The sequence below is a fragment of the Jaculus jaculus genome, chromosome 12 (genome assembly GCF_020740685.1).
Source record: "Jaculus jaculus isolate mJacJac1 chromosome 12, mJacJac1.mat.Y.cur, whole genome shotgun sequence".
Classification (NCBI taxonomy): domain Eukaryota; kingdom Metazoa; phylum Chordata; class Mammalia; order Rodentia; family Dipodidae; genus Jaculus; species Jaculus jaculus.
In genome coordinates, this window is record NC_059113.1 from 93838691 (window position 1) to 93982869 (window position 144179).

A 144179-nucleotide genomic window follows, 5' to 3' on the forward strand; every position below is an offset into this window, starting at 1 on the left:
AGTAGAAATGAGTGTAATGATACGTCCAGATAACTGCAGGTGGGAACTGGAAACACTGCATGTGATGGGAAATAAACAAGATTCACAGGTGTGGCTGATACCTGTGTGATTTGTTGTCCGGTTCACAGTGGGAACAAAGGCCATATTATTTTTTTTGGAAGATAGAAAGCTTGTTCTTCCCATTCAAGTTTGTTTATTTATTTTATTTTTCAAAATATAGTTTTTCATTTATTTGTGCTTATGTGTGAGAGAGAGAGAGAGAAGGAAAGAGAAAGAGAAAGAATATATGAGCACATCAGGACCTCCTGCCACTGCAAGCGAACTCCAGATGCATGCACCACTTTGTTCATTTGGCTTTCCATGGCTACCAAGGAACTGAACAACTGAACCCCAGGCTGGTAAGTTTTATGAGCAACTGTTTTTAACCACTGAGCCATCTCCCCAGCCCAAGTTTATTTATTGGTGCTAGGGGTGAAGCCCAGGGTTGTACACATACACATGCTAAGCAAGTACTAAACTTCTTTTTAGCAGAATTGTTTTTGGTGTGTGTGTGTGTGTGTGTGTGTGTGTGTGTGTGTGTGTGTGTGTGTACGTGCGCAAGCCTGCACTCCATTAAGGTAAGAGGACAATTTAGGTGTGAGCGTTCACCTTCTACCTTGCTTTAGGCAGTATCTCTTGTCCGTTGCTGCATTTGCCAGGACATCTGACCTGTGTGCCTCAGGGGCGCTTCTGTTCCCATCTCCCTCTGCGCTGGGATTACAGATGCGCCCACTACAGTACCCAGTTTTAATGGGTTGGTTGTGGGAATCCAAACTCTGGTACTCATGCTTGAGAGACAAACATATTATGCACTGTGGTGGTTTGACTCAGGTGTCCCCCATAAACTTAGGTGTTCTGAAGGCTAGATTCCCAGCTGATGGAGATTTGTGAATTAATGCCTTCTGGAGGCAGTGTACTGTTGGGGGCAGGCTTATGAGTGTTATAGCCAGTGTCCCCTTGCCAGTGTTTGGCACACTCTCCTATTGCTGTTGTCCACCTGATGTTGGCTGGGGGTGATGTCCACCCTCCGCTCATTCCTTCATTTTCTCTGCCATCATACAGCTTCCCCTTGAGCCTGTAAGCCAGAATAAACCTCTTTTTCCCCCCACAAGCCAGTCTTGGTTGGGTGATTTCTACCAGCAATGTGAACCTGACTGCAACATCCACCGACAATCTCTCCAGAACCCCCAGGGAATTTCCAAATGTCATTTTCCTCAGAGTGAACCAAGTAATAAAACGTGTAGTTCCTTTAAAAGAGTTATATAAGTTGGCTGGTATATAAATTAAACAAGTCACCTCGCTATTGTAGGAATGAAGAGGCTAGGAACCCACGGTTTTAAAAGCTCAGACACAGCTCAGTAATTTTATTATACACTTTGCATTTTGACCTGTGGTACAATTTCAGAGAAATGGAAAAGTGCTTCTAAAGCATTGTGGGAGGGAAATTGAAGGACCACAGTATAGCTAATAATCGGCTATGAAATGTGGCCTGATACAAGAAGTATATTATTCACCCTGTTTTAAAGGAGAACCCTTTAATATTTTTAATATTTTATTTAATTTAGGGTAAATGGAGTATAACCATCAATTCCTGAAGCTATAATGGTTTGAATGTAAAATGTCTCTCACAAGCTTATGTGTTTGGACACTTGGTTCCCAGAGAGTGGCACTGTTTGGGAAGGTTGTGGAACCTTCGGGAAGTGGGGCTTAACTGGAGGAAGTGGGATCTTAAGGTTTATAGCCTGGCCTCATGGGGCCTAACGCCTTCTTAAGAGAGTGTTTCAAGGTGCCCCTGCTACTGTGCTAAAATGAAGTTCCTACATATTAGGCCACTTTCACCTGAATTATTTCTAAGTTAAAAATATTAAGAAGGGGCCTGGGGAAATGGCTTAGTGATTAAGGCGTTGGCCCGTGAAGCCTGAGGACCCTGGTTCGATTCCCCAGGATGCATATAAGCCAGATGCACAAGGGGGCACATACATCTGGAGTTTGTTTGCAGTGGCTGGAGACCCTGGCGCTCTCTTTCTCTCTGCCTCTTCCTCTCTCACTCTCTCAAATAAATAAGTAAAATATTTTTTAAAAAATATGAAGAAGGGGCTGCAGAGGTGGCTTGGCAGCTAAGGCACTTGTCTGTAAAGCCTAAGGATCCAGGTTCAATTCCCTACTACCCACGTAAAGCCAGATGGCCAAAGTAGCACATGCACCTGGAGCTTATTGGCAGTAGCTGGAGGCTCTCCTATGCCCATTCTCTCTGTCTCTCTGCAAATAAATTAATTAATTAAAATAGGAGGAACATAAAGAAGGTAAAGTCACATAATTCCCCCAGGAAACATAGAGTTGGCATTCTGACCCCTCACTTATAAAATAGCTAATAAACAGGTTCCTCTGCTGTTTTTCTGGTGTAGACCTAACAGTGAATGTTATGACAACCTTACTTGATGCATTGGGATATAATCTGTTTTCTCATTGCTCAAATGATTATGATTAGTCTAATTCTTTTTTTTTTTTTTTGGCTTATAAATCCACCTGAAATGGTATTGTGAATCAACCAGTCATTTTTGTTAAATGGAGTGATTTTAAAAAAAAAAAAAAAAGAGGAAGCGTTTAATGAAGAACTCTGCATTTCCACATGTTGATGTGGCATGACTCCACTAGAAGGTACTAACATTGCCTATTTAGGGGAATGTGTGTGTGTGTGTGTGTGTGCGCGCGCGCGCAATAGATAGGACCAGTGACTGCTCTAAAGGGGAAGTGATATTCTGAAATGAAGAGCATTTCAGATAAAATTGGAACAAAACCAAGTATCTACTTTGCTATATCAATAGAGGAGCTGAATTCCTGGAAAATCCCATGAACGTGCTCTTCTTGTGATATGAAATATTGAGCAGGGAGGGCCCCGCCTCAGAGAGCAATCAAGCCGTGGAATGCAGTACCCAACCACAAGTGTGGACCATCTAAGCTTTCTCTACCCTGTCTGAGAAAAGCCAGTGGCAGCCACCACCCCACAGCCCCGTCAGATGATAAAACCAATGCGCCCATAAAATTTCAAGTCCTTTCTAGGACTGAGAACCACAGCGTCAGGCTTTATGAGCCATAGGAAGGAGTCTGGATTTCGTCCTAAGTGCTGCGGAAAGTTGGGAGGTTTGATTCTGGAAAGCACCACAAAGTGTTTTGCACTTTTTTTTTGTGTGTGTGTGTGTTCATATATACGTGTGATGGGGAGGCCATAGGTAGACATCAGGCGTCTTCCTCAGTTACTGTCTACCTTATTCTTGAGACAGTAACTCTTGCTGAACCTAGAACATACTGGTTTGGTTACACTAGCCAGCCAGTGAGCCGCAGGAAGTCCCTGTCTCTGCTTCCCCAGCTTGGCAATGATAGGTGAACATTACTACCCCAGCATTCCTGTGTGGGTGCTGGGACCCCAAACCAGGTCCCCCTGCATGGCAAACATCCACTGAGCCACATCCCCAGCTCTAATTTGCATAAAATTTATTTATATTCAAGCAGAAAGACACAGAAAGAGAAAGAGAGAGAGAGAGAGAATGGTGTGCCAGGGCCTCCAGCCTCTACAAGCAAACTCCAGATGCATATGTCACTTTGTGTATCTGGTTTTATATGGGCACTGGGGAATCGAACCCAGATTGTTAGGCTTTGCAGGCAAGTGCCTTAACCACGGAGCCATCTCTCCAACCCTTAATTTGCATTTGAACATTCCTTGGGGTGTTACTCAGAGAGGTGAATATAGCAGAGACAAGCTGTGCAGGGAGAAAGCCAGGAAATTTTGGTGGTAGTCTAGGCCAGGCTTCTTAAATTTTTCCACTCACAACTCCTTTGCGCTCAAGAAATTTTTTGTGACTCCCCCTCCCAGTATAGGTCCATAAATTAGGTATATAATTCAAATATTTGCTATTAAAAAATCATAAATTTATTTAAAACAATTCTTTTTTAAAGATTTTATTTTTATTTATTAATTAGAGACAGAGAGAGGATGAGAGAGAGAGAGTGCGTGAGAATGGACACGTCAGGCCTCTAGGCACTGCAAACGAACTCCAGTGCATGCGCCATCATGTGCATCTGGCTTACATGGGACCTGGAGAATCAAACCGGGGTCCTAGGACTTCACAGGCATGTGCCTTAACCACTAAGCCACCGCTCCAGCCCAATTCTTTATTATACATATAATTTTATTCTTTTATTTTAATTATTTATTTATTTATTTGAGAGCGACAGACACAGAGAGAAAGACAGATAGAGGGAGAGAGAGAGAGAATGGGCGCACCAGGGCTTCCAGCCTCTGCAAACGAACTCCAGATGCGTGCACCCCCTTGTGCATCTGGCTAACGTGGGATCTGGGGAACCGAGCCTCGAACCGGGGTCCTTAGGTTTCACAGGCAAGCGCTTAACCGCTAAGTCATCTCTCCAGCCCTAATTTTACTCTTTATAAAAGACAAAAGCAAATTTGCACACTGAGATGATATGTTTATTTACTTACTTTATTTTGTTTTTGGTTTTTCAAGGTAGGGTTTCACTCTGGCCCTGGCTGACCTGGAATTAACTATGTAGTCTCAGGGTAACCTCAAACTCATGGTGATCCTCCCAGCTCTGCCTGGGATTAAAGGCATGCACCACCACGCCTGGCATGTTTGTTTATTTTTATGTAAAGAATTAAATCTTGGGGCTGGGAAAGTGACTCAGTAGTTAAAGGTTCTTGCTGGCAAAGTCTGCTGGCCCCGATTCAATTCCTCAGTACCCATGTAAACTGGACTCAAAAAGTGGTGAAAGGGCTGGAGAGATGGCTTAGCAGTTAAGCGCTTGCCTGTGAAGCCTAAGGACTCCGGTTCGAGGCTTGATTCCTCAGGACCCACGTAAGCCAGATGCACAAGGTGGCACATGCATCTGGAGTTTGTTTGCAGTGGCTGGAGGCCCTGGCGCGCCCATTCTCTATCTATCTGCCTCTTTTTCTCTGTGTCTGTCTGTCACTCTCAATTAATACATATTAAGAAAACTAAACAAAAAAACTAAACAAAAAAGTGGTACAAATGTCTGGCATTAGTTTACAGAGGCCCCGGTGTGCCCCCCCCCGATATGTAAATCAATAAGTTTAAAAATAGAATTAAATCTTGTCTGAATATTGGATTCAGCAGAATGTATAGCATCTCCAGTGTTCGTCAGAGTTGACTGGTATTTTGATAGATAATGCTAGAACTCTATCTAAATATGTAGTTCTAAATGGTAGAAGTATATTTAAACCCATTTCAGAAATTGCTCAAAAGTCTGTCCTAATCCCAAGTGAAAATTCATTGAGCAACGTTTTATAGAACTTAAACCAACAACTCAAACAGCAATTTTGCTTTTGTGTGGTGTGTGTGCGTGTGTGTGTGTTCATATGCGTGTGGCTGCATGTGAGTGTGTGGGTGAAATAGCATATGTGTGTGTGGCCAGAGTTTGACATCGGGTGTCTTCCTCAATCACTCTTCAACCTTAGCTTTTGGGGACAGAGTCTTTCATTATACTTGAGACCCACTGATTCAGCTGGACCAGCTAGCCAGCAAGGCCTGGAGACGTCTTGTTTCTGCCTGTCCAATACTGGAAGTGCCCAGCTTTTACGTAGGTGTTGGGGATCCAAATTCAAGTCCTTGTGCGTGAGGGCCAAGCACTTTACCACTAAGCCATGTCCCTATCTTTCAGACAGTAACTTTTAAGATCAAACATTCTAACATGATACAATCCATGGTGAGAAAACATCGTCATTAAATAACTATGTTTTCATAAGAGCAGGAGGCAGAAAGAATGTAAGAGCCAAAGGAAGCGTAGGACTGCGTACGTTGCATGCTTCCAGACACAAATTGGCCTCATTATCCATGACTTCGCAGTGCCTGGCACTACCTACACTAAACCAGTATTATAGGAGGAAAAGATGATGACGGGGCTGGAGAGATGGCTTAGCGGTTAAGCTCTTGCCTGTGAAGCCTAAGGACTCCGGTTTAAGGCTCGGTTTCCCCAGGTCCCACGTTAGCCAGATGCACAAGGGGGCACACGCGTCTGGAGTTCGTTTGCAGAGGCTGGAAGCCCTGGCTCGCCCATTCTCTCTCTCTCCCTCTACCTGTCTTTCTCTCTGTGTCTGTCGCTCTCAAATAAATAAATAAATAATTTTTTAAAAAGATGATGACGTCAGAGTAAAAGAGAGACTGATTGAGAGGGGGCGGAGTATGATGGAGGGTGGATTTGTGAAGGGCGAAGGAATTATCATGGTTTATTGTCTATAATTATGGAAGTTGTCAATAAAAGAAAAGGGGGTGCTAAAAATTAAGAGTGGGGGGATGAGGAGGTTGAGGGCTGCATAACACTGTCTCTGGGTATGACGTGACTGTTAGGCTTGTAAAGGTATAGCAGCTGTGGTTTCCTGCATACGATCGAGCCTGTCAATACTTCACAATTGATGGGGGAAGGATCCATGAGACCTCAGGTATCCCAGAGTTGCTAATGGCAACTAATGGTTGCCAGGAAAGGGGGATCAGGCTCATCAGCTCTGTGACTATTGGTAAAAACAACACCCCCACACACATGAAAGTAAGATGGGGAAAGAGAGGAAAATTGGGGTGGGGTAAGATGAAAATGCATTATATATGCATAAAGGTGTAAAATACAGAAAAATGAAGAAAGCATTTTTTTTTCTTTTTGGTTTTTCAAGGTAGGGTCTCACTCTATCCCAGGCTGACCTGGAATTCACTATGTAGGCTCAGGGTGGCCTCGAACTCACAGCTGGGGTTAAAGGCATGCACCACCATGCCCGGCCCTGAAGAAAGCATTTGTTTGTTTATTTATTTATTTGGCTTTTTGAGGTAGGGTCTCACTCTAGCCCAGGCTGACCTGGAATTCACTATGGAGTCTCAGGGTGGCCTCGAACTCACGTCAATCCTCCTACCTCTGCCTCCCAAGTGCTGGGATTAAAGGCGTGCGCCACCACGCCCGGCTAAAGAAAGCATTTTTAAAAGTGCAAAAACATACTGCAACTCACATCATAAAAGAGGCTTGAGTCGGAGCAGAGATGTGGCAGGCAAGGGCTGGAGGTTGCATCGCATGCCGACACACGCAATGTAAAGTTGTAGGCTGTGTGTCCAGACCAGGCTGCGGTGAGGTCACACGGTACAACAGGAGGATATGGCCAGAGACACCTTATACTCGTTATGCATTTGAGTTTGAATTAATTTTTGGTTATTGCACATGTAGAAATTTTACTGTTGCCAGTTTTATTTATTTATTTATTTATTTATTTATTTATTTATTTATTTATTTTGGTTTTCAAGGTAGGGTCTCGCTGTAGCCCAGGCTGACCTGGAATTCACTATGGAGTCTCAGGGTGGCCTCGAACTCATGGCGATCCTCCTCCCTCTGCCTCCCGAGTGCTGGGATTAAAGGCATAGGCATCCAAAGCTGTGGGATTGATGTGAGACTGGAGGTCACATTGAGAGAGCCGGGGGTGGAAGAGGGAAGAGCCTTGGAACACCTAACACTAGTAAATGAAGTGCTTGGCTCGATGAGTTATTCTATTGAAAGGAACACTGCAGTTTTTTATATTAATTTTTTTTCTGATTTTTATTTATTTATTTATTTATTAGAGATGGGGACGGGGGAGAGAGAATGGGTGCACCAGGACCTCTAGCCTCTGCAAATGAACTCCAGATGCATGCGCCACCATGTGCATCTGGCTTATGTGGGACCTGGAGAATCAAACCTGGGTCCTTAGGCTTTGCAGGCAAGGGCCTTAACTGCTAGGCCATCTCTCCAGCCCTTTTATATTAATGGGAATGTTTAATAACTGATGATACTAATTTGGGCTTATGAATAAAAATTTGGAGACTAATTATACTCACTTGTCAATACTTCATTATATATTTCTAGTTACTTCTCAAATTATATATGCATAATATATATATATATATATAATATCATAATAATCTTATGTCACAAAAGTAGTAATTGGGGAGATGACTTGGTGGTTAAGGCATTTGCCTGCAATGCCTAACAACCCAGGTTCAATTCCCCAGTTCTCACATAGTGCTGGATGCACCACATGGTGCATGCATGGGAAGTTCGTTTGAGGTGGATAGAGGCCCTGGGTGCACCCATTCTCGCTCTCTCCTTGCAAATAAAATGTTTTTTAAAAAGCAGCAATTAATACTTGGATTAAAGGCAAATTATATAAAGGAGGTCTTGGGCTCATATTCTCATGAAAAATGACAGATGAAGTCCAGCCATCAACATTGATTACTCGCTTACTATGTTAACACTGACGTTCTTCAGTTTAAGTCAATTTTAGGGGTTGGGGCGATGGTTCTGTGGATAAAGTGCTTGCCATATGGGCCTGAGTGCCTGAGTTCAGAACCTCAGCTGTCACATCAAAACCCAAGCTGGGCTGGAGAGATGGCTTAGCGGTTAAGGCACTTGCCTGTGAAGCCTAAGGACGCATGTTTGACTCCCCAGGTTCCATGTAAAGCACAGTGATACCAGTGAGCCTCGCACACGTGCACAAGGGGGCGCACGCGTCTGGAGTTCGATTGCAATGGCTGGAGGCCCTGGTGTGCCAGTTCTCTCCCTCCCTCCCTCTCTCTTTTTGTCTCTCTCTCACTCTCATAAAAAAAAGGCCAGTCTGGGCTGGAGAGATGGCTTAGTGGTTAAACGCTTGCCTGTGAAGCCTAAGGACCCCGGTTTGAGGCTCGGTTCCCCAGGTCCCACGTTAGCCAGATGCACAAGGGGGCGCACGCGTCTGGAGTTCGTTTGCAGAGGCTGGAAGCCCTGGTGCGCCCATTCTCTCTCTCTCCCTCTGTCTTTCTCTCTGTGTCTGTCACTCTCAAATAAATAAATAAAAAATTTAAAAAAAAAAAAGGCCAGTCTGTTGAGTTTGCCAAAAAAAAAAAAAAAGCTGGATGCTGCAGCAGACATTTATGACCATCATTACCTCTGGCTAGGAAAAGTGACAGAGACAGTCAAGTCCACCTGAAGCTCGGGTTGGGGGTGCTGGTTAGCCTAGAGAAATCGGGGTGAGCAGCTTGAGACCCTGGCTCAAAGGAGCTGGAAGGTGAGGAGTGACATGGAGACTTTTCCTCCGATCTCCTCACGTGCGCCATGGTATGCACACGCTTGTACTGACATGTGGGTGCACACACACCAACAGAAGTTTTTCATATTTTTTTAAAATATATTTTATTTATCTATTTATTTATCTGAGAGAGGAAGAGAGGGGGCAGATAGAGAGAGAGAGAATGGGCTCACCAGGGCCTCCAGCCACTGCAAACGAACTCCAGACGCATGTGCCACCTTGTGCATCTGGCTAACGTGGGTCCTGGGAAATTGAACCTGGTTTCTTTGGCTTTGCAGGCAAGCCCTTAACCACTAAGCCATCTCTCTGGCTATATTTTCTAAGGTAATTTGACAGTTTATTTGCTAAATTTAAAAGTCACAAGATTAATTATAAAGTGTGTCTGTGGTTTTAAAAAAATTATAGCCGGGCATGGTGGCGCATGCCTTTAATCCCAGCACTCTGGAGGCAGAGGTAGGATCACTGTGAGTTTGAGGCCACCTTGAGAATGCAGAGTGAATTCCAGGTCAGCCTGAGCTAGAGTGAGACCCTACCTTGAAAAACCAACCCCCCCCCAAAAAAAAAATTACTCGTGTATGAGAGAGAGAGAGAGAGAAAGCGGAGAAAATTGGCACACCAGGGCCTCTTGCCATTGCAAACAAACTCCACATGTGCACCTGGCTTTACGTGGGCACTGAGGAACTGAACCAGACTGCCAGGCTTTGCAACCAAGGGCCTATTTAATCAATGAGCCATCTCTTCAGCCCTCTATATGTGTTTGAACTTGAAGAAGGTTACAGTAGATTTTCAAACAGCGAGCTCAATTATCTCCAATCTTCACCACCTCCCTAGGAGATTTTCTTAAAGGATCTGGAGAACTTTCCAGAAACTACCCAGGGAGGAAGTACAGGAGCCAAGATTTGGATGTAGGTCTTTCTACTGGAGGTCTCTTCTCTCCCTCACTCCACTCTCTTCTCAGTTTCCCAAGTAATAGAAACTGGAGTCTGGAATAAATATAGCTGCCCTGCTCCGCTTTAAAGATAGGTCAATGTCACAACTCATTGCTATCAGAGCCTTTCTGGTTGGAACTTGAAAGCATTTTACTGTCATGTAGGGATGAGCTTCAAAGAAATGTCTCCGTGGTGCTACATTTACTGCTTTAAGCTTAAGTAGAATTACATAGTCTATGAATGTTAAATTAACTTATCTTGTCTCCTTCCTCTGAGAAGGACCCGGCCTCACTTGTGTTTCTAAATATATTTAGACAAGTGCCAAGTGCACGGTGGGGAAGGAAAATTGGTAGGGACAAACTAATGCATCTTACTAGACACCAGTGAGTTATTAATATGCAGTGACTGGTGACAGTAGACTGTGCTGTGTGTTTAGGCAGACGCCCAGGGCAAAGTGACTGCCAGGTCACCCGGTTCCAACAAGGTGAATAGAAGACTTCCCTGTCTTGACCAGAGGAGATAAGATTTCACTGACAAAATAAATCCTTGCCTACAAAGGGGGATGTAAGAGTTTGGGATGAGGAACTACACAGACAGTGAGTGGTAACACACACACACACACACACACACACATACACACACACTCACTCACAAATTGAAAATACCAGTGGGGTAGAAAAATGGCTCAGAACTGAGAAGCTTGACTCCTGAGGCTCAGATATATGCTGAGGCCAGTAGAAGTTGTGGATCTGGAACCTGGAGAAGCCCCCTTTTCAAGGTGGAAAACCCCTAAATCAAACCATGAATGTTAGAAATTATGTTAGGAGGGCTGGGAAAATGGCTTAGCGGTTACAGCATTTGCCTGCGAAGCCTAAGGACCGCAGTTCAATTCCCCAGGACCCACGTTAGCCAGATGCACAAGGGGGCACACGCGTCTGGCGTTCATTTGCAGTGACTGGAGGCCCTGGCACGCCCATTCTCTCTTTCTCTCTGCCTCTTCCTCCTCTCTCTCTCAAATAAATAAATAAAATATTTTAAAATACACATTTTTTGAAAAGAAAGAAATTATGTTAGGATTCTTTCTGTCTCTCACTCAATGGGGAGGGAACTCCAGGCCTCACATAAGCTAGGCAAGTCACCTACCATTGGGCTAGAACCATTGGCCAGTAATTTATTTTAATATCTGAAATTACAAAGGTGAGCGTTATCTTGACAAGCAATTACTTTATAAACTGGAAGTGACATAGCAAGGAATATAAATGAAAATTAGTATTTGTAAGCACCCTGAAAACATAATTGTGTGTGTGTATGTGCGTGTGCATGTGTGTGTGTGTGTGTGTGTGTGTATGTGAAGGAACACTTCAGGTGTCATTCCTCAGGCACTATCCACATTTTTCTGAGACAAGGTCTCTGATGGGACTAGAGCTCATCCACTACGTAGACCAGAGTGGCCTCAAACTTATGGTGATCCACCTGCCTCAGCCTTCCAAGTGTTGGGATCATAGATGGAAACCATTATGCTCAGCTTTCACCAATTAGGCTAGACTGGCCAGCCAGCGAGCCCGAGGGGTCCACGTGTCTGTGTATCCCCAGTTCTGGGATTACAAACATAAGGTGGCACTGTGCTTGACTTTATTTTTTAAACTTAAAAAATTTTATTTATTTTGGGGCTGGAGACATGGCTTAGCGGTTAAGGCGGTTGCCTGCAAAGCCAAAGGACCCTGGTTCGATTCCCCAGGACCCACGTTAGCCAGATGCACAAGGGGGTGCACGCGTCTGGAGTTCATTTGCAGTGGCTGGAGGCCCTGGCGCGCCCATTCTCTCTCTTTCTCCCCCTCTTTCTCTGACAAATAAGTAAATAAATAAAAATAAAATATTTTAAAAGAAAATAAAATTTATTTTAAAGACGTATAGGGGGAGAGCATATTGGCCTGTCAGGGCCTCAGCCACTGCAATTGAACTTAAGACAAGGCAAGCACATTACTTCCGGAGCTATCTCCCCGTCCCTGAGAGCATAGTTATTCAGCAAAGCAGTGGGAGGTGACCTTCCTTTCCCTCCTGTCCTCTTCTCCCCTCCCCCTACTGTATTGTCATATCTATCACTGATTTGGTCGGGGCGGGGGGTGCTTTGACAATTCCTTACCGTGAGATTTCCAAGTCATCTACCATATCCCAAGATTACCAGCAACCCTACCACGTGCCCTATCAAGGGCTCCCTGGGCTGTGTTTACGAACCCTTTAGGTCACTGTCACCAATAGTCAAGCCCCATTAAGTCCTTAAGGAGTGTCTCGGAGTGAAGCAGTTACTGCAGAACACACAGGTGCAACCTCACGACAACCTCCAGGAGCATCTCTATTGTCCTTCCATTACAGGCAATGAAACCGAGGCTCAGGAGGATTACGGTGGAACTAGCATTATAAAACCAGTCTTGGGCTGCAGAGATGGCTTAGCGGTGAAGGCGCTTGCCTGCGAAGCCTAAGAACGCGTATTCGACTCTCCAGATCCCACGTAAGCCAGACGAAAAGGTGAGGCGAGCAAGGCCACGCATGCCCACTAGGTGACGCAAGAGCCTGGAGTTCAATTTCAGCGGCTTGAGGCCCTGGCACACCAATTCTCCCTCTCTCTTTTCTGTCTGTTGTGCACGTTCTCTCTAAACTAAAAAGTCCAAAAAACACAAGTCTTGAGCTGGGGAGATGGTGAGGTGGTTAAGGCACTTGCCTGCAAAGCCTAACGACCTGGGTTCAGTTCCACAGTACCTACGTAATGGGTACTGTGGAACAGAAGCAGATTACATGCATTTGGAGTTTGTTTGCAGTGGCTGGAAGTTGTGGTGCACCATACTCATTCTCTTGGTCTCTCTCTCTCTCTGTCTGTATATCTCTGCTTGCAAATAAATAAATATTTTGTAAAAAGAATTATAAATCCATACCTGGTACACAACGTCAGACTCAGTAAAAAGTACTTTTTTCAATACTCTACCTTCCTAATCCATAGAAATCCCAAACTACCTTCATAATCCATAGAAATCCCAATTCTCCTAGAAGAGGAAGAAATATATATGTAAGTGAACTCGGTTAATCTTGTGGCCAACATCCCCTCTTCTGTGTTGGATAAAGCCTTGTAGCAATGCAATGTGACTCCAGGATAGCTATTTATAAGGCATTTAGATCACCCCCACCCTTTTTTCTAAAAGACAGAATTGGCACGTATGGCCTCAGCCACTGAAATCGAACTCCAGACACTTGCGCCACCTAGTGCACATGTGCGACCTTGCACTTGAGTCACCTTTGTACATCTGGCTTATGTGGGATCTGGAGAGAGAATGAACATGGGCCCTTACTCAGGCTCTGCGGGCAAGCGCCTTAACCGCTAAGCCATTTCTCCAGCCCAGACTATCTTTATTTATTTATTTTATTTATTTGAGAGAGCAGGAAGAAAGGTAGATAGAGAGAACAGGCGCACCAGGACCTGTATCCACTGCAAACTACATGGGTAATGGTGAATTGAATCTGAAGGGGGGGGGCTTTATATAAGGAAGCTCTGGGAGAAAAGAGTCTCTTCCTCCTGCCTGGCTGCTGGTGCTGCTTGCTGGTGAGTCCTTCACTTGCACACACACATCTGTCCTGTTCAGCTATCCTTGCTAGGCACTGACACCGACTTTCCTCGGCCTTCCAGGGTAGACTGAAGACCAGTGGCTTCTCGGGAAGCCTCCAGGCTTGCAGTGCCGGATGGGGACTGCTGAGCCATCTGGCCACGGGGCCTGAGCAGCTACCAGGTTCCTTGATTCTCGGGCCTGCAGACTGCTGCTGCTGGACTGCTGTAAGCTAATCTAATAGATTCCCTTACACATATATTTCTGTTGTTGTTTACTTATTTGCGAGAGAGAAAGAGACAGACACGGGAGTTGGGGGAGAGTGAATGTGGGTGTGCCAAGGCCTCCTGCCGCTGCAAACACCACTTTGTGAAACTTCCTTTATGTGGGTACTGGGGAACCCAGCCCAGGCCATCAGGCTTTGCAAGCAAACACCTTTAACAGCTGACCCACGTCTTGAGCCCCCAAATTTCCTTTTTAATATAATTCCTATATAATTTATACTATTGGTTCTGTTCCTCTAGAAAACCCTAATATAAGAGATTTGCTGTTCTCCGTCTGCTGCTAAAACCCAGGGCTCTGGGAAGAGGGTTCTGTCTCATACCTGGGGCTCCTGAGATGAACAGATCTCGTATCCCAGTCCCATATTCTCTCTCTCTCTCTCTCTCTTTTTGTCTTTTTTTGGTGGTTTTTCAAGGTAGGGTCTCGCTCTAGCCCAGGCTGACCTGGAATTCACTATGGAGTCTCAGGGTGGCCTCGAACTCACGGTGATCCTCCTATCTCTGCCTCCCGAGTGCTGGGATTAAAGGCTTGCGCCACCACGCCTGGCTCCGTATTCCTCTCTTGCTATCCTATTTGTGACCTCACTGCTTCCCTTCTTGCTGGGTGTGCATTTATACTAGGTATCATTGATGGCATAGTAATGTCCGAGCAAGCACCTGTTAATAACCTGAAATAAACGAATCAAGAAAGAAATGCCCAAGAGCCTGGGGAATTCTGACTTTAGAAAAATTGTTTATTTTTATTTATTTATTTGAGAGTGACAGAGAAAGAGACAAGGAGAGAGAGAGAGAGGGAGAGAGAATGGGCACGCCAGGGCCTTCAGCCACTGCAAACGAACTCCAGATGCATGTGCTACCTTGTGCATCTGGCTTACGTGGGTCCTGGGGAATGGAGCCTCGAACCGGGGTCCTTAGGCTTCACGGACAAGTGCTTAACTGCTGAGCCATCTTTCCAGCCTGAATTCTGATTTTTTTTTTTTTTTTGAGGTAGGATCTCGCTATAGACCAGGCTGACCTGGAATTCAGTCAGTAGTCTCAGGGTGGCCTCAAACTCATGGTGATCCTCCTACCTCTGCCTCCCGAGTGCTGGGATTAAAGGTGTGCACCACCACACCAGGCCCGAGCCCGGGAACTTCTGAATCCGTTTCACCAACCGCATTTTCTCCTTTCCACGCCTGGTTCTTCTTTCTTGATATTCTACTTTTAAAATTTCTTTTCTTTTTAAAATATTTTACTTGAATCATAAGGCTTTGCAGTGCCTTAACCACTGAGCCATCTCTTCAGCCCCTTAAATTTTATTTTTATAAAGTGTCACAACTTTTGTGAATAGAGCTAGAAGTGTCCAGGAATCCTCCAAAGCTTTGGGAACAGCGACCCTTAAAACAGACCATAGAAGCTTCACGTCTGTGAAAAACACCAAGGGAATGCCCTTAGAATTGCCTCTTTGACCCAGAATGCTCTGACGATATGTTATTGGTTCTGTGTGGCTCTATGGCTTTCTTACCCATTTGTTTTCCTTTTCAGTGTATGTTCTGGTCTTTTCTTTCCTTCTCTTCCTCTCTTTCTTTTTGCATGAGCGTCGTGACCAGGGTGTCTACTTCAGGTGCTCTCCACTTTAATTTTTTTTAATTTTATTTATTTATTTATCTGAGAGCGACAGACACAGAGAGAAAGACAGATAGAGGGAGAGAGAGAGAATGGGCGCGCCAGGGCTTCCAGCCTCTGCAAACGAACTCCAGACACGTGCGCCCCCTTGTGCATCTGGCTAACGTGGGACCTGGGGAACCGAGCCTCGAACCGGGGTCCTTAGGCTTCACAGGCAAGCGCTTAACCGCTACGCCATCTCTCCAGCCCTTTAATTTTTTTTTTTTTTCTAATGTGAGAGGCAGAGAGAGAGACAGAGAGAGAGAGTGAGAATTGGCACACCAGGGCTTCCAGCCACTGCAGTGGAACTCCAGATGTGTGTGCCAGCTGTGTGCACGTGTGACCTTGTGTGCTTGTGTCACCTTGTGCGGCTGGCTTATGGGGGACCTGGACTGTTGAACATGAGGCCTTAGGCTTTGCAGGCAAGCACTTTAACCGCTGAAGCATCTCTCCAGCTCCACCTTATTTTTTTTCAATTTTCTTTTGTATTTTATTTTTAGTTACTTAACAGAGATAAGAGAGGTAGATATATATATATGGAGAGAGAGAGAGAATGGGCATGCCAGGGCCTCCAGCCACTGCAAAGGAACTCCAGACACACATGCTACTTTGTGCATCTGGCTTACGTGGGTCCTGTGGAATAGAACCTGGGTCCTTTGGCTTTGTAGGCAAGTGCCTTAACCACTAAGTCATCTCTCCAGCCCCTACCTTCATTAAAAAAATATTTTTATTTATTTGCAGAAAGAAAGAGAGAGAGAGAGAGAGAGCCAGGGCCTCCAGCCATTACAAATGAACTCCAGATGCATGGGTCACTTTGTGTATCTGGCTTTACATGCATACTGGAGAAGTGCACCCAGGTAGTTAGGCTTTGCAGGCAAGCTCTTAACTGCTGAGCCATCTCTTCAGCCCCTGCACCGTAATTTTTTGAGATAAGGTCTCTCACTGAACTCACTGAGTTGGAGACACTAGCCAGCCAGCATGCCCCAGGGAAGCTACTGCCCCTGCTTCCCCAGTGCTGGGATTTCAGGGGCATGCTGGCACTGCCAGACCTTTTAACATAGGTACAGGGGATGGATATGAACTTCTCTTGCCTGCACAGCAAGCATTTTCTGCACTCCGCCACCTCCTTAGCCCCGTCTTCTGGATTCTTGATGGTTTAATTTTTGTTTCTTCAGTACTGTGGCTGTCCTTCCCTTTTCCTAATTCCACTGTGATCCTTCCAGTATCTTCTGCATTAAGCTGGATGACTTCCGTGTCTGTGAGGCTGCCCTTTCTCGTTCATTTGTTCGTTCATTCATTCATCTGTTTATCCTTCACCGAGTGCTTACTGTGGGACTGAGTGCCTTGAGGCAATGCCGTCCTGAAGAAAACCACCTAACTCATTTTGACTTCTGTCTTGGTTCCTTGACTTTTCTAGCTCCCCATGATTTTCACATCGGCCGCCTCATGAAGATTGTCTTGAACCATCTCTGACCACATTGGGATGCTTGTCTTTTTTTAAAAAAAAATTTTGTTTTATTTTTATTTATTTATTTAAGAGTGACAGACAGAGAAAGAGGCAGAGAGAGAGAGGCTGAGAGAGAGAGAGAGAATAGGCATGCCAGAGCCTCCAGCTATTGCAAACGAACTCCAGACACGTGCGCCCCCTTGTGCATCTGGCTAATGTGGGTCCTGGGGAATCGAGCCTTGAACTGGGGTCCTTAGGCTTCACAGGCAAGCGCTTAACTGCTAAGCCATCTCTCCAGCCCAATGCTTGTCTTCTTAAAGTTCTCTGAGAGGGAGCGATTGCAGCCCACAGTCCCATGTGCTCAATGTGCGTAACAAGGCACGCTTGTACTGATGCTTTGCTTTCTTCCTGGGCCTAGACTGTAAGCTCCTTGAGGACAGCATTTTCTACTGTGTTCACACCTTTAAAGGTAAGCAGGGCTTCATAAAATGCTTGCTGAATCAAAGTCCTTTCCATTGCCTTCCCAACAAGACTGAATCAGCGGGTTCTAAGTGCCCTACATGTGTGGAATTTAATCCTCATGATGATCCTGGAAGGTTGGCTTGATTGCCTCCCTTTTGCAAATGAGGAAATGGGTGCAGAAAAATCAGAAGGCTTGATGGAGGTAAAATTCTATTTTATGAAGGAGTGAGGTGGTAGCTAGCTCCAGGATAGCATTTCTAATCATTCTAGTTATTGCTCCTTTGTGACAGAAAATAAATCTGGACTCTGAAGTAGTACACATTGCTTTTTAGATTTAAAAATATTATTTATCAGAGAGAAAGAGAGAGAGGCAGATAGAGACAGATTGGGCATTCCAGGCCCTTCAGCTGCTGCAAACGAATTCCAGACGCATACACCACTCTGCGCATCTGCTTTACATGGGTCCTGGGGAATTGAACCTAGGTCCTTTGGCTATGCAGGCAAACGCCATAACCACTAAGCCATCTCTCTAGCCCTGCTTTGTTTTAAAATGAATAAGTTTAATTTATTTATTTGCAAGTCGAGAGACAAAAGGTGTATGTGGGGGAGCAGGAGAATGGGCATGCCAGGGCCTTCGGCCAATGCACACGAACTCAGATGCATGGGCCATTTTATGCATCTGCCTTTATTGGGTCCTGGGGAATGAACAGGGTGTGCCTTTGCTGCTGAGCCATCTCTCCAGCCCTGCTTTGTTCTGTTTTAACTAGTTTCACTGGCATTTCTTTGCAAGCATGGCGGGGGTGGTGGTGGGGGTGGTGGAAATGAGTGTGCCAGGGACTGCTGCCACTCACAAACACACTCCAGATGCATCTAGCTTTATCTGGGTATTGGGGATTTGAACCTGAACCACCAGGCTTTGCAAGCAAAGCCTTTAACCACTGAGCCATCTCTCCTGCCCACTTTATTGGTCCTAATAATAATCTAGACAAATAATTGTGTTGATCTTTTACTTAGCCCTAAACTAACAATTTCCCAAACAGACTTACATATTAGCTTCCTAAGCCTATGACAGTGGTCTTCATGAATATTTTACCAAAATAACACATAATTGCCCTCAGAAATGGCCTTTTGAAAAATTAATAATTGGGCTGGAGAGATGACTTAGTGGTTAAGGTGCTTGCCTGAGAAGCCTAAGGACCCGGGTTCAAGTTGTTAGGTCCCATGTAAGCCAGATGCACATGGTAGTGCGTGCGTCTGCAGTGGCTAGAGGCCTTGGTGCACCCTCCCTCCTTCTGTCTCAAATAAATAAATAAATAAAAATGAATCTTTTTGGTTTGTTTGCTTGTTTATTGAGGTAGGGTTTCACTCTAGTCCAGACTGACCTGGAATTCACGATGTAGTCTCAAGATGGCCTCGAACTCATGGTGATCCACCACGCCTGGCATAAATAAAAATAAATCTTAAAAAAATATTTCTTTATTTGAAAGAGAGAGATAAAACAAGAGGCAGATAGAGAGAAAAGGTGTATCAGGGCCTCCAGCCACTGTGAATGAACTCCAGATGCGTGCACTACCTTGTGCGTCTGGCTTACATGGATCCTGGGGAATCAACCTGGGTCCTCTGGCTTTGCAGGCAAGCGCCTTAACCACTAAGCAATCTCTCCAGACCATAAAAGGTCTTTCTGTGCACCATGCTGCAAACCTCAGGGGTCTCCAACAGGTAGGTTTCAATGTGCTGGACGACCTTAAGTGCTTATCTGGTAGGTCATCCCACTGGCTACCAGCAGCAATGTGTTCGACCTTCTTGCCTCCCTGCCCCAACACAGGAGCACAAAGGAAGCAAAACCTACTGGTTTCCACTAAGACAACTTTTGACAAAAAATTTCCAATTTATGGTGGCGCACGCCATTAATCCCAGCACTCGAGAGGTAGAAGTAGGAGGATTGCTGTGAGTTCGAGACCACCCTGAGACTACATAGTGAATTCCAGGTCAGGGTGAGCTAGATAGAGTGAAACCCTACCTTGAAAAACCAAAAAATAAAAAAATAAAAATTTATTTTTTTGAGAGAGAGTGAGAAAGAAGCAGATAGAGAATGCACACATCAGGGCCTTTAGCTGCTGTAAATGAACTCCAGATGCATGTGCCAACTGGTGCATCTGGCTTATGTAGGAGCTGGGGAGTTGAACCTGGGTCTTTAGACTTTGTAGGAAAACACCTTAACTGCTAAGCCATCTCTCCAGCCCCCGTTTTATTAATTTTTTAAAAAATATTTTCATTTCTGCCAGGCGTGGTGGCGCATGCCTTTAACCCCAGCACTCAGGAGGCAGAGGTAGGAGGATCACCGTGAGTTCGAGGCCACCCTAGACTACACAGTGAATTCCAGGTCAGCCTGGGCCAGAGTGAAATCCTACCTTGAAAAAAGAAAACTCATTTCTTTGAGAGAGAGAGAGAGAGACAGACAGTAAAAGGCAGAGAGAGTGAGCATGGGTGCATCAGGGCCTCCTGCCTCTGCAAATTAACTCCAGATGCATGTGCCACTTTGTGCATCTGGCTCTACCTGGGGACTGGGGAATTACTTGGGGTCTATCAGGCTTGGCCAGCAAGCATCCTTGACCGCTGAGCCATCTCTCCAGCCCTGTGTTATTGTGTTGCCATTATACCTTAGCAATCACTATCCTGTCTTCAGTCCAAGTCACCTGCACCAGAAGACTTGAGTACTGACAAAAAAGGATTCTGAGAGAAGGTTTAAAAAAAACTCCTGTTACCCAAGAGTTACATTTCTAAACACATAGTTTATATAAACTGCCGAGGGGGGGGGAGGGAGGGAGAAAGGACAGTGAGAGAAGAGCCAGAGGGAAAGGGAATGGGCACATCAGGGCCTCCTGCCGCTGCCAACAAACCCCAGGTGCATGTGTACTTTGTGCATCTGGCTTTATGTCAGCACTAGGGATTTGAACACAGGCCACCAGGCTTTAACGGCTGAGCCCTCTCTCCAGCCCTTAACACATAGGTTTTTAAAAAATATATATATATTATATATATATGTTTATATATATATAATATATATATATATAATATATATATATATATATATTATTTATTTGAGAGAAAGAGGAAGAGAGAGAAGGGGGGCGTACCAGAGCCTCCAGCCACTGCAAACAAACTCCAGATGCATGCGCCCCGCCTTATGATGCCTCTGGCTTATGTGGGTCCTAGAGAATCAAACGGAGATCCTTTGGCTTTGCAGGCAAACGCCTTAACCTCTAAGCCATCTCTCCAGCCCTAAACACACAAGTTTGATCTAGATGATGCCCATCTTACCTCCGTGAAAGGGACACATTACCAAGTGAACACACAGAGGTGTGCCAAGTGATCCAGCAAAGACGGGCATGACACTGTGTTATAATGCACTTCCAGCATTCTCCGCTCGTACTGTGTTTTGGGAGGAACAATTAGCAGTAGAAATGTCAAACTAGCATTTTTTGGCGGGGAATAAATTTGTTGTTTTCAGGGGGGAAGAAAAGGTAAAACATGGTTTTTGTTTAAACCCGGTTTCAAATTAGGACTGTATATACAGTCCATGGAAGAATGGGAAGGAGAAAGAGTAGCATTATTTTATTTTATTTCTTGTATAGGAAGGAATGTAAGAGCTCTCAATAGTGTGTCCCTCATGGGTGAATTCCTTTTTGTTTTTTAAGTGGGCGCTGGGGAGATCCTTCAGTCATTAAAACATGTATCTTGCAAGTACAAGGACTTCAGTTTGATACCCAGGACCCATGTAAAAATGCCATGCATGGTGGCATGCTCCGGGCATCTCAGCTCTGAGGTGGCTTAGACAGGATTCCTGGAGCTCGCTGGCCAGCTGGTCTAGCCTAATTGGAGAGCTCAAGGCCAAAGGAGGTAGACTGCATCCCTGAGGATGACAGTCAAGACCGTTGTCTGGTCTCCCCTGTACACGTGTGCCACACACATGAACACGCGTGCACAACTCACATGTCAAAAATTTAAAAAACAATTCCTCTGGTGGGAGTTGGGATTTTCTTAACCAAGAAAAGTACAGACTTCATCATTTTCTCTCATACACTCTCAGTTCCCAGCCTGGCCCCCATCTTTGCTACATGTTCCTGCAGTCACCCCACACCTGTAGATCTCCCTCAAGCCCTGGCTGACCTGGAATTCACTATGTACTCTCAGGGTGGTCTCAAACTCCCTGATCCTCCCACCTTCCTCTGCCCCTGAGTGCTGGGATTAAAAAGGTGTGTATACCATGCCCGGCTTAGAAACTGATTCTTTTGGTTGTCTATTACCCACTAATAACTGTTGTTACTGTATTCCCTCACATTAAAAAATTTATTAATTCTTAAACTGGGCGTGGTGGTACACGCCTTTAATCCCAGCACTTGGGAGGCAGAGGTAGGAGGATCGCCGTGAGTTCAAGGCCACCCTGAGACTACAGAGTTAATTCCAGGTCAGCCTGGACCAGAGTGAGACCCTACCTCAAATAGGTAAAGAAAGGACATGACAAATTTTTAATCAAAGTAAGCAATAATGACAGATTTATTTAAAATTTCCAGTAGAGAAAACCCACTAGTTTTGGAATAAAAGCACTCAATGTATGAGAGCATAGGTGAATATAAAAGATTAACAGAAGAAAAATAAAACCAAACATAGTACAAAAAAATTAAAAAAGTTCGAAATGGATTTAAGTAAGGACCTTCTTTAAATCCTGCAAATATTTAACAGAGTTACTGGGTTTGGCAAACAATTCATTTGAAAATTAAAGCCTAGTTCTGTGAACTCCACAAAAGCTGCTCATTAAATTCAAGCATTCCATAGACTGGAATTGAAACACACAGCAGTCGATCTGAGGTGAGCAGGAAGTATTCATTTGCTCTCAGTGATAGGAATTAACTGGCTGCATTACTGCTTTGTGGAGAGGACGGGATAGAAGAAGAAAAAAAAAAGTAGGATTAAAAATCTCTGAAAAACTGAAACACAGCAAAATCCAGACACCAGTTTGTTGAAGGCAACAAACGGAATTTTACAGTCGACTCTACATTTGCAGGTGACTTTTCCCTTCCCGCCCCTCAAATACTTCCAGATTCACTGGTCATCAGAGTATTCATAACTTCCAAATATTCTGTACAGACATATTTAGCAAAGAGCATATGACTAACATTATTCTGACAGCGGTATGGTCAGCATACAATTTTTAGAAAGATTACTATGTATATCATAAAGATTAACCTTTACTTTAAAAACAAACAAAAACCATTCATTACTAACCGTTTTAAAATATTATGAAAACCCACGGGAAGAGGACCCGCCAAATGATGGCCCTTAAAGTGCCAAACACAAAAGAATCTCTTAGGACTGTTTATCTAATAGATGATGTGTCCCTGGCCTGGCCATCTCTTCTGTAACTAGACACAAAGTCCTCTTCAAAGTCTGCATTTTAGTTGATTTTACAATAGAATGTCACGATGTAAACTAAACAGGTTCTTGATATCAACAGTCTGTTACCAAGGTGTTTCAATGTCTCAATCCAACAGTTGGTCACAGAGGTCAAGTATTGTCAAGGCTCCTTTCTCAGCTCGTCTTTCCGTCCGTCCGATGCATCAGCCATCCTTCAAGTACATGCAAGGCTCAGGAGTTTTGGAGAGGCAGGAGCCCGGGGCCGTTTAGGACACAGAGGAAATGGGGTTGTGAGGCGAACCCATCTGGGTGAGAACTTTATCCAGCCACTGGAGAGGGCCGTGCAGGTGTATCTCGATCCAGCAGGGGGTGCTAGTAACATCCTGGCGGTGGTACTCGGCTCCCCAGCCCTAGAAGAAATACAACGTGGGGCGTCATTTAACTTATTTCACTCAGTGGCTCAACCTGTTAACAAAGCCGTTCACATCATCCGAGGTTCTGATGAAAGCTGAGGTCCTCTTCTCACAAGAAAACGGCACAATTGCAAACACACATGAAACCTGCTGGTCATTATTTGGGTGTTTGAGCCTCAAAACCCATCCATTACTGACTCTAGATTAAGAATTGCCAGAAGCAGGGTGTGGTGGCGCACGCCTTTAATCCCAGCACTCGGGAGGCAGAGGTGGGAGGATCACCATGAGTTCGAGGCCACCCTGAGACTACAGAGTGAATTCCAGGTCAGCCTGAGGTAGACCGAGACCCTACCTCAAAAAAACTAAAAACAAACAAAAAAGGAATTGCCAGTCTTTGGGATTCAAAGTTTTAAAATATGTTAAAAAGTTGTCTTAATAAAAACACTATTAACCAGTTGCATTATTACTTTTTGGAGAGGGAAGGATAGAAGAAGAAAAAGTAGAATAAAACTTTGATATTCACTTCCCATTACATTATTGTAATGGCCTCTCACATGCCAGGCAAATGCTACATCCCCAGTCCTGTGGAAGCTACTGTTCACATTCTCCCTCTGTCACCAATAAATAAGGGAAACTAGGCAGGCAGTGACATTCCACCATCAACACAGACCTCTTGATCCTCTCATCACTGGTGAAACCGCCAGTGCACGTAGGTACCCTGAAAGTGCCCACTGACGCTTAGTCATGGCCGTGAAGCAACAGACACCGTCACTCAGACGAGAAGGTACAGTGAGATGCAGCAAAACTACTGCAGTAAGACCATAAAGTTCAACAGAAGTCACCAGAAAAGCTGAGCATGATGGTGTGTACCTGTAATCCCACCACCCTGGGGAGGTGGAGGCAGGAGGATTGTGAATTCAAGGCCAGCCTGGGCTATAGAGTGAGTTCCAGCCCAGCATGGGTCTCACAGTGAGTCCTCGTTTTAAGTTTTAAAAAATGAAAAAAAAGAAATGGGGTTGGTGCAAGTGGGCACTGGAACACTTGTTCTGATTAATCCTGTTTCATGAGGATGGTCTGAGGCTGGGTCCTGCTTATTCCTGCTACCTGCCCATTCCAAGAGTCTCACTAAACACATTTGACTATAGCAGTGTTCCGGAGAACACTGCGATCTGTGCAGTACATCCGTGTACGTGTATATATGTCAGCTCTACATCAGGGCACAGGTCTGTGTCATTAGACAGTGTGTTCTCTGTTGGCAGAGGCGGGGCCTGCTACCTGACCTCTGCTAAGGGCCCAAAGTGGAGGATCTACAGGTATCTGCTTGGCTGAACAGATTGGGGGTTTTTCAGATGTGGGAGAGTTTAAGGAACAGTTTATAAGATATATATTTTCTACTAATAAGCCCCAAATTATCTTAAAAACAGCAAGAGAAAAAGGACAAAGTGTGTATTCCTTATGACATTAAGGAACATCTTCTGCAAAGTGTACAAGGTTTCTGTTGCTAATATATAATCTGTTGTCACACCATCAAGTTTTTTTTGTTTTGTTTTGTTTTTGTTTGTTGAGGTAGGGTCTCACTCTGGCCCAGGCTGACCTGGAATTCACTATGTAGTCTCAAGGTGGCCTTGAACTCACGGTGATCCTCCTACCTCTGCCTCCCGAGTGCTGGGATTAAAGGCGTGCACCACCACACCCAGCTTTCAAGTTTTTAATAAGATTTCATTATCCTAAACTCCACATCCAAATCCATCATATCTTTCACAAGTCCCCATGGGAGCGCACGCTATATTATTTTGTGCTATGTTACAAGTACACAGGTGGCCATAGGCAGTTGGAAGCTGCAGGTTTGGGTATGACTTTTTATCTTTATATTGCTTCTCTAGAACAATGCTAAAATGTTTGTTCAGAGAATGAAATTCATAAATTTTGAACACATAGCTTTACATTTGATGCCTTATTAGTGTGAAAGCTGGTTTTAGTTGTGTAAAATTAGGTTATTGAGGGGCTATGATATGATGGAGTCCCACACCGACAGAAAATGCTGGGCATAGGCTGGAGAGATGACTCAAGCAATTAAGGTGCTCGCCTGCAAAGTCTAAGGACTGGAGTTCAATCCCCCAGTACCCATGTACAGGCAGATGCACAAAGTAGTGCATGCATCTGGAGACCGCTTGTCGTGGCTGGAAGCTCTGGGGTGCCCATTCACTCTCTCTTCTATCTCTCTTTGCTTGCAAATAAATTAATTAAAAAAAAAGCTGGGCATGGTAGCACACGCCTTTAATCCCAGCACACAGGAGGCAGAGGTAGGAGGATCGCTGTGAGTTGGAGATCATCCTGAGATTCCATAGTGAATTCCAGGTCATCCTAGGCTAGAATGAGACCCGACCTTGGAAAAGCAACCAACCAACCAACCAAACAACTCTGGGCGTAGCAGTGGTCCCTGTGACCCCAGTACTGGGGAGGTGGAGACAGACAACCCCTGGCTAGCTAGCCTAGTTGAATTGGCATCCACATACATGTGTACCTGCACATGCGTGTGCCCACACAGAGACACATGTATACGCACCACATGCAAAAAGCAAATTATTAAAATTATGTAGAAGTAACAGTTCAAACTGATTAGGTAATCAGTAGGAAATGAATGCTACAGAAAGCTAAGTGGAGAACAGGAACCATAAACTCTTCAGGAGTGGTACTTCAATAATAATAATAACAGTGAAATAATAACAACAGTAAGAGACCTCAGGAGTAATTCCCACAATCCCAATTCCTTCCAACCCCATGTCACATGGAGGAACGTGAGGCCCAGAGGTCTCCCGTGGGACGTGGTGGGATGAGAGCCTGCACCTCCTGCCTCTAAAGGGCTGTTCTTTTCCCCAAAGCAATAAAAACAAACAAAATCCATGCTGGCAAGCCACTGGGCCTATTTTAAGAATCACCTGAAGGTCTGGCATGGTGGTATGTGCCTTTAATCCCAGCACTGGGGAGGCAGAGGTAGGAGGATCACCGTTGAGTTCGAGGCCACCCTGAGACTCCATACTGAATTCCAGGTCAGCCTGGGCTAGCATGAGACCCTACCTTGAAAAGCAAAAACAAAACAAAAAAAGCATCACCTGAGCCCCAGTGCTGGCAGGTGAACAGAGAATGAGACAAGTCTCTGTAATCTCACATGTGCATGGCCCAGACGTCAGCCTCTCTCTCTACAGGGTAAACATTTCTCCTTAATATTAAAGCACTACCAGGCCCAATTGCTGTTAAATTATATTTTTTAAAAAGCAGTAAGAGATGATTCAAAGTGGGAGAAAATGTTATACAGAAAACGATATCTTTGATCTCAAAGATGATTAACAAAGTAAGGTTCCAAAATTATCCTCAGTAATAAACATTACTGAACGGGTCTGACAAGAAGTTGGGTGAGCTTTTGAAGAGTGCACATGAAAGGTGGTTGCCTCACCCAACTAGATAATTACTTCTCTTTCCCAAAGTAACACAGGGGAAATTTATCTTCGAGACTTCAGAGATGAGCCAGTTGCTGAAGTAAGTCATACTCACGTATTTAATTTTTTTTTTTTTACGTTTTAATGGCATCTTTAAAACTTTTATTACTTAGAGGCAGAATAGGAAAGACAGCATTTATTATGAGCAATGCCTTCAAACTTACAAAACACTTTTGGAGCTAAAGGGCCTGGCGCTTTTGAATTATATGAAAAGCATATGATTTTCTAGAACCACTTAAAAATTTTGATGAAAGATGATTTTCTGGTGTTTTCAATCCTATTTTTGGATGTGTACTCGTGTGTATGGTATGCAGGTGCCTGCACAAGCTTGTGGAGGCCAGAGGTCGATGTCTGGTGTCTTCCTCAATCCATTTTCCACAGTATTACAGTAGCCAAGATAGGTGACTTAGTGGGAAAAAGGCCAGAAAAGGCTCTTCCACCCACATTTAACACAGCCCTGCTAGGATACAGTGCTAATCTCTTTAACGGATACTCGTTAAAACTTTAAAAATCCCTAAGTCATAATTCTGCTGACATGGACGTATACGAAGCTACTGATTCGTAAGTTACGGGAAATCAGCAAGCGTGTCCCACGTGACCCGGCTGTGCAGAGCCTCTTACCTTCACAAAGCTCATGCGTATGGTGCACATCTTGGTGAGCTCGTAGACGGTCTCGAAGCCATGGTTCACAGACTGGGCCAGTAGCTGAGCGAATTCCTGGTTGTTGAAGATTTTCAGGCTGCACCCGCTCGGGATCTTGCAGACGGTGGTGGGGTGGAAGCCGTGGTGATAGTTGCAGTTCCGACTCTGCACAAAGATGCTGCTGTCGCTGAGGCACTCGGCGTACACCTCTCCTCCCACGTAGTACAGATGCACTCCTGCGGGAAGGCGAACCGTGTCAGTCAGTCTGTCTGTCTGCAGGGAGCCCAGCTGGCGCGGGGACAGGAATGTGCGCTTATCGGGACTTGAACTTCGGCTGGTGACACAGGCCCAGCGTCCTGCGCAGCCGATCCCATTTTCCTTGGCTGTGGTAGTTAACCCAAGACCCATGGGTTACAAAGGAGTCGAGGAAAAATCAGAAGTCTCTCAACAATCCTAACAACGCATCACAGCGGCACCGGTGAGCACTTTGCATTCTACTTGGCCGTAGGCGAGCGCGCACCCCACTTTACAAAGCGCACCGCGGAGCTGGAAAGGGCTCCGTAGCCAGTGCTGGCCACAGAGCCACGCAGGCCTGAGTGTGGAACCTCAGCACCCACATAAAAGCTGGGGTGTGGTGGTGCAGCCTGCAGTCCCAGGGCCCGGAAAGTGGAGGCTCACTGGCTCGCTAGTCTAGCTGAGCTGGTAAGCTCTATGTTCAGTGAGAGACCTTGTCTTAAAAAATAAGGTGGGGACCGGGTGTGGTAGTGCACGCCTTTAATCCCAGCACTGGGAAGGCAGAGGTAGGAGGATCGCTGTGAGTTCGAGGCCACCTTGAGACTCCATAGTGAATTCCAGGTCAGCCTGGGCCAGAGTGAGACCCTACCTCAAAAAATAATATAAAGAATAATAAGGTGGGGAGTGATTACAAAGACCCAATGTCCTCCTCTGGCCTCCACACGCACACATAGATACATGCACCCACATGTATACAGATGCACATACATGCACACACACCACACAAACACTAGAGTCCAATCAGACCTGGATTTTAACATATCACCATCATCTAAGGTCTCTTGCATTGGCTGCATTTACTCCGGTAGCTGGATTATTAAAAAAAAAAACCTCAAAGGAGAAAGGAAGTAGTGAAACTAGAAAGCCAGAATTGGAAGAGGCACCACTGAGACCCGTTAAGATACAAGGTTTAGTTAAAAAGAAAAAAAGAAATTTTTTAAATGTGGGGGTTCCCACAGTGTGACGTGAGAGTTCACCACATACCACCTGCTGCCAACATCTCACCTGAGAAATAGAATGCCAGGCAACAGATCTCACCAGGCCTTTTAAAGAAAGAAGGGAAGCCCCCATGACAACACCTGGCATCGAGGGCCACCTAGTGACCAGCCACAGGCCAGGTGGCTTCGCAAGACCTGCCTGTCAAGTAACCCTGGCAAGACTGAGTCCACGCTGCACTGGCTGTTTGGGGGCACACCACATGGTGTTTCTGCATAACCACCAACCAGTCGCCGAGGCAACGATTTATTTCTTTGGCAGATAATTTCCCCAAAGAAAAATGTTTTTCTGATTACAACACATGATGACTTTTCACTTTAGAAAATGTAAAGCAGAAAATCAAAATATAAAGACAAAAAAAAAATATTATCACTTAGCTGGGCGTGGTGGTGCACGCCTTTAATCCCGGCGCTTGGAAGGCAGAGGTAGGAGGATCGCCTAAGTTTGAGGCCACCCTGAGACTCCATAGTGAATTCCAGATCAGTCTGGACTAGAGTGAGACCCTACCTTGAAAAACCAAAAAAAAAAAAAATAAAATATATATATATATATATACACACACACACACACACACACACACACACACACACACACACACACACATAACCACTTAAACATGAAACAATAAAAATATTACCACTCCTTTCCTGGCACAGAAAAAATAATTGCTGATAGTGTGAAATACTGTATTCAGTGTAATGTATCATTAAAATTCCTTTGCAAACATTTCAATTTCTGTATGACTGCACAGAACGAATAATTTATGTAACCATCTCCCATTAGTGGACCACTGCTGTGGATACTAATTGCTATAAGAATGCCATGACAAATGGCTCTAGACAATTTCTAAGAAGATTCTTAGGAGGGATTCTTGGAAGTTAAATCACTGGATCGAAGGCTTTTGATTCACTTTTCCAAATGACTTTCCAGAATGAGTGTGTCAGTTTACACCCTTGGAGACAGTGTGGGTGGGTGCCTTTCCTCATTTGACCTGACCCGTAGGTAACAGCATCGACTCTGAGCTTAAACAACAGTGACATATCTATCACTCACAGCTTTAAACAAACAAAAAATCCTTGCTTTAGTTTGCATGAGAGGCTGGGTATGTCCACAGAGGCATTAGCAATCTGGATTTCTTTTGTGAACTCACTGTATGCACCTCTTAATCTATTTAGCTCACTGCAGGAGGGAGTCTAGTGTTTTTTTTTATTATTTTTATGAGCTGTGCATTTAGTATCTAAATAACTTATTTCTTACTTTTCTCTGTTACTCCTTTGTCTTTTAATTTAATTCATCCTAAATTTTTTAAAAAAGATTTTGTTCATTTTTATTTATTTATTTGAGAGCGACAGACAAAGAGAGAAAGAGGCAGATAGTGAGAGAGAGAATGGGTGCGTGCCAGGGTTTCCAGCCACTGCAAAGGAACTCCAGACACGTGCACCCCCTTGTGCATCTGGCTAACGTGGGTCCTGGGGAATCGAGCCTCGAACCGAGTCTTTAGGCTTCACAGACAAGCGCTTAACCACTAAGCTATCTCTCCAGCCCACATGCTAAATTTTTAACCTAGAGAAATTCAGTCAAATCTCTTAAGAGCTTGTTTGTTGCTTTTTATGATTAGAAAGCTTTTACCTCTCAGATCAAATATTCTAGCTTTTTAATTGTTTAATTTTTAAAAACTATTCATATGTGATATGAGGTAAGGCTTTCTCCCCCAGCCCTCCCCAAAGCTCACTTTGTTATTATAGAACCATTACAATAACTTACTGACTTGTCAAGATCACTTGACATTAAATTTTTATACACAGGTCTGAGTTTAATTTATTCCACTGTTTTGCCTACAAACTGACTTACATGTGATTTTATATTTTATTAGCTCTAATGCCATTAAATGTTTTACTTTACTCTTCCACTAAATATTTTCAGCTATTCTCATTTATTTATCCTTAAAGGGAATATTAAGAATGCGTTATCCAGCTGGGCGTGGTGACACACGCCTTTAATCCCAGCACTCGGGAGGCAGAGGTAGGAGGATCACTGTGAGTTCGAGGCCAGCCTGAGACTACATAGCGAATTCCAGATCAGCCTGGGCTATAGCAAGACCCTACCCTTGAAAAACAAAACAAAACATTATCCAACCTTCACAAAACGTCATACTGGAGTTTAATTTGCTTTAAAATTACAAAATAACTGAGTAAGAATTAATATTCATCTGAAACGTGTTCACAATATTAAGTCATAATTTTAAGAAACCCAGATTACCAATTTATTCATTTTTCTCTTTTAGTAAAACTTGATTCTCATAATATAATCCTTATATATCTCAAGTTTAGATTATTGCAAGAGATTTATGGTTTTCATTGCCACTGGGAGTAAACTTCCCTGTTCCATTTTATTTTCTCACTAGTCATGAGGCTGACAAAACTTGGGGTGTGCAAGCTTCTGGGTAGACAGCACAATGTGGGCACATAAGGTGCTCATGACAAACAGGCAAGGTGAGGGGAATGCTCTCCTATGTGTCTAGTAGGAGTGGAAGTTAGTAAAAGCTTTCTGGAAAGCCAACTGGCAAAATCCATCACCAGCTTCTGGCCGACTAGCTTCATGCCAAGAATCTGGCCCGAGAATATCATCCATCAATCATATCATCTGCAAGTAACGATGACCCTTCTCCTTTTCAGCACCTAAACCTCCACAGTGTGCACACTAACTTGGGCATCTGGAACAATTTTAAGCAATGGCATTCCCAGAATGCTTATTTCTCTCATTTTTTTCAGAGGAAACTACAATAGCTTTTTACTATTTTGGGGAAACAGTCACCTTTAGAACTTAATGCAAACTATGTCCTACCATCCCAAGTGCAGAACTGTGTTTACGTAAACGTCAGGAGTTTACGCACCTCGAAGGGATCTGTGTGAACCATGAACCTGGGTTCTAGCATCTCATTACTAGATTGTCCTTTATGTTTTCTTTTCCTCTAACAAGATTAAGGAGATATGCCAACTCCTACTTTTAAGAGTAGTTGGCTTTTTAAAAATGATTTGTTTTTTAAATATTTTATTTATTAGTTTGAGACAAAGGGAGAGAAAGAAGGAGAGAGAGAGAGGGAATGAGTATGTCAGGGCTTCCAGAAACTGCAAAAGAACTTCAGATGCAGGCACTCCCTTGTCTGGTATATACATATTTGGCTTACATGAGTACTGAGAAATTGAACCTAAGTCCTTAGGCTAAGCAGGCAGCCCTTAGCCAGTAAGCCATCTCTCTAGCCCAACCTTTCTTTCTTTCTTTTTGAAAAAAGATCATTCCTATCTTTCTTTCCTTCCTTCCTTTCCTTCCTTTTTCAGCATGCCAGGGCCTCTAGCCACTGCAAACGAATTCCAGATGCATGTGCCACCTTGTGCATCTGGCTTATGTGGATCCTAGGGAATTGAGCTGGGTCCTTTGCCCTTACAGGCAAACACCTTAACCACTAAGCCATCTCTCCAGCCCTTAAAACTTTATCTTGAATGCCTCTTAAACACCTATTGAAATAACCTGTTCATCTGGTCCATTGCTATACATTTCACAGTTGGCGATTAAAAAAAAAAGTTTACTCTGGAAAAAATTTCAAACTGACAAAAAAAAAAAAAAAAAAGCCTGAAAGGGAACAAAACAAAGGAACATCTATCATCCAGATCATCTCCTGTGAAACAGTCTACTCGCCTGCTCATTCATTCTTTCTGACACACACACACACACACACACCCCTCTGCTGTATGTCAGAACTTCTGACGGAATTATTTTAGACAAGGCAAATGGCAGACATCTTTAGATATAAATAATTTCTTCCTGAAAAATTCCATCACAGCCCTTCTTCCTCGATCCTTGCGTGTTTTTTTTTTAAATTATTTATTTATTTGAGAGTGACAGACACAGAGAGAAAGACAGATAGAGGGAGAGAGAGGGAGAATGGGCATGCCAGGGCTTCCAGCCTCTGCAAACGAACTCCAGACGCGTGCGCCCCCTTGTGCATCTGGCTAACGTGGGACCTGGGGAACCGAGCCTCGAACCGGGGTCCCTAGGCTTCACAGGCAAGCGCTTAACCGCTAAGCCATCTCTCCAGCCCCATCCTTGCGTGTTTAAGTGTGCACATGCAACACAGCTTCATACATAGCCACCACATAGCTAGCCATGCTAGGAACTGTAACAATGTTATACTACTTGAATCTACTTTGCATGTTCTCGTTTTGACTGCTGTTCTCAGTAATGTCCTTTCGGGGGGCTGGTAAGATATCCCGTGCAAGCATGAAGACCTGAGAGCCCCCAAGTTCCATTCCTCAGCAGCCACATAACTAACTTAGCATAGCCCCACACGCCTGCAACCCCCGTGCCTCGGGAAGCAGGTATCACAGAAGGGCAGGTAAACGGGAGCAACAGCAGCTCTGGGTCGTGACAGACTGGCTCAAGGAAACGGGCTTGTAAGTGAAAAGGGAAGGGCATCCAGCATCCTCCTCTGGCCTCCACACATGAGCACAGGGCATGTGCATCTGCACACACAGACAAGCCCACACTACATGCATATAATATGCCAAAAAAAAAAAGTCCTTTACAGCACGCGAACATGTCCCAGGGTCAAATGTTACAGCCCACCACCACATCCTTATCTTTGACTCTGGAATAGTTACTCCTCACTCTTTGTGCTGAACAGGAGGGTCCTCATTTGGCACCTGTCTGATGCCTCCTTGAGACTGGTTCAGACCTGCATTCCCAGCCTCATTGGGGCACCACATCTGGAAGCATGCTAGCCATCAGGCTCTCACTGGTGATGACAATTCTGATTCTCCAGTCAAGAGAAGAAGTGACCATACAGTGTACTAATGATGCAACTTCTCCACTGTGTAATTTTGCTGCCTTTTATTTTCCCTTGCAACTAATAGTTTGTGGAGAAACATTTTAAGACCATGCAAATACTCCGAATCTCATAAAAAAAATGTCTCCTTACATTCGGCATTTACTGATGTTTCTTGCCTGGTCCTTACTAACAGTGATGCCAAATGATGATTTCCCAATTCCAGCAGTCTACATGTATCGATCGGACCTTCCCATTCCTTCATTTCTCTACTCACTACTGGCATGCATGTACGAATGAGTAAATGGGGAGAAGAGTATACAGAACTCACTATGTAGCCCGACCTTGCTTTGTACTCCTGAACCTCCCCTCAGCCTCCTGAGGGCTGGGATTACAGGTATGAGCCACCACAGCTGGCAGTATTGTTTCTCTATAGTTTAAAATACATTGCTATACTTAATTACAGTTGCCCTTCATTTGCTGTGAATTCCGAATTGTGATTCAAGTAGTCACAGGTAAAAAAAAAAAAAAAAAAAAAAAACCAAAAAAACTTTAAACACTAAGTCATCTCTCCAGGACTACTCCAACTTTTTTTTTTAATTCATGATCCTGTGCAGGCTGTCACCTTGTTGTGATTCTGTAAACAACACAACACGAGAACTATTGATGTGGCTTTACATCGTTAGGTCTGACTCATCTAGAAAGGACTTGAGGCATAAGGAAAAATGCACGTGGTGGGATGTTATCCTGTGTCCTTTTATATATGGAAATTGAGCACCCTGGATTTGAGTCCTCTCGTGAGTCCTTGAGCAATTTCCCAAGGATACCAAAGGACAACAGAATTTTCATAGTAAACTGTCTCAGAGCTATGCAATGGATACTCCTACAAGTTGGCTCCTAAGAAAGAGGTGCCAATATTTTATAAGCATTTCTTTACTTTCTGCTACAATGAAGCTTATCCTGTCCCAGCTCTGGAGTCAGCCAATGAAGCCCTGGTTCTTGGAAGGGCATTAATAGTACTGGCCTGGACACTAGATGTGCTTACTGCTACTGGGTAGCTTTGCTCTGTGGCCCTTTCACCAGACACAGCAGAAACTGAATGCATGTTCAGATTGTGAACAGAAAGGCTTACCTACAGACATATGCATGTACGCACACACGTCAGAGCTGCAGAGATGGCTTAGTGGTTAAGGCTCTTGTCTGCGACACCTAAGGACCCAGGTTTGATTCCCCAGAACCAACATAAGCCAGATGCATATGGTGTCACATGCGTCTGGAGGTTGTTTGGAGGGGCTAGAGGCCCTGACACACCCATTTTCATTCTCTCTTTCAAATAAGCAAATAAAAATTGAAAAAAACACACACATTAAACAGTGATTTCCCACTGATACCTACAGGGTCTTTCTTCATGCTTGGAACAACACCCACATTTAGTCATTCACTCCATCACAAAATAAATACATCTTGAACTTACAAAACTGTTGTACTCTATCACTAACAAATGTCTTTTTAAAAAGATATTTTTTACTTTATAGCAAAACATAAGATAGAAGAATGCCCCAACATAGAAAGTCATAGTTTTAGTGAATTCCTATCAGTCTTAGGAGAGCTGGAAGATTATCAAAATCACTGATTACAAAAACTCCAGAGAATACAGATTTGAAAAATATATTCACACTGCGGCAACTGAACGTCAGCTGGTGTTTGTTAAGACGGAAGACTGACCACCTTGCTGGAGGTGGAGGTGGAGTCTGGGACACAACAAATTAACCTCTGAAACACGGCCAAGTGAAGACTTACCTTTTCCAATATGTCGCCTAGTGTTTTCAATGGTGGAATTCCGGTTAACATTGGAGAGGAGCCCAAGACAGAAACGGTTCTTATTGTTGGAAGGATCAGTGAAACCGTCCACCAACACACTTGTGGAGGAGGCATGGAACGCTTCCCCCACGCGGTTGTTGAGCTCATAGTAGACAATAGAGCACCAGTGTTTTGGTTCCTCATAAGCAACCGCCTGGACATCTGCAAGAAATAAGAGGTTCTATACATCACCATCCGTGCTCCGAGCTCTCAAAAGCTGAACCCACACTGTGGCTTCACATCACAGAATGACTCCATTTCACAGGAGGAAGATAAGGCTAGGCAACTGCGATTATGATGTCTACAATTTCTCTACGAGGTCTAAAGAACTTACTAAGTGTGGCATTCTCCTTAATTGGGGAATGATTTTCTCCAACGACTATCAGAAAACCAAAACACCAGCTAGACAAGCCTCGCATGGCACTTGCTGAATACAAACAGCGTATTACTTGCTCCTTAATATGCAGAGGTGGAGAGCACTCTTCACACAGCTTTTGGCACACCATCTAAAACAAAATCCCAGCAACAAGTGAAAAGGCAAATGGGACAAGAACAGAGGTCCAGAGATGTGCCAAGGGGGCTGGCGCAGAAAAGAATGACTTTTGGCCAAGACTGTGGTGTACCTATGTTTTCTCCAAGCAACGAAAATTAGCCTTTAATTATTGATAAGAAGTTACTTGACTTCACATTAGGTTGCCAATGATGATCACAGCTCCAGTTCTCAAACTCAGGAAGAAATCCTGCCAGCTGGCCATTCTCACAGGATGAATCATATCTCTCTCATCCACATGTCATGCGAACTTCCTTATATTTGCTTTAAGTCATGCACAGCAGGTGTGTTTTGTCTCTCCGCTTCCAGAATGGGCCAACAATGGAAATTACCCAACGTTCCTGACAGGATGCAGCTTGTTCAGTGCAATCTCCTCAGACTAACCCATCTCCACACAGCACAGGCTCCTAATGGCTTTAACCGAGAGGTTTAAGTTCCTTCTGGGGTAAAACCTCCTGGAACACCACTTTAGAGATTCCAGGGATACAACCCCTAGTATTTCCAGCATACCAATACACACAGAGCTGAGGTTTATGAAGTTAGGTATAAATGATTTAAAAAAATAAAAAAGAAGGGAAATTTACATTGGAGGTACTGATAAGGAAAAAATATTCCTGTGCTACCAAAGTCAACATCCACAAATACTAAAATTCACGTTACTTTAGAATTTGATAAAGAAAACGATCATTAAAAAACCACCAATTTTGGGCTGGAGAGATGGCTTAGCGGTTAAGCGCTTGCCTGTGAAGCCTAAGGACCTCGGTTCGAGGCTCAATTCCCCAGGTCCTACATTAGCCACATGCACAAGGGGGTGCACACATCTGGAGTTCGTTTGCAGTAGCTGGAGGCCCTGGCGCGCCCATTCTCTCTCTCTCTGTATCTGCCTCTTTCTCTCTCTGTTGCTCTCAAATAAATAAATAAAAATAAACAAAATTTTTTTAAAATAACACCAATTTATAAACATAAGTGGATCAGCGGAAAATGCCCCCCTTTCCTTGCTTACTTTGCTACACTCCTCCTCCACGTCACTTTGCTGTATATCAAGGTAACCTACAAGAGCCAAGTCTCATGAAGGCTACAGGTCAGGAATGGCAGGCTTACCAGCTATCAGGATTCTTAAAATACCCATCTCATTTAGGTTGAGAATGGACACATTTTTTTTTCCCTAGAGTAGATGAGAAAGATTTTGTGAGCCACACGGCATTTATCACAGCGATTTCCCACTCTAGCCTTGTAGCACAGTCATATGTCATGACGGACACAGCTGTGTTCCAATAAAGCTTTATTTACAAAAATAGGCAGCAGCAGAATTGAATTTTCTGTGGGCCACATAGTTTGCTCTAGGAAAACCGCCACAGGCAACAGCAAGAAAAAGGCCAACATTTCTTCCTTTGAAACTGCGAACTGATGTAAACTTACTCTAATGAGGAAAAATCTTGGAAGGTCTATTTTCCAAAGTGGACATCATAAGCTTAACATCAGAGTGACAGGGTTCCCACGCTCACAATAGGGGATAGCAGCATGCTCACAGTTTCCTGCTAACCTGTTCCCCAAACACGAATTCCAAGCATGGCTGACACCAAGGCCCAGCGTGGTGGCGCATGCCTTTAATCCCAGCACTCAGGAGGCAGAGGTAGGAGGATCGCCGTGAGTTCAAGGCCAGCCTGAGACTCCATAGTGAATTCCAGGTTATTTTGGGCTAGATAGAGTGAGACCCTACTTCATAAAATAAATAAATAAATAAAGAAAAAAGAAATGTAGGCTCAGGATACTGAGCATCTTTGATGTTTACACATAATTGATATTTTGATTTTATAATTGTCAAAGCTGAGAACGCTCCTTTGTATCATACACGGTACAAAATGGCAGACATATGTTTAAGGCCCTTTGAATTATTGTTAGAAATTCTGCCTTCATCTCAAGTCACACTCCACTGAATAACGTTTTTAAGATGAAATTCAAGACAGCAACTAACATAGCAGTTTCCTCCCCCCGCCCCTGCCCAAGGTAGGGTCTTGCTGTCGCCCAGGCTGACCTGGAATTCACTATAGAGTCCCAGGCTGGCCTCAAATTCATAGCGACCCTCCTACCTCTGCCTCCCGAGTGCTGGGATTAAAGGCGTGCGCCACCACACTGGGCTACAAATAGCAGTTTTTAAAGTCACACATTATTTCAACACAATACAATGCAAAAATACACAAACTTGCCGGGCGTGGTGGTGCACGCCTTTAATCCCAGCACTCGGGAGGCAGAGGTTGGAGGGTCGCTGTGAGTTCAAGGCCACCCTGAGATGACAGAGTGAATTCCAGGTCAGGCTGGACTAGTGTGAGACCCTACCTTGAACAACCAAAAAAAAAAAAAAGAAACCAAACCAAAAAAAACACAGAGTTGATATATGTGGAGAAATGAGAGTAGGAAAAATTTTCTGTAATTACCATCATGCTCCTGTAAGAATAGCAGACTCGGTTATGTCAGTGAAAGCACTATAAGTTCTAACATGTGGTAGTCTCTCTTCTGAGCTGAAGGCAGGCACAGTGATGTCCCACAAGGTAAGAGCCAGAAACACCATGAATTCGTTACATGCCTGACTATTAATGAATTTTTGGTCATTACGCCTTTAAAACCTGACTTTCTGGGGGACGTTAAGTGGCTGCAGATAGGGTCACGACCCTCATTTAAGAAGCTAAGATCTAAAGAATTCTTCCCAGTGTGCTTTTCTGATCGCACTCTATGTTTCCCAAATAGCTATCTCTTCAAGGACTGATAACAATTTGTGAGAGAATGTGACATCTGGATATACTGACATATCAGACTCTTAAAAGGGGCATAAGAAGCGACTGGTTTTACCTCCTCTGTTGATTTCTGAGGGCAGCGAAGGTGCCATCATGTTTGTGTCCATTGGCTGAGAGCCATCCTGGGTCATGGGGTCTTCTGGAGGCAGGTAAGCAGGCGGTGGTGTATCAGCTACAAGAAAAAAAAAAAAGACATGCTTTAAACATAAATTGTCTTCTGTGTTGAGTTTTTTTCTTTCTTTTTTAAAAAAAAATTTATTTATTTGAGAAAGAGAGAATGGGCACTCTCCAGGGCCTGTAGCCACTGTACAGGAACTCCAGACACATGTGCCACCTTGTGCATCTGGCTTACATGGGTACTGGGGAATTGAACCTGGGTCCTTAGGCTACGCAGGCAAGCCATCTCTCCAGCCCCCATGTTGAGATTCATAAGAGACTGAGTTGGAATCAGGCTCCATATCAAAAGACTGGTTGGAATCCCAGCACCTGAATGAAGGCGGAAGCAGGAGTTCAAGGCCAGCCTGAGCTACCTGAGACCCTGTGACATAAAACAAACAACAACAAACCCACTGGATACTAAAGGCACTGGACTTGATGATAAACCTTACGTTTTCACTGACAACTCAGTGGGAAGAAAAGCAATGTATGTCAGTTCTAAGAACCTATCTGGGATCAGTTCATTTTCAAACCAGTAAGACTTTGAGTTTGGTGAAAGTTCTATTTCACTGAAATGGAAGCCAAGATTTCAAGACCTTTGCTCTAAACCTATAGGCTTAAAAAAAAAAAAAAAAAAAAAAAGCTGAAATTCATTACATCCCGTTAATTTGAACTGTTACTCTTCCATGACTTTTAGCAATCTGTTAAGACTACTTTCTCCCTACACCCTCTTAAGTAATTTAAATTTAAATCCTAATAACAGAATAATAGCAAATAAATCAATTCATCACAGCTGTGTACTGTTTCAGAATTTATATAACATAATTTATATAACATAATTATAAACATAATTCTTCTCTGAAGACACACAGCCAGCTGGCGAACAAGGACAAACAACATGAGTTCTGAGGAAACAACGCGAATACAGGCCTGGTGTTTTCTTACTAGAAGATAAAGGGTGTGGTTTTCTCACAATCTTTTGCTTGCTGTCCCCACTCAAGTTCCTCAATGGCCCTGTCAGCCCACCCGGCATGTATGACAGCCTTGGGGACAGACTTTTACCTCTGGGACTCATGAATTTAGTAAGGACTTGGGGCAACTGAGGCCAGACAGCAAACCATTCAGGGAGGACCATCAGTATATGGAGTCCAGGCCTCCTTTCAGCCAGGGCGAGGGCACAGCTCATCCCACAGGCTGGTGAAAATCCCACTGGCACCCTTCGGCCCCAGCATAGCCTGGCCTGCAGAGGCGGATAATTTCCCACCCCTCCTTCCTCTTCTGCCCATTTCCTCCCTTCCGCCTGGGCTTTAATCCCTGGTGGCCAAGAGAAATTCAAGCAGTAGTTTTCACTGCGGCTCACCTGGGGTGACCACAGCTCAGAAGTCCTTTGAAACTGACCCCTGGCCACCAACTTGTCCATCAGACCCAGTGGACTTGCCCAGGAGTAGGCAGACAGGAAGTCACCAAATGGGATTAGATTGTTTTTTTAATTAAAATCTACTTGTTTTACTATTTTTATTTATTAGGAACTTTACTATATGGACAAATCGTGTGTTGGTCGCCTTTCCCTTGTGTTATCCTCTCATAGACATCCCCTCTCCCCAGCCCACATTTCACTGAGGGGCCCTCCTCAGTGGGGTTACTGGTCTTTACCATGGAGTTATAAATTATAAAGATTTTTTTTTTAAACATAGATTTTATTTATTTATTTGAGAGAGATTGGGTGTACAAGAACCTCTAGCTGCTGCAAACAGACTCCAAATGCATGTACCACCTTGTGCATCTGGTCCTGGGGAATCAAATCTGGGTCCTTCGACTTCACTGGTAAGTGCCTTAACTGCTAAGCCATCTCTCCAGCCCATAAATATTTTGTTTGTTTGTTTTTTGAGGTAGGGTCTCGCTCTAGTCCAGGCTGACCTGAAATTCACTATGTAGTCTCAGGGTGGCCTTGAGCTTATGGTGATCCTCCTACCTCTGCCTCCAGAGGGCTGGGATTAAAGGTGTGTGCCATCATGCTCGGCAAGATTCATTTTTAAAGTCATCTTGTTCCTACCTTTATTCCCAATACTTTTAGACTGAATCACAGACACAGTGTAAAACAAATATGTTTAAAGTAAGAGGTTTGGGGCTAGAGAGATGGCTTAGCGGTTAAGGCACTTGCCTGCAAAGCCAAAGGACCTCAGTTCGATTCCCTAGGACCCACGTAAGCCAGATGCACAAGGTGGCACATGCCTATGGAGTTTGTCTGCAGTGGCTGGAAGCCCTGCGTGCCCATTCTCTCTCTCTCTCATTCTGCCTTTGAGGTGTGGTATTACTTTTTTTTTTTTTTTTTGGTTTTTCGAGGTAGGGCCTCACTCTAGCCCAGGCTGACCTGGAGGTCACTATGTAGTCTCAGGGTGGCCTTGAATTCATGGCGATCCTCCTACCTCTGCCTCCCAAGTGCTGAGACTAAAGGCGTGTGCCACCACACCAGCTTGTGTACCTTTTTAATCCCAGCACACAGGAGGCTGAGGTAGGAGGATTGCTATGAGTTTGAGGCCAGCCTGGAGCTACAGAGTGAGTTCCAAGTCAGCCTGGACGACAGTGAGAACCTGCCTTGAAAAATTTAAAAAAATTTTTTGAAGGTGCTGAAAAGAATATTTTTTTAAAAAAAGCAAAAATGTGGACCACTTTTCAATTTTTGAAAGCCCAGTGCTGATTCTGAGTTCAAATTTAATTAAAAACACTTCAAGTGGTCCAAGTCACATGTTTGCCCGAGGCATTTTCCCTTACTAAAATATTAGTACATTTCAAGACTATCTCTGTATATAGTGCCCTTCTTGATGTCTATTGGCAAAAAAGGGTGCTACTTTTTTCCTGAGATTCTTGTTTATTACTCTGTAATTTGGAAAATATAATATCCTAATTAATCATTTATTTTGATAACTATTACATCACCAGTCAAGCCTGAAAGAGAAAAATAACTGTTTTTTGTCTTTGCTATGTCAAACAAGCAGATGGTCCCCACCACTTCTGTGGCAACGCCTTTGTTATTAAAGTATATGTTTCTAGGGATTACATCATCATTTAAATGATTTAATTAAACGAGGGATGTGATCCCCCAGGAAACGAGTTGTCCTGACAGCGAGGCTTTTTAAATGTCTGAAATGATGTTAATCCAGGCTGTGTTTCTCATAACAGCAATGTGTGTAACATACTATTTTTCTCTTTTATCAAGAGCACAGACTGACAATTATGCCACTCCCAGAAGGGCGCAGCTGTTTCAAAACTTTTTAAAAACAAGGGGAAAAAATAGCTGATTAAAGCATCTGTGCCGGACAAATAAAATAGGCCATTTGCTTCTGTGGCTGCCAGACTCCCCCTTCCACAAATGGCGGCCTGGAGCACAGGGTGCAGGGGCAGTCATGGTATAGAGATGCTCCTTCCATGCCCGCTGACTCCTCCCATGACATCCTCCATGCCCTGACCCCCCCCCATGATCTCCTCCATGCCCACTGACCCCCCATGATCTCCCTCCACGCCTGCTAACCCCCCATGATCTCCCTCCATGCCCACTGACCCCCCCATGATCTCCTTCCAATGCCCGCTGACCCCTCCCATCATCTCCTTCCATGCCTGCTGACCCCCATCACCTCCTCCATGCTCGTTGAACCCCCCATGATCTCCCTCCATGGCCAATGACCCCCCACGACCTCCTCCATGCCTGCTAACCCCCCATGATCTCCCTCCATGCCCACTGACCTCCCCAATGCTCCCTTCACATCAGGCTGGCCCTTCCACCCCCACGCTGGGCACCCCCGCCTACCAGGCATCTGGAAAGGGCTGCCCGGGTCTGAGCTGGTGGGGGAGTGAGGGTAGGTGCTGCTGCTGCTCCCTGGAGAGTTGGGGTAGCTGCTGTTGGGAGAGTGGGGAAACGGATGGCTGTTGGGCTGCTGGAAGGAGTCGGGAAACGTGGCGTTCAGCGGCATGTGCGGCTCGTTCTGCCCCAGGTTCCGGAACTGGGCAAGGAGGCTGTGCTGCGGGTTGTACTCGCTGTGCCTGGGCACCAGCACTGGAGGGAGAACTGGAGAGGAAAGAAAGGGAGAAGGATGAACGTCTGCCCAGGACGACAAGGGACCCGAGCCCCGCCCCGCTGCCCACTCTAAAGGGCAGGCCACATGAAAAGCCGCTCGACAAAGCCGGGAAGAAGTCTCTGCACCACCGAGGACACGCGCCTGCGATCCGCGGCCCGACCGCCTGCCCAAGGAAGGCCTTGCAGAGCACTGCCGAGGCATCACGTTTCCAGCCCCCTTTCCTGTTTGCTGGAAACCGAAGCAAAATCCAGAATCCACACCTCAGGGCTGGGGAGAGGTGGTTCAGAGCATGAGGACCAGGGCCCGCTGGAGTTTGATTTCCCAGCACCCACGTGAACAGCGGGGTGTGGCCACAGACACTTGTCACCTCAGTCTTGTTGGGAGCAGAGATGGGCATATAGTTTGGGCTCACAAAAAATGGCACACTCCCGAATGAGCAAGATTCCCTCGAGGAAGCACGTGGATGAGGGACAGAGGAGGGACACCCTAACCTCCTCTGGCCTCCGCTTGCACTCACATGCATCCTCACACACACCACCACACACACCACATCACACACACAAAACAAAACAAAGAAAAATAAAACAAGAGTGTACATCACCAGAGCTGGTAACGGGCTTGCTTCACAAGAATGAGGCGCTGAGCTTGTAACCTGGGCACTGAGGAGCTAGAGACAGGGAGACCCCTGAGGCTTACTGGGCAGACAGCCTAGTCCAAGGTTATTTTCTGGTCTCTACGTGCATGCGCACACATACATATACATATACATATACATATACATGTACATGTACATGTACATGTACATATACATATACATGTACATATATATATAACACCAAGCTAGACATTGTGGCCCCCGCATGCAATCACAGCATTAAGGAAGGAGACTGAGCCAGGACTGTGGGTTTGAGGCTAGCCTGAGCTACACACTGAGATCCTGTCTATAAAGAATACTTATTACTACTGACACTGCCACTTCACAATGCTGCTAAGATTTGAGCTAATATTTATTGAATGATATGAGTTATTTACAACTTTTGGACCACAAATGTTGAAACTGGCACCTTACCTTGAAGTAAAAAGAAGCAGGGCTAGAGAGGTGGCTCAGTGGTGAAGGTGCTTGTCTGCAAAGCTTAACTGCCTGGGTTTGATTCCCCAGTACCCACATAAAGCCAGATGCACAAAGTAGCACAGGAATCTGGAGTCTGTTTGCAGTGGCAGGAAGACCTGGCGTGTCCATACTTTCCCCCGTTTGCAAATAAATACATATTTAAAAAAAAAATAAAAAGAAGCAGGGCCAATGGTGTTAAAGAAACAAACACAGCAAGCAATCTGAAATACAAAGGCTGGGGAAGATGGTTCATTACGTGACACGTATGGAGTTCTGTGGAGCAGGATTCTGAAAGCCTCTAGTCCTTTGCAGCCACACTTTACAAACACCCAAGAGCTTAATGAATAATTGGCCCACTTCTCCATGGTCCTTAACAGGCCAAAGAGCACAGAGAGGTGACAACCTCATGCTGCTGGTGGATGACCCGAGGTATGAGGGTCCAAGGCGTGGGCATCCAAGAAGCTACTGTGGCCTGAGTTGCCACTTCTCAACTTGCCATCCCCCTCTCCAACTTTTTCTCCGAGACAGGGTCTCAGATAGCCGACTGGCCTGTGTTATGCAGGTGACCACAAACTCCTGATCGTCCTGCCTCCACCTTCCACGCGCCACGCTGCTGGGATTACAGGTGTGTGCATCATGCCCAGTTTTCCCAATGTGTCTGTCGTGGTCATCAGCTATAGTCCAATTACCCACTGCCCACGAATGCAGCACAGGGCCGTATGATGCCACCTACTGGGCCAGTCATTTTAGCGGCTCTTACTGGCTAACAGCACTTTAGAACTGAGGACTTACTGTTCCCGCTGCCTGAAGGCGGGGCAGCCTAATTGAATTTAACCCGATTAAGTGTTACTATACCAAAGCAAAGGGCACGGGGCACGGGCTGATGCAGGGGTGTGCTCCCACACGTACTGTGAGCTGGCACTAGCGCACATCACAGGTGCCAACAGTCGGCTTTTATAGATGACCTTGGACGTGAGCTATCAAGCATAGCAGAGAGGCAGCACAGAGGTGAACTTGACAAGTAGCCTTTTTCTCATTTCTGATTGTTTTCGCCTTTTTTTTTTTTTTTTTTTTGCAGTGCTGGAGACCAAACCCAGGGTCAGACACATGCTATGCACTTACTGTACCCCTGAGCTTGGCCCTCCCTCCCCTGGGATTGTTAAGACCATTTTACCACTGCTGATACGGGTCCACGTGCCTCTTAAACGAAGGTGTTCCATTCTATAGTCAAGATGCAACAATCTTCCAGTAAAGGAAATGGTACCGATTCTTGGACCTGGCTTCTCGGGCTCAACATGTGAATTCAAACCAGGTTTACATATTGCATCTTACTTTATCTGCAACTTATTTTCTGATACAATTTGATCTTCTGGTGAACTGACGTGCTTCTAGTTTGAGATAATAACCATAAGCTTTTGTGAATGTCCTTTTAGGCAACTTCTTGTTTTGAAAAAAAAAATTAAACAGAAAAACTACAATGGTAAAGAACTCTTCCATGTCCTGTACCCAAAATTCACCAATTTTTAACCTAATCATTCTCTCTCTCCTTTTTCTCCCATTCCCAATATTCCCCTTCCCTATCCTTGTATAACATATTGTATGCTCTTTAATCCAGTAACATGTTAGAGCATTACCTGCAGAACATTAACTTCATATTGTTGACGTTTTCATGTTAAGAATTACTTTATTTTTATTTTTTTCTCAATTTTTATTAACATTTTCCATGATTATAAAAATATAAGAATGACTTTACGGACTGCTCAACTTGGGGTTCTCTGATATTGCCTCAGAATTTAAACTCAGAGACTTGGCTGAGCTACCACGTAAGTGACATCACTCTCTCCTCTAGACACACAGAGGCTTGCAGTATTTACCTGTTAGGGACGCTATTAATTTCAATCAGTTGGTTAGGGTGTTGCCCAATTTATCCATGGTCTACAGTTACTTTTCTTTTTGTAATTAATAGTGGATAGATAACCTGCATCTATTATTGCCAGAACTGTTACAAAAAAAGATTTTCCTTTAATTCTATGATCTTTTATTAGCATTCTTGCTTTTCCTTGATATGTGAAATGTGTTCAGTATGTGTTGAGGGGTGTGTGTGTGTGTGTGTGTGTGTGTGTGTGCGCGCGCTGGCAGTAAAACTCAGGTCCTCATACTTGTGTGGCAAGCTCTCTTATCTACTGGACCATTTTTCCATCCCCTGTTATCCAGAACTCTAATATCTCTATCTGCCTATTTACAAGCATCACTCATCACTATGTATCATGAATTCTTAGTAAATGAGCTATGACTGTCCTCACCTATTCTGATGGTTTATACTGCTTTAGATCGGCCACTGGGGGGGGGGCGTCCATGCAGGTTGGTTCCCACATCTTCACATGCTATGATTTTTGAAACAACTCTTTCTTTTCTGAAACATGATATGCTGGGCTTTTCTTACCTGTCCCTCTCCATCCCTGGAATCTCTGGTTCCTTTTGCTGAGGACTGGGATTTAGAAACCCAAATCCGGGCTTTGATTGTTTGCTATAAATCCACTGGGATCACCTGGGACCCAGGACAGCCACAAGTGTGGACCAGCACATTTGTAGATGTCGAGATCAGGCTGAAATGTCATCAAGGTTGCGCAGTCCTGTGAGGCTGTGCGCGGAGTGGGAGGGGAGAAGGAGGGGGTAGAAATCCTTGGCTTACAACGCTTTCTCGAGTACACTTACTTACTGACTCGTTGTTGTGATCATTTATTTATATTTTTGAGTTTTCCGAGATAGGCTGTCCTGTAGCCTAGGCTGGCCTCAAATCTGCTGGAGATGTGTAACTTTACCACCAGTTACCATTTTGATTTTTTTTGGGGGGGGTGGGGGGAAAGGTGGACAATTTGATAGAGTGAGAAAGAGTACTTTGGTACAATTTTAATTTACATTTCTCTTATGGTAAAAGTTGATCATTTTTAATGTATTTCAGAGTTATTTTTAAACTTTTTTGTCAATTATCCCCTTATGTCTTTACATTCACTTTTTAAAAATTAAATATTTTATTTATTTAACTGAGAGAGAGAGGAGGGAGGGAGACAGGGAGAGGAAGAGATTGGACACACCAGGGCCTCTAGCCGCTGCAAATGAACTTCAGACGTATGTGCAAACTTGTCCATCTGGCTTTATGTGTATACTGGGGAATCAAACAAACCCAGGTCCTTAGGCTTTGCAGACAAGTCCCTTAACCACTGCACCATCTCTCCAATCTTGTGTTCACTTTTTTCATCTTTAATTTATACATATTGTTTTGAGCCGGAGTCTCCTTTTATTCACACACATATATATGTATGCATGTAATATGTCACAAATATCTTACCAGAACCTATCAACTGTCTTTAGTTATATGATAAAATTACTTTTAGCAGTTAAAATTATAGATATTTTATTGTAAATATACTTTATAAAGTCTTGTGTGTCCATACTGAAAGAAAGAGTTCATGTACTCTCTTGGTATAAAAAACTTTCACAATTTATTTACATTTCTGATCCATTTGGAGTTTACTTTTATTTTTGTCATGAGGAATGGATCTAATTTTATCTTTTTCTAAATAGCTAGTCACCTCAAATACTATTATTAAATGGTTCAAATTGTCCCATTGATTGGAGATACCCCCTTTTTCATCTTGTTCTGTGTTTATTAGCGTCTCTCTACCTTAGTCTATGTATACACAGCCTCTATGTTAGTGACAGAGGTTTTCGTAGCTGGCGGCCTCTCCCTCTCAGCTTCTTTTCAATGTGCATCTGCATGCTTATTTCTTCATAGGACATTAGCTGTCATCCATCTATCTCCTGATGGTGACGTAGGCCTGTGATCCAAGCCACTCAGAGGCTGAGGCAAGAAGAAGGCTGGGAGTCCAAGGACAGAGCGTGTCACACGGTGAGTGTGAGGCCAGCCTGGGCTACTTTAGACTTTGTCTCAAAACAGAAAGTAAACAGAAGGCTGGCGGCTGTAGCCTGGCAACACAGCACTTGTTAGCATGTAGGAGGCCCTGGTTTCCAACAGAAGCACTGAAAACCAAACCAAACCACTGGGAAAGCCTGTTAAGGTCTACTCCTATGTTTTTAAAAATTACTCTTGCTTTATGACTTATGTACGTGACTTTGTGGCAATCCAGAAATTTGTCTGCAGCAGGGTGACTAGCCTGTGGAGGCAGGAGTTAACTGATCTGTCTCTCTTCACCCTGGGCTTGTTTTGAACCAGAGTCTTCTTTTACTAATTTTGGAGCTTGAGGGGTTCTCAAGATTCTTGGGTCTCTGCTCCTCTGCAGGACTGGAATACACCCAGATGTTTTGGGAACAATCTGGAGATTTGAATTCGGTCAGTCTCAGACACCCTCAGTCCCAAGCACACCTAACTTCTTCTTTTTTTTTTTAATAATTTTTTGGTTTATTTTTATTTATTTATTTGCGAGCGACAGACAGAGAAAGAGGGGGGGGGGGGGGAGGGAGGGAGGGAAGGAGGGAGGGAGGGAAAAAGAGAGAGAAAGAATGGGCACGCCAGGGCTTCCAGTCACTGCAAACGAATTCCAGATGTGTGTGCCCCCTTGTGCATTTGGCTAACGTGGGTCCTGGGGAATCCAGCCTCGAACCGGGGTCCTTAGGCTTCACAGGCAAGCGTTTAACAGCTAAGCCATCTCTCCAGCCCCCCCCCAAACACCTAACTTCTAAGCCATCTCTTTTACCCTGCAGTGGGGTTTTGTTTTGTTTTTTTTAATTTTATTTATTTGCAAGCAGCGAGAGATAAGAGAGAAGAAAGACAGAGAGAGATTGGGCATGCCAGGAGCCCCAGCCACTGCAAACAAACTCCAGACACATGTCCCCCTTGTGCATGTGGCTTACATGGGTCCTGGGGCATCGAACCTGGGTCCTTTGGCTTTGCAGGCAAACACCTTAACTGCTAAGCCAGCTCTCAGCCCCTGTAGTGGGTTTTTAATGTGTACATATATGCTCGTGTGTGTGTGTGTGTGTGTGTGTGCGCACGCGTGTGCGCACATGAGCACAAGTCTAGGCATGTGGGTGTGTAAGCCAGAGGACAACCTTGGACATCATGTTTAGGAACACTGACCACCTCCTCTGGAAAGGGCCTCTTACTGGCTTGGAGCTCACTAGGCTAGACTAGCTAGTCAACCCCAGGGGCCCTCCAATCTCCCACTTCTCCCATGCTGGGATTACAGAACCTCACCACCATGCTCAGCAATTTACAGCAGTACTAAGGACCCAACTCAGGACCTCATGTTTGCAAGGCAAGCACTTTACCAATTGGGCTAATTCCATTTCCCAAGCCCTACTGATTTTTTGTTTTGTAATCTGTAGGAATTACTTTGCTAGGTCTGCTATAACAAAACACCAGACCGGTACCTTGAGCAACAGAAATTTCTCACACTTCTCGAGGCCAAAAGTCCAAGGCGATGGTATTGGCAGGCTGGTTTCATCTGAGGCCTCTCCCTGGCTTGCTGCCAATGGCCCTTTGTCCTGGTCTAGCTTCGCATGACTAAGCGCCTCTTCTTATAAGGACATCAGATGTATATACTGCCTTAGGGCTCCCCCAACAATGCATTCATATTCAGTCACACAGGGGGTACTTAGCGTTATAGCTTCAACATGAATTTAGGGGATACATAGAACTTAGTTTATAAAACCATACACAGGATTAGATCTTTCCTAAATTTATTAACCATTTTAGATCTTCTATTGGCATTTTACTTAGAGTGTCTAACTGGTGATTAAATATGCAAAGATTGGCATTTTCAAATTGCTTTTGTAGCCTAATATCAATCTAATCTATGTAGCTGTCTTATTTAATTTCATCATTAATTCTTTAGTAAATTTTTTTTGTAAAATATTTTATTTATATTTATTTATTTATTTGACAGAGAAAGAGGGAGAGAGAGAATGGGCATGCCAGGGCCTATAGCCACTGCAAACTAACTCCAGACACATGTGCCCCCTTGCACATCTGGCTAACGTGAATGTGAGACCTGGGGAATAGAACCAGGGTCCTTTGGCTTTGCAGGCAAATGCCTTAACCGCTAAGCCATCCCTCCAGCCCTTATAATTTATTCTTTTTTGAGGGGGCATTGAGGTAGGGTCTCATTCTAGTCCAGGCTGATCTGGAATTCACTATGTAGTCTCAGGGTGGCCTTGAACTCATGGCGATCCTCCTACCTCTGCCTCCCGAGTGCTGGGATTAAAGGTGTGTGCTATCACGCCCGGCTCTCATTATTTTTTTTTCATCATTTATTCTTCATGGACATTTCCAGACATATGATCATGTCACTGACAAAAGTGTGTATTTCCCCTTTGTGTTGCTTTTTTTTGAAGTTTTTAAAAAAAATTTTATTTATTTATTTGAGAGTGACAGGCAGAGAGAGAAAGAGGCAGATAGAGAGAGGGAGAGAGAATGGGCGCGCCAGGGCCTCCAGCCACTGCAAATGAACTCCAGACACTTATGCCCCCTTGTGTATCTGGCTAATGTGGGTCCTGGGGAATTGAGCCTCAAACCAGGGTCCTTAGGCTTCACAGGCAAGTGCTTAACCACTAAGCCATCTCTCCAGCCCTGTGTTGCTTTTTACTGTCCAACTGCATTGGCTAAAAGTGACCACAGAATGTTAAAAATAGTGGAGGAAGCAAACTTCTTTGTGACCCCATTAAGACAGTGATTATGGGATGAAGGTATTTATATACATATTAGGAAAGCACCATCCATTCCTATTAAGTGTTTTTTTTGTTATTGACTTAATTTTTTTAATTTATTTGAGATATGAGAGAGAGAATAAGATAGAGAGAAGGGTGCACTAGGACCTCTTGCCACCACAAATGAACTCCAAATGTATGTGCCACTTTGTGCATCTGGCTCTACGTGGATACTAAAGACTCAAACTTGGACCTGCAGACTTTGCAAGCAAGTGCCTGTAACCACTGAGCTCTCTCTCTAGCTTGCTGTTTTTACTATGGTTGCGTGTTCAATTTTTGTCAAAGGCCTTTTCAGCACTTATGGCAGTACTAAAATAATTTTTCTTCTTAGAATTATTCCTGCATTCCTAGCATAAGACCTTCCTTGTCACTAAGAATTACTTCCCTAATGGGGTGTCACACTCTGATCTCTAATACTGTGTTCAGGACTTCCACATTTTTTCCTTACTCTTTATCCATCAATCTCACTCATCTTTCCTCTTCATCCTTTTCATTTATAAAGCTGCATTCTTTTACTCTGTGAGAATATCTAACTTCTACACTCTTTCACCCACGTCACGACTCTTATCTCTACAATTAAATAAATACCACCAGATCTTTTGCCAAAGTTTCCCCAGTTGTGTCTTCGCTGAACAAAGTTGCTCAGACTGAGTTCTATGACCTTGAGACCCGAAGGACAGGCTACTTGGCTGGGACTGCTTTTGCTGCCCTTCCCTTTCTGGAAAGTGCTTATTTCAGTAAGATGTTTTGAGGACCCACATTCCAGACTTACCCTCTTCATGTTACGATGAATAACAAACCTGCTCTTTTTGCCTGGAAGCCCTAAGACTTTCTTTGTCTTTAAAGTTGGATGGTTTTCCTAGGTTGTCCTTATACCAATCAAGCACGTGATGGATCTTTTTAATACATAGAGGGAGGCTGTCTCTCACCAAGTGAGGTTTTCTTGGATGATAGTTTTAACCATCAGCCCTGCTCCACTGGCTCTGGAACCTGGGAAACCCATTACTATATTGTGGATTTATTTGCTGCCCCCTTCCAATTATTTTTTTCCCCCCTTGGGCCCTTTTTACTTCCTTTAAAGCCTAGCCCTTTCTTCTGTGCTTTTACTCAGTATGCTTTATTATTTCAATACTCATCTGCTCTCTCTTTTTGGCATGTTGTCTCATTTATTCATTTATTTATCTATATGTGGGCACTTGAGGGTCTCTTGCCACTACAAATGAATACCTGTCCAGCATTCTGGGGAATAAAACCCAGGAAAGTCATCTTTGCAAGCAAGCTCCTTTAACCACTAAGCCATCTCCCCAGGTTCTGTACTTTGAAAAAATGTAACATTTTGTCCTTTAAATTTGTTTCTGAGTACAATCAATTCTCTTCATGCTTTTAAAATCTCTGTCCACATCTCCCACTGACTTTCTCAACTTCTAACCCCCATGCTTATTTAAAGTTATCTATTATTTTTTTTTCGAGGTAGGGTCTCACTGTAGCTCAGGCTGACCTGGAATTCACTGTGAAGTCTCAGGGTGGCCTCGAACTCATGGCGATCCTCCTACCTCTGCCTCCCGAGTGCTGGTATTAAAGGCGTGCACCACCACGCCTGGCTTAAAGTTACCTATTTTGAAGTAGTGTCTTATGTTTAACCAATCCAAGCCACAGACCTGAAAGAAATCAATCACTTATCAAAGAACTTGGGTCCTGAATATGTAAAACTGCTCAGAACTCATTCATAATACAAGCAAAACTCCAGTTAAAACTTGGGCACTAGATATGAATTAACCCTGCCCTAGGGGGACCTTAATAACATTGTGCTTAGTGAAACGAGCCAGACAGAACAAGTATCTTATGATCACTCATACAAAGTACATGAACAGGCAGATTCATAGCAACAGCAAGTAAAATAGAGGTCATCAGACACCAGCAGAGAAGGGCAAGGGTACGGCTGCATGGGTACATTGTTCAGTGGCAATGATAAAAATGCCTTGAGTCCAGACAGTAAGGATGGTTATACAATATTGTGAATGTGTTTAATGCCACTGAATTACGTGTCTACAAATGACTCTAATTATAAGTCTATGATGTAGTATATTACCATAATAAAATATCTCAAATAAATTAAAAATGTAGATGGCTTAGCAGTTAAGGCGCTTGCCTGCAAAGCCAAAGGACTAGGTTCAATTCCCCAATACCCATGTAAGCCGGATGCACAAGGTGACACATGCATCTGGAGTTCATTTGCAGGAGCTGGAGGCCAAGGGTGCACCCATTCTCTATCTGCCTCTTTCTCTCTCTCTCAAATACATAAATAAAAATATTTAAGAAATATTATTAAATGAAAAGGACTGGCCATATCAGGTGCTGACCAGAATGCAGATCAGGAATTCTCATACAATGCTGGCTAGATTACAGGATGGAACAACCAAATCAGGCAACACTTTGGCCGTTCCTCTCAAGTTAGACATGCTACCTTCAGAGACCCGGTCACTCCACTCCTACATGTTCATCCAAGAGAAACGAAACCCTATAGATGCAATGATGAAATGTCACCTACAGGGTCACGTACAGGATATCTGGTCCCCTGCTAGTGGCAATACTCTGGGAGGTTACACTTGAGCCAAGTGGGTGAGCCATGGACTGAACCCTCTGGACAGCGTCCGCCCCTTAGCTATGTCCAGGATTTTGGTCAGTGATGAAACACTCCTGACAAATACTCCACACAAAGATTTGTTCATTGTATTTGGAATAATCGAAATGTGCCCACTAGTGGATCAACGAATATGGGACAATATACCCACAGAGCTGACTGCTACTCAGTGATCAAAGGGGTGCGTTTTTTAGGGTGTTCCCAGAGAAGTGTGCCTGAGGATGGAGGACCTATTCCTGAATGTAGTGGTACCGTCCCAGGGCTGGAGTTCTGGACTGAAAGCAGAGAAACAGGAGGAAGCCAGAGAGATGGCGGCCTCCACGTCTCTCTGCTTTTTGGCTGCGGACATGGTGTGACCCCTGCTGATGGACCGTGTCCTTGCAAGCCACGATCCAGAACAGACCCTTCCTCCCTCCCTTAAGTTGCTTTATGTCAGGTCACAGCCATGAGAGGGGTAACTATCCTAACACGCTCACTCACTCACTCACTCACTCACACTCCTCGTTCAACCCTTTGAGCTTACCAAATGGGGCCTGCAGAAACGTGCACACCTGCTGTGCAAACATGGGGGCCCGAGACAAATACTACAAACACGCGAAGAAGAAAAGGAATTTACCAAATGCAGTAATAACCTGTAGTCAGGTAACCTGGAACTGCAGGAAGCGTTCAAGTCACATGTGACTCTCTCTGTGGCACACAGGGCCAGGACATTTTAGCTTCTGCCCATTCTGCTCAAAGTTACAGTTTCTCAGGAAAGGAAGCAGACAGCAAGGAAACAGTTACAAAGTGGTGGTGACTATTCCACGCGATTTACGTGCACACCACACGCAGTAACCAAAACTCCTATTTTGTTCTATAGGATCTGTTTAAGGAAGGTCTGAGTTTTTCTATACAAATAAAAGTTATGGTCACTAAATTTACAGGAGAAAGCCCCAGTTTTGTTTTCTAAGCTCGATTATAAGAAGTACCTGTCTCCTTGGAGATGCAAGATAAAGCAATCACTTTAAAAATTGGATTGTATTGTTTGAAGAAAAATTAGGAATTTAATTGGGATAGTCCCAACGTGTACCTCCTGTCTAGTATAATTACTGGTGACCTTCTGTCCGTCTCCTAAGTGTCCTGGCTTGGCCAATAAATAATACGGCCAGCCTAATTATAAGCAATCATTAATTAAATTCAGGGAAGGAAGCAGAGGGGTCTGTTCTAGCTACCAGCTTGCTAATGAAGCATTAGTAGCAAAGAGAAAAGGCATGTGGAAGCCTGCTGGGCTGGTTAGGCAGGGCCCGGGACCCCTAAAAAGAGAGGGGAGTCCTCTCTGGTTGTCCCCCCCCCGCTGTTCCTTTCATTTCAGCACATTCCAGGTGATGGGCAATTAAGACGTCAGCAGTGTATTTGGGGGAAAGAAACGCCCCTATCAGTCACCCCTTAAGGACTCTTCCTGTGCACGAGCAAGTCTTCTTTCCTGGGTGCTAGAGAGGCAGCCTAAAGAACTAGGGGGTACAAACTCTAGGCCTGACTCAGGTCAGAAACAGAGTCAGAAATATTTTCCTCTTATAACTTCTTTCTGAGCTTCGGCTATTTCTATTTTATGGGAAACAGACACGCAGAGGCGTTGACTTTTCTGGGGACCACTTTCTTTGCATCTTGAAGCACTATTATGTCTGTTCACCAAAGGTTGTTCCTACCTGGCAATGTCTGAGAACAGGACTTCCTTTCAGGGAAGTTGCTCCTGCTGACAAATTTATTATAAAAACCCCCTTTACAAAAATGAACGCAGTGTTAAAACCTTTCTGGGCATGCGCATTTCATATGATTTGAGGATTTAGTTTGAACTTACGATTGTGTGCACCACTCCTGTTTTGTAGGGCCTCTTCCACCCAGTAACACCCTAGCTTCGCTGTGCCGGCCCCCCAAATATTCTGAAAAGTGCGTGATAATGGGCAGATCCTCCAGGCCATGCAAACCACTGACTGAAGTCTTTAAAAGGACATTCTCTTCCCTTCTTTCCTGACCTCTCAGGAGAAAAGAGGCTTATTTCTGCCTTTTCTTGCTGGTGTCACTCTGCTTTTCAGACAGTGGATCTCTTTCGATTAAAAAGTCAAATTTCTTCCCAGCCAACAGGAAACCCAAACTAACCAGAAAGCTTCAGGAAGCTGAGGTCTGAGGAGACATTTGTGATTCTGCTATTGGCCTGTGCCTTTTGGTGTTGCCAAGACACAAGGGAAAGGAATGGACCAGAACAGCTAAATTTATAAAGCAGAGCCAAACTCACAAGGCCATTCCTGTATACTCCAGATTGGAGCTTTTTCAAAATTCTGAAAAATGGCTTCAAATTCTAATGCCAAGGGGTCAGTGGTAAAGGAGTCTAGTCTAAATTGGACAAATCCTCACCTGGATTGTGACCCTCCCAATGTTCTTGAAAAAATAGCTGTTTCTTCTTTTTAAACACAAGCATGCATGCGTGCACACACACACACACACACACACACACACACACACACACACATGCTGATGAGGTCACCAGCCCCTTCCTTGCCTGTTTTTGTCCACAAACAGAAACAGCCATCAAGCTTCCTGGCCATACATAAATGCTTCCTGGCTCTGCATGGAAGGAGAAGGCACTTAGCTGAGTCCTGGCCAGGACAACTACCTTCCGGACTTGGAGCAAATCACGGAGCTTCTTGGGGTTTCGAATTCTCCCCACATAAGAGCAGGAGACTGGCTGTCTAGAGCAGGTAGGCTCTGCTTGTCTTCTGATGCGGCTGGGAGCTCTGCACAGTTCAAAGCTTGCTCCGGATGATGCATAAGTGCTTTTCATGGAGTTAACCACGAGGAGCAGAAAGGTGGCCAGCAGCCCCCAGTACCCTATCTGCTGGAGACAGGCGCTCCTAGACAGAATTTCAGTGACCTCGATCACAGAAACGCTCCAAACAGAAAACAGTGGAGAGGCAGATGACTTAAAATGATATGCTCATTTACAAAATGAAATTCTTTATTTCAAGGTATGTCAGAGAAACTAAAGATGTGATTTTTCAAAATCTTAAGGTTAAATTTTAATGGAAATTTATTATGGCTAAAGTCCCTACATCACAGCTCCTTTTTCTTTTTGTTGAATCCTTGGTGCTAAGATGAGGGTCATAGGCAGGGTTTGAGACATTAGCTGCACTTATAAAGGCCATCGGGAAGTGACTGCCCCACCCATGGGGAGTTTGCACTGATGACTCTTCCCAACAAGCATCTCCCTTTCTACTGAGGAATCGGGCTCAGCCTGGCATCCAAGATCCCGCAGATGCTGAATGAGGGGCTGAGATTTGAGTCATGCCTTGCTCATCACCACTAGATCACACATGGTGCTACAAAACAGAGAGATTGTGAAAGTCACTTAAAAAATCCTCATTTTAGGGCTGAGAGGGGCTCAGTGGATAAGGGGCTTGTTATGAAACATAGAGTACCTGAGTGCTGATCCCCAGAGCCCACATAAAGCCAGGTACTACAGCAGGTGTAATCCCAGCCCACCTGTGGAGAGACAGGAGGTGGAGACAGGAGAATCTGCCAGAGGCTCAGGCAGAGCAGTAGTGGACAGGGAGAGACCGCCACAAACAAGCAAACACCCAAGAGTCATGACCTCCATACGCGCACGTGTGGCATGCACACATTCAGAATCGCACACATGAACACACACACAGACAGACAAACCAAAAGAATTCCAACTTTATCAATCCTTCGTGCTTCTGGTTACTTTTGCTAAGAAAATGTTTTGAACAATTTTGTCCAAAGGGGACAACGCTGTAGTAGTATTGACTTTCTAAAACAATGCTAATTTTTCTGAAGAAGTATATTCATAGAAGGCAAATATGCAAATGCAGTTTGAACATAAACAGAGAAGTGAATGGTATTCAGTGCCATTAGCAAACTTAAAAATATTCAGTTTACATAAAAATAGAACAAATATAACTCAACTATTGTTGAGCATGCACTGTGTGTAGTATATGTGCATTTTGCGTGTGTGTGTGTGCGTGCGCGCGCACACAAGTGTGGAGGACAGATGTTGACGTCAAGTGTCTCCTTTGATCTCTCTCCAGCTTTACTTTGAACCCAGGGACCAGCAACCTGGCTAGTCTAGCTGGCCAGCTTGATTCCTTAAGACTACCGCACCTAACCAGCATTAACTGAGTGCTGGGGATCCGAACTCGGGTTCTCACGCTGGCATGATAACTGCTTTATCCACTAAGCCATCTCCCCTAACTCAATTTGTGAGGAGAGAACTCAGCTTCCTACACAGTGCCAGGCCCGTGATCCTCCTGTACACCACTGCTGACCTCCTCGAACCATGCGAGTCGGGGAGACAGGCACCCGCAGCCTGCCAGCTTTAGCTGGGGCCGCAGCTGACGTTCCAGCCATCTCTGCCTAAGATCACACCGCCCACGTCCCTATCCCTAAGCGTTTGCAGTCCCCACCTGCCAGTTTCCTACTTCTCTGCTCATCTCCGAGCCTCGCCTCCGCCTCACGTCCTCATGGTCTCTTGACACCCCCAGGATAAACACAGTCCTCTTTGTGTCTGCTGTAGGTTCCGCAATATTTTATTACTAATTTGACTTAACTCGCTGGCGTAACGCCTTTGAGAGCAGAACTGGTATTTTGTTTTCTTTGGTCGCATCCAGTGTCTGACATATAAAAAGGTCCTTAATGTGCTTTCAATTAATGTTTGTGAATTAATTACCATTCCTGACCTGTTCAATATAAGGTGATTACTACAGAGCCCTCTTTCTCACACTCCCGTCTACGAACCCTGGTCTGCCTGGTTTCGTTAAGGACGATCCCGAACATCATCTGGGACACATTAAAGCAGAACTCCTGTAAGCTTAAGCAAGCCCAGCCTAAGGGAAGGAAGTGGGGGGAGGGGCTGCCATCCGCATAGGTACCAGGACACCCGAGTTCTTGCCCTCTCCAGGGCTCTGGCTGGGGAAAGGGAACTTCAATTTTACCACTTCAGGTTAAGTGTCTAGATGAGCCCCTCCAAGTCTCTAGACGGGGCGGTTCTGATTCCTATGTAGTATACAGATTTAAATTCCAGGGACATGGAAAGGGCCAGCGTGGCCTTATATGGTGCTGACAGGGAAAAGCAGTGTCTAGTTGCTTGGGTCAAGAGCTATGGTGCCACAGAAGAAGCGCTGGTTCTGGGTCAAGCTAGCCCAGGACTTGCCTCATGAATTCTGGCAGCACAGTCCTTGTCTGAATTAGGGCCGGGGCTCCCACAGGCCCCTGTGTGGATCAAGGCAACCCCACAACCAGCCCCTTCTCCTCTCCTCTTCTCTTCTCTTCTTTTTCCTTTGTCAAACATTCCTTTGCTTAATGTCCATGGAGCAATGGCGCTGTGTTGTTAAGAGACTTGCAGAAGTTGGAGGTAGAAAAAAACTTTACAGGATAAGCTAAAAACATCAGGAAAAAAAAAAAAAACCCATCGTCTGGAATAAATGAGAGATTCCAACAGAGGTAGGCTTCAATGTTAGATTTCCAATTTCTGCTCAGTTGTTTACTAGCCAATTAACAGGGACAATTTACCAGTAAGCCTTGCTTGCATCAGTCAATGGGAACAACGGTTCTCTCACATACAAAATGCTTAGTTAGGTCAACTGCTATACCAAACATTAACTCACTTATCCTTCCTAGCCACCCTGTCATTGCCTCCGCCTTATAAAAGAGGAAACTGAGGCACAAAAAGATTAAATAACTTGTTTAGGAATCTTTAACTAGGGTTGGAAAGGTGGCTCTGTGGTTAAAGGCACTTATTGCAAAGGCCTGATGGCCAAGGTTTGATTTCCCAGGACCCACATAAAGCCAGATGTATAAAGTGGCACATGCACCTGGAGTTTGTCTGCAGTGGCAAGAGCCCCTGGTGCACCCATTCCCTCCCTCTCTCTACTTGCAAATAAATGATACATAAAGTATGTTTTAAAGAGAGTATATACTTTCTCCCTCCGTCAAATAAATAAAAATAAAGAGGCTTTAAAAAAAAATAAATGAAGGGGTGGAGAGACAGCTTAGTGGCTTAAGGCACTTTCCTGCAAAGTAAAAGGACCCAGGTTTGAAGCCTCAGGTCCCACATAAGCCAGATGCACAAGGTTGTGCATGCATCTGGAGTTTGTTTTTAGCATCTGGGAGCCCTGGTGTGCCCACTCTCTATCTGCCTCTCTCTCTCTCAAATAAAAAATTAAAGATGAAATACCCTGAGACACGGTCCCCCTTGCCACCCCATAGGGACTGGGCCTTTATGGCCCACAGTGGACGCCATGACACCACACGGGAGGCCCCCAGGGTGGCGAGGCTGGGGTGCAAGGATGGTGGCTGGAATGAGGGGATGGGTGAGTGTAACCTGCTGTATGTTACATAAAATAAAAATTTTAAAAAGGGTCACATCGAGGTGGAGTGGGGTTCAAGCCCTGGCAGCCTGGCTCCATGATGTGAACTTGGTCACTGCACCCTCTTCTTGGTTTTAATGAATTCCTGAGCACCCAGTGAGGGACAGCACTCCATGCACAGCAATCGGTGGAGCTGCCTAATGACCCGTTGAGATGGACACCATTCCTTCCAGGCGCCACATCAGGCAGCTTTGTCTAATTTATAATTGCAGCCGAATTAATTATCCTCAGCACATTCCGAGTGCAGATTTGATTGTCAAGTATGTTCCACGAAGCAGAGAACACCACTTATCTAATAATGATTACTGACTAAGGGGAAATAAATATAGCTTCATAAACAACCAATACCCAGGCGTGGAAACTCTCAACTCCACATGCTAGCTGGCTCAACCCGGTGTTTCCGATCACAGGCTCTCCCACTGAAGACGCTGGCTGCCCGGCTCCTCTGCTAAAGCAACAAAACCCACTGCTTCTTGGAGGAAGTGATCCTACGCAGGGTTGAGCGTCTCCTGTTTTGGAGCTGGACTTTGATTTGAATCCTGCTCTCCAATTCCAAGTTGTATGGTGATGTCACTCAGACTCTATGTTTCAGCAGCCTTGTGGGTACCTGCTTAAACAGCTGCAGCAAGGATTAAATGAGGCGGCAAACATGGTGCCCACCTCCCAGTGCAAAAAAAAGGGAGCTTTTCTGATTTACAATTACTATTTTTTAATTTTAAATATTTCACTTATTTATTCGATAGAGAGTGAAAGAAAGAGGCAGAAAGAGAGAATGGGTGCACCAGGGTCTTCTGTCACTGCAAATGAACTCCATACACACATGCTACTTTGTGCATCTGGCTTTACGTAGGCACTGGGGGATCAAACTTGGGTCATCAGGATTTGCAAACAAGTGCCTTTAACCACAGGAGCCACCTCTCCGGCCCTTGTTACATATTCTTCAACAAGTTACTAATCGGTCTGTGCCTCGGTTTCCACTTTTATAAGGCAGAGATAGGAAACAGTCAGAGTTGTAAGTACCTTACCTGCTAAGGCATCTCTCCAGCCCTACCATTACTATTTTTACTGTAGTGACCGTCACTAGTTTTCTGAATGTTTGCTTCATTGCAAATATTTGCTTGCATTACAAATTTCATTTGTATTCTGAAGACCATGCTCAGAAGTGATTTTCCTTATCCAATTTCAATCACATCATGATTCAAGAATGCATTAGTGCATAGGGCCTTTTCATACACAGTATCTAACATAATTCTCACCACACCCCTGGAGAGAAGGATAATCTCAGCCCCCAAACACTTCCCCATGGGTTAACAATCACAACTCGAATAGGACCAGTGTATGGCCCAAGTGCAAAGAACCCAAACTTAGTGGAGGCTTCAAGCCCCTGATAACCCACTTTCCTGTTTTAGTTTTTTTAATTTAATTTATTTACTTGAGAGAGAAAGAAGAGGCAGAGGGGGGGGGAGAATATGGGCATGCCGGGGCCTCCAGCCAATGCAAATGAACTCCAGACACATGTGCCACCTTGTGCATCTGGCTTATGTGGTTCCTGGGGAATCAAACCTGGGTCCTTAGGCTTCACAGGCAAGTGCTTAACCACTAAGCCATCTCTCCAGCCCGCACTATCTATGTTTTATTATGTTTTAATACTACTACTAAAGAGAAATTAATATCTCCTTTGCATGGATGTCTCTGTCCTGAATTTCCTCAAGAATTTCTCTCTACCTGGCCAGCCAGCAGTTTGTCCCCTAGCATCTGTAGCTTCTTCTCACCACCATTTATTACCTGTGACATTCTAGGGATCCTGGGCCACCCTGCTACCAGTGGTTTATAATCCATTCTGTTCTTAAACCCCTTATTAACCAAAGGGCCCTCAAGTGAGCCTGAGATCGTGTAACATGCTCCCATTGGTTGTCCCTCAAGTACCCTTTAAAATTAGCTCTTCTTATACAAGAACTATAGGCTTTACAATGCAAATGTATTTACCCATAACTGGTTCCTAACTTGACCATCTTTTGATTTTTAATATTTTATTTATTGGAGAGGGGGTCAGACAGCATTTGCTTCATTAACAATATTTGCTTTCAGGGTCTCTAGCCAGTGCAAAAAATGAACTCGACACAAGTGCCGACTTGTGCATCTGGCTTTCTGTGAGTACTGGGGAAGTGAACCAAGATCCTTAGGCTTTACAGGCAAGCCTCTTAACTGCTGAGCCATTTCTCCAGCCCACCAACTTTCTTAAATACCTGTTGAATAGTAATACCACCAGATGCTGGCTAAATTCTTCACGTGCTCACAGAAAAAATACTGTCAGAGATATACTGCTAATTGTTACAAAGCTAGCTCACTATAATTAAATGTATAAAGCAACTTCAGAGATTGGGAAGATGGCTCAGTGGTTAAGAGGGCTTCCTCGCAAAGCTGGTCAGCCAGGGTTCAATTCCCAAGCCACCAACGTAAGCTGGATGCTGCACAAACACCAGTGCCCCCCCACGCCCCGCCCAACAAGTATAAATAAATAAAAATTTTAAAAAACAAAGCAACTTCATTGTTCTCATGAATGCTTACTTTCAGGTCACATGAAGCTGCCCAAACTCTCCTTATAAACTCATCCTTTTTTGTCTCATTCTGACTACAGATTCCAGGCAGGCAGGCAGTGGGGTGAAGGCCTGCCAGGTCCTGTCTGAGCGGGCGACGGAGAACAACGCGGCTTGCACGAGCACTGCTCACAGACACAGCAGCGTGCAAATCCGAGTTTCCGTCCTCGGAACCACTGACCTTCCAAACCGCGAGGTACTCGTCAAGAACTGGGAAGTAATGCTATCAAACTACACACATGTGTGGAACTGATGAAAAATTAATGAATTAAAAAAAAGAATTGAGGGGGAAATTGCCAGGCGTTCCTTTGCCCATCTAAGCGGTTTTAAACAATAGATCGGGCGTTTGGACTCTAGATGGGAGGAAGTTCCGCTGGCTTCCAGCTCCCCAGCTCCGCGTTACGGAGACCAGACCTGCCATTAGCGCTGCGGCCAGGCTTCGGGGCTGAAGGTTACCCGAGGAGGGAGCGCCGCGGAGGACAATGGCCACGTGGGGAAGAGCTGCTGACGTAAGGAAATCGGGAAAGCATGTCTGCAGCCTCAGACTGGTGGGACCCTAAGCAGTTTCTAACAACTGGGCTGGCCCTTAGTGAACTCTGACAAAAAGTGGGGGTTCCTCAAATCCCCTAAGATTTTTAAGAATATTTTTAATTTTTATTTATTTGAGACAGACAGACAGACAGACAGAGAAAGAGGGACAGAGAGAGAGAGAGAGAGAGAATGGGCGCACCAGGGCCTCCATATACTGCAAATAACTCCAGATGCATGCGTCCCCTTGTGCATCTGGCTAACGTGGGTCCTGGGGGATCAAGCTTCGAACCAGGTCCTTAGGCTTCACAGGCAGGCGCTCAACTGCCAAGCCATCTCTCCAGCCTCCCCTAAGATTTTTTTTAAAAATATTTATTTACTTGAAAGAGACAGATAGAGTAGAGAGAGAATGGGCACACCAGGGCCTCCAGCCACTGCAAACGAACTCCAGATGCATTCACCACCTTGTGCATCTGGCTTATATGGTTACTGAGGAATCGAACCCGGATCCTTAGGTTTCACAGGCAAGCACCATAACTACTGAGCCATTTCTCCAGCCCACCCCTTAGATTTTTTTTAAACACATGCCCTGGTATCTCTCCTACAAGTGTCCCATGTGTCTTCACACATGTGTGGGGACACATTTGTGCTTACGGAGGACAAAGATTAACGCCAGGTGTCTCTCTTTATCACACGCCACCATATTTATTGTGACAAGGACTCTTGGTTGAACCCAGAACTCACTGAGCAAGCTAGCTGTCTTGCTCCAGGGATCCTCTGTCTCCCGAGCACTGGGGTTACAGGTGAGATGGCATGCAGCCTTTACATGGGTGCTGGGGGTCCAAACTCAGGGCCCCACATGTGTACAGCAAACACTTTAACAACTAAGTCTCTACGGCCTTTCCCTACAGCTCTGCTTTTTTTAAAAAAAAAAAAATATATATATGCATGCATGTATGTATGTATATACATATGTATGTATTTGCAGGCACAGAGAGAGAGAATGAGAAATGGTATGTCGGGGCCTCCTGCTGCTGCAAACAAGCTGGAGGCACATGCGCTGCCTTGTGTATCTGGCTTTAAATGAGTACCGAGGAATCAAGCCCAGGACTTCAGGTTTTGCCACGCACCATCTCCCCAGCCCACCTCTGCTTTTAAAAATGTGTATCCCCTTTCTAGTTCCCTGCCTCTTTCTTCCTTGGCAAATCTCATTTTTCTAACCATCAGGGCAGAGGTTTGATGATCTGGCTAATCCATGCTTCAGTCCATTATAAGTTTTCCAAGAAAACATTCACATTGTGAAGTAAAAATGACAGAGGGTGGGGCATGCACTGGGGAATGAAGTCTCCAGGCTTTTCTCTGGGCCGTTTGGTACCTGGACCCCAGGAGGCTGAAAAGAGGAAAACTGAGACGAAGAGCCCACAGCTCCTGTCTAGATCCCTCCCACACCTGGGCCTGTGTGGGGAATTCAGCATCCAAGCTATGGCACAAGTCCAGTAGAGATGCAATTATTTATTCAAATATTTTCCATCTGCAGTTTCTACAGATGGTCAATCATAGTAGTATATTTGTATCACAGTAACTCTTATAGAACACACATTTGCTGATTTTCTTTGGTATTTTGTTCTATGTGCAAACCTGTGAACGTTAGAGGATGTTCCTTTCCTTTCAGGGGTGGTTCACCTGTTTTTGAGACAAGGTTTCTCACTGGACTGCAGCTTATCAAGAGCTAGAATGGGGCTGGGGGGATGGCATAGTGGTTAAGACACTTGCCTGCAAAGCCCAAGGACCCAGGTTTGATTTCCCCAGGACCCACATAAACCAGATGCATAAGGTAGTGTGTGCATCTGGAGTTTGTTTACAGCAGCTGGAGGATCTGGTGTGCCCATTCTCTCTCCCTCCCTCTCTCTCTCTCTCTCAAATAAATAAATATAAATAAAAATTTTGAAATGCTTTGAAACAAGCTAGAATGCCTGGCCAGGGATCCGCCTGTCTCTACCTCCCCAGTGCTAGGATGACAAACACGCAGGTACCAGCACATCTGGCTTTTTGTTGGTGGTGGGTTTTTCGAGGCAGGGTCTCACACTAGCTCAGGCTGACCTGGAATTCACTATGGAGTCTCAGGGTGGCCTTGAACTCACGGTGATCCTCCTACCTCTGCCTCCTGAGTGCTGGGTTTAAAGGCATGCGCCATCACGCCCGGCTACATCTGGCATTTTTTATGCGGGTTCCAGGGATCAAGCTCAGGTCCTCGCGTTTGCAAGACAAGCAGTTCACTGACTGAGCTATTTCCCCAGTCCCTTCCTTTAAACGTGTTCTCCTTGGTTTCCTTTGCCAGTAACACTAGCCTACTTTGTTCTCTCTCTACCTGCGAACGGAACGAGACCTCTGCATCACCGCAAGAGCTGTAGCGATGCTCAGGTGTTATAACTGAGCCAGTCGGGTTGGTACTGCCCCCAGGTTTATGAGATGGGCTCACCCCTTGTTCACACCTGTTATTCAATGTACCACACACTGCTTTAATTATATGCCGGTCTTTCTTAGGCAGGCACAGTTCCCGCGGAGTCCTGCACACGCTAGAAATGCCTGACGGAAGAGAAGCACAGGCGTGCATGCACACAGGGCACACTGTCTAATAGCTACTATTGGTGCTAATTAATCCCAACTCTTCAAAACCTCTGTAATGAGCATCCCTTGGTACCTTGTTACAATCTCAAGGACCTGACTTCTGGGTTATCGCCACAGAGAACTTCAAGCAACTCCCCTTACCCTGAACATGTATACACAAATGCCCCTGTACTTAGAATGGGGTCATGCCCTGAAAACCCAAGGTCATACTACTCTTTAAAAAAATTTTTAAGGGGCTGGAGAGATGGCTTAGCAGTGAAGCACTTGCCTGTGAACCCTAAGGACCCCGGTTCGAGGCTCGGTTCCCCAGGTCCCATGTTGGCCAGATGCACAAGGGGGCGCACGCGTCTGGAGTTCGTCTGCAGTGGCTGGAAGCCCTGGCGCACCCATTCTCTCTCTCTCCCTCTCTCTGTCTTTCTCTCTGTGTCTGTCGCTCTCAAATAAATAAATAAATAATTTAAAAATTTTTTAAGGAACCCCTATAATTTATTTACTTATTTGACAGAAAAAGAGGCAGATAGAGAGAGAATGGGTGTGCCAGGGTCTCTAGCCACTGCAAACAAACTCCAGTGTGCATGGACCACTTTGTACATTTGGTTTTATGTGAGTACTGGGGAATCAAACCTGGGTCCTTTGGCTTTGCTGGCAAGTACCTTAAATGCAAAGTCATCTCTCCAGCTCCCCAATTTTTTTTTTTGTTGTTGTTGTTTTTTTGAGGTAGGGTCTCACTCTAGTCTAGGCTGACCTGGAATTAACTCTGGAGTCTCAGGGTGGCCTCAAACTCACAGCGATCCTCCTACCTCTGCCTCCCAAGTGCTGGGATTAAAGGTATGCGCCACCACACCCGGCACAAAATATTTTTATTTATTTATTTGCAACCGGAGAGCAATAGAGACAAATTACTCTTTAACCGAAAATGCACTCACATCTAACCTAACACCAAAGCTCAGATGCACACACCCTGCAGGGGGGACGTACCCCCTGCCCAGCCACATACACATCCTGCCTCACAGCAGAGTACCACGATCTGGGGCCCAACTTTCTCTGAGCGCACAGCATTTCTGCAGCAGCATGAAGGCACACTGGCTGTCCTGAGCATGAGGGCCAAGGAAATAAGCTGGAGGGTTTTCTCTGGAACACTGTTTCTTTTAAACTGAGATAATTACAGACTCACATGCATTTGTAGAACAAGAGAGATCAGCTAACCTTCCTACCACAATCGGAATACTGATGTTGAAACTTTCAAATACTAATAATCGGGATGGAAGGATGGCTCAACAGTTCAGATGCTTGCCTGCAAAGCCTAAGGACCTGGATTTGATTCCCTAGTACCCAAGTAAAGGCAGATGCACAAGGTGGCACATGTATCTAGAATTTGTCAGCAGTTGCTGGAGGCCCTGGCATACCCATTCTCTCTCCCTTTCTCTCTCCCTCTCTCTCTCTCTCATAGTCTCTGAAGCAAATAATCAATCAATAAATAAAAAGTATCTTTAAAAAGCCAAATATCTAAAAAAAATACTGATAATCTCTCCAGCATTGCTTGGACCTCCCAGCTATACCCATTCCCCCAAGCCCCACCTCTCCTTCACTGAGACAGTGATACATCTGTTCTCTACAGAAAGATGTTCTCTTCAAGGTAAAATCAGTCAAGATGTAATGGAGTGACAGAGGCAGCCAGAGTCAGGGCCCAGTCAATATGTGAAGAAGAGTTTAGGCACCTTTTAATGCCAAGCAACTGGAAGCCATTATGCTCTGAAAATGCCTAGAAAGGTATTACTTTTTTTAAATAAAATTTTTTGAAAATATATATTTTGTTTATTTATTTGAGAGAGGAAGTAAGTAAGTAAGTAAGTAAGGGGCAGAAAGAGAAAGACAGAATGGGTACACCAGGGCCTCTAACCACTGCAAATGAACTCCAGACACATGCACCACCTTGTGCATCTGGCTTTACGTGAGTACCGGGGAATCAAGCCTGGGTCCTAAGGCCTTGCAGGCAAGCAGCGCCTTAACCGCTGAGCCATTTCTCCAGCCTGAAAAGTTTCTTTAAAGATAAAAGTGGAAATTTCAGTCTTTTTGTTTTATTAGACAGGCTCATGCCATATATATGTATGTAATCCGGGATGGCCTTAAACACTTGCTCCTTCTACCTCAGCCTCCTAAGCACTGGGGTCATAAGGTGTGCAACAACACCTGGCAAAACCTCTGAATTTTAAAATCAGGTTCAATATGGCTTGTCAAGGTGATTAAGTTCAAAGTGCACAAAAGAATTTTTAAGAACTATATGAAAAAAAAAAAAACACCACATTTAAAAAGGCCAACAACTGGCAGGAAATCTCCATGAAGGTATTTTAATAGCAGCAGATAGCAACTGAATAAATGGCCTCCCTGATACCACAATTAGATGACTGACTAACCACGGTCAGCATTTACTTTGGTAGAAGAAGCAAGGCTACACTTAATCCAACCACTAATAAGTAGCCCTGACTGAAGGCTAGAGAAGTCCAAGCAAACAGCGTGCTACTTCAGCAATGGAATCGGCCTCAGAAACTCTGAGAACTTGTTTCCTGGAAGGGTCCACACATGAGCAGGCAGAGCAATTCCATGCCTGTTCTGAAGGATGCATTTTCTTCTGTAGCATTCAAAGTAGCATCTTTGCGCAACAGAGAGATTCCCTTCCCTCTCTGCACCCTCCACTCCACACTATAGTGGCTACAAGGCGCGTAAGTGTTTGGGGCTTTCCCCACAAGTATTTTGATACTATTTTATAAAATAAATGCAACAGGTTAAGAGAAAACTACAAGGATGTAAATGACTAAAATTATTTTTTGGTCAAAGAACTAGTCAAAGACCCTCAAGCACACAGTAAGAACATGTTCATTGCATCACATGAGAACAGAAAGTCATTCTCTTGTCCTTCCAAAGATACCTCATCACACGTGAATGCTTTGTGATCACCAGCAGATGGAAAAATCAGCAAGTCAATCTTATTATTTGTGTCAGAATACGCAAAATTCAAAAGCATCTTTTCCATGAGAGACGGCAGGGCTCACTGGCCTACTGGCTCATTAACATTAGTATTATTAGCATCATCAGCAATGCATGGCTCTGCCATGCGACCTCACATGTGGAATAGAAAAAGGTGAAATTCTTAGAGGAAGAGACAACTGCAGTTACCAGAAGCAGGCTGGGCAAAGGGGGAGAGGTGGTTCTAGTGGTCACTCGTACAGCATGCCAACCTTAGTTACAACTTACTGCTCATTTCAAAACTGCTAAGAATGGGTCTTAACTGCTTTCATTACCCCCGCCCCCAATGTGATCAACATGGGAGGTGATGTTTATGTTAATTAGCTTGATTTGATTCCACAATGAATACAGTTTTGGAAACATTGCACTGTATCCCATAAACACCATCATTATTTGTCCACGAAACACAAGTTCTAAGGTGGTACTGATGCTTGTAGTCTTTGGACCACAATTTGAAAACCATCACTATAAAGCTGGGCGTGGTGGCTCACGCTTTAATGCCAGCACTCAGAGGTGGAGGTTAGAGGGTCACTGTGATGCGAGGCGACCCTAAGATAAGATGTGAGTTCCAGGTCAGCCTCAAAAAACTAACAAAAGGAGGCTGAACATGACATTCGGAGCCTCAAGATACATATCCTGTTCTCTGTCTCCTCTTCATCAAGTTTTTCCTGTTAGAGCATGTCAGTTAGTAAGAGTAACAAAATCATGCCAGGAATGGCTTTACATTCTATCCTACATCAGCAGGGAAATGTCCAAAAAGAACATGATGGTTTCAGGGCACAGACGTACTAAAAGCTCACCTGCAGAAAGATACATGAATGACCAGTCAGGCTAAAAGAAGTGGTGTTTTCAGTTACAGCAAACATTTATTTGACTGTGCAAGCTGCTGAGAAAATACATCTCATGATACCTGCCCTATGGGGTTTTCTTTACTCACTATCTTGCAGAGAAAACAGAATAACTCTGGTGGAAAAAGAAACTTAGGGAGAAATTCAGGTGGCCACGGGGAAGGCAAAAATTCCCAGGGGGTACAAAGGCACAAGAAAGGCTGGGCTGGAGAGATGCCTTAGCAGTTAAGGCGTTTGCCTGCCATGGACCCAGGTTTGATTCCCCAGGACCCATGTAAGGCAGATGTACAAGATGCCTCTGGGTTTTGTTTGGAGCAGCTGAAGGCCCTGGCATGCCCATTCTCTCTCTCTCTCTCCCTGGCATGCCCATTCTCTTTCTTTCTCTTCACAAAAATATAAATGTAAAGTCAAACATGTTTGTTTAGATCGTGTTTGATCTAGTTCAGAAGTTTTCAGACACTGGTGTTATAGCTCTATTGACAGTGCCTGGTTGTTCCAGGACCAAAACCAGGGAATGGAGTCACGTGACTCCATGCCATCCATATATGGGAACCCTTAATCACCACTGGCTATTAAGCCAATCCGTCAACTAAAGTTATCCCAACTGACAAAATGACATACTTAAATGATTCAAATCTGCATCACATGTTCACTTCGGCAGCACATATAGTAAAATTGGGAAAACCCAGGGAAGATTAGCGTGGCCCCTGTGCAAGGATGACGCACAAATTCGTGAAGCTTTACATTTAAAAAAAAACCCATTCAATCACTTCCCAACTGATCCAACTGTCTACATGTGGATTCTAACTTGAAGACAAAAACAAACAAACAAAAAAAACCCACACACAAACTGAAAGTACAGTTGTCTTTATCCCTCTGCTAGGGTCCCCTAATCTATGGAAGCTCCAGTCTCTTAGAAAACAGCACAATATTTACACCAAACCTGGGCACGCCTGCCTTACACTTTAAGTCATTTCTGAATTACTTACAAGGCCTGGCATGATATGCACTGCAACAGACACGGTTGTTATCGTCTACTGTTTGGAGACCGGGGAGAAAAAAGCCCATTTATGTTCCATAAAGACTCAATTTCTTTTCTGAATATTTTTGATCTCCAGGTGATTCTATCTGTGGATACACAGATGTAAGAGGCCGGTTCTACATCCTTCACTGTGCCCCCTACAAATGCTGTCCATGTCAAAACAAGGAGCATCTTATCAGGGAACAGTACCAAATGATTTCCCAGCAGAACTTAATCCCTTCATATTCCCCACACAGACCATGCCATAGCAAACTTCCACCAAAGATGATAAAAAGCACATCTTTAATCCCAGCACTTGGGAGGCAGAGGTAGGAGGATCACCGTGAGTTTGAGGCCAGCCTGGGACTACACAGTGAATTCCTGGTCAGCCTGGGCTAGAGCCAGTCCCTACCTCAAAAAACCACACACACACACACACACAAATTAGTAGTATTAGTGCTATAATGAAATTTCCATATCCTACTCATTGGAAATAGCGATACTTGGTCAGTTGTGAAATTCTCCAGGGCTGCTATGTTTTGGATTAGAATGTACCACCAAGTGCCCGTATGTCACCGTGTCACTACTGGAAGGTGGTAAAAACTTCAAGGGGCAGAGCTTAGTGGCTTTCCCAACCACCGGGGCATGCCTTCTCAGAACAACAGGACTCTAGCGACTTCCTCTTTTGAGGTGAGTTTTGGTCCACAGTGCATCCTACACTATGATGTTCTGCCTTGGCTGTGCCCAAAAGCAATGGCACCAAAGGACCCTGGACAGACATAAGCCAGACCAGGCATGGTGGCACACACCTTTAATCCCAGCACTCAGGAAGCAAAGGTAGGAGGATCACTGAGTTCAAGGCCAACCTGGGACTACAGAATGAGTTCAGGTTAGCCTGAGCTACAGTGAGACCATACCTCAGAAAAAAACAAACGCACGCCAGCCAAAGTAAACCTTTTCCTCTTTATAAGGCAGTTATCTTGAATATTTGCCACAGGGACAGAATGCCGACTGACATAGCAGCTAGGCGCTTTCTTTCTCTCTCTCTTGTTCACACATGCACACGCAAAATTTCCCAATATATTGGAATTGCAACTAAAATCAAGAGCTTTGGTTGCGGTTTGAACAAGAACCACCAGCACATAAAAACCACAGGGAGCCGGGCGTGGTGGCGCGCACCTTTCATCCCAGCACTCGGGAGGCAGAGATAGGAGGATCACCGGGAGTTCGAGGCCACCCTGAGACTCCATAGTGAATTCCAGGTCAGCCTGGGCTACAGTGAAAACCTACTTTGAAGCCACACACACAAAAAAAGAAATAAATAGGTAAAACCCAAGCAGGCCTGACTTACCGGGGCTTTCTACTCGCTTATAATGGTAGGGGTTGATGCAAACCTCCTTCTGCTTGGAGCCAAAAGGAAACTCGCAGCATTCCAGTGGTTTGAGTTCGTGGTGGCTCTGCAGGTCGGGCCAGCGCCACACGCGGCAGTAGATGACGTGGGGCAGTCCCTTCCGGTGGGAGACCTGCAGCCTGCCATCCAGGGAGCGGGGAATGGTGACGCAGTTGCTCGGCTGCCCCGGGCAGCTCAGGGCCTTTTCCAGTTCCTCCATGGCCCCTTTCTTTTTCTTCAGTTTTTTCACCAAGGCATCGACAGCTTTCTCGGCCCATTTCTCTTCTTCGTCGCCCTGCTTCCACCCCAGAAGTCTCTTCACGGCCGGGCTTGTGAAGGAGAACAAGCTGGTCACGTTCATAGTGGCGGATCTGGCTCCGGGGTGACGCAGCTCCCCGGCTCGGGCAAAGTGGGGGACGTCTCTGCAAGGGACGGGGCAGCGGCAAAGACGACGGCTTATTTACGCAGAGTTTCCTCTGCGGTCATCGAAAGGAGACAAGATCATTCCTCGTGATCTGAAGGGAAGCCCAAATTCAGTGCCTACAAAAGAAAACGGGGAGGAAAAAATTGTGAAAACTCACCCCCCAATACACACGATTGCTTAATTAATTATGACGCATCAGGTGACTATTTTAAATTCTTTCATGTCCAGATGGTCCCTAATTTAAGATGGTTCAATTTGACAATTTTGTGCCTGCACAAAGGGTTTAACTGGGGTGTAACTGCGTGCTAGGTTGAAGGGCAGGTGCCCTAACCATGCCACGAGCCCTACCATTCATACAGTGACACCCAGGCCCCAGGGTGACTGGTTTGGACATAGAGTCTCTTAGGAGGTAACCAGGGTTCAATTAGATGAAAAGGGTGGGGCCCTAACCCAACAAGGTTAGTGGTCTCACAAGAGGAAGAGAGATCCCCACATGGGCATCCATGGAGAAGGGTCATGGGAGAGGACAGCAGAGCAAGCAGAGCTATCCATTCACACAAAAGACAACTTTGAGATGAAGAGTTAAACACAATTTCAAACGTATCCACAGGGGGCAGTCTCAATGCACACAAAGCAAAAACTGAAAGAACCGAAACACGTAGTCAAACCCACAATCGTAGTGGGAGAATAAGATACTGATAAATTAAGTCCACAGATATAGAAAAGCAACATGTAAGAACTTAAGTTCACATACATAGATCACTGAGCTCAGTAACTATAGAATATATATCTTCAAACACACATTGACTACTTATCCAAACTGACCATATATAAAGCAAATTTCAACATGTAATGAAGGTGTAAAATCATAAGGAACATAGAAGCCTTTGCTCTTAGTATAACTAAGAAAACAACAATAATATTGTTATTGGAAACAACCACTTTTTAGTGCATGTATCAAAGGAAAAAATCAGAGTGAAGACAAAGTATTTTTAACTGAATGATTGTATAAATATTACATCAAAATAGTAAGACGTGGCTTAAGCCATAATGAAAGAAAAATTTATAGCTGAGATGAATTTATAAGAAAAGGGCTAAGAACTAGCTAATGTTTTCTCAGTCTACCCAAAGAGGGGAAAGGAACTGTAAGTTAAACTCAAAGAAAATACAAGAAAATGAGACTCTTTCTCACAAAGTATACTAGAGAAAAACCTATAAAGTCAAAATTGGTTGTTTGCAAATGTTAATAAAGTTGCATAAACCTTTAGCAAGACTGATCAATAAAAAAATAAAGAGAAGGTACAAATTTCCAGTATTAAGTAAAATGGAGGGAAACTCCCTGACATTCAAATTAAGAAGACAACCACTCCTGACAGTTGAATGAGGGCCACACTGGGAAAACTGACATTCCCATCTCCCTCCCTGGAGAACACTCCATTGTTTTTTGCCCCTATCTTTGCAGCCTCGCACAGTACCTGGTAGAGGGCAGATTCTCAGTAAATGTTTGATGAAGGACCTGGCTCAGGGAGCCAGTCAGATCAAAGGGTCGTTTATTCCACAAGTTCTAAGTTCCTCCATGTGTGAAGGCTCAACTTTGAAGATTGGTTGTTTGCTGACAAGCTTCATCCACCCAAGTTTACTAGTTATTTCGAAGGTTTCATTGAACAGAAACGGAAAGAGAAAACAAAACTACCCCCTTATCAAGGCACACTTGGTCAGCGTGTACCTACGGATATGGTAATTTGCTTTTTGGTAAAGGTCAGATTTTCGGAACAGGAAAGACAACTTCTTTTTTTATTTTTTTTTTTTAATTTTTATTTATTTATTTATTTATTTGAGAGCGACAGACACAGAGAGAAAGACAGATAGAGGGAGAGAGAGAGAATGGGCGCGCCAGGGCTTCCAGCCTCTGCAAACGAACTCCAGACGCGTGCGCCCCCTTGTGCATCTGGCTAACATGGGACCTGGGGAACCGAGCCTCGAACCGGGGTCCTTAGGCTTCACAGGCAAGCACTTAACCGCTAAGCCATCTCTCCAGCCCGAAAGACAACTTCTTGCTAACCCTCCAGTCACCACTCTTCCTGCCCTGCATGTCTCTCTCTCATACTTCCAAAACAACTCTGTTATTACTCTAACTTGTGGTCGTCAAATAGAACCAATACGCTGATCTCACAATCAATGTTTCAAACCTTGATGTGAGCCTGCAATCAAGGGGCAGTGTGTTGGGGCCATGGTGGCTCTTATTTCCCATACGGAAGCAAGCTGTACTAAGCCTGACCCTGGGCTGGACAGGGAGGCCTTGGTAAAGACAACCAGGATTTGGAATGAACAGCTAACTCCCACAGAGCAAATGGCTAACCCGATGCCAGCCCTAAAGGCCCGAGCTACAATGTCTTCTGTGAGCCCACCTCCAGGACCTCAGCCAGAAAGAATGCTGGCAAAGTACCAAGGTCCAGGGTGGGCACAGCATTATCTACTATAATGCAATGAGATAAATGCTACCTAACAGCTGGCAACGACTGAATGGGATGGGTGTGTGTGCCCACGCCCCAAACGCATGGTGGGCTCCCAAGTCTTGTGGTGGCACCTCTGGGTGTCACGAGGACACGGCCCTCACGGACAGACCCCTCCGAGTTTGTCCTCTTCTGGTGAGGCTGCAGTGAGAAGCAGCAGCTAGGAGGAAGTGAGGCTTCATCTCATGACCTTGGCCTCCACAGCCTCAAGAACCACGAAAAACAACTTTCTATTGCTTATAAACCACGAGGCTACAGCACCATGCTCCGGCGGTCCAAATGGGCAAAGTCAAGTATAAACGCTGCATGTAAAAGAGAGGAAAGGAGCGAATGATTAATTCCAGGGCTTTCGGGACATTTTTCCAAAGAGGAAATATCAAGACAGGCCTTAAGGGATATGTAGACTTTTACAAAAGCAACAGAGCTAACTCCCTTGAGTCTTGGCTACATGACAGCCACTTTAACAAGCTGTCTGAAGGAAAATTCATGCTCCTCCTCCTAGTGCTGAAGAAGTGAGTACTGAAAAGTTAAATGTCCTCTTCTGAGCTGAGCTACCTAGTGGTGAGGCCAAGGTTTGAACCCATTTTGTGTAAGTCTAGAGCTTGGAATTTTAAACCTCTGTTCTGAACTGCTAATGACACAGGCTCAGCCTGTATGAAGATGATCCAGGGCTGCCAAGGAGCTCGGGGCAAGGCTGTGAGGGAAGGGCCATGACACATGGGCCCTGTGCAGAAATGGAAGGCTTTCATCAAAGCCTGATGGGACGGTACCTATGATTCAGAAACATGGCTGAGGCACTATATTCAGTGAAAGAAGACCTCTCCACACAGGGGGACAGAAAGAGAGAGAGAGACCGACCACCTCCAAACACTGCAAGGGCTATTTGAGTACTACACATTTTGAAGACACTCACAAAACGTTAAAGTAGAAAGATCACAAGCCTTGACATGTAAGCATGACAGACGAAACAAAACATAGGGGCTGGAGAGATGGCTCAGTGGTTGAGGCACTTGCCTGCAAAGCCTAATGACCCAGGTTCAATTCCCCAGTGCCCATGTAAAGCCAGATGCAAAGTGGCGCATGTATCTGGAGTTCATTTGCTATGGCTAGAGGCCTTAGCACTCTCTGTCTCTTTATCTCTGTGCTTGCAAATAAATAAAAATAAAAATATTATGGGACTAGAGGGATGGCTTAGCAGTTAAAGTGTTTGCCTGCAAAGCCAAAGGATCCCGGTTCGATTCCCCAGGACCCACATAAGCCAGATGAACAAGGGGGCACACGCATCTGGAGTTCATTGGCAGTGGCTGGAGGCCCTGGTGCACGTGTGTGTGCGCATGCACACACACACACACTCTCTCTCTCTCTCTCTCTCTCTCTCTCTCTCAAATAAATAAATAAAATATTTTAAAAATATTTTTAAGCAAAACACAGGATTGAGAACTAATTTTTGTCTATGTGGGTTAAGCCTCTTTTATTCTTTTTTTTTAAATTTTTTTGTTCATTTATTTATTTATTTATTTGAGAGTGACAGAGAGAGAAAGAGGCAGATAGAGAGAGACAGACAGAGGGAGAGAGAGAGAGAATGAGCACGCCAGGGCCTCCAGCCACTGCAAACGAACTCCAGACGCATGCGCCCCCTTGTGCATCTGGCTAACATGGGTCCTGGAGAATCAAGCCTCGAACCGGGGTCCTTAGGCTTCACAGGCAAGCGTTTAACCACTAAGCCATCTCTCCAGCCCTTAAGCCTCTTTTCTATACAAGTATATAACCCATCTCATGTAAGGCACACAAATGAGTTCACAATAGCAAGACAACTAGTTGTTGCTTTTTTTTTTCTTTTCTGCCCCTTTTTGTACTTCCTGCCTTAGTTTATGTCAAAAGCTAAGTGGCCTTATCAGTTTAAAGTGCAAAATAAAAACACGAGTCAGCAAACAGAGATTTCCTTCCCTCTTGTCCAAATACAAACATTTTACAGTGCCCCAATAAAAGTAAAAAAAAAAAAAAAAAAAAAAAAACCCTTAGCCAGCCTTAAAAATTATGAGGAGCATTGTTTTAGCTACTTCACTTTTAGAAATTTACCCTAAAGGAACATTCTAAACTGGAAAAGGAAAGGGAAGAATGTTTCACACAAAGATTTTTATCAGAGAACTACATAACAAGAAAGAGAAGCAGCTAATAGTTGGAAAATGGTTAACCATGCACATCCACCGACAGGAACAGAACGCCTAACCTGCGCTCACAAAACCTGCTGAAAACCTGGACAAAACAAAGCCAAAGAAGAAAGAGCATACGGGATGAATAACTATGTAAATATACCAAAATGTCCATAGAAACTCTGAGCAAGGAGTCTCTCTCCTACTTTCTAAACCTTCTTTAAATTATAAAAACACAACCAGGTATGGTGGTACATGCCTTTCATCCCAGCAGAGGCTGAGGGAGGAGAACTACCTTGAGTCTGAGGCCAGCCTGGGCTATAGCAGTAGGACCCTGTCTCAAAAATAAGCAAATAAACAAAAAATAAATAACTTGTAAAAATTTAATTATTGGGGCTCGGGAGGGGAGTCAGAGGCTGGAGGTGTATACAGAGCCTTTCAGCCTGGGTTCAACCCCAACCACCCACATAAAGCCGGATGGGCATTTGTTTGCAAAAGCAAGAGACCCTGGCATGCATGCATACACACACACACACACACACACACACACCTTTTTAATTAAAAAATATAATTAAGCAAAATATAAAGCAAAAAAGTTTTCAAAGCCTTCCTGATCCAACAACAAACAAACATAACAACAAGAAAAATACTTCAAAAATGAATTCATGCTTTCAAGCCCCAACAAGCACAGTTGACTTAAAAGTCAGGTGGGAGGGCTGGAGAGATGGCTTAAGGCGCTTGCCTGCAAAACCAAAGGACCCCGGTTCAATTCTCTAGGACCCACGTAAGCCAGATGTATAAGAGGGCACATGCACCTGGAGTTCGTTTGCAGTGGCTGGAGGCCTTGGCATGCCCAGTCTCTTTCTCCTACCTCTCTCATAAATAAATAAATAAGTAAAATATATTTTTTTAAAAGTTGTAGGTTGGAGTTACAGTGCAACCAGGCTCTGGAAGTGATCAAAGTGTAGCTTTAAAGCAGAGTTCTCAGGACTGGAGAGATGGCTCAGCAGTTGAGGCGCTTGCCCGCGAAGCCTAATAACCAGGGTTAGAATTCCCAGCACCCGCATAAAGCCAGATATACAAAGTGGCGCATGCATCTGGAGTTTGTCTGCAGTGGTCGAAGGTCCCTCCCTCCCCCACCCCATCTGCTTGCTTATAAATATTTTTTTTAATTATTTATTTATTTATTTGAGAGCGACAGACACAGAGAGAAAGACAGATAGAGGGAGAGAGAGGGAATGGGCGCGCCAGGGCTTCCAGCCTCTGCAAACGAACTCCAGACGCGTGCGCCCCCTTGTGCATCTGGCTAACGTGGGACCTGGGGAACCGAGCCTCGAACCGGGGTCCTTAGGCTTCACAGGCAAGCACTTAACCGCTAAGCCATCTCTCCAGCCCTAAATAATTTTTTTTTTAAAAAAGAAGGTTCTCAATTCAGAAGTTTTTCTTCTCAGCCTCACCCCTGGGAAGTATTTTGATTAATACTACCAGAAGCCAAGTGTGACATTATAATATTCATCTTTAAATGGCTAGTTAATTTTGAAACTTATGTGGTGTTTCTTACTGTTAAAAACACATTTAAAAACCTTTTAAATCTTCTTAATTGCTGTGTAACTTGCTTTATATTTAAAGGAAACTGAATTAGTCACTTACACAACAATAGACATTTTCTTCATCCTGGCCTCCTCTAGTAAATAAACATGTAACAATCCAGTGGTGTGAATATAAACTCTCTGTCCCTCAATACCTTATGGACCTCAGATTCCCACAGGAAGTTTTAAAACAAGATCATGCTAACTTGGGTTGAGAGATACAGTTGGCCCCTCCTCATATCCATGGGATGCAATCAACAGCTGATAAAAGCCACCTTTAAGAAAATGCCTCTGAGGCTGGGGAGATTGGCCAGGAAAGTGCCTGTCTTGGAAGCTTGATGGTCTGAGTTTGAGCCCCAGACCCATGCTTTAAAAAAACACAAAGCCAGGCATGGTGGCATGTCTGCAGTGTCAGCACTAGGAAGGCAGACAAGGGGGGACCCCTGGGGCTTGCTAGCTAGCCTATTTGGTGAGCTCCAAACCAGTGCCATCTACTATCTCATGCGATCTCAAAACAAGGACAGGACCTGAGGCTCTGTCCTCTGGTGTCCACACACAGTAGGCTCACATAGTACAGACACGAGACCACGAATATGTGCACACACATACCCACAAAAATGTGCGTGTACACAGCATGTACACTTTCCCTGATGATACAACATGGCTGCATGCAGAGCATTTATACCCAACTAGGTCCCTGAAGTCATCACAGATGACGGAAAGTCAGAGAAAAAGATGGCTGTGGCCCCATGCCATTTTATAGGATGGATGTGAGCACCTGCAGGTTCTGGTACTCTTAATGATGCTGGAGCCAATGCCCCAAATGGATGTAAAGGGATAATTCGGCCTTTAAGCAGACGACAGACAAAACCTGCCGCTGTTCCAGCCCTGAAGCAGAGGCTGCTTGACCGCTCTCAACACTGGTGTGAAAACCAGTGGGCTAGACAAAACGATTCCATTCAGTACTGAGGGGACAATGAATCAGTATGACAAGCAGAGTATGGACCCCAGAAAGTGACCAAGGGGTGAGGTGAATCATAGTACCTCAAAAAAGGCAATGAACAGAAGATAAATTTGTCTGCTGCCCATGGAGCAAGATGCACACGTGCACACTTGCACATACATGCACACTCGCACACACATGCCCACAGGTACACACATGTACGTACTTCCATTCCTTGGCTCATTACTCCGTCTTAACTAATGGCAAAATATCATGGCATAAAGATCAAAAGGATGGTGTGCAACAAACAGACAGGGTATTGATTAACTTTACTTTGAAACTGGTTAACAGCAGGCAAGCAAGGCAAGAAAAAAAAAAGGGACAACTTAATAAATTTTTGTTTGATCCATTTCTTTTTTTAATGAAGAAACAGGTACTAAGCATTTTCAAGTAATTCAGTGAGCCAAAGATAAGGCACATTTCCAGACTTACACAAGTGACCTTCCTAACAGCTGGACTGATTTTATGAATACAGAAAATCAGGACATGAGCTTCCACAGTTCAGCAGTGAGCCCTGGATGAATTTTGTGGCTGACAATTTTGAATATATTTTGCCATATAGTTTATTAGATGCTGTGGAGATGCAAAACACCTGAGAGATAGGTTGTATAAATTATCAGTGGCAGTATTAATTAGCACTGTAGAAAGGTATGTGATATCTATCCTAGCATCCAATTTTAGGGTGAGCTCAAGGCCTGATGAGGCTAATTCTGCCTCTTCTGAGATGTTTTGATTAAAACATCAAAAACAGCCAAAGGAGAACATGCCAGAGGACCTGGATAATTTTCATTATTCCAAAATAGGCTTAAAAAAAAAAAAACACACACCTGCTTGATTTCAACAGAAGTCAAGAGAATTGTCAAAACAGATCATGATTTCCAAAAGCATTTTTATCCAAAGAAACACTAAAAATTCCTGACATTTACAATAACCTGAAACTACAGAAGACTAGAAAGTATGGAGTTTGTTTTAAAAGTTTCAAAAGACAAAGACTGCGTTAAAACTTTTGCAGAGACATAATGCCAGCAATATATTTTAAAACATAACAATCCACAATTAAAGCAAGAATTGCAGTGAGTTTTGTTGGTAATAGATGGAGAATTCACAAAATAAGGGAGAGTCATAATAATTATAACCAACACTCCTACACAAAGCAGACTACTCAGGCCTGGAGAGATGGCTCAGCGGGTAAGGCAATGCTTGCAAAACCTAACGACCCAGGTTCGATTCTCCAGTACCCAGTAAAGCCAGATGCACAAAGTGGCACATGTATCTGAAGTTCATTTGCAGTGGCCCTGGCATGCCCATTCTCTTCTCTCTCTGTTCTGCTTGCAAATAAAGATATTTTTAAAAAGTGGGCTACTTAATTACCCAAAACTTCCGAAGAAGTAAGAGATTAGAAATGTCAATAAAGCTCAAGATCCCCTTCCCTCCCCCCCCCCCCGGGGTAGGGTCTTACTCTAGCCTAGGCTGACCTGGAACTCACTATGTAGTCTCAGGGTGGCCTCAAACTCACAGCGATCCTCCTACCTCTGCCTCCTGAGTGCTGGGATTAAAGGCATGCGCCACCATATCTGGTTCTCCATCCTACTTTTTAAGAAATAGGATCTTGAAGAACAAACAAAAAATAAAGTGGAGCGGCTAGCGTGATGACTCAGCGATTAAAGGTGCTTGCTTACAAAACCTGACAGCACAGGTTCGATTCCCTAGTACGCAAGTAAAGCCAGAGGCACGAAGCAGAGCATGCATCTGGAGTTCACCTGCAGTGGCAGAAAGCCCTAGAGCGCCCATACCCTCCTTCCCTCTCCTCCTCCCCCACTCTCAACTAAATAAATATTACTTTTTTAAAGAAGTGGGCCAGCAGACTCCCCATTAGACCAGCTATGGTGGTTCGTCTTGACTAGATTGAGAAGCACCTATATCCTGGATGGAGTCAAATGGGAAAAAAAAGGGCCTTCACCACTAGCCCCCTCGGCTCCCCACTGCTCCCCAGCAGCCACTAGGAGTACTGCTAAGTTCCACCACAAACCCCATCATGATGGATGAAAAACTGAGCTGAAACAAATTTTTCCCCATTTACGTTTTTCAGGACAGCAAAGACAAACTGAGTCATATACTCCAGGCGAGGGGCAGTTTCTGAAACAGTGAAGCCAGGAAAGAGTACTCCGGCAGCGGTGTGTGGTACCAGTCTCCCGCCAGACGCACTGGCAAAGGGTGTTGTGCAGCACCTTAAGGAAAATCGTAATTCTTTCCTCTTAAGGCGGGGGGGGGGGATAGTTAAAATTTTATGTAAGTGGTTAGATAGATGGCTTGGTGGTTAAGGCGTTTGCTGGCAAAGGCAAAAGACCCAGGTTCGGTTCTCCAGGACCCACGTAAGCAAGATGCACAAGGTGGCACATGTGTCTGGTGCTCGTTTGCAGTGGCTGGAGGCCCTGGCACTCATTCTTTCTTTCCATCTATCTATCTATCTATCTATCTATCTATCTATCTATCTATCTATCTATCTATGCCTCTGTCTTACTCTCTCAAATACATACATAAATACATAATATTTTTTAAAAATTGCATACAAGTCCAATGGCATTACATGAACATAATGACAGGAATGGACTAGCTATGTCAGTCTCAGAAAATACCCTGAAGGAGAGAAATGCTCTGTGACTTGGTTTCAAGAAATGCTCTAAAGTGCTTCTTTCCTGGAACTCACTTGCTTTGGGGTGTTTGGACTGCAGGAGGAACAGAGGAAGTACCTGTGCAATCCTTTCTATTGGGGCGTGTGTGTGTGCGTGCGTGTGTGTGTGTGTGTGTGTGTACAAGTTCATGTGGAAGCATGCGGAGGTCAGAGGTTGATTTCACTAATTCTGTTAGACTAGCTAAGCAGTAAGCTCCAGGGAGCCTCCTGTCTATGGCCCGCCATAAACGTGCGCATGGCCACGCAAGGCCTTTTACATGGGTGCTGGTAACCGGAATTCAGGTCCTCATGTGGGAATAATAACCACTAGATTACTACTAACTAGCCAGCTCCCTTTTTCTGTTTTAAAGCTGCAATCATGGGCTGGAGAGATGGCTTAGCACTTAAGGCGCTTGCCAGCATAGCCAACTGACCTAAGCTTCATTTCCCAGTATACACATAAAGCTCGCTCTTGTGCGCGCGCGCTCTCTCCCTCCCCCCCCCCCGCCTTTACCTCTATCCCTCTCTCTCAAATATACAAATAAAATATTTTAAAACCACAATCATGTTTCAACATTTCCCTGAATCCAGGTTTAACACAGATAAGACTCATCCTCACAGCTCACCAAATAAAAAAAAAAAAAAAAAATCCTAGAATGAAATGAACAGAGGATGGCTAAAATCACTTACCGTTCCCTCTATATATTCCAATGCACATTAAAAAAAAATCTATTTATTTATGAGAGAGAATGGGCCTGCCAGGGCCTCTAGCCACTGCAAACAAACTCCAGATGTATATGCCACCTTGTGCATCTGGCTTACATGGGTTCTGGGGAATCGAACCTAGGTCTTTAGGTTTCACAGGAAAGTGCCTAAACTGCAAAGCCATCTCTCCAGCCCTTCAATGCACTTTTATTTATTTATTTTTTTCCGAGGTAGGGTCTCACTCTAGCCCAGGCTGACCTGGAATTCACTTTATATTCTCAGGGTAGCCAGATGTTACATTTTTAAGAACTTATTTCACTGCAGGCAGGCAGGCAGGCAGGAAGGAAGGAAGGAAGGAAAGAAGGAATCTAAGTTAAAATGAACTCATTAATTATAATTCCTCAGGGAAAAAAATGTATTCAAACTATTCCATACAAGAAGATCATGTGAAGCCGGGCGTGGTGGCGCACACCTTTAATCCCAGTACTTGGGAGGCAGAGGTAGGAGGATCGCCATGAGTTTGAGGCCACCCTGAGACTACACAGTGAATTCCAGGTCAGCCTGGACCAGAGTGAGACCCTACCTCAAAAAACAAGAAGACAAACAAACAATAACAACAAAAGAAGAGGATCATGTGAAAGTCCTCAGAGACACAGAAGGACTCCGCTGGTCCTAGGCATGGCACTTAGTCACAAATGCCCCCAGTCAAGTATTACCTTGCTGGGCCGCTCGCTGTGGAGCTGGCTTGGTTACTTCCAAATTCTCCCATCTTGTAAGTTACATAAGACTGATGATGGGTACGGAGTTCACCTTGTTTTGTATTTATTAAAATACAGGTTTCTAAAGGTTGATTCTCTGCTACAGGGGAGGGTGGTGGATGGTTACGCTCTTGAAAGTCTGTTGAGGGCTTAAGGCAGGCACTTGGGTCATCAAGGTGCAAGTGCCAACAGCCTGCCTCCGTCCTTGGTGGCGTGGCTGACTTAGCCACGTGCTGCCACACTGCGATCTGGTCACTTAGCTGTGCTGGAAGGAGGGAGTCTTAAGAACCAAACAGAAAAAGTGGAACTCTGAAGACCAGCTTATCACTCACAAACTCATTGCAAGCTGTCACCTTTCAGCCAAACTATTTCAAAAGTAGTGTCCTCCTGATGAAAAGTACAAAGAATTGAGGAATGTCACAATAACATGAATTTCTCACGATATAACTTTAAGTTATATGTTTAGATGTTCTGGGTATGCATCTCAATGTATCTTCATGATATTAGAAAATTCTTATTTTATTTTTTTAAAAGTTGCATTTATTTATTTGAAACTCAGAGAGAGAATGGGCACGCCAGGGCCTCTTGCCACTGCACATGCACCACATCCAGACACGTGAGCCACCCTGTGCATCTGGCTTTACATGGGTACTGGGGAATCGAACCCAAGCATCAGGGTTTGTAAGTAAGTGCCTTTAGCCACTGAGCAATCTCTCCAACTCAGAAAATTCTTTCTACTTTTATTTACTTCTTTGAGAGAGAGAAAGAGAGAAAGCCTCCCTGTAACTACAAACGCACCGTGTGCCACTCTGTGCATCTGGCATTATGAGAGGACTGGGGAACTGAACCAGGTCAGCTTTTGCAAGCAAGCGCCTTTAACTGCTGAGCTATCTCAGAGGTTAAGAAATTGTCAAGGCCATATTCTAGTAAGAGTCTACACTTTAAATCAGCACTGACAATATTAAAGCCCATTGGCCTGGTTAAAAAAAAAAAAAAAAAAAAGTCATTCAAATGCCAAATCCCCAGATGAAAAGGGAATTGACTATAGCAGGAAAAGCTGCCCCCTTTTTCCCCTATAACTCCTGCTGTATTTCATCTTTTGGAACACACTTCTCTGCTGATCTCGCAGGTGCTGTTTACGACAACAAAGGCTCTCACATCTGTAGGGTGAGCTGGCCCATGCAGTGCTGGACACCCTGAACCCACTCCCTATATTTAGATCCTTCAGCTCGGCTCTTAATTGCTTAATTTAATCAGGACCCTCTCAAAGGGAAACACAGCCAGATTCATCCCAGGCATCAAAGGAAACATCTTTACAAGTTATATCCTTTTGCAAACCAACATATGGTCTCACGCCACCCTCCCAATTGTGAAACTCCTCCTTTGGGAAGAGCATGGAATTTTATTTCTTTTTATCACTTGAAAAAATCATTTCCCTCCTAATTCAGTAAAACTGGGTGGAGGCCACTTCCTCCACAGGTGAGAGAAATAAAACTTGTTGATCTGTCCTTGTCAGGAATTTTAACATTAACCATTTGTTTTATGTGTTTTCAAAGTAGAAACAAAAGACGAAAACCAAAATTAGAAACCAACGGGCTGACTTTCCAGGCTTTCAAATAAACTTGTGGATTTTTTTTTTTTTTTTTTGTCATTTAAGATGTTTTCTAAATTAGAAAAAGAGTCCTTAACTTGAAAAGGCTTGAACTGGAGTTGTCAGCTCCTGAACAAAACATCTCTGAGCTTCAATTTGCTTTCCTACAAAATTCTGAAGCCATCTCCTACCCCACTGGGTTGTTAAGAGAATCAAATATGAATATAAGACAAAAGTGCTGAAATTAAAAGTGTTTTGTTAACAAAGCAATGCACTAAATGAAGTTAACTTAAATACTTTGTATATATAAAATGAAATTTTCATTTAATTGTTTTGTTTAATCTTATTCAGTAGAAACTATTCCAACTTTATTTATTTATTTATTTTATTAACAACTTCCATGATCATAAAAAATACCCCATGGTAATACCCTCCCTCCCCCCCTCCAGTTACCCCTTTGAAATTCCATTCTCCATCATACCCTCTCCCCATCTCAATCAGTCTTTTACTTTTGCCAACTTTATTTTTAAATAAAAAGAAAATGATTTAAAAAAAAAAAAAACACTACACTACAGCTACTTGATTTCATTCAACAAACACCAGCCATGTACTAGGAACGAATCTAAGCACTGGAATCCAGCCCTGAAAGACGAAAACCAGCTTTTTCAAGACCATGGGGGCCCCGTTCGGGTGTCAGGGAGCCCCACTGAGCACGCATCCTGAAAAGGGAGACCCTGAAAGTGCACAGTACGCGGAGAGGAGCCACTGAGGAAGGGCACTTGTCACAAATGGAGTCTAATGTGATCCGGATGGAATGAGGGGGGCAATGGGAGAGGGGAGCAAAGAGGGAACGTGGGGGATGGGGCTGAGGAGGGCGCCAAAGGGAGATGTGAACACTGAGGAGCCACAGTCTGATTCCTGGTTTAAAGGGATTACCACAGCCTGCTGGGTTTGACACACCCCAAAAGGACAGGGGTGGAAGCAGTGAGCAGGAGGGAGCAGTGAGGACAGGGTGCTAAGTGTTGGGACAAAATTGTTAGGACAAAAGATGTTAAAGGTTCGGGCCAGCGGGGTAGGGTAAGAAGGGCCAGATTTTCTAGATGCATCCTGAGTCCATCCACCAATGACTGACATGGTTTATACAATACGGAATAAAAATGCAGACTTGGGGAAATCTATTTAATTTTTAGAAGCCTTTCCTCAGCTCATTAGCCCACCTCCATTCTCCAACATGCCTTTCGCTTTCTTAATAATCTGTCTGTATTTCCACTTTTTTAAAAAAGAAGTATGAGACCCAATGCTATGGCAACTAGGAGGTTAAATCCTATAGGAGCAGTTCATAAATTAGACCAGGAGTTCTAATGGATAGAATTCTAGAACAGGAGTTAGTTCTAGAATGGAGGGCATGACCAGGAATCAAAATCCACAGAAATTGGGGTGATCGGTGGGTGATGACTGACATGTGGAACAAACCCACGAGATTCTCAAAGCTGGGTGTCCTTATGGAAGACCGGAGAGGAAAGGTCTAGAGGAAGAGAACAGGACGTGGGATATGAGAGACAGCAGCGAGACCTGAGAGAACGCAAAGGGAGGCAGAAACAGCCTCCGCGGACTCAGGCTCTAAGCGACCCAGAGGTCTACCAGTGACAGAATGACAAGCTAAGCGAAGCGATGGCCCTTGCCATCGTGATAGATTTGCTTAACATGAGAAAAAGAGACCCATTCATGTAACGTGTAGACAAAAGTCATAATTTTTCAGTTTCTATGCTACGAATCCTTTTTAAAATCACAAGTAGAAACAAAATCTCTGTGTATCTGTGTGTTCACTTTTCCAAAGCTAAAATAAATCAAACAAAACCAAAGGCAGTGGTAAGTTACCTTCAGGAATGAGCTGGGGGCAGGGATTACAAAAGCCAACCGCTTGTTCTTTTAACTAATCAGGTTTTCAAGTTTAAAACCCCAGTAACAGGGCTGGAGAGATGATTTAGCGGTTAAAGCGCTTGCCTGCAAAGCCAAAGAATCCAGGTTCAATTCCCCAGGACCAGCGTAAGCCAGATGCACAAGGGGCTCGTGCATCTGGAGTTCATTTGCAGTGGTTGGAGGCCCTTGCGCACCCATTCATTCTCTCTTTCTCAAATATAAATTTAATTAATTAAAGCACACGTCTTTAATCCCAGCACTCAGGAGGCAGAGATAAGATCACCATGAGTTTGAGTCTACCCTGAGACAGTGAATTCCAGGTCGGCCTGAGCTAGAATGAAACCTTACCTGAGAAACAACAACAGCAAAAAAAAAAAAAAAAAAAAAAATTAAAAAACCAGTAACAAAAAATAAATAAAAATAAACATTCAAAATAGGTAAAAGTTTTATCCTGCAGAGCTCCAAATGACAACATAAGGATCAAGAAATGGTAGGATTTATCCTTTTTAATAAAGAAAACAGTAACTGAGTACCTGACAGATTGGAATGCCTCTGGGCTGAGATTTTCAGAGAAATGTATTCCCATATGCAGGCTAAAATATATGACCTCATTCCGGGTCAAGAGAATATGGACATGAATGTGTTATTAACCAGTTCAAAAAATTCAATTTTGGGCTGGAGAGATGGCTTAGCGGTTAAGCGCTTGCCTGTGAAGCCTAAGGACCCTGGTTCGAGGCTCGATTCCCCAGGATCCACGTTTACAGTGACTGGAAGCCCTGGTGTGCCCATTCTCTTTCTCTCTCTTTGTCACTCTCAAATAAATAAATAAAAATTTAAAAAATTTTTAAAAAAAAACAAAAAATTCAATTTTATCAAATGGCATGCAAAAAAGTAAGATTCCTCTGCATTAGATCCCCTTCCTATTAACAATTAAAATATCCAGCCAGATTTCCAAAGTGTAATTTATAAACATGTAAACAAGGAAAAAAAGTTCTCAATTACTCGAATATCTTCAAAAGAAATTGGTCCTGTCTTTTTTTCTAGAATAAGTCTTTTATTTGGAAGACTAACGTCTAGAAAGGAAAGCGTGGGGAACACCAAAGCCACCAACACAGAGCTGTCACGTCATCCTCTCCCACATGACAACGTCGGCCACTTTCAAGCGTCCAAAACTCAGGTGGACTGACCAGCATGCCCTTGACCACTTCACGGGAGAGACTGGACCAAGAGTTAGCCACGCTCTGCCCAAACAGGAAGGCCTCCCGCCCTCCTCCTAAGAGCCACCAGGAGCCAAGTTTGTCGCTGGTTTAGACAGAAATAAGCACAGCTGTGGAGGTCAGGTGTAACTTGTACCAAGCCTCTGGTAAGTGCTCGGTCCCGTTTGGTCCAGTACCTTTCCTACTGGGTCAAATCAGAACTGAGAAACCCAATGCAACTTGCTTGGACGGCTTGAGCTCATCTTCCTCCTGCACATGCTTCAACTACCAAGACAGTTTCAGTCTCAACTAATGCATTCCCGGACAAACTCGTTAAGTGCTTACCACCAGCGTAACGACACATCAGAAGGAAAATGACTATGCAATGAGTTCCCACTACCATCGAGCTTACAGGAATTAAGTGGGGTGGAAGGATGGGTGAATCATAAATAAGCTAACTCAAAGGACATTGTCGGTGCTATATATCCAGGACAACACAGGCAGGCAGAGTGGCCAACAATCTCTCACACATTTTTAAAAATTTTTACTTATTTATTTATTTATCCATTCTGAGAGACAGAGAGAGGCAGGCAGAAGCAGATGTAGAGAGAACAGGCACGCTAGGGCCTCCAGCCACTGCAAACTAACTTCAGACACATGTGCCACGTTGTAACATCTGGCTTATGTGGGTACTGGGAATCGAACCTGGATCCTTAGGCTCCACAGGCAAGTACCTTAAGTGCTAAGTCATCTCTCTAGACCGTTTTGTTTTCTTTTTTGGTATCTCCCCCCTTTCTAGAACACCAGAGAAACCAATCACAGAAGTAAATCCATTTGAATCTAAGAGCTTTGGGCAAATTTAAAAAGTTCCAAGTCATACTGAGGGGACTCAAAACTCCTCAAAGTGCTGAGAATAAGTGACAGTTAAGTGCTCAGTGTTAAATGAGACATCTGTATGACACCATCCAAGATGCAGTGCAGAAGAGGAGGTAGAAGTAAGGGCCAGATGATGGAGGAGTGCTTTGGAACACTTCTCCAGACACGAAGTGGCTGCTGCGTTTATGACCTCATAGTGCCTGTCATTACCTGAACAAGACCAGCACAATATTGCGCCACTAGCTTTCCATAATGGATGGGGGAAGAGGTGTGAAAACAATTCGAAATAGAAAAGGAACTAGCTGAAAGGAAGGAGGAGCTCAGTGGAACGGGGATGGAGGAAGGGAAATGAGGGAAAGTAAGAGGAGGGATTATGAACAAGATATAGAGGCATAAAAAGTGTCAATAAAAATAAATATAGAAAGTATTTTTCAAACAGAAGTTCTAAGCTATAAAGCAGTAATATTTATCCAACTGAGCCAATGTAGAAGTGGAGGAAACTTCACTATGGAGTCTCAGGCTGCCCTCGAACACCTGGCGATCCTCCTCCCTCAGCCTCGGAGTGCTGGGATGACAGGCGTGCACCGCCACTCCTGGCTAAAGCATTCCATGGTCCAAGGCCAAAGGCTGCCATCGTTCATTGCGATGCCTACCACACCAATGCTACACAAGGGCTTAGGTTGAGTGGTGAGGGGCAGAGGGAAGGATGATGCAAACAGGCCCTGGTAAGGTAGAGATGAAGTCAGTGCTACACCACTTCTGTTATTCTCCTGCCTCCTGAACCCCCTTTTCCATGCTCTAGTTCCCGGGTTTTTCTGAGCACTTACCCTGGGTCCCCCTCTCTGACAAGGGCTACTGAGCCTCGAAGACATGCACAGCTCACACCCACAATGCACTTAAGAGCATGATAGGGCATTTCCTAACATGTTTTTAAAAACATCAAAATAGGGGCTAGGCCGGGCGTGGTGGCGCACTCGGGAGGCAGAGGTAGGAGGATCGCCGTGAGTTCAAGGCCACCCTGAGACTACAGAGTTAATTCCAGGTCAGCCTGGACCAGAGTGAGACCCTACCTCAAAAAAAAAAAAAAAAATAGGGGCTAGCAAGATGGCCCAATGGGCAAAGTGCTTACCATGCAAGCGTTCTATCCCTAGAACCCATGTTTTGTTTTGTTTTTTAAGCCAGGTGTGGTGGCACACGCAGTACTGGGGAGACAGAAACCAGCAGATCCCTGGGCCTTGCTGGCCAGCTGGTCTAGAGCCTGTCTCCAAAAAGTTGGATGGTACCTGAGAGGAAAGACACGGGAAGTTATTCTCTGGCATCTAGGGGCATACTGTGCGCACGTGTGTGCACACACAAGTTAAAATGGAAAACTGCTTCTCAGCCAGAGTCCCCTGGGCGCCATGCAAACAGTTCTACCCTAAGCCTAGTGGGGTCTCCTATGGAGCGGCCGTTCAAGAGACTGATGCAAAGGCAAGGTGGGAACCACTGTGCATGGCACCGTGTGGACACGAAGGTCATAAGACACCGTGCATATGCTCAAGGAGCGCAGTCCAAAGAGTTAACACGATACCTGAAATAAAAGGTATTACAGGAGAGGCCAGACCAGACTAGCAGGTTTGTACTGGTTCTCAAAGTTACAAGATCCTCGGCCCAAGTCCTATATTTATGATCCTTTATCAAACTGTGTAAGATACACACTGAGTAAGAATATAAATGTAAATTTTAGATATTCAGAAACTGGCTGAAAGGACTAAGGTTTTTAGAAAAGAAGGCCAGCCAGGGGTGGCGGCGCACACCTTTAATCCCAGCAACCAGAGGCAGAGATAGGAGGATCGCCATGAGTTCGAGGTCACCCTGAGACTACATAGTGAAGTCCAGGTAAGCCTGGACTAGAGTGAGACCCTACCTTGAAAAACCAAACAAGGGCTGGAGAGATGGCTTAGTGGTTAAGCACTTGCCTGTGAAGCCTAAGGACCCCGGTTCAACACTCGATTCCCCAGGACCCACATTAGCCAGATGCACAAGGGGGTACACACGTCTGGAGTTCGTTTGCAGTGGCTGGAGGCCCTGGCGCGCCCATTCTCTCACTCTCTCTCTATCTGCCTCTTTCTCTCTGTCTGTTGCTCTCAAATAAGTAAATAAAAATAAATGAAAAAAAATTTTAAAAAAAGAAAAACCCAACAAAAGAAGGCCAGAAGAAGACACTCCACCAACTGCATTAAACTCCTTTCCCAAACCCTTAATTCTGAGAGACTACTCCAGCTATAGGTGCCTGCTTTTTGTTGTGGGTTTTTTTTTTTTTTCCAGTTTTTGTTGTTATTTGGTTTTGCCTGTTGCAGTCAACTTCACATTGCTGGCAGAAAGAACCCAGGTGATGGGAAGAAAGGGTTTGTTCTGGCTTAGAGACTTGAGGGGAAGCTCCATGATGGCAGGGGAAAACATGACATGAGCAGAGGGTGGACATCACCTGCTAGCTAACATCAGGTGGCCAACAGCAGCAGGAGAGTGTGCCAACACTGGCAAGGGGAAGCTGGGTATAACACCCATAAGCCCACCCCCAACAACACACCTCTTCTGGAGACTCCAATTTCCAAATGCCATCAGCTAGGGGCCTAGCATCCGGACACATGAGTTTATGGGAGGCACCTAAGTCAAACTACCACAATGCCTTTAAAATAAGTCAATGTAACATGAGCATCTTCCTACCAATCAGACCACTTCTAAAGGCAAAAACAAAACTTTTCTGTGTTGCATACACACAGTAGAAAAGCACCTAAATGTTTGCTAAGTTGGTTAATACTGGTTCAAAAAGCAAAACCCCACAATGAAGATGTGCCCTTTGTGAAGGAATGCCTCCCAGCCCACACAGATGGGTAACACTCTACTGTTTAAAAACAAACAGATGCCAAGCAGTTTTATGCCAATCATTTAAATGCTATCAAATTGACTTTTTTTTTCCCCACAGTTAACACAAAATATCTGAAACCTATCAAATACTCCCTCCAGCATGAACCAACTCCACAGTAGTCTTGAGCGCACACACATGAAAATAAAGAGGCCCTTATTAATTATGTCAGGCTGCAAAGCTAGCAAGAGCCAAAGGCAAAACCAGAAGCTGTAAGAGATGGAGATGGTGAGCTATAGGACCACCATCAGTCCTAAAAGGCTAAATGCAGAAATTCTATGACGACATTCACTGTACGAATGGCTACTATCTAAGAAAATTAAGATCCTCCCAACTTGGCTAATAGTACCTGAGCGACAGGTCAGACCAGTACAAACCAGTTCAGGACTCCTGCTCCCAGTGGCTCACCACTCAGGAACACACAAGGATGAGGAAGAACAGGGAGAGGCAGGCTAAGTGAGGAGGCGGCAGGTGAGATGCACACATTTTGGCCTCTGGCTCCGAAATATTTCCAGGTCATGTAGAAAACAGGAGAAGTTGTCCGGCTGGCAGCTGGGTGACAGCCCACCTAACACCCAAACCAGACGGAACGGGATTCGTCTGGGTCAGGATCTCCTTCTGGGTGGCCTATGACAGCTTTTTAAACCCTTGACCACTAACTAGTATCCCTAGCAGAAAAATCTGGAAAGTATATTAACTTTATAAGAGGTTTTACTACACGAGGAGAACTTTTCTCGCTCTGATACCTCATAAACCAGTCTGTGTCAATAACCGAAACCATATTCCAAGACACCACTGTATCTCACATGAGCAAGTGAATAGCACTGGGAAATCTAACACTACTAGGAGAAAAGGGGCCCATCTCAAAATGCTCTATGGAAGACTGGTACCTTTAAGGCTCCTCCATCATTCCAGCTGCCTTGAGAATCCTCAAAGGCCCAGAACACCTCACAGTCCAACTTGGAGGCTCCTGGCTCCAAGTCATGCTATCCAAGAGGCAGACAGGCTCCTCTTGAGGACATGGATGGGGACTCAACCTTGCATTTGTATGTCAGGCACCTCCTTTTAACTCCTGACGCGGTCGGGTGCTCAGACATGCTGCTTCCTTGCCCTCCCTGAGAAAAGCCCAGTACTGCTAGGCAGATGTTTTCTGATCCACAGAGAAACCCAGCAAGCTCCAAGAAAAGACATCACCATCCTCATTCCAGTGGTGAGCTGACCCAGAACACTTTGTTTATCAGTTCGCAGTTCATCTGCTTGTGGAGTGCTTTTTCACATTCTTTCCCATTTGTTTTCTACTGCAGTGGTGGCTTCCTATTAAATCTCTTACAAAGTCATGGAACGCTGAAATCTGAGGCCCTTCTCTCTGGGTTGGTATATCTGATGCAGAGCAGCGGACAGGGAAGTTAACATATCGATAAAACTTTTCCTTTATAGATTCTACCCCACTTAGAATGCTCTGCAACTAGCTATTAATAATGTCCCCAGGGCTGGAGAGCCAGCTTAGGAGTTAAGATGTTTGTCTGCAAAGCCAAAGGACCCAGGTCAGTTTCCCCAGTACCCATGTAAGCCAGATACACAGGGTGGTGCACGTGTCTGGAGATCATTTGCAGTGGCTAAAGGCCCTGGTGCACCCATTCTCTCTCTCCCATTCTCTAAAACTGAATTTTTTAAAATCCCCCAAAAGTCAGCCTTTCCTTCCCTATCTAACAGTATAAGAATCTATGCTGGAATCTTTCTGCATTATGTAAGTATTGCTAGAGTGAAAAACAAAAAACCACTAATGAATGCTGGGGGGGGGGTGGATATTTAATACCCAAGAAAGAAAAGGAAGTGAAAATATAGATAAATTCAGAACACTTATATTTAAATATCCTAGGTCAATTAAATGATTTCTCTAAATCAGTAAAGGGATTTGTCCCTTAGTTTATTCACTATTCTTTTCTTAAAAACATGATCTGTAACTGTGAGAGAAAGGCTCTATCTACCAATTCACAAATATAATGTTTTACCATTTCATTACTAGGAATCCTATCACTTAACTCCAGATTTACACAGTCCGTGGAGCTCTTTATACAGGTACCTGTTTTCTGAGGTCTGGTCTTGCTCTAGCCCAAGTTAGCCTGGAAGTCATCAAGTAGTCTTAGGCTGGCCTCGAACTAACAGCCATCCACCTTTGCCAACTGAGTGCTGGGATTAAGGTACACCACCACACCCACTACCTCCTGATCTTGAATGGGCTCAATATTGCCCTTAGTAACATTCTAGACTGTTAAAAAAAAAAAAAAGGGCACTGATTTGTATAAATAGTTGACCTATCTGAATGCTTACTATGCGGCTGACCTCGTCCTCAGAATTCTATTAGTTCCACACTTCAGACTGTACGATGCACCTCTTACATTTTAATACCTCTAAAGCCAGGTTGGCTTATGATTCATAGACTGTCGTGTTTAACTGGATAGGTTTCTTCCTCAGAAGAACATGAAATAATGCCTTACACTTAAACAGTATGCAAATATAACCAGTCTTTTTCACAGCAATTCTTAGAGTGTATGACTATCTGTATTTTGAAATTTTTTTTTCCTCCTCGAAAAACCAAAAAAAAATTTTTTTCTTTCTTTTTTAAGTATTTTGTCATTCATTTGAGAGAGAGAGAGAGGAAGAAGCAGGCAGAGAATGGGCATACCAGGGCCTCTGGACACATGCACCACCATGTACATTTGTCATTATGTGGATACTGGGGAATCGAACTCAGGTCCTTAGGTTTTGCAGGTGAGCACATTAACTGCTGAGCTATCTCTCCAGCCTGACTATCTGTATGTTTTTCAAATGAGGAAAAATCAAAAGGTAATGATAGTTCATGGTTCCACAAGTTATAGCCAATGTGTCTTTAACCCAGGCAACCTACCTCCTACAAGCCTGGGAAGGCCAGCACAAACTCTGCTGTGTCTTCCTCTCTAACCTGGTTTGCTCGGCCAACAATCCCTCCTTACAAACGGGTGTCAAGATTTCTCAACTTTTTTCTGGATCTCGAACTCCATCTTTAATTGCTGAGCCTTAACGTCTTTCCCTAAAACTCCAAATAGGAAGAGGTCTCAACTTTTTTGGAAATCGAGCCACTTGAGAGAGTATAAGAATCTTATTTCTTTGTCTTGCTTTGTGCCTGTCATGAACACAACTCTGTGTCATTCATGTGCGCAGCGTGCACGTGGGTACAAGCGCATTTATATGGGTGGGGTGGGCATACGTGTGCATATGGAAGCCAGGGCTCACTGTCACATGTCTGCTTCAGTCTCTCTCCACCTTATTTTAAGAATTTTATTTATTTGCATGTGTGTGTGAGTGTGCACATGCGCGTGTACGTGTACACCGGGGTCTCTTGTCCTGCAAACAAACACCAAATGCTTGTGCCATTTTTTATATCTGGCTTATGTGGGTGGCTTGGGAATTGAACCCAGGCCATCAGGCTTTGCAATCAAGTGCCTTTAACCACTGACACATCTTCCCAGCCCCACCACCTTATTTTTGGACACAGGTCTCTCACTGAACCCAGAGCTCACCGATTCAGATAGGCTAACTGGCCAGTAAGGATCCTCCTGTCCCCATGAGCCCAGCACTGGGATTGGAGGAGGGCCCATGTAATGCTACACGGGGCCTTTATGTACTGAGAATGCAAACTCAGATCCTAAGGCTTGCACAGCAAGCGCCTTACTGACTACATCATCTCCCTGGGCTCCTTACTTCTCATTTCTTAATATACTCATTCCTTTCTTCACAGTGATATTCACTTAATTATGACCTTTTTACCCTGAATCACACGCAACCCCCTTCCAGCCTATTTCTCCTCCCCGGACTTCCTGGTTCTCCACTCCTCCAGCCTGCAACCTTTCTTCTGGTTATTTCTCAGTCTACTTCAACTACGCCTCTTCCACATACTATTCCTAATGGTGGGCCTCTGTGGCAAACTGAACATGCTGCTGTCTCCCTCTCTAGGTTTCTCTCAAAATGCACCAGAGGGCCGCAGAGCTCACCACACACCGGACTCTGAACGCTGCCATCAGCGTTACTTATACATCTTCAACTTACCAACAAAACCCTTCCACTTAGATGCCCTTGAAATCTAACCCATGAAGTCTAATCCACCACGTGCACCGTCCTTACTCCGCCCTGTGAAGGCTTCATCAGCCGTCCAGCCACCGAGTTTCCTCCGACATCTGCTGTAACCCCACAGCCACACAATGAATGAGTCCTTCTGATTTTTCCATTCTGCATTTCTCCTATATCAGAGAGTTCTCGTCACATAAAACTGTTTTCATAATCTCGCCTCTGCCCTCCACCCACTCCAGATGCACTTATACTCAAATCCTTCCAGTGACTTCCCAATGCTTCCCTACACCCCACCTTCTGCACAGCTCCCCCCCCCCCAGCCCTGTGGCTGGTCAGGAAGACCCACTGAGGTCAGAACGGTAGGCTCACTAGTCATTAGGTCTTGTTGCTCAACACGGTGGCCAAACGTGGCTAATGAAGCTGAAACGTAGTTAATTAAGACCACAAGAATGCAGTTCCTCAGCTACACTGAGTCCACTTGGTGCTGGGCAGCGGACACGGGACATCTCCCTGACTGCAGATCCGCCCTGGACAGAGCTACTCAAGAGACACCTGGCCCCCGCTCAGCCGCTCTGCAAACCCACGCCGGAGCAGTCCACACAGGACCTCCTCCATCCTGCCTTCCAGCAAGTCAGAAAATGTTGTATTTTCCATTTTTTATGTCTTCTCGTTAATCACTCTACCTCTTAAAGCTAATAAATATGCATGGCTATATGAAGTGTGTACATATAATACTCTCCAAAATTACCACATGAGCCTTATTGAAAATCTTTCCCTCCTCCATTAATAAAGAGGTCGTCTTTCCATCTAAACAAATAAAAGAGCTGTGTTTAGCTAAATCAATGACTTAATTTAATGCCTAATTACAGTATTTGAAGATAATTAGTTCTCTTTTTTTTCCCTATGGTGTTTGAAACTGAAAGGGGAAAAAAACAGCTATACAGGTCTGAAATACTTCCACTTTGCATAAGCACATGGCAAAGAAACCCCAAAAGACAGAGAAGTGAAGGAAAATGAATGGATAGTTTGTACAACAAATTATTAACCCTAACAATCTGAGCTTGTAGAAAAAAAAATGTGTATGGTACAGCAGCCCTACAATCAAGAGAAACTACAAATCAAGCATTTAAAAAGTATGTGTAAATAATTCCGAGGGTTGGAGAGATAGCTCAGCAGTTAAAAGTGCTTGCTTATAAAGCCTGCCAGCCAAGGTTCAATTCCCCAGTACCCACATAAAGCCAGAAGCACAAAGTGGTGCACATGTCTGAAGTTCACTTGCAGTGGCAGGCGGCCCTGGCACACCCATACATTCTCTCTCTCTCAAATAAATGCAAAATTTTTAATAATAAGTTTGAATCAAACGGTATGCCCTTTTATACCTCCCATTCCCTTACATGACAAGTAATTTGCTTTCACATTCTGAGCTCAAAAGCATACAGATGGATAATTAATATATATATATTCTTTAAATTCAGGCTTGTCTGAAAAAAATTGATAAAGCAATCAGCCACACCACAGATCTACATTATTAAAAGGGAAACATAAGACTCCTTTTCAGACCTCAGAATGAAACAGAGGAGAGACAGGAGAGAGTCAGGTAAGGACTGCTCAAACCTTAGAGGGTATGGCCCTTTCCTCTTGGGAGGTCATTTCCAGAATTCTTTTTTGAGGTTATGAAAACTGCAAGGATGCTACAATTAAAATACTGCACTTTGGGCTGTTGAAACAGCTTAGTGGTTAAGGCGCTTGCCTACAAAGCCAAAGGACCCAGGTTTGATTCCCCAGGACCCACGTAAGCCAGCACACATCTGGAGTTCATTTGCAGTACTTGGGAAGCCCTGGTATACCCATTCTCTCTCTCTCACACACACTCTAATAAATAAAGAAAAAAAATGTTTAAAAATTAAAATAATATAAAAATATTTTAAAAAATAAATAAAATATTGCACTTCACAGTACCTTCTTAAAATTCCCACCTAGTAACTGAAGTTGAATGGTCCAAGATGGTTTATAATCCCTAGCTGAAAGACAGGGCCTGTTATGCAAATGAGTATTCTAGAGAGCCTGCTCATTTCTGCGAGTCAGCGGGGGAGAGAACATTCCTGGGCAGACCAAGTGTGCTATGAAACTGGCATCAACTTGACCCACACCTAAATAAACTGTCTGGATTTTAAACAGTTACATCTGCTACTTGTTTCATTATTATTACGACTTTTTTTCTTTTTAAAGAAAGCAACAGAGGAAGTGTAGAAAATAGTTCAAGTGTGTCTACTACAAATCAGGTGGCAGACCATCAGATTAGGGTGAATATTTGTAACAGCCAGATAACAACAAATAAGGAATATCCATGGTGAGAAGCCCTCTGGTGTGGGCTGTGGTGGTGGGACTGTAAAAACGTTCCCCCCCTCCAACAGACTCACGTGTCTGAATACTTAATGCCCAACTGAGGGGCTGATGGGGGTGGGGTAGAACCTTTGGGAGGTGGAGCCTTGCTGGAGGAAATGGGTGCCTGGGAGGGGTGAGCCTTGAGGGGTCACAGCCCATTTGCGCTCATCCCATCCCACTTCCTTCCTGCTGGTGTGACAATAGGAAGCTGGCTGTCTGCTCCTGCCGTGCTGGTTTCCTCTAGAAACCGTGAAGGGACAATAAACCCGCTCCTTCCCCAAGGTGATTCTGGTGGGGTATTTTGTCCCAATGAGTAGAGTAACTGATACTGGGCTAAAGAAGAGAGATACCTCCCCTTTTCTCCCCAAAGATAACTATGTAATGATAGTACCAAAAAATACGGTTACACAGAGAAATACCAAAACATTTCATCAATATCAAAGATACTTTATGACTTAATTTTCTCTGCTATTAAAAAAGATTTATCCCGCCGGGCATGGTGGCACACGCCTTTAATCCCAGCACTCGGGAGGCAGAGGTAGGAGGATTGCTGTGAGTTCGAGGCCACCCTGAGACTACAGAGTGAATTTCAGGTCAGCCTGGGATACAGTGAGACCCTACCTCGGAAAACCAAAAAAAAAAAAAAAAAAAAAAAAGATTTATCCCATGGGCTGGAGAGATGGCTTAGCGGTTAAGCGCTTGCCTGTGAAGCCTAAGGACCCCGGTTCGAGGCTCGATTCCCCAGGACCCACGTTAGCCAGATGCACAAGGTGGTGCAAGCATCTGGAGTTCGTTTGCAGTGGCTGGAAGCCCTGGCGTACCCATTCTCTTCCTCTCTCTCTCTCTCTCTCTCTCTCTCTCTCTCTCTCTGCCTCTTTCTCTCTGTCTCTGTTGTTCTCAACTAAATAAAAATTAAAAAATAAATAAATAAATAAAAGATTTATCCCTTTTCTTCTTAACCCTACTTCTTACTCTCCCTACTACTTTTCATGTAGCTCTTTTTCTAAAGATCCCTAACTTTAGCATTTGAATGTGATCTGCTTTTTATTCAAAAGACAAGAGTCTTGGGGCTGGAGAGATGGCTTAGCGGTTAAGCGCTTGCCTGTGAAGTCTAAGGACCCCAGTTCGAGGCTCAGTTCCCCAGGTCCCACGTTAGCCAGATGCACAAGGGGGTGCACGCGTCTGGAGTTCGTTTGCAGAGGCTGGAAGCCCTGGCGCGCCCATTCTCTCTCTCTCCCTCTATCTGTCTTTCTCTCTGTGTCTGTTGCTCTCAAATAAATAAATAAATAATTTAAAAAAAAAAGACAAGAGTCTTGTGTATTTGTCAAAATTATCTGATTTAATCTGAACATTGCACAGTCTTGGCTCTCCCCTCTACTAATAAAATCTCATTGATTAAATGAGACACACTGTTTTTCTTTTCAGTCTCTAGAATTAAAAAAAAAAATCAATTTTAATCTGTACAAAGCAAACATTTCTCTATGGTTGCCAGACTTGGTTCCTACTTAGCTCAAACAATGTTAGGTACAAAATGCCAATCTCGTGCCAAAATCCTCCTTTCCTCCCTTCCCCAAATGACACAGGATTACAGGATGTGTTCAACCCACACCTCAGGAACACTAAGTGTGGTGAAAAAAAGATAAATAAATGATCATTCAACACAAGAAGAACCAGATTCACTTAGACAGAGAACGTCAGCCAAAGCAGGTACCCCTCTGGGCCTCAGATGGTTCAACTTACTATGAGCAAAGTCAATCAGAAAATCTTTAAGCAGGGGCTGGAGAGACGGCTTAGTGGTTAAGCGCTTGCCTGTGAAGCCTAAGGACCCTGGTTCGAGGCTCAACTCCCCAGGACCCACGTTAGCCAGATGCACAAGGGGGTGCATGCATCTGGAGTTTGTTTGCAGTGGCTGGAGGTCCTGGCGTGCCTATTCTCTTTCTCTCTATCTGCCTCTTTCTCTGTCTGTCGCTCTCAAATAAATAAAAGTGAACAAAAAAAAAATTTAAAAAAAAAGACAATCTTTAAGCAACTTTTGTTTCACTGGGTTTTTTTGAGGCAGGGTCTGCTGACCTGGAACTCACCGTGAAGCCCACATTGGCCTCAAACGCACAGCCATCCTTCTGACTCAGCCTCTAAGCAGGGATTATGGGCGTGAGGCAACTACACTTGGCTTAAGCAATTCTTAAAACTAAATGTCTCTATTTTATGAATAGGAACTTACAAATCAATGTTTGTGAACTTGGCCAGGCAGTCCCAACAACATAATACTTAACCCAAAGAGCACGGAGGTCTACACCAGCGTACATGTAAACTCACCATGGCACATAAACATTTAGGATAGGAACACGGAAGTAAAATGAGGTAGTCTCCTTGTGCTGAAGAGATGGCTTAGCGGTTAAGGTGCTTGTCTGCAAAGCCAAAGAACCCAGGTTCTACTCCCAAGGACCCACATAAGCCAGATGCACAAGGGGGCACATGCATCTGGAGTTCATTTGCAGTGGCTGGAGGCCCTAGCACATCCATTCTCTCACTCTCACTATATATATGTATATATACATATTATATATACATATACACATTATATATATAGTATATATATATACATATACACATTATATATATTATATATATTATATATATATACACACACACATACATACACACACACACACACACACACACACACACACACGACTCTCAAATTCAAAAAAATTTTAAAGATGTAGGATCCACAGTTCCTACAAATTCTAACCTTTCTTCCAAAAAAGTTAAGAACAAGGGAATTGTGAGACATTACACAAAAGTCAAAAACATCAACCATTCCAAAAAAAAAAATCCCTAAGGAATTTGCAGTGATATTTTTATCTCAAGATGCAGTGTTTAACTGCTCAGGGAAAACGGAGTCATTTTGATAAGACAGATAAACTGAATTATTGCAGCTTGCCCCCTTAGTAGCATCAGATCCTGACAATCCAAGAAAACAGGGCCAAGTATCAGGAGTTATGCAGAAAGGTGAAGATAAAAACTAACCAGGCTTTGAAGTGCATGACTTCTACATCAGATTAATTCTTCAAATTACATAATGCTTGGATAAGAAGTAGCATCACTTTCGCCTTTTTAAATAAAAGTGATACCAAATAGGTATGTAAGTCAACTATTTTCTGACACAATAATAAATCATAAAGAAATCAAAGCAATTCTTTAGTACACACATCAACTTACCATTTATTAAACAGAATGAATGAGATGGGTGTGATGGCTTGTTTGTGTACCCCAAAATTCATAGAGTGAATCTGTCTAAAAAAAAACAGTATGCCTGAAAAGTGAAAACCAAGTCTACACTGGCATAGTAAATTCCAGATGAGCTGAACATAGGGATCGCAAAAAAATTAGCAACACTAAAAGGTTTCTGCACACGCAACGATGGGACTTTAGTTCAAGATCAAAGGAGCCATGGATCCAGGGGGTCCTGGCAGTGCCCCCATGGAGTACTGCCCGACTTCACTATAGCCTTGCTTTTGGACACCGCACTAGGCAGGCTCTCACATGGCACCATGCCAGAAACACCCAGTGAAATGCCCCTGAGAGCTCAGACCATTTCTACATTACAGAATTAGATCCCAGTGTTTTGTGGACACACTAAGTTTTCTGTTCTTATAGAAACATAGTGTTTAATAATGGAAAACAAAGACTTCTTACTTTCCTACCATCATTTCTCAGCATGTTACCAAATCAGTGTATCTTTGGATTCTACTGTTGTTAGAATGCTTGGTTATGAAAATTGCTGTTTGAGTTACTGACTTAAGTCTCGTTTAAAAAAAAAAAACAAAAACAATGAATTTTGGCTTAAGACTAGGACAGGATTTCCAACAATTTCTGAAATGACCCTAACCACACTTCAGCCATTTTGTACTACATATTCAGGCGAAGTGACGTTCTGAGCACTGACAACTATAAATCAAAATATTATTGATCAACTCTGAAAAGCACTGACGGTAGTCTGTATCTTGCAGTATCAAATGTTCACCCAAGGGCTGATTATGTAAAAATAAACAAGTACGCCAATCTCATAAGTACTGTCTTTAATAAATGGCAAAATCATACATCTAATGAAAAACAAAAAATAAAATAGTCAAGATGGGGCTTGGGACAGAGCCAGGTGCCTGATTCACATCCTAGCTAAGATGATAAATCACGGTCACTCGCTCGTGATACAGCCTGAACTGCACTCTATCCCTCTGGCCTCAGTTTCTCCAAAGCCTATAAAAAAGGAGTTAGTAGCCTTCAGAAAGTTGGAGGACTTAAATGAGATATAAGTTTTATCAATAATACCTGGCACACAGTTGAAACTCAGAAAAATAAAATTCCTCAAGAATTTCTACCTATCCAACACTCTCAATCAAATTAGAACACTATGGACAAATAAGATCTGAGAAAAGCCAACCTCACGTTATCCAGTAGCTTCAACTGTCTCTTGTAAAGTGCTTGTTTTAAGAAAAACAGCTAGATAGTAGTAAAAATAACTGATAAATCTCTTTCTTTTAAACCTCATAAGCACATTAATAGAGATAACAAGCAATACAGGTAGGGGTCCTACAACTTTCTGTGACCATGGAACGGTTCTATGTACAGGCTGCTCAATATGACAGTCACTACCCACACGTGACTATGGAGCACTTGAAATGTGTGCAATACAGACCAAGCTAATATATATATACAAATTTTATTTTCAATTTCAATCAATGAGGCTGGGCTACCTTATGCTGGCCATAAGATAATCTAGAAATTGAACAAGAATTTCAAAAAACTTGTAAGCAAAAACAAGGGTCTTTTTCTGTGGCCCAGTGGAAGCCCGATAGCTAGGCTCAGACATCCATTCAGTGAAAACTCAGTGCAAATAAACAACCACAGATAAAGGAGTATGTGGTCCTCTGATATGTTAGACAGTCCCTAAGGCCACCTTGAGTTCAAGTTCATATAAGCACAACTTCATAAACAGATCACAGTTGGGAATGTCTTTTTCAGCACCTCAAAGCATCTGCCTGCATATCCCCAAATGGAAAACACCTCTGCATTTATCTTCAGTTCTCCCCCTCCCCACACCCAGATGCACAGTGCAGACGGTCTCCGCAGGTTTCACCCATTTCAGAATCGCTCACGTTCCCGGCCAGCTCCCCTTTCCACTATAAACAAAACCGGTGTACCACCCATATCTGAAGAGGAACGCCAGACTCCGGCTTCGCTGCCTCTGTAATGTGGTTTAATTATGATGACTGAACTAACAGGCTGACATCATAGACTTTTACAGGCTGACCCCTATGTCATCCTGATGTATCATTTTGCACCAGTTCAGTGCTGTAAATCAATTTAAGATCTCAGGCAGGTTGAGAAGGCTGGTAACGATGCTTTCTCGGCCGTCTCTGGAGACACTACATTATACACAACTTACATTATTTATAAAGCCTCCGTGGTGCCTCCATTAGCCTTGTAAGACTACCCAAATGAGATCTTTTATACACACACAACTTGGCCTTGATGCTGTAGCTGTAAGCTACTGCAGCTGAAATATGCTCATCTAATTATATTCCAGTTCATTCTTTTCCCAAGCTACCAAGTTACTACATCTTATCTTGAGCCCAGAATTGCTGGAAATTACAATTAGAAACCGAAATTTAGTTCTTAACTAATAAGTGGAGCTGGGGAAGAAAGAAAAAAAAAAAAAAAGACTTACTTCTTAGTACTTTCATGAACTTAGCTGAAGAAATTACTTAAAATTCCAACTCACGCAAGAAGTTAACATTTTTAATTGCCTAAAAGCTGTCATTTCTTCAAAATGCAAAGGTCATCAGCTCTCCAAGGATTTAAAAAAAAAAAAAAGCGGAGGATACTACAGAATGAAAAATGTATTTTGGTTACACATACCTATGGTTGCAGGGGTCAAAATTAAATCAAGGACAAATCTTTACCCTCAGCAGAAACCCGATCCTCTCTGGATCCTGAGGAATCACCCACCTCCAGAAAAATCATCGCTCCTGACCCTGGTTTACAGTTTCCTAAGAGCTGCAGGATTGCACAAATGGCGCACCACCTTCAGGGAAATATCAAATAACTGCGAATGGGAGAGGGGCGAGGAGAGGACAAACTCTTAAATCACTACCGCACATTCAGGCCTGACGCCTACATCAGAGAACCGCTGATAAGAAGAAAGAGAGAGAGAAAGGAAGAGAGAGAAAAGGAAGGGAGAGAGAGAGGAAGGAAGGAGAGAGGGAAAGCAAAAGAAAGGAGGAAGGAAGGAAGGAAGGAAGGAAGGAAGGAAGGAAGGAAGGAAGGAAGAAAAGAAGGAAGGAAGGAAGGAAGGAAAGAGGGAAAGAAAGGAGGGAAGAAAGAAAGAGAATTTACATCCATTTTCCAGGGCAATGAACCACGACTGCCTCTACCTCCATTCTCTGTCAATAGTTCCAATACAGCTCACCTGCTTCCGGTATCATTTAAAGTGATACTTACAAACAAGAGGAAATATCAGCCTGGTCAGGGAACAGGTTTGTCAGTATGCTCCTGAGGTGTTGGGAGCCCATTATCCGCGACAGGCGAACAGAAAAGAGAGAGAGAGAGAGAGAGAGAGAGAGAGAGAGAGAGAGAGAGAGTGTGTGTGAGTGTGTGTGTGTTGATGTTGTTGTGGAACAGCCGTCAGTGATTTCACCGCCCACAGCCCCAGCTCACATGAAGACACGACACCCAGCCAACACCACCTCTAACATCCCGTGCTCTGGAAACTCCAGAAAGGATGCAAAGAACCCCGGCAGCCCGGATCCTGCGGGGAAGGCGGCGGTGGGGTGCGGGGACAGGGACCCAACACTCACTCACCACCACGATGCCCGGGGCTGGGGGCTCCGGGGGACGGGGGGGGGGGGAGCCCGCTCCTCTCGCCGCCGGGAATGAATGCACCGCAAGCCGGGGCTGCAGGGGGGCGAGCCGGCCGCGCGCCCCGCCGCCCTCTCCCCCTGTCCCCCCGCCCCCGATGATCGGGGCGCCGCGGCCGCTCGCTCGCAGCCCGCCGAGGATGCTTTGGGGGGCGGGGCGGGGCGGGGCGGGGGGCGCACAGCGGGCCGGCGCGGCGCTCCCACGCCCACCCACTGCCCCCAAGAAACCCGAACAAAGCCCGGGAGAGAGGGAGCAGTTGTTTCCCGGGGCCAGGTCCCGAACACACGCACTCGGGTCAAGGGAGAGGAACGAGGCGACCGTGGCCGACGCAGGGGGGTGGCGTGGGGTGGGGTGGGGGGGTGTAGGCGGAAGAAGGGGGAAGAAAATGACGCGCCCTCGTCGTCTCCAAACCTCGCAACACATTCCGGGGAACCTCCGTGCAAACTTTCCTTGACCTCGACCCCGATCTGGGGGGCGGGGGGAGGAGGGGGTGTCCGCAAAAAAAAAAAAAAAAAAACTGGGGTGCGATGCCCTTGGGGACAACCCCACAACGGGGCGGCCGGAGGGGGTGGACGCACAATGGGGCCTCGGCGCGGCTGGCTTGCGGGAAAGGGCGGAGGGGCGCCCCGGGGAGGAGACCCAACAAAGGGGCGCGCGAGGTGGCAGGTTCGCTTCCCGGGCGGGCCGCGAGGCGCCATCATGGGGGTGGGGGTGTGCGTGGGATTTGGGGGTGGTGGTGGTGGGATCCCCTTGTCCAGTGTTCCCTCCCTGCCCCGCACGCGGGGCTGGCGCGGGGAGCCCGGGGACTTGGGGGCGTTCAGGTCCCGTTTCGCTTTACCGGCTTGGCGGCGCGCCCATCCGCGCGCGCGGACGCACGAGTTGCCGGGGCGCCGGGGAGGGACGGAGCAGGAGGACGCGGCGGCGGCGGGGGGGGGTTCCCGCGCGCCCCGCGCCGGCCTCCCGGGGCTTTTCCGCGCTCGTCCTCCGCTCGGCGGGCGCCGCTCCGCCCGGGGCCTCGGCCTTTTCCCCAGCCCCGCCGGGCTCGGCCTCGCCGTCCTCCCGCTCGCTCGCTCGCTCCCGGAGCCTGGATTGATCTGGTCGCGCTGGCGTCAGGGAGTCGGAACCGCCCAGCCTCCACCGCCAGGCGGCTGCCAAGACCCGGCGCGGCAGCCCGCGCTCCCGACGCGCGCTCCCGGCGCGCACACACACACACACGCGCGCGCGCACACGCGCTCGCTCGCTCCCGACGCCGCCAGGGATCCTCTCCAAATTCCCGGCCCGCGCGGACGCGGCGTTGCCCGGCCCCCGGGGAGGACGCTGGACCGCGCCCGGGAAGTCCCAACGCCGCCCGGCCCCGCGCCCGCGTTACTCCAGCCCCGGCTCCGCGAGCCGCCCGCCTCCTCCCGCTGGCCTGTTTCCCCCCCCCCCACCCCCGACCTCCTGCTCTCCTCCTCCTCTTCCTCCTGGCTGCACGAGCTGCAAGTCAAGTTCCAGTTCCCGCCGGTTGATGTTCCCCTCCGCCGCCAGACGTCTCCGGACGCGGCCGCTGCGCCCGTCGCATCGTCCCACCGACGCCCCGGTGCATTTTGTAACGAAGCGCCCGCGGCCCCACCGTCACTGCCCGGCCACTTGCACGTGGTTTCCCGAGCGTTGCGTGTGCCCCCCAAATCGGGTAGTCTGGTACCCTGAGCGCATCTGTTCACCCAGACCCTGGGAGTCGGGGGATGCGTTTTGCGCCAACTGGGAATCCAGTGATTGCACTGTGTAACCTGTTGCTGGAAATAATGACAGGGTCGCAGGAAATACCTATTTCAACACGGGGTCTCTCCATTTAGCCCACACTGGCCTTGAAATGGAACTATCTTTTTTTTTTTCTTCTAGTATTGTATTTTTTGGTCCAATCTTTTAGATAACCATAATCTCTACCCCTCATAAAACCCCATAAATAACTCCTATCTTACTGATCCTTATAAACACTGAAAATACCTTCGTACAGCAGTCAACTTTTCTCTTGGCCTGTTTTGGAAGCTGGCATGAAATCTTGGCTAATTACCTTAATGTTGAGTTATGCTTAGAGAAGAATTATTCTGAGAAATAAATGTCCCATGGACCAAAAAAGAAAGAAGAGGAAATTGTTACCAGCAATATGAAGATACCAAAGGCCACTACATATTAATGGTACTCTCCAATTATTCCAGTCCCTTGACATACCCAGCATTGCACTTAAAATTTTTATTAATTATTTAAGTATTATATCTGTATCCCATACTTAATTATTCAAAGGAAATACAAGAAATCCCATAAAGTGCCATTGATAAATTATATATAAGAATATTTCTGCTAATTAAATTCCTTGCTTCATTAAACTGTGTGACCACTCACTGGTCAATTCTTGGATGTGATCTTATTTTCCTTAAAAGCAGTATTTGACATAGTTGGTCATTCTCTGATCCCTAGTCAAATAGCCAAAGTAAACCCAGCTAAATGCTGCTTAGGTCAAGTTACTCCCCAGTTCAGAACCTCCTTTTGATAAAAAGAAGATATATCCATACATGGGAACAGTATTCAGCCATTTAAAAAAGAAAAAGAAAACGAGAGGGCTTGGAGAGTGGTTAAGGCACTTGCCTTCAAAGCCTCACAACCCAGGCTTGTATTCTCCAGGACCCATAAAAAGCCAGATGTATAAAGTGCCGCATACATCTGGAGTTTGTTTGCAGGGGCCAGGGAATGATAACTAAACATTATGGGCTGAAAATTATTCTAAAATTACTTTCTGATAATGATTATACAACTGTGTGAGCTTAGAAAACACCATTTCAGTGTGTACTTTGAAGGCGTCAATTTTATTTCAAAAAAGCTTTAAGTTAAACAAAGAAAAGCAACAACTAAAGGCAGTTGCATGATTCTTCTTTTTATTTTTTATTTTATTTTTGAGAGGAGGAGAGAAATGGAGAAAGAGAGAGGGAATGAGGGTGAGTATAGGTGTGCCAAGGCTTCTTTCCACTGTAAATGAACTCCAGACATGTGCCACTTTGTGCATCTGGGTTTAGGTGGGTACTGGGGAATTGAACTCAGGCCAGTATGCTTTGCAAGCAAGTATCTTTAATCGCCAGACCACCTCTCCTATCCCTAATTGCATGATTCTTTATTGGTTCCTGAAGGGAGGGGAGCTATGAGGTGATATAATAAAGCTACTTGCCAAAAAAATAGAAACGTAAAAACCCGAACTGGACTTTCTTAGTTCAGTCTTAGTAGCCCCAAATGATAATTATTAATATTATGCACGCTATAAAATTTTATTTTGCCCCTGTGTAAGTTATTTAAGTGGTAATAAAAATTTTGGACACTCTTTTTAAAAGGGCATTTTTGAGACAGTTGTAAAACCCTGACTAACCTCTCTTAAAAATGTTTTAATATTTTTTTAAAAAACATGCCTTCTTATTTCACTCAGGATAAAAGTTCTTACAATGGGTAGAGACCCTACAAGATCTTCCTTCCACACTATCCTTTCCCACTCCAGCCTACTCTCCTGGTCTTCCCCTCTGGTTCCCTTCATCAAGTTCCTCTAGTCTCCTCACTCTTCTGGAACAATCTGAACCTACCCTCACATCAGTTCTTATGCACTGGCCATTTCCTCCCTGGGAAGCCCATTCTATGGATGCTGCATGGCTCCCACACTCCTCAAATCTGTCCTTGTCTCAGTGAGGTCTGCCCTGGTCACCCCTCAGCTCCTCACACACATTTTCTGGCCTCTTTTCCCTGTGGATGTTTCACCTACTGCTGCGGGGGGCTCACCAGTTCATTGTATCCACCATCTGAGACAGCCCACTGGTGAAGAGGTCATTTGGGCTCACGGTTTCAGAAGTCTATCTGCACTGGACTACCGATGCTGCTTCAGTGCTTTTGAGGCATCATATCATGTCAGGAGGTGCACAGGAGAGCAGGCTGTGTGTCTCAAAGTAGCTGGCATGTGGATGCATACAAGAAGAAGGAGAGGAGGGCTGGAGAGATGGCTTAGCGGTTAAGTGCTTGCCTGTGAAGCCTAAGGACCCCGGTTCGAGGCTCGGTTCCCCAGGTCCCACGTTAGCCAGATGCACAAGGGGGCGCACGCGTCTGGAGTTCGTTTGCAGAGGCTGGAAGCCCTGGCGCGCCCATTCTCTCTCTCTCCCTCTATCTGTCTTTCTCTCTGTGTCTGTCGCTCTCAAATAAATAAATTTAATAAAAAAAAAAATGAGGAAAAAAAAAAAGAAGGAGAGGAGAGAGAGTGAGATAGAGAGAAGGAAATGGGAGAACTCAACATCTCATAATCCCCTTCTGAACACCCCCACCCCTAGTGACATAAGATACCCCACTAGGGGAACTCACCTCCCAACAGGGCCAAGCTGAGAACTAAGCTTCAATATATGGGCCTTTGGGGGACAGTTCCAAATCTAAACCAAATATTTTATTTTTATTTATTTATTTGAGAAAGAGGAAGGTAGAAACAGAATGGGAGTGCCGCAGCCTCTAGCCACTGCAAATGAACTCCAGATGTGTGCACCACCCTGTGCATCTGGCTTATGTAGGTACCAGGGAATCAAACCTGGGTCTTTAGGCTTCTCAGGCAGGCGCCTTAACAGCTAGGCATTTCTGCAGCCCTTAACAATGTATCTAAAAGGTCGGAATCCTTGGGCTGGAGAGCTGCTTGCCTGTGAAGCCTAAGGACCCCAGTTCGAGGCTTGATTACCCAGGACCCATCTTAGCCAGATGCACAGGGGGCGCACTCGTTTGGAGTTCGTTTGCAGTGGCTGGAAGCCCTGGTGCGCTGCCCCTCTCTCTCTCTCTCTCTCTCTCTCTCTTTCTCTCTCTCTCTCCTCCCCTCTCTCCCTCCCTCCCTCCCTCCCTCTTTCTCTCTCTCTGTCTGTCGCTCTCAAATAAATAAATAAAAATAAAAACAGGGGCTGGAGGGATGGCTTAGCAGTTAAGGTGTTGCCTGCAAAGCCAAAGGACCCAGGTTCGATTCCCCAGGACCAACATTAGCCAGATGCACAAGGGGGTGCATGCATCTGGAGTTCGTTTGCAATGGCTGGAAGTCCTGATTTGCCCATTCTCTCTCTCTCTCTCTCTCTCTTTCCCTCTTTCTCTGTCAAATAAATAAATAAAAATATTATTAAAAAAATAAATAAAAACAGATGGGGCGTGGTGGCGCACGCCTTTAATCCTGGCAATCAGGAGGCAGAGGTAGTAGGATCACGGAGAGTTCGAGGCCACCCTGAGACTACATGGTTAATTCCAGGTCAGCCCGGACCAGAGTGAGACCCTGTCTTTTAAAAAACAAAAATAGGGCTGGAGAGATGGCTTAGCGGTTAAGCGCTTGCCTGTGAAGCCTAAGGACCCCGGTTCGAGGCTCGGTTCCCCAGGTCCCATGTTAGCCAGATGCACAAGGGGGCGCACGCGTCTGGAGTTCGTTTGCAGAGGCTGGAAGCCCTGGCACGCCCATTCTCTCTCTCTCCCTCTGTCTGTCTTTCTCTCTGTGTCTGTTGCTCTCAAATAAATAAATAAAAAATTTTAAAAAAATAAATAAATAAAGTGGAAACTGGGCGTGGTGGTGCACGCCTTTAAAAAATTAAGTAAATAAAAATAAATAAAAAACAAAAATAAATAAATTAATTAAAAATTTTAAAAAAATAAATTTTAAAGGCCAGAATCCTTGGTTTGTTCACATGCCTGGCATTGTACAGAGTCATTTAGACGCCAGTCGAATCAGTGAACGAATCACACTCTGATGGGCGGTGGGTTGGGGGGTAGGGAAAACTCAATGGTTGACAGTAGTCAAGGAGCGCAGATGGTGGATAAATGCACAAATATGTTAGGCCACAGTAGACATGGAGGGGAAAACAAGGTAAGAGAGACTGGGCAGGGCAAGGGCAGGGAGAAAGGCCTCATGGACTGGGGTCCTAAGGGAAGAGAAGGAGGGAGCTGGCTACTTGAACTGAGGGACGGTTTCAAGCCCTCCTAGGGCAGGAAAACACAGGTGCAGAGACCCAGAAACTGAGTCTTTGGGCAGGGGGTGGAGTGCCCATAGGCACGCAGGCTGGTGGCTCCAGGGAGGTCTCTAACCACTGCTCTCTTGTCTCTGTGAAACAGCCTCCTGATCATGGCAAAGGGTGGCTGGATGTTGGGGCGGGGGCCGAAACAGAAGAAAGGAGGGCTGTAAACAGTTCTCGGAAAGCAAAGGAATTATGCAAGCATAGTAGGCACACATTAAATGCCCATTTGAGGTTGGTGGGCATGGCATTGAAGCAGGCTTGGACAGGGGCTGAGCTGGGCCTAAGAGGACGGAGCTTTGCAGGTGAGTGTGATGGAGGGAAAGGGCATCGGGGGACAGAAAGTGTAGACAAGGGAGTGACAACAGGAGTGACTGGGTGACGCCCAGGGAGCAGAGGACATAAAGGGACATAGGATGTTGAAGACATGATGGGGTCAGTAAGCTGAAGGTCCCACAAATCGCTGGGGTTGTGGAGGCCCTTCCCAAAGGCTGAGGAGCGACCTAAGAACAGGAGACCCACAGTGCATGGAGCTTTTAGAGCATTTGCGGGAGTCGAGGGAGGCCCTGTAAAGCTAGCGATGGAGAAGTCATGGTCCGAGTCTCCGATGTCCCCCGGCCACCATGAGGTCTGCTGTCATCGCCATCTTGGGAAGACATCAGAGCCAGAAATGCAAACATGGCTCTCAAACATTGTGGACGTGAAACCACCTAAGAGCTTTTGCCTCCAAGATAAAAATACACTCAGGAGTGCTGGAGAGATGGCTTAGCGGTTAAGGCACTTGCCTGCAAAGCCAAAGGACCTAGGTTTGATTCCCCAGGACCCACATAAGCCAGATGCACAAGTGTGGCCGTGTGTCTGGCGTTCATTTGCTGTGACTGGAGGCCCATGCATGCTCCTGCTCTCCCTCCTCCCTCCCTCCCTCTCCCTCCCTCTCTATCTCTTTCTCTTTCTCCTTCTGTCTCTCTCAAATAAATACATTAAAAAAGTAGAAAAATGTACGTAAGGGCTGGAGGGATGGGTTAGCAGTTTAGACATTTGCCTGCGAAGCCAAAGGACCCAGGTTTGATTCCCCAGGACCCATGTTAGCCAGATGCACAAGGGGGCACACGCATCTGGAGTTTGTTTGCAGTGGCTGTAGGCCCTGGCACACCCATTCCCCCTCCCTGTTTCTCTGTCAAATAAATAAATAAGTAAATTTAAATATATATATATATATTTAAAAATACATTAAGGGCCAGGTGTGGTGGCGCACACCTTTAATCCCAGCATTCGGGAGGCAGAGGTAGGAGGATCGTCATGAGTTCGAGGCCACCCTGAGACTCCATAGTGAATTCCAGGTCAGCCTGAGCTAGAGTGAGACCCTTCCTCAAAAAACCAAAAAATAAAAATAAAATACATTAAGGATAAATTAAGAAAATCAACTGGAAACTGAGTAACGGGGCTGAGTAGCAACCCGTGTCTTCAGAGCTTCTCTTTGAATCTTGGCTTACTTTAGAGACTTTCACCCTATTGCATTAGGGATTATGTAGAATCTCATTTGAAGAAAAAAAAAATGCACAACAGCAGATGGTGATAGGGACAGATTGTTTCATTTTAATGTTTTTACTTATTTACTTATGAGGAGAGAAAGAGAAAGGAGAGAGGGAGAACGTGGGTGCACCAAGGCTTCTTGCTGCTGCAGAGTCAATTTTGCACGTCTGAATTGACGCAAGGTGCTGGGGAATGAACCCCAGCTGCTGGCTTTGCATGCAAGTGTCTTTAACCACTGAACCATCTTCCCAGCCCTGAGTGGGTTATGTTTGAGTTGACTGTTGGCAGTCATTGTTTGGAGTCTTTTACATAGTTACTAACCCAAACACCCCTAGGGATATTTTTTTTTAACTCTGATTTCTAGAAGAGAAACCCAACGGAACAACAAGCTAGGTGATGTGTCCCAGGTCACTCTGCGGTTCTGTTGGCGCCTCTGAAGGACTTTCCGTGGTCCCTGGTTGGCTCACAAAGGCTAGCTCATGTTCTTGTCACAGCCCTATCAAAGGGCAACATTGAGGGCTGGAGACATGACTTAACATTAAGGCACTTGCCTGCAAAGCCAAAGGACCCAGGTTCGATTCCCCAGGACCCCCATAAGCCAGATGCACAAGGTGGCGCATGCGTCCGGAGTTCGTTTGCAATGGTTGGAAGCCCTGGCATGCCCATTCTCTCCCTCTCGATCAGCCTCGTTCTCTCTCGATCTCTCTCAAATAAATAAATAAATAAAATCAAAGTGCAATGTTAAGAACATGGCTTCAGTCTCTGAGCCAAGAATTGTAGACACATTTACATCAACAGAGTTGATCACTCCATTTTTTTTGTTTTCGTTTTGAACGTTACTGCATTACTTCCGGATTCTCGACGCTCAGCCTGCATCTATTGGCACTCCGGAGGCTGAGCTCGGGCTGCTTTTAACAAAAGCTAAGGAGGGATGGCTTAAAGACCAGAAATCAGAAGGCCAGAGGCTCACAGAGGGCAAAGTCGGCTGCCATTGTCTTGGCTTCTTGCTGCAACTTCCACCAGTAAGTCTCCCAGGAAAGAGAAAACTGGTAACTGAGTCTGACACCCCCTTAAGACCAGATGCTACTTGCCAACATGACCTATGTGTGAGCGGCTGTCACCACCTCTACAGCTCACAGTGGGGACTCACCTATGGCCTTTGCCGTTTCCAAGGAAAGCTGGCAGGAGGCAGGGGGTGAGGGTGTGGGAATGTCATATTTTAATTGACTTTTTTGGGGTCTAGAGAGATGGATTAGCACTTAAGGTATTTGCCTGAAAAGCCAAAGGATCCAGGTTCGATTCTCCAGAACCCACATAAACCAGATGCACAAGGGGGCGCATGCATCTGGAGTTCATTTGCAGTGGTTGGAGGCCCTGGCAAGCCCGTTCTCTCTCTCCCTCTCTCTCTCTCTCTCTCCTTCTTTTCTCTCTCAAATAAATAAATAAAATATATTTAAAAAAATAATTGACTTGATCATGAAAACAAATGATCATAAATGTTGGCGGGGATGTGGAAAAAGAGGAACCCTTCTACACTGCTGGTGGGTGGGAATGCAATCTGGTCCAGCCATTGTGAAAATCAGTGTGGAGGTTCCTAAAACAGCTAAAGATTGATCTACCATATGACCCAGCTATAGCACTCCTAGGCATATACCCTAAGGACTCATCTCATTTCCTTAGAAGTACATGCTCAACCATGTTTATTGCTGCTCAATTTATAATAGCTGGGAAATGGAACCAGCCTAGATGTCCCTCAACTGATGAGTGGATAATGAAGATGTGGCACATTTATACAATGGAGTTCTACTCAGCGGTAAAGAAAAATGAAGTTATGAAATTTGCAGAAAAATGGATGGACCTGGAAAGGATTATACTAAGTGAGGTAACCCAGGCCCAGAAAGCCAAGTGCCACATGTTCTCTCTCATATGTGGATCCTAGCTACAGATGATTGGGCTTCTGCGTGAGAAGGAAAATACTTAGTAGCAGAGGCCAGTAACTTAAAAAGGAGATATAAAGGGAAGAGAAAGAAAGGGAGGAAGGTACTTAATAGGTTGGTATTATATATATGTAAGTAGAATGATTGAGATGGGGAGGTAATATGATGGAGAATGGAATTTCAAAGGGGAAAGTGGGGGGGGGAGGGAGGGTATTACCATGGGATTTTTTTTTATAATCATGGAAAATGTTAATAAAAATTAAATTAAAAAAAATTTTTTTTAATTGACTTGAGAGAGAGAGAGGGTGGGAGGGAGGGAGGGAATGAGTGGTGCCAGGGCCTCAGGCTGCTGCAAAGGAACTCCAGACACATGCGCCCCCTTGTGCATCTGACTTTATGTGGGTCCTGAGGAATCGAACCTGGGTCCTTTGGCTTTGCAGGCAAGCGCCTGAAGAGCTTAACAGCTAAGCCATCTTTCCAGTCCGTATTTTAATGTTTAACCTGAGCAGCTTGTCGCTGTAGGAAAATGAGGTAAGGAAGAGCATGGTGTGCTCCGGGGGGTTGGCATTGGCTTGTGAGCTTTATGGCTTGATCTTTTTTTCAATATTTTGAAAGTTTGTTTAACACATGAATGGTCTAAAAGTCACCATGGTGGGAGTATCAGCAATGAAATAAAGAACAAAATGGGCAAAAAAAAAAAAAAAATCTGTAAAGCAAGGTTCTTCCTGCTTTTTTGGAGGGCCAGTTGTTAAATATTTACCAGCTTAACAATGGTGATTGGATAAGCACCCAGGAAGGAGTTCGGCTACAGGCAGCTTTTCATTTTGTCTTCTTACTTCATTAGTTATTTCTATTATCATTGATTAATGACTAGGTAAGTGAACTTTTTTTTTAAATTTTTTTTTAATTTTTATTTATTCATTTATTTATTTGAGAGCGACAGACTCAGAGAGAGAAAGACAGACAGAGGGAGAGAGAGAGAATGGGCACGCCAGGGCTTCCAGCCTCTGCAAACGAACTCCAGACGCATGCGCCCCCTTGTGCATCTGGCTAACGTGGGACCTGGGGAACCGAGCCTCGAACCGGGGTCCTTAGGCTTCACAGGCCAGCGCTTAACCGCTAAGCCATCTCTCCAACCCGTAAGTGAACTTTTTTTTTTTTTTTTTTTTTTTTTTTAAATATGGAACGCTTCACGAATTTGCGTGTCATCCTTGCGCAGGGGCCATGCTAATCTTCTCTGTATCGTTCCAATTTTAGTATATGTGCTGCCGAAGCGAGGACAGTAAGTGAACTTTTGAAGTACTTGGTGCAATAAAAATCTCACTCTCAACTGGCTTGGTGGCGCACGCCTTTAATCCCAGCACAAGGGAGGCAGAGGTAAGAGGATCACCATGAGTTTGAAGCTACTCTGAGACTACAGAGTGAATTCCAGCTCAGCCTGGGCTACACTGAAACTCTACCTTGAAAATACAAACAAACAAAAAAAAAAACTCACTCTCCCGGGGCGTGGCGGTGCATGCCTTTAAACCCAGCACTGGGGGTGGGGGCAGAAGTGGCAAGGTTGCCGTGAGTTCAAGGCCACCCTGAGACTACATAGTGAATTCCAGGTCAGCCTGAGCTAGAGTGAGACTCTACCTTGAAAAAAAAAAAAATAAATAAATAAATAAATAAATATATATATATATATATATATAACCATCATATACATACATTAGCTAACTAAATAATCAAGCACATCTCCCAAATATGAAACCATCACACACACACATATCAAATAAATAAATATAAATAAATAACCAAACACATCACCCAAATATACCATTACACACACACATATATGATAAATAAATAAATAACCAAACACATCTCCCAAATATGAAACCAGCCGGGCGGGCATGGTGGCACACGCCTTTAATCCTGGCATTTGGGAGGCAGAGGTAGGAGGATCGCCATGAGTTCGAGGCCACCCTGAGACTACATAGTGAATTCCAGGTCAGCCTGAGCTAGAGTGAGACCCTACCTCGAAAAACCAAACCAAACCAAAACAAAACAAAAAATATGAAACCATGACACACACACACATCAGATAAATAAATGAATACCTCTCCTTAGCATGAAGTGGAGGCAGACCTCAAACTGGCAGGCAGGGAGATGGAATCCCATTGGAAGCTTTGGTCTTAGAGCTGTGCCAAAGATGGTTTGCCATCCTGCACCTCCTGCCATCTCCAGAAGCTTCCCAGCATAAGCACAGAGCAAGAGACAGGGGCTGCAGGTCACCTGGGTAACCCTGGATAACCAGGACCCGTGGCTCACAGGATGGTGCTCATTTTCTGGTTTCCGCTTGAATTTTTCCACTAGACATCAGCATGAGCAGTGAGTTGGCTCATCTTTCAGAAGGCAGGCAGGAGGGCAGGCGGACGCCACACTTTCCTATATGAGGCCAAGTGATCAGGTTTTCCCAGCTGAAAGTGATAAAAGTTACTTTCCTAAGAAAACTCAACTTTGGGGTATTTTGTTTGTTTTTGAGGTAGGATCTCACTGTAGCTCAGACTGATCTGGAACTCACTCTGTAGTCCTAGGCTGGCCTTGAACTCACAGCAATTCTCCTACCTCGGCCTCTAGAGTCCTGGGATTAAAGGCATGTGCAACCATGCCTGGTCTATACGTTTTGGGTTTTAAGGAGGTGAAACTTCAAATTTGCTGGTTGTATTGACACCAATAGCCATAGTTATTAAATTAGAATGTGCTGCTGTAAGTCCACGGGAGAAAGAATAGATGGGCATGTTCTTAGAGGAGGTCTTCATAAAAGGATTTAGCCAGTGTGGATGCCTGGTGTATGCTGGTCATAGCTGTAGTCAATAGACAGTTATAACCAGGATATAATGAGCCCAGGAGAATAGGGTAAGATCTGATCATTAAAGCTGTGAGGTGAGTAAAATAGTAAGGTGATGTAACAGGCAGAGGCTGGCCAGGGGTCTGCTTTAGGCAGGTGACCAGAGAAGCCTTCTCTGAGCTAAGATGTGAACAGTGAGGGTGCTGACCAAGTAGAAACCCCATTAGCAACCCTCACCAGGACTTCGATTTTATCCTACGTGAGACAGGAAATCACTGTACAGTTAAAGAGAAATGGGATGGAAACCAGATTTTTCTGACCATAGTCTTTGAACCGCAGTCATATCTTAACTAATTATAAAGCAAAAGTAATTTTTAAAGACATCAATAAAAACTAAATAAAGGGGCTGGGGAGATGGCCCAGCAGTTAAAGGCGCTTGCTTGCCTCCCTGCTGGCCTGGGTTCGCTTCCTCAGTGCCCATGCAAAGCCAGATGCACAAGGTGCTGCTGACATCCAGAGTTCATTTGCAGTGTCAAGAGGCCCTGGTGTGCCTGTACACACACAGTCTCTATCTCTCATATATATATATATATGTATATATATATATATATATATATATATATATATATATATGAGACTACATACATACATATATATTATATATGTATGTATATATGTGTGTGTATATATGTATATATGTTTTAAATGTTTTATTTATTTATTTATTGGAGAGAGAAAGAAAGAAGCAGATAGAGAGAGAATGGGCGCACCAGGGCCTCCAGCCACTGCAAATGAATTCCAGACACATGCGCCCCCTTGTGCATCTGGCTTACGTGGGTCCAGGGAATCAAACCAGTGTCCTTTGACTTTGCCTTAACTGCTAGGTCACTTCCCCAGCCCGAATAAGTATATTTTTAAAAGCTAAATTAGGGCTAGCAGTTAAAGGCACTTACTTGCAAAGCCTAATGGCCTGGGTTTGATTCCCCAGAACCCACATAAAGCCAGATGCAATGTGACACATGCTTTTGGAGTTTGTTTGCACTGGCAAGAGGCCCTGACATGTCCATACTCACTCTCTCTGTTGCATTTTCTCCTTCCCTCTCTCTCTGTCAAATAAATAAGTAAAATATTTTATAAAACTGAATAAACATGGAACTGTGAGTCTGGCCTGTGATACAGATTTACTTTAAATGACTTAAAAAAATGCAGTAACCTGACTATTAAATCATTAATAGGATATACTCTCAGAGCAAAAAGAACTAGAAAATAAAACAAGGACAGAAAAAGAAAACAAGCAATTTTCAGTAGTCATATTGTTATTAATAACATTTGGCATTTTAAAGCTTAGATTATGGGGCTGGAGGGATGGCTTAGCGGTTAAGGCGTTTGCCTGCAAAGCCAAAGGACCCAGGTTTGATTCCCCAGGACCCACGTTAACCAGATGCACAAGGGGGTGCATGCATCTGGAGTTTGTTTGCAGTGGCTGGAGGCCCTGGTGCACCCATTCTCTCTCTCTCTCTCTCTCTCTCTCTTCTTCCCTTCCTCCCTCCCTCTTTCTCTGTCAAATAAATAGTTTAGATTATGGAGCTAGGGAGATAGCTCAATCAGTAAAGTGCTTGTCTTACAAATATGAGGACCTGAGTTCAAACCCCTTGTTAAAAAAAAAAAGCTGGGGGCTGGAGAGATGGCTTAGCGGTTAAGTGCTTGCCTGTGAAGCCTAAGGACCCCGGTTTAAGGCTCAGTTCCCCAGGTCCCACATTAGCCAGATGCACAAGGGGCGCACGCATCTGGAGTTCGTTTGCAGAGGCTGGAAGCCCTGGCGCGCCCATTCTCTCTCTCTTCCTCTGTCTGTCTTCCTCTCTGTGTCTGTCCCTCTCAAATAAATAAATAAATAATTTTAAAAAATTTAAAAAAAAAAGCTGGGTGTCCAGATAGATGCTTATAGTTCATGGAGAGGTAGGTATAGGCAAATTCTTAAGACTCACTAGCCAGGCTAGTCTACTTGAAGCATTCCAGGCCAGTGAGAGATCCTGTTTCAAAATTGATATATTAATGCTACTCTCACTTTTGGTTAGAGAAGCTTCTCTTTTCAGATGGTGGTGACCACTGGGATGACTCAGAAGGCATCATAGTGTTGGGAAGAAGTGACAGAGGAGTGCTCAGCACTGAGACATCTCTATCCCACCATCCAAGGCTCAGGATCCATTACGGAAGAGGGGCAGAACAAATGTAAGAGCCAAAGGAAGGGTAGGGTGGCTTACAATGCAATTGTTCAGACAAGAACTGGCCTCAATATCCATGACCTCACAGTGCCTAGCAATACCTTCACAAGACCCTCATAATAGGATAAAAAGACTATGACATCAAAATAAAACAGAGACTAATGGAGAGGGAGGGGATATGTGGATTTGTGAAGGGGAAGTGGGGAAGGGGAGGGAATTATGGTTTATTGTCTCTAATTATGGAAGTTGCCAAAAAAAAAAAAGTTAAAACAAAAAGAAAAGCAGGAAAAAAAAAGAAAAAGAAAAGGTAGATGGCATTCCTGAGGAACAACATCCAAGATGGTCCACAGGCCAACACATGTGCACACACACACACACACACACACACACACACACTTGTGCACTTGCACGCACACACAGAATTTTCTTTTAAAGAAAAACATTTACATTTTAACAGAATATATATCAAAAGTTATTCTATACTCTTTACAAATCAAGATTGGGAAGTTTCCAGGACTTGGGAGTGAGATGGACCATATGCATTTGGGTAACAAACTCATGGTCTTGCTTTTTCAGCTGTGAAATGGGCTAATATTCCCACATATACACTGCTGAGATGTTATAAAATTTCCATATGCAGGGCTGGGTCTTCATGACCAGGAAAGTACAGGTGGCAACATTTTACAACTTATATGCATTTCCTTGTTAGCCAAGGGACCATTTAGGTGTCTGAAAAGCGCTTTTGCTAAAGGCATAAGCAGGTGATGTGACTGTTTTACATAAGAGCACGTTGACATCAAAATGAAAACAGGTAGATTGTCTGCCAGCACAACATATGTTTAGTATACTTTTTGTGTGTATATACGTAGATCTTACACAGACAATACATTAAATACTTCACACGTTAGAACTTACTTGATTTGACATTAACAATAAGAAATGAATTCATTTAGAAATATATTGTTGTCATCATTATGATTATGATTATTATTATTTTGGTTGTTCAAGGTAGGGTCTCGCTCTAGCCTAGATTTCACTCTGTAGTCTCAGGCTGGCCTCGAACTCACAGCGATCCTCCTACCTTTGCCTCCACGGTGCTGGGATTAAAGGAGTGTGCCATGGCGTCTGGCTTTAGAACTGCTTTATCGAGCGCTAACTGCACTGAATGCTCGGTACACTTCCCTCATAGAGAGGAGATATTACACATCGACATGATCCATGCAACAACTTCACACGAGAAGTCAGCACTGAACCAAGCACATTTCATGGAATTCTCGCCCATTATTAGGAATTGTGCACTTTTTTTTTTTTTTCTGAGGTAGGGTCTCACTCTAGCCCAGGCTGACCTGGAATTCACTATGTAATTTCTGGGTGGCCTCGAACTCATGGCGATCCTCCTACCTCTGCCTCCCGAGTGCTGGGATTAAAGGCACGCACCACCGCACCTGGCTATTGTGGGTTTTTTTTTTTTTTTTAACCCTTATGTGTACAGTGTTTTTCCTACAGGTACAGAGTATGAATGTGTTCTCCACCTTATCTGTTGAGACAAAGTCTCTCACTGAATCCAGAGATCATGAATTCAGCCAGCCATCTTGCCCTGAGGGTCCACGGGCCTGGGCCTCCCCAGTGCTGGGATTCTAGGCTCACACCACCACATCCAGCATTTAAATAGGTTCTGAGGGGATCCAGATGCAGGTATTCATGTGTGAGCAGCAAGCTGTTTGCTGGCTGATCTAACATTACGCCAGCCTGTGAACCATCTTTAAGTGTGACATCTTCCCGGCAGGACTGGCTTGGGACAGCAATGGGCTCAAAACACCTCACACCAGATTTTTTCAGGCCTGTAGTATTTTTTTAGTCTTCTAAATTCCTATGCTTTGACATTCTTACGTTTGTAGAAAATCTTCACTATGTTTTCTCTCTTAGGATATGAATTTAAGCCGGGTGTGGTGGCACATGCCTTTAATCCCAGTACTCGGGAGGCAGAGGTAGGAGGATCGCCAAGAGTTCAAGGCCACCCTGAGACTCCATAGTGAATTCCAGGTCAGCCTGGGCTAGAGTGAGACCCTGCTTCGAAAAACCAGAAATAAATAAATAAATAAAATAAAATAAAATTAAGATATGAACTTTAAAAGACTATGCATTCCCTATGTATTTTAGGCTGGCTTAAACCTGTATCAGCACCAAGTACAGGTACATACCAAAAAGGAAAAAAAAAAAAGTTACAAAATGTAAACATTTTAGCCTAGAAAGGCTCTATGCCTTTTCCAAATTCTTTTTTCAAAACTCTTGCCAGAGTAAGTACAAGATATGCCACTGCCTATTAAAATTAGGAGAGAGGGCTGGAGAGATGGCTTAGTGGTTAAGTGCTTGCCTGTGAAGGTCCCTGGTTCAAGCCTCAATTCCTCAGGACCCACGTTAGCCAGATGCACAAGGGGGCGCACGTGTCTGGAGTTCGTTTGCAGTGGCTGGAGGCCCTGGCATGCCCATTCTCTCTCTCTCTCTCTCTCTCTCTCTCTCTCTCTCTCTCTCTCTCTCCCTCTTTCTCTTTCTGTCTGTTGCTCTCAAATAAGTAAATAAAAATTTTTTAAAACTTAGGAGAGAAATGTGACCCAGAACCCCAAAAAACCTACACAAATAGCTTTTTGACAATATAACTAACTTTTTAAAATTCCAATAACTGGGCTGGAGAGATGGCTTAGCGGTTAAGCGCTTGCCTATGAAGCCTAAGGACCCTGGTAAGAGGCTCGATTCCCTAGGGCACACATTAGCCAGCTGCACAAGGGGGTGCAGGCATCTGGAGTTCGTTTGCAGTGGCTGGAGGCCCTGGTATGCCCATTCTCTCTTCTCTATCTGCCTCTTTCTCTCTCTGTCTTTAGCCTAGGTTGATCTGGAATTCACAATGTCTTTCTGCTGTCGCTCTCAAATAAATAAATAAAAATAACAACAACAAAAATCTAAAAAAATCCAATAACTAAAATTATAGCAAAACCAACAAAAATCTTTACATTCTCAATTGCTTCCTGGACACATGTCACTCAACTCTGGCCAACCCAGAGAAGGAGACAGATACACATTCTGGAATAAGTCTTCAAGGATGGAGAGGAGGCTTAGCAGTCACCACACTTGCCCGCAAAGCCTAAGGACCCAGGTTTGATTCCCCAGCACCCACGTAAGCCAGATGAACAAGGTAGCGCATGAATCTGGAGTTCATTTGCAAAGGCTAGAGGCCCTGGGGGCGCCCATTCTCCCTCTCTCACTAATAAATAAATTTTAAAAATGGAGCAGGGTGCCATCTTCTTTTGTCTGTCATTACTTATGTGATAGGATATTTTGCACTGGGCCTAGAAAAATCAAGATTCACTTCTACTCCTCTGGTACCCCTATTTCCTCTACATGGAGATACTTGAGTGCTCTGTGCCTCAACTTAGCTGACAGGAGCGAGGGACGAAAACATTAATTGCAATACTTGGGGGGAAAAGCTGGTGTGGAGGAGCACCTCAGTCTAGCCCCTCGGAGCTAAGTTGAGGACCCAGGTTCAATTCCCCAGTACCCACGTAAGCCAGTCGCACAAGGTGGTGCATGTGTCTGGAGTTCATTTGCAGTGGCTAGAGGCCATGGAGTGTCCATTCTATCTGCCTCTTTCACTCTCTCAAATAATCAGCTGGAGAGATGGCTTAGCAGTTAAGCGCTTGCCTGTGAAGCCTAAGGACCACGGTTCTAGGCTCGATTCCCCAGGACCCACGTCAGCCAGATGCACAAGAGGGCACACGCGTCTGGAGTTCCTTTGCAGTGGCTGGAGGTCCTGGTGCACCCATTCTCTCTCTGTCTGCCTCTTTCCCTTTCTGTCTGTCACTCTCTCAAATAAATAAATAACAAGAACAATTTTCTTTTAAAAAGTAATAAAAATAAATTATATATATATACATACATATATATATATATATATTTCTATTAGATTCCTTTCCTTTTTTTTTTATTTATTTATTTGAGGAGGAGAGAGAGTATGGGATCTCCAGGGCCTCAAACCGTTGCAAAAAACAACTCCAGAAGCATGGGCCACCTTGTGCATCTGGCTTACATGGGTCCTGGGGAATTGAACCTGGGTCCTTGGGCTTCATAGGCAAATGCCTTAACTGCTAAGCCATCTCTCCAACCCAGGCTCCTTCTTTCTGTCTCCAAACAATTTTTGTTTTTGTTTTTCCTCTGTGGCTTCTCATTCTGGGAGAGTTTTTCCATTTGCAGGGTGGGTTACTGTCTTTCCTCGTTCTATTCTCTGACCACTAAATTTCTTTCTGGAATTACTCAGACCACACTCACTCCCTGGCCCTTTGTGGTCTGACTCACATCCACTACTCTGATAACACAACCTCTGAAGGCTCCTGAGGCATGCCTTCCTCTAGCATTTCCTCAGCCCTTCTCGGTACCATGACCTGTCCATTCTGAGACACTGTCACACCCCTGCCTTAAGGATGAGCACCCTGGTCCCATTATGGCCCTCCAGAGTCTCTGACCTTATCTGCCCAGGGATCATCTCCCTGGGGGAATCCCTCAGCTCCCACAAACGTAAGCATGATTTCACCTGTCCTGCTTGGACCCACATCTCTCCAGCCCCAATTTCACACTTCCAAAGTGCTTATTATATTGTACTCCAAGGTTGGCATTTCACAATTTAAACACAGCTTTTTCCAGGACATCTTTTCTTTAAATATTTTTATTTATTTATTTATTTGAGAGAGAGAGAGAGCTGGTGTGCCAGGGCCTTTAGCTGCTGCAAATGAACTCCTGACTCACGCACCACCTTGTGGGTCCTTTGGCTTTGCAGGCAAGCACTTCAACCGCTAAGCCATCTCTCCAGCCCCCTGACATCTTCAGTTCTGTTCATGGCACATCCACTACTCCTTGGGCCAAAGAGGCCATTTTTGTCCTCAGTGCTTCTTGAATTTCATCAGTTGTCTCTCCCATGAATTATACTGTAATGTAGTCCTTCCTGCTCCATTCTAGGCCCATCATCTCTGCTTTGAGGCAGGGTCTAGTCTAGCCTAGTCTGGCCTTGAACTCACTATGTAGCCAAAGATGACCTTGAACTCCTGATCCTCTGTCTTCACCTCCCAAGGTCTATCATTACAGGCATGCCCCACCGTATCTGGTTTAAGCAGTGTGAGGCTCGAAGCCAGGGCTTCCTGTATGCTACATGCATTTCCATCACAGCTGTGCTTCTAGACTCTTCTCCTTGGTTCCCCTTCTTTGTCTTGTCCCCCTGAAAATTGCTAGTCAAGTTTCGCCTGAAGGCTGACTCTAATCATGATACTTCCCTGCTCAAAAACTCTCCAGTGAGGGCTGGAGAGATATGGCATAGTGGTTAAGGCTCTTCCCTGTGTAAGCCTAAGGACCCAGGTTTGATTCTCCAGGACCCACATAAAGCCAGATGCACGAGGTAGCGCATGACTTTGGAGGTCATTTGCAGTGGCTGGAGGTGTGCTCTGGTGTGCCTATTTTCTCTCTGTCTCTCTCAAAATGAAATAAATAAATAAAATTAAAAAAAAAAAAACTCTCCAATGACAAGCCAGTCTTGTGAATGAAGGACAAATACTTCACATGATTTTGGAAACACGCCATGGCGCTTTTGTTTGAATATCTCCTTCACTCTTCCTCAGGCGTCATTCCACACGGGTCTGCAGCTTGCCAGGTCGGCTAGACTGCCTGGCCAGTGTCTCCCAGGGGCCTCCTGTCCAGTACTCTCCAGCCCGGTGCTGGGATGCCAAGCTCCATGACACCACACCCCTACATTTTTATGTGGCTTCTAGGAATCAAACTCAGGAACTCATGCTTGCAAGGCAAGCATTCACTGAGTGATCTAGCTCCCCAGGCCAAAACGTGAAAAGGAAAGAAACAAAAAGGAAAGGAGGGACTGGAGAGATGGCCTAGCGGTTAAGGCAGTTGCTTGTGAAACCTAAGGACCCAGGTTCAATCCCCCAATTCCCACATAAGGTCAGATGCGCAATGCGGCACACGCAGCTGGCGTTTGTCTGCAGCGGCGAGAGGACCTGGATGCCCATTTTGTTCTCTCTCTCCCCACGCAAATAAATCAATAAAATAAATCATTTTGAAAGAAATGAAATGCTTTAATGACCAAAGCAAAGCAAATAAGCAAAAATCGCTAGTGAAGGCTGGATGGCAGTGTTGTCTGTTTTTCTAAATCTCTAATGTGTGGCTTGCTGGGCGTCAGCTATAGTCTCATATCTGCTTCTGCTTCGGTAGGCTGAGTTAGCATCTCATGTCAGGGAGCCTCTGGCTAATCCATTCTAGATGTACAAGAGAAGGGAAGTGAAAATGCACCTCAGTGTTCTTGGAGAAATCTCTCTCTCTCTCTCTCTCTCTCTCTCTCTCTCTCTGTGTGTGTGTGTGTGTGTGTGTGTGTGTGTGTATCCAGGCATGCACAGGACATGGAGAGGTCAGAGGACAACCTCGGGTGGCTGTCCTTATCTTCCACATTATTTGAGGCAGGTGTCTTGTTCTCTACAGAGCTGGCCCCTGAGCTCCTGGGAGGTCATCTCTCTTAATCTCCTATCTTGCCATAGATGCCCTGAGATTTCAGCTGTGTGCTTACTGTGTCCAGCTTGACACAGAGTCTTCTCCCCAGACTGGGGAGATGTTCTCAACCCCACAGAACCTTTGAAAGGATCTTCTACTTCCTACTTTGAGAATTACTGTCCTCCATTTCTCTCTCATTGCCTCTTAACCAGGCCGCACACCCACTTAGACCAGACTATTATTCCTTAAGTATCTTTGCAGTTCTATGAGTCATCTACAAAATAAGTGACTTGATCAATCAATTTTACTTTGCCATTGGGAATCCCTTTGGTTGGATTAGGTTGTCGGGATGGGGGGTGGTGAACCAACCCTGAGGTTTACTGCAAAATGAGCCAGATGGGGACTCAAGGGACTTAAATACTAGTAACTAATATTTTATGTCACCTTTAGGAAAAAAAAGGCATTTAACTACCTGATTTTTAGTTCCTGCATTTATTAACGGAGGGAATTAGATTGGGTGTTCTCAGAGAGTTGTCTAATTCTAAAGAGAGTTAAAATTAAATCACACGAGCTCTAAAGAATTAGGAAATAGCCGGGCGTGGTGGCGCACGCCTTTAATCCCAGCACTCGGGAGGCAGAGGTAGGAGGATCGCTGAGAGTTCGAGGCCACCCTGAGACTACATAGTGAATTCCAGGTCAGCCTGAGCCAGAGTGAGACCCTACCTCGAAAAACCAAAAAAAAAAAAAAAAAAAGAATTAGGAAATACTTGCAAATCCTTTTGTGTTCTCGCTCTCTCTCCCTCTCCTTTACAATCTGCTGAGTTCTTGTGAGTACATGAAAACTCAGGTTATCTAAGCTTGCAGCCTTCTTTCCTTCCTCCTTCCCTCCCTCTTTCCCTTCTTTTCCCCTCCTCCCTCCTTCCTTTCTCCCTCCCTCTTTCCCTCCTTCCTTCCTTCCCTCCTTTCTTCCTTCTTTTCTTCCTTCCTTCCTTCCTTTCTTCCCTCCCTCCCTCCTCTTTCCTTCCTTCTTTCCTTCCCTCCTTCCTCCCCTATCTCCCTCCCTCCCTCTTTCCTTCCTTCCTTCTTTCCTTCCTTCCTTCTTTCCTTCCTTCCTTCCTTTCTTCTCTCTTTCCTTCCTTCCTTTCTTCTTTCCTTCCTTCCTCCCTCCTTTCCTGCCTTCCTTCCTCCTCCCCTTTCTTTTTCTACTTTCCTGATATTGTGGGAGAGGGTCTCACACTGTAGCCTAAGATGGACTGGAACTCACTGTCTAACCCAGTATGGCCCTGGCCTGGTAGCAATCTTCCTTCCTCAGCCTCCCAAGGGCCGGGCTGACAAGGGTGGCTTGCTCACGCTCGGTGGGTATTTGCAGCCTTTCTTGAAGGCTGCTGAATAAAAACTCACTGGAACTTTGTTGAACTTCTTGCATCAGTAGTTTTATTTAATCTTGGTATAAACTTGATTTTGTAAAATTTAGAAAAATTTAGGCTTGATTCAGTCATTTTTTTTTTTTTTTCCCCCAGGGTAGGGTCTCACTCTAGGTCAGGCTGACCTGGAACTCACTCAGGGTGGCCTTGAGCTCATGGTGATCCTCCAACCTCTGCCTCCCGAATGCTGGGATTAAAGGTGTGTGCCACCACGCCCAGCTCTTGGTAGGTCACATTTTTTGTCCCCTTTCTTCTCTTGTAGGGACTCCACCATGATGTGACACACTGCTATTGTTTACTTTGCTTCTTTTTCCTCTCTGGCTTTCATTAGGAACACTTTCTACTACTGTGTTTTCAAATTTACTAGTCTTTTTTCTATAGAGTTCACCTTTGTATTAATCTCATTAAATGTATTTTTTTCATCTGTCTAAGTCATTTTGCTTCTCATCTCTGTTTTATTTGGGTTCTTTAAAAAAATCTCATATTGCTTCTTAACATGTGTATTTTTTTGACCTTCTAGAACATATGGAATATATTTATAATGATGCTTTAACATCCTTATCCACTAATTCTATAATCCATTTCATTGGGTCTGTTTTTATTGGCATACTTTCATCCATATTGAAGATCGTATTCCCCCCTTCCTTTGGAATATTTTCCTTCTGGAAATTTTGATGGGGGACCAGACATTGTGAATTTCATATTTCTACATGCTGGATTCTTCTTTTATTTCTTTAAATACTCTTAGACATTGTTCTGGGATTCAGTTAAGCACTTGGAAACAGTTTGAGCTTTACAAAGCTTGCTTTTAAGTTTGCCTAGGTGAGGCCCAGGGCAGCCTTTTGACTAGGGCTGACTTGGCTCCATTCCTGCAGCATTGCCTTTCTGAACACTGGGGAATGCCAGAAAGCAATAAAGGTTTTCCTACTCTGGTGGCATAGGTGTGTGTGTGTGTGTGTGTGTGTGTGTGTGTGTGTGTGTGATCTCTGGGGATTACGCCTTTCTGGTGACCTCTTGTGGATCTCAGTATGCACAAGTGTGGAGCAATAATCGGCTGAGGACTCAAGGGGAACCCTCTGCAGATATCTGGAACTCTCTATGCAACCATCTTTCTAGGACTGGGGCCTGCCAATTCTGGCTGCTTTGGTCTCTCCAAGTGCTTAGCTCTGTCCCTCAACTCTGAGAGCCACCAGACTAGGTTCGGGTTCTTCCCTCCTGACTTCCACCTGGCAACTTTCCATAAGCACTAAGTTGGGGCAATTCCAGGGCTTGCTTTGTTAATTTCCATCCTCTCAGGAATTGTGTACTACCTGATGTTCAATGTCTGGACACTTTTATATCATCGTATCATATAGTATAGTACTAGATTATATTTATTTGGGAGAGAGAGAGAGAGATAATGGGCTCACCAGGACCTCTACCCCTGCAAATGTGCTCCAGACACATGTACCACCTTGTGCACTACATGGGCACTAGGGAATCAAACCCAGGTCCTAAGGCTTTGCAGGCAAGCACCTTAACCGCTGAGCCATCTCTCCAGCCGATGGACACTTTTAAAAAAAATGTCTTATATTCGGTTTTAGGAAGTTTTAACTTTTTGTCTTTCATGTAGAATCAATTCATTATGTTGAAGTCCTAAATCCCAGTGTGACTGGACTTGAAGACAGGGCCTTTAAGGAGGTAACTAAGGTTCATTGAGGTCGTTCAGGTTGGACTGATGCAAAGGGACTTTGCCTTTCAAGCCATGAGGGGCACACCCGGGGTAGAGGCATGCAGAGGAAAGGGCATGTGAGGGCACAGGAACAAGAAGCAAGAAGCCTCCCTGCAAACCCTTTGTTCTCCCCCTTTTAAATCCCAGAACCAGGAGAAAAATCTATTTCTATTGTGTAAGAAACCTGGCCCGTGATACTTTGTGATGGCTACTCTAGAAGATAAATGCTGTAAGGATCCAACTTCATTTCCAGATAACCAAATATTCTTTTATTTATTTATTTATGAGAGAGAGAGAGGCAGATATATATATAGAGAGAGAGAATGGATGTACCAGGGCCTCCAGCCACTGCTAATGAGCTTCAGATGTGTGCACCACCTTGCGCATCTGGCTTAAAGTGGGAACCGGGGAATTGAACCTGGGTCCTTAGGCTCTGCAGGCAAGTACCTTCACCACTGAAGCATCTCTCCAGCCCCCAATTATTCTAAGTTGTTATTATTTTTTTTCTGAGGTACGGTGTTGCTGTAGCCCAGGCTGACCTAGAATTCACTATGTAGACTCAGGGTGGCCTCAAGCTCACCGTGATCCTCCTACCTCTGCCTCCCAAGTGCTGGGATTAAAGGTGTGTGCCACCACGCCTGGCTAAGATGTTATTTTATAGTCTTATATTTTCCCGACAGTATGCAATACAATCTCGGCAATGTATCTATTGGCTGATTTCTGAACTTTTTCTTCTGCTCCACTGATCAGTTTGTATATTCATATACAAAGACAATATTATCTTAAGTATTAACATTTTTATTTATTAACTTGCATGTGGTGTGTGCGGTGTGTATGCACCCACGTGTGCACCAGAACCTCTTGCTGTTGCAAACACCAGATGCATGCACCACTTTTTGCATTTGGGCATATGTGGGTACTAGGAATTCTAAACCAAGCTGGCAGACTTTGCAAGCAAGAGCCTTTAAGTGCTGAGCTATCTCTTAGCCTTTATAGGAACTTATAAGAATTGCTAATACTTTAATATTTATTGGGCAAATAATTTAACATTCTCCTATCAATTAGTAATGGTGATTCTGGCATGGTGATCCTTTGTATAAGTACTAGAGCAGTTGGTCAAATACCACCAAAAACATTGTTGAAATTCTAATCATGCAGCATTGGAACTATCGGTCAACTTGCAGAATATTAACACATTGAGATTGCAGTTCTCTATGAGACTTTTTGTCATTGTGATCAAATTGCAGAGATAATGTAAGGGGGGCCGGGTTGGTATGGGTTCTTGGTTTCATGACCATCAGTCCAGGCCTGTCTGGCTTTATTATTTGGGGAACATGGTCAGGCGAGACATCATAGAAGGGGAGAGGGAATTGGCTCACCTGGCGAGGGCCAGGAAGCAGACAGGGAAAACCTGAGCTAGCAAGCTTTCTCTTTCTTCCCCTTTTTAATTTTATTTTTTAAAATATTTTTTAAAATTTATCTATGAGAGAAAGAGGGAGAGAGAGAGAGACAGAATGGGCATGCCAGGGCTTCCAGCCTCTGCAAACAAACTCCAGACACATTTGCCACCTTGTGCATCTGATTTATGCGTGTCCTGGGGAATTGAAACTGGGTTCTTTGGCTTTGGAGGCAAGGGGAAAACCACTAAGCCATCTCTACAGCCTCCATTTTATTTTTGCTTATTTTTTAAAATTTGATTTGATTTGATTTATTTGAGAGAGACAGAAAGAGGGTGATAGATAAATTTGATATAGATAGATAGATAGATAGATAGATAGATAGATAGATAGATAGACAGACAGGTAAAATGGGCATACCAGGGCCTTCAGCCACTGCAAATGAAGTCAGATGCACGCCACATTGTGCATCTGGCTTACATGGGTCCTAGTGAATTGGACCTGGGTCCTTGGCTTCACAGGTAAACGCCTTAACTGCTAAGCCATCTCTCTAGCCCTATTTTTATTATTTATTTATTTGCAAGTAGAGAGAGATAGAAGAGAAACACACAGAGAGAGACAGAGAAAGAGAGAGAGAGAGGGAGGGAGGGAGAGAGAAAGAGAACCCAGGTCATTAGGCTTTGCAGTCAAGCACCTTAGTTGCTGAGCCATCTCTCCAGCCCCTTCTTCCCCTTCAATTTCATTCAGAGTCCTGGCTTGCTGGGTGGTGCTGTGCATATTCAGGGCATGTCTACCTCTCTTAACTCTCTGGAAACACCTTCACAAACACTCCCAGAATTGTGCTTCACTGATCACCTAGGCAAGTCTCAACCCAACCAAGTTGATTCTCATCAGTAACCATTCTTCTTCCTTTTCAGAATATAATCTCCTCTTTAATGCACTAAGATTTCCCCCTTGAGATTTTCTTTAACTTTTTGTTTGTTTGTTTTTTCTAGATAAGGTCTCACTCTAGCCCAGGTTGACCTGGAATTCATTATGTAGTCTCAGGGTGGTCTCAAACTCACCTTGATCCTCCTACCTCTGCCTCCTGAGTGCTGGGATTAAAGGAGTGCGCCACCACGGCCAGCTTTTATCTTTAACATTTTTTTTTATTTTTTAAATTTTTATTTTATTTTTTTTTTATTTGAGAGCAACAGACAGAGGCAGAGAGAAAGAGAGAGAATGGGCGTGCCAGGGCTTCCAGCCACTGCAAACGAACTCCAGACGCGTGTGCCCCCTTGTGCATCTGGCTAACGTGGGTCCTGGGGAATCGAGCCTGGAACCAGGGTCCTTAGGCTTCACAGGCAAGCGCTTAACCACTAAGCCATCTCTCTAGCCCTTCTTTAACATTTTTTGGTTTATTTTTCATTTATTTATTTATTTGAGAGCTAAAGACAGACAGAGAGAGAAAGAGGCAGATAGATAGAGAGAGAATGGGCCCACCAGGGCCTCCAGCCTCTGCAAACGAACTCCAGATGCACGTGCCAACTTGTGCATCTGGCTTAGGTAGGTTCTGGAGAATTGAGCCTTGAATCAGGCTCCTTAGGCTTCACAGGCAAGATTTTAACTGCTAAGCCATCTCTCCAACTCTCTTGAACATTTTTAATACAATAAAAATTTTGCACATTTTTGTGATATTTGGTCTTAAGTACATTTTTTAATATCTTATTTTTATTTATTTATTTGACAGAAAGAACGGGAGTGGGGGAGAAAGAGAGAGAGAAAATGGGTGCTCCAGGGCCTCCAGCCACTGCCAACGAACTCCAGACATATGTGCCAACTTGTGCATCTGGCTAACGTGGGTCCTGGAGACTCAAATCTGGGTCCTTTGGCTTTGCAGGCACACACCTCAACTGCTGAGCCATTCTCCCAGCCCTTAAGTACATTTTTAGCGTTACTCAATTATCAATGGATATTTAGTGACTATCTTCCCTCTGAGGCAATATATATATATATATATATTTCACTTCACCAGACTCTTACTTTCAATCATTGGAGATAGAGTTTTTAGGGTCTCTATATCCATTATTTCTTTCTCTTGGTATATTGTGCTGGCTCAGGATCTTCAATACAATATCAAGTAGATGTAAATATTTTTGTGTTGTTCCTCATTTTAATTGGGATATTTTCAATATATGTTTATCTAAGTTATCCTTTATTGGATCAAGAAAACTCTCTTCAGTTTCTATGTTGAAGTTCTACGTCTAAAAATAAGAAATTTGTTCATAAATTTCTACTCTACTTCTGTTGAAATGGTCACATGGCTTTCTTCTTTTAATATACTTTTGTAGTAACTAACATTTATGGGTTTTCTAATAATAAACCAGGCATTCTTGGGATAGACTTACAATTTAGTCATGATGTATTTTACTTTTTGTACACATTAGATTCAGTTTGCTAATATTTTATTTCAAAATTTTACATCATGTTCCTAAATTAAGTTGACCTATAATTTTCTTTTCTTATACTGTTCTTTTCATATGTAAGTCAAACTGCTTTATAGCATGCACACCCAAGTTTTTCTTTTTAAAATTCTGCCTAAGTTTATATTTAAGATTAGAATAGGGGCCGGAGAGATGGCTCAGCAGTTAAGGTGTTTACCTGCAAAACCTGATGACCTGAGCTTGATTCCCCAGTATCCATGTAAAGCCCGATGCACAGGGTGGTGCATGGATCTTCTGAAATTCATTTGCAGCTACTAGAGGCCTTGGCATGCCCATTGTCTCTCTCTCTGTCTGTCTCTGCTTGCAAATAAGATAACAAAAGACTTTAAAATATTAGAATAATTCATTTCAAAAACTTTGGTAACATTTGCATATACACAGATATGTATTTCTTTTTGAATGCCTTTAAAATAGCGTATTTTTCTAACAATTTATGCTTTTTTTTTTTTTCTGAGGCAGGGTCTCACTCTAGCTCAGGCTGACCTGGAATTCATTATGCAGTCTCAGGGTGGCCTTGAACTCACGGTGATCCTCCTACTTCTGCCTCCCGAGTGCTGGAATTAAAGGCGTGCGCTACCACACCTGGCTGGGCCATTTATGCATCTTAGTGTCCAATATAAGTCAACTTGAGCTAGTTTATAGGACTCTCTACTACTGTAATTAAGGACACAAGGAGCTAGCTTGTGCCTTCTTCTCAGACCCTAAATTATTTACGTGCCCCACCTCTTCTCCTTGCTCAGTATTACTAGAAATTATTTTTCACTATTTTCAAAGAACCATCTGTGGTTTTGTGGCTATTCTCTTTTGTAATTGCTTTCTTTTAAGTATTTTCTCTTTTATTTTTATTTATTTATTTCAGAGTGACAGACAGAGAGCGAAAGAGGCAGGTAGAGAGAGAGAATGGGCACCCCAGGGCCTCCAGCCACTGCAAACGAACTCCAGACCCATGTGCCCCCTTGTGCATCGGGCTTATGTGGGTCCTGGGGAATTGAGCCTGGAACCTGGGTCCTTAGTCTTCACAGGCAAGCGCTTAACTGCTAAGCCATCTTTCCAGCCCCAAAATTTTCTTTTGATTTATGTATTTGAGAGAGAAAAAGAGGTTAAGAGAGGGGAGAGGGAGAAATAGAGAGAGAGAGAGAGAATGGTCACACCAGGGCCTCCAGCCACTGCAAACAAATTCCAGATGCATGCACCACTCTGTGAATCTGGCCCTATGTGGGTGCTGGGGAATGAAACGCGGGTCATTAGGCTTTGCAGGCAAACACTTCCATTGCTGAGCCATCTCTCCAGCCCCAGGAATTAATTTCTTTCTTTCTTCCTTCCTCCCTTCCTTTCTTTCTTTCTCAAGGTAGGGTCTCACTCTGGCCCAGGCTGACCTGGAATTCACTATGTAGTCTCAGAGTGGCCTTGAACTCATGGCGATCCTCCTACCTCTGCCTCCTGAGTGCTGGGATTAAAGGCGTGTGCCACCATGCCTGGCTTCTTTGACCTTTTTATTAATAACATATCCCAAATTTTTAGGGCTGTTGTTCAATTTGGAAAAACTTTGAGCCGGATTTATTTTTTATTTTTTTAAACAGATGGGCTGTAAAATTTAAGGGCATTTTATGAAATGTAACATCAGCCTTTTGCTGGCAGCATACAATGACTGTTTGCCGTGGCAGACTGGATGCATGTACTTAGAACATTAGGAACTTTGTTTTCTTCCGTAAACTCAGAATCTTGCCGAATCCAGGAAGAGTTCACACTTCTCCTAATGTGCTTGTAAGTATCATTCTCGTCATTACCTGTTACCAAGTCATCTCAGAATCTTCATTACTGCTGGCTAAAATGGCCTCATCCTCCTCCTTCCTTCCCTCCCTCCCTCTCTTTTCTTTTTACTTTTTGGTTTTTTTGAGATAGGGTCTCACTATAGTCCAGGCTGATCTAGAATGCACTATATAATCTCAGGGTAGCCTCGAACTCACGGCGATCCTCCTACCTCTGCCTCTCGGCTTTCTTTCTTTTCTTTCTTTCTTCCCCCCTTCCCACTCAGTGCTGAGGACCAGCCTCAGGGTCTCATGCTTGCTAGGCAAACACTCTTCCACTAAACTAAATCCCCAATCCTGAAATGGTTCTATTTTTCTTATGTCCTGAATTAATTTTTTTTTTCAATTTATTTGCAAGGAGAGAGGGAGGGAATGAGTGAGAGAGTGAAAGCTCTAGAGGCCCCTGACCCTGCAAGCCAATGCCAGATGCATGGGCCACTCTGCGCATCTGGCTTTACATGGGTTCTGGGGAATCGAACCCCAGCGTCTGGCCTCGTAATCAATGCCTTTAGCTCCTGAGCCACCTCTCCAGCTTATGTCCTGAATTTTCTGTTAGTTTGCCACATGTCCAGATAATTTTTATCTTTATTACTTGTCTTCATTATTTCATATTTTAGTAATTTTGGCTTCCTCATGCTGTTGTGGATATCAACTTAAAGATACAAATGAAAGTACCGTTCATGGTTTACAAAGAAAGGAAGAAAAATAATTTTTTATACATTTCCAAATGAGTTATTTTTAATATTCTGAACTTTGTGCAAAGATTGAAGTTAAAGTGGTGTAATTAGCTATATTGGTGTTTTAAATAAACATTTTAGTTTTTGGTTTTTTGAGGTAGGGTCTCCACTTTAGCCCAGGTTGACCTGGAATTCACTATGGAGTCTCAGGGTGGCCTTGAACTCATGGCAATCCTCCTACCTCTGCCTCCCGAGTGCTGGGAGTAAAGGGATGCACCACCACACCCAGTTTATTTTATTTTTTGAGGTAGGGTCTCACTATCCCAAGCTGACCTGAAATTCACTCTTTAGTCACAGACTAACCTCGAACTCACTGTGATCCTCCTACCTCAGCCTCCCAAGTGCTAGGATTAAAGGCATGCACCAGCAGGCCCAGCCACATTTTATTTTAAATTAACTTCTCTTGTGGATTTGTATTTCTTTTTCAAATGTTTGAAAACATAGGTTGGGGCCCAGCGTAGTGGTACACACCTTTAATCCCAGCACTTGGGAGACAGAAGTAGGAGGATCTCTGTGAGTTTGAGACCAACCTGAGACTATAGAGTGAATTCCAGGTCAACCTGGGAAGATCCTACCTCAATTAAAAAAAAAAATAGGGCCAGCAGTGGTGGCGCACGCCTTTTATCCCAGCACTCAGGAGGCAGAGGTAGGAAGATCGTTATGAGTTCAAGGCCACCCTGAGACTGCATAGTGAATTCCAGGTCAGCCTGGACTAGAGTGAGATCCTACCTTGAAAAAACAATAAATAAATAAATAAATAAAATGGTATCTCATTTTAGCTCACTGTCAGCATACATGGATTTAAAAAATGTCCAGGCTTGAGCTACGGATGGTTGATGTTTACCTGATGCTTGTTGATTTTATACTGGCCCAATCTCTCCTTGTTAATGTCTTATTGAAATGTAAATGTTTACTCCACGCCATTATTCGTTGAAAGTATGTAACTTCTTTTAATCTTACAGGACTCTCAGTTGAGAGCCAGTCTTAAATCTCAGCTTAGACTTGGGACTTCGGAACAGTCTTATGTGATCTCTAAAGTTGGAGTGAATCAAATTTGCACTGTAATAAGATCATGAGTCTATGGAGGCCAGATGTGGAATAGGGTAGTTTGAATGTAATGGTGTAAATGTATGGCCCCATAGATTCAGGTGCTTTATTAAACTGGAGTTTGCAACTTCATCCTCTATTTGGCAGATTCCTGATATGGTGGGGGAGGTATCAGTAGGCAATAGAGCATTCAAGAGAGCAGTTTGAGGGCTGGAGAGATGGTGTAGAGGTTAAGTGCTTGCCTGTGAAGCCTAAGGACCCCAGTTCGAGGCTCAATTCCCCAGGACCCACGTTAGCTAGATGCACAAGAGGGCACATGTGTGTGGAGTTTGTTTGCAGTGGCTAGAAGCCCTGGCGTGCCCATTCTCTCTCTGTGTATGTCTCTCTATCTGCCTCTTTCTCTCTCTGTCACTCTCAAATAAATAAATAAAAATCTAAAAAAAAAAATGTCCAGGGACTAGCGATGTAGCAGTTGAAAGCTTACCTAGCACCACAAAGTTCTCCCTCAGTCTTTCATCAACACCTAAATTAGGCTTGGTGCTACACACCTATAATCCCAATGCTTGGGAAGGAGGGCAAGAAGGTCAGAAGTTCTAGATTATTCTGGGCTACAAACCGAATTTGAGGCAGCCTAGGATCCATGAGATGCCTACCTCCTAAGCCAGAGAGATAACGAGAGAGAGAGAGAGAGAGAGAGAAAGAGAGAGAAAGGAAAGTCCAGGTTAGAGTATTATTAGTTTGCCCTATTCATAACAAAATGCCACATGGCACTGGGTGGCCTAAACAAAGAACATTTATCTTTTCAGAATTCCCAAGGCTGGAAGTTCAAGACCAAGCCATTGGGAGTTTGGTTCATCTTAAGACCTCTAGTGTTGGTCTCTCCGAGACCTCGCCTTGGTTTGCAGGTGGCATCGTGTACGTGAACACTGCTGTGTCCTCACTTGGGTCTCCCCGTGTACACCCATGCCCCGTGTCTCTTTATGTCAGAACCTCTGGTCAGAAGAGCACCAGCTTACTCTCATAGCTTCATTTTGACCTAGGTGTCTCCTTAAAGACTTCACCGCCAACTGCACTTTGCAATTCTGGGGTTGGTACTGCAATCTTTGAATTTTAAGGAGACACAATTTGACTCAAACAATGTGCATGCTCATAACAGTACATTTATGAGACAACTTGAAAGACACATAACTTTGTTGTTATTGTTTTCGAGCTAGGGTCTCACCCTAGCTTAAGCTGACCTGGAATACATTAAGTAGTCTCAGGATGGCCTTGAACTCATGGCAGTCCTCCTACCTCGGCCTCCCAAGTGCTGGGATTAAAGGCGTGCTTCACCACACCAGACAGATACTTGAATTTTGAAACCTAAATGATATTCATGGAAGTAGCCTTGCATGGCGCATGTGCAAATTTACTAATATTTTAAAGTCACTTGCATGACTTTGTCTGACTTTCAAAGTAGTTGTCCAAAGACTGACACTGACTATAACTTAATGGCAGGTCAGAATTCCACTCTGTTGAGTCAAGTCACAGAAAGATTATATTACCCCAAATTTAGAATAGCAGTCGGAGTTTTCTCTCATAATTTGGTCATGCAATAGTCATCTGACTAGTAGCTGCCACTTCTGGTGTGCCATCTATAATAATGGAGTGGAATTTGCTGTCTGGCTAATTAATTTAATTTTTTCATTGTGTGCATACTTTTACATTTTTTCTTTTTTCTTTCTTTCTTTCTTTTTTTTACTAATCCTTCATGAGCTATTTTGGATAAATAAGCCATTGTTAGTATTTCATTTTAACATTCTTCCATATGCCTATAGAAAGGGAATTCAATTAAAAATTGATTTGACAAAGTCGATGAAATTTCCAGTGTCCAGAGAGTGTTCCATGTCATAGTGACCTATGACACACAACCTTCCTTCCTTCAGCATGAAGCAGGCCACAACTACTCTTTCCTTTAAAATTAAACTGGATCTTCTTTTTAGTATGCTCATGACCAGTGCAAGTTGATTCAATTTCTGTGTGATCCACATGAGCTTTATTTATTTTGCTCTATGGAACCCAAACGACTTGGAGAGGAGGAGTAATGTTCAGCTAGAAAACAAGTTTGATGAAATTAATGCTCATTTTGTTGGAACAATTTTCCTTTTTAAGACATGTTTATTTGTTTGCAAGGAGAGTGAGAAAGAGAGAGAATATGAAAATGGGCATGCCAAGGCTTCCAGCTGCTGCAAACGAACTTCAAGTGCATGTGCCATTGTGCCCCTGGCTTTTCATGGGCACTGGGGAATAGAACCTGTGTGCTTAGGCTTTGTAGGCAAGCTCCTTAACCTCTGATCCATCTCTCCAGTCCTGAGACAATTTTCAAGCAAAACAAAACATGTAATTTTTTTTGTTTATTTTTATTTATTTATTTATTCGAAAGTGATAGACAGAGAGAAAGAGAGAGAGAGAGGGAGAGAATGAGTGTGCCAGGGCCACCAGCCACTGCAAACAAACTCCAGATGCGTGCGCCCCCTTGTGCATCTGGCTAATGTGGGTCCTGGGGAAATGAGCCTTGAACCAGGGTCCTTAGGCTTCACAGGCAAGTGCTTAATAGCTAAGCCATCTCTCCAGCCCCAGACGTGTAATTTTTAGTTTTGAGGTAAGCTGGCCAGCATCTCGCAATGGTTCTTTCCTCATAGGGTCAACAATTAATTACATTGGCCATGATACTGACCGAACCTGTAGTTCCATATTCATGACAAACAAGTGTAGCCTTGGAGGCAGCCAGAGCTTAGCATTCTGAGGCGACTTTGCTGTGTACCTCCACAAGAGCAGAACCCCAACTCTACACACCCCAGAGTTAGAGGAAAACAGAATCAAAATTTCCATAGATTAGAGCAGTATTCTTTTATTTTTTAAATTACTTTATTTGTATTTATTTATTTGAGAGCAAGAGTGAGAAAGAGAGAGAAGAAGAGAGAGAGAGAGAGAGAGAGAGAGAATGGGCAAGCCAGGGCATCCAGCCACTGCAAACAAACTCCAGATGCATGTGCCCCCTAGTGCATCTGGCTTACATGGGTCCTGGGGAATTGAACCAGGGTCCTTTGGCTTTGCAGGCAAGCACCTTAACCACTGGGCAATCCCTCCAGCCCCTACAGCAGTATTCTTGTACACCAAAATCCATAGATTCTGTAGCACAACTCTCTGATGAAATGCAGATACTATATCCTTGACTATTGCTACTCCATTCCCCCAAAGGACTGCCTCGGAGTTAGCCCCGAGGTCGCTCCTATAAGGAGTCCTGGCGGTGCTCTCTGGTGCTGGCTACTTCTGGACAACAGCGTGGCCCTGTGCCTCGGGCCGCTTTCACATCTCCTTCAGTGTGTAGCAAGCTTCCTGGTTGGATGCAATGTTCCAAAGGATCCCATGCTCTTACAAAAGGTTGAGCTAGGCATCAATCTGTCCAGGAGCCTACACCTCTGCTGTTTAATTCCCTCAAATCATTTTCTTGCCTCTCTTACCCTTGCAGGTGTCTTTCTCAGAGTTTATGTCACCTAAAAGATTTATTTATTTAAAAAAAAAAGAAAAACAAAATAAAAGTAAAATAAAGTCAATCTTCAACACTTTTTTGTTTATTATGTATTTATTTATTTGAGAGCGACAGACAGAGAGAAAGAGGCAGATAGAGAGAGAGAGAATGGGCTTGCCAGGGCCTCCAGCCACTGCAAATGAACTCTAGATGCGTGCGCCCCCTTGTGCATCTGGGTAACGTGGGTCCTGGGGAGTTGAGCCTCGAACCAGGGTCCTTAGGCTTCACAGGCAAGCGCTTAGCCACTAAGCCATCTCTCCAGCCCTCTTTTTCTTTTTTCTTTTTTTTTTTGTTTATTATTTATTTATTTATTTGGGAGTGACAGACAGAAAGAGGCAGATAGAGAGATAGAGGGAGAGAGAGAGAGAGAGGGAGAATCTTCAACACTTTTAAAAAAAGTTTTATTTATTTACTTGCTGGGGGGTCATGTGGAGGATGTGCTCTTACCATGGAATGCATGCGGAATGAAGGGCAGAGGACAACTCTCTGATCTGTCCTCATCTTCTGCCTTGACAGAGGCAGGTGCCTTAACCACTGAGCCATCTCTCCAGCCCCGTCCTTTCTCCTCACTGGATCTCTCATCACTGTTCAAGGCTCCATTCGTGAACTTCCAGCAAAGCCTCCTGCCTCCTTCTGCCTTCTCGCAGTAGGTGATCTGACATTACAGAAATGAACCACTATTCCATGGTTTGAAGCTCTTGTTGGCTCTGGGAATCCGAGCTCAGGTAACTCAGAGTTGAATGACCAGCTGTTCTCCACTGAGCCATCTTCCCGGCAGCCCCTGTATCATCGGTTTGATGTTGTTTGTTTGAGTGTATTTTTATAATATAGGTAGTGATTTCTTTTTTTTTAAAATTTATTTATTTATTTATTTGAGAGCGACAGACACAGAGAGAAAGACAGATAGAGGGAGAGAGAGAGAGAATGGGCGCGCCAGGGCTGCCAGCCTCTGCAAACGAACTCCAGACGCGTGCGCCCCCTTGTGCATCTGGCTAACATGGGACCTGGGGAACCGAGCCTCGAACCAGGGTCCTTAGGCTTCACAGGCAAGTGCTTAACTGCTAAGCCATCTCTCCAGCCCAGGTAGTGATTTGTTAAATGCTTGTACTTTTAAATTTATGCAAAGTTACTTTGTTAGATGTACTTGCTCTTTTTTTCCCCTTAAGTTTTATAGGTTTTTTTCCCTGTTGCTATGTATATATTTATGTCACGTTTTATCTTTTTATGTTCATTCAGTCAATTCTTGCAGAGTTGAGGTCTAAGCCCAGGCCTTTTTGTGTGCTAGGCAAATACTCTACCACTGACTTATGTCTCTTTTCCTAAGTCACTTTAAAAAAATATTTCATTTATTTATGTATTTATTTATTTATTTGAGAGAGAGAAAAAAATGGGTGTGCCAGGGCCTAGCCATTGCAAATGAAGTCTAGACATATGCGCCACCTTGTGCATCTGCTTACGTGGGTACTGGGGATTCAAACCTGGGCCCTTAGGCTTGGCAGGTAAGCATCTTAACCCTGAGCCATCTTTCCAGCCTTCTAAGTGACTTTTGACCTCTATTCACTATCTTGTAATAGATCCCAACATTGCCTTCACCTCCCACTGCAGCAAAGAACAAACTAATTTGTTTTTCTCGGAACCGAAATCATCCTTCCCATTTGGTGAGGTTATTATTTACTCAGCCGAAGTCGAGTAAACAAGAACAAATGAACAAGGGGTAGAGTGCTCATGCTTTCCAAGTATCTGTTGGATGCTAGCCCCGAAGGAGGCTGTCATCTCCTCACCAAGGATGGCAGCACTGTGACGTGCTGTTTGTCCTGATCAACCTCAGATCATTTCCTAGTACGACTTGTGAGAAAGCCTGAGGAGGCTCAGCTTTCAATTTCCATTTATCCGGAGTCACTTAGGAGAACTCCCTACTGGCCTCCTTTGAGATGACGCTGATCCTGGAGAAAGGTTTGTAACAACAAGGGTCTTCCCAGAGCATTTCTGAGAGCAATCCAGTCTGCAGATCAAATGGGGCCTAGCCCAGCGCGCTGCAGTGGAGAGAGACCTGTGGTCATGCACGTGGTGCGGGTGTTATTTGACAGCCCTGCCAGGCTCCTCCGTCAGCTCTGGATGGCTTCACGTTGTTGCTTAGAACTGTACCGCAGAACCTCTGATGTCGTGCCAGAGGGCTCGCTGGAGGATTGCGTTTTTGCTTAAAGGTACTCTCACCCTTGAGTCTCTGCCCTTAAGTCATAGCTCTGAAATGCAGGTATTGGCAAAAGCTAGTCCAGCTGCCCAGGGCTTCTTATGACAAGTCTCTCAGATCTTCTGCCATCTGCCTGATACTACATGAGGGAAATAGACGTGTGTGTGTGTGTGTGTGTGTGTGTGTGTGTGTGTGTGCGCGTGTGTGTGTGTAAGAGAGGAGAAAGTCTTACAATCTAAGCATGGCACCAAGACTACAGAATCTACGTAAACCAAGAAGATTTAAAACAAAACAAACAAACAAAAAGAGTCAAAGTAGCAGCTTGAAGCGGCAGCATTCTACTTCTGTAAGGACATCTTTTATTTTTAACTTAATTCTATTAACTATGCAGGTTACTGTAGGAACATATCACACGTTGGTCGTGTTCCCATCAGTTTATACTTTTATATCCCCTCTCGCCTGCCATCATTCCGCCAAGGGTGCTCCCCAGTGGGGTTATTGGTATTGTTTGTGGGGTTATGAATTTGCCAGTTAGTCTCTGTGTTGGTGGGAAACCATGCCTCGGTATCCCCCTTCCCACCTAGTGGCTCTTACATTCTTTCCACCCCCTCTTCTACAACGTTCCCTGAGCCTTGGCAAGTGTGTTTTAAGACTGCTTTAGAGGTTAGCTCTCTGCGACTTCTGGATTTCTGCTTTGATGAGTTCTGAATGTTCTCAGTGTCTATTGCTGTTTCCCTGAAGCAGGTTGTCAGGAGAGCAGTGAGAGCAGCACCTGTGTTTAAAAAAATTGTCACTTCCTCTGTAATGTCTCCTGGGAGAGCATCCTCTACTGACCTTGCTCAAAAACAAACTGGATTGGTTACTATTTGAAATAAAAGGACAGGAGAATGAGAATTCACTGAAGATTATGGTACTGGGGTGAGAGTGAAACCTAAATTCTCCTCCCCCATGCTCAGCCCAGGAATGTAGCTGATGTGCGTTTTTCTAATCACTCTGCCCACAGAGGATACCTTTTTCCCACTTGGTCAAAAAAGAGGACACATGGGCTGGAGAAATGGCTTAGCGGT

General features: G+C 44.4%; 2 protein-coding genes and 2 non-coding genes across 5 annotated transcripts; 1 reads left to right on the forward strand and 3 right to left on the reverse strand.

Annotated features, from left to right (window-relative positions):
- Positions 1–22024: 22024 nt before the first annotated feature.
- Smad1 (SMAD family member 1) lies at positions 22025–106581 on the reverse strand. Of its 2 annotated transcripts, none has more exons than XM_045131661.1 (7): positions 106497–106581; positions 71903–72481; positions 42741–42998; positions 38835–38951; positions 35378–35599; positions 27445–27701; positions 22025–23323 (listed from the first exon to the last, which is right to left on the reverse strand). In XM_045131661.1, exons 2-7 carry the CDS (start codon positions 72300–72302, stop codon positions 23180–23182), a joined length of 1398 nt encoding a protein of 465 aa, XP_044987596.1. In that variant the 5' UTR covers positions 72303–72481; positions 106497–106581; the 3' UTR covers positions 22025–23179. The 2 variants fall into 2 exon arrangements, with proteins under 2 accessions (XP_044987596.1, XP_044987597.1); XM_045131662.1 differs by lacking the exon at positions 106497–106581 and adding an exon at positions 105242–105334.
- LOC123453871 lies at positions 70178–70282 on the forward strand. Its single transcript, XR_006633047.1, has one exon. It is a non-coding gene; the product is annotated as a U6 spliceosomal RNA (small nuclear RNA).
- Positions 105598–106356, reverse strand: LOC123453613 (atherin-like). Its single transcript, XM_045130637.1, has 2 exons — positions 106237–106356; positions 105598–106125 (listed from the first exon to the last, which is right to left on the reverse strand). The coding sequence occupies exons 1-2, from the start codon at positions 106354–106356 to the stop codon at positions 105598–105600; spliced, it is 648 nt and encodes a 215-aa protein (XP_044986572.1).
- A 9747-nt stretch (positions 106582–116328) lies between the features above and the next one.
- On the reverse strand, positions 116329–116435 carry LOC123453819. The gene has a single exon (XR_006632997.1). It is a non-coding gene; the product is annotated as a U6 spliceosomal RNA (small nuclear RNA).
- Between the last annotated feature and the right edge of the window lie 27744 nt (positions 116436–144179).

Bases quoted from the DNA above. Each gene is read 5' to 3' on its own strand.
- Smad1 (XM_045131661.1), bottom strand. From the start codon at position 72,302: ATGAACGTGACCAGCTTGTTCTCCTTCACAAGCCCGGCCGTGAAGAGA. The intron at 27,702-35,377 runs GTAAGTCTTCAC...GCCTTCCCGCAG, and splicing joins TAGGCGACATATTGGAAAAG to GAGTGCATCTGTACTACGTG. The intron at 23,324-27,444 runs GTAAGAGGCTCT...TATTTCTTCTAG, and splicing joins TACGCATGAGCTTTGTGAAG to GGCTGGGGAGCCGAGTACCA.
- LOC123453613 (XM_045130637.1), bottom strand. From the start codon at position 106,356: ATGGCGCCTCGCGGCCCGCCCGGGAAGCGAACCTGCCACCTCGCGCGC. The intron at 106,126-106,236 runs GTGCGTCCACCC...CCCGCCCCCCAG, and splicing joins AGCCGCGCCGAGGCCCCATT to ATCGGGGTCGAGGTCAAGGA.